This window comes from Pleurodeles waltl, chromosome 4_1, assembly GCF_031143425.1.
Source record: "Pleurodeles waltl isolate 20211129_DDA chromosome 4_1, aPleWal1.hap1.20221129, whole genome shotgun sequence".
In the NCBI taxonomy this organism is placed as follows: domain Eukaryota; kingdom Metazoa; phylum Chordata; class Amphibia; order Caudata; family Salamandridae; genus Pleurodeles; species Pleurodeles waltl.
In genome coordinates, this window is record NC_090442.1 from 619,416,543 (window position 1) to 619,560,721 (window position 144,179).

Sequence of the window (144,179 nt, forward strand, 5' to 3'; positions counted from 1 at the left end):
CAGGGACGCCCATGTACCTGCCTAACAGATATCCAGGACAGGAACTCTGCTAGCTAACGCAGTGGAAGCAGCAGTTGCTCTGGTGGAATGAGCACGCAAGCCCTCAGGGAGTTGCTTCTTGGCCAAAGTGTACCACATTTTGATGCAAAGAAGCATCCATCGAGAGATGGTACGCTTTTGCACCACCTTCCCTTTTTTCGCACCCACATATCCAACAAAGAGTTGATCGTCCACCCGGAAATCTTTAGTACAATTAAGATAGAATGCCAACGCTCTTTTTGGGTCCAGACGGTGAAGTCTCTCCTCCTCATGAGAAGGATGTGGGGGTATGTAGAAAATTGGCAGGGTGATGGACTAGCCTACATGAAAAGGTGTAACCACCTAAGGAAGCCTTAGTGTGCAACACCACTTTGTCAGGGTGCACAGATAAGTATGGCGGTTGAGATGAAAGGGCTTGAAGCTCACTCACCCTGCGAGCAGAGGTGATGGCAACAAGAAAGACAGTTTTGAAGGCGAGGAGCCGCAAGGGACAATTGTGCATCAGCTCAAAGGGAGTACACATTAAATAAGTAAGGACACAATTGAGGTCCCACTAAGGCATGATAAATGGAGTGGGAGGAAATAAATGGGTGAGGCCTTTTAGGAATCTACTCACAATAGGAGGTTTAAAAAGTGAGGGCTGATCAGGTAATGTAAGAAAGGCCAAAATGGGTAGATAAGAGTGCCCAAAGCAGAGCCCTGCTAGACCAAACAAAGAATGGACAGAAGAACCTTGGATAAGAGGGGCAGAGAGGGGATTAACAGATTTATTGGTGCACCATGCCACAAATTTATTCCAACAACAGGCGTATACAGTTTTGGTGGAGGGACGCGTGGCTGCCAAGATAACATTGCAGACATTGGGCGGAAGATCAAAAGTCGTCAACTGGTGCCACTCAATCTCTACGCATGAAGGCAGAGGTTGGTCAGGTTTGGGTGAAGAACTATCCCCTGTTGCTGTGACAGAAGATCCCCCAAAGAGGCAGTCTGAGTGGAGGATCAGTGGACATGCTCAATAGCTCTGAATACCAGACTCTCCATGCCCAGTCCAGAGCCACCAAGAAGAATTAGGCCTGGTCATTCCTGATCTTCTTGATAACTCTGGGCAGAAGTGGTATAGGCAGAAAGGCATAAAGGAGGTCGCAGCGCCACTCGGGATGAAAAGCGTCTCCGAGCGAGTGCCGCCTTGGAAACTCCACCGCGCAAAACAGGTGACATTGTGCGTTCTCCGCGGAGGTGAACAGATCTAACCAAGGCTCTCCGCACTGCAGAAAGAGACATTGACTTCTGAATGGAGATGCCATTTGTGATCGGCTATGCATCTACAGCTGAGTTTGTACGCTCTGGCATTGAGAGAACCTGCCTGATGTTGAACCACCAGGGTAATGCCCTGATGTCCTAGCCATGTCTAGAGGCGTAGTGCCTCCTGACAAAGGGTTCAGGACCCTACTCCGCCCTGTTTGTTGCAGTACCACATGGTGGTAGTATTGTTCGTGAAGACCTGCACTACTTTCCCTTTGAGAGAGGGAAGAAATGCTTTCAGCGCAAGCCTGATCGCCCGGAGCTCTATAAGATTGATACGGAGCCCAGACTCCATCAGAGACCAGAGGCCTCTGATCCCCACCTCTTCCATAAGGCCGTCCCAACAGAGAAATGACGCATCTGTCATTGTCGAGAAATCTGGTTGGGGAAGGGAGAGGTATCTGCAGTGGACCCAATGCGGATTCGAAAGCCACTATTGCAGGTCCTTCGCAGTCTGGACCATGTCAGAGAGACTCCCCTGATGCTGCGCCCACTGGAACTTCCAGTCCCAGTGCACAGGCCGCATATGCCATCTGGCACTTGTTACTAGCAGGATGAAGGAGGCCATGAAGCCCAGCAGCCTCAGAGTCAGTCTCACCAAAACCCAAGACCAAGGCCGAAAGATCGGAATTATAGCCTGAATGTCTTGGACTCACTTTCTGGGAGGATAAGCCTGAAACTACACTGTGTCCAGAACAGCTTCGATGAAGGGGAGCGTCTGAGAGGGAGTCAGGTGTGACTTAGGCACATTTATAGTAAATTCCAGTGTGTGCAGGAGGTTCACTGTAGTCTGAAGGTGGGAGACAACTTTCTGGGGTGAGTCCACCTTCAACAGCCAGTCGTCGAGGTAGGGGAAGACTGACACTCCTATCCTGTGCAGATGAGCTGCAACCACTGTCATCACTTTCATGAACACCTGAGGGGTGCTGTTAAGGCCGAAGGGGAGCAAGGTAAACCAAAAGTGCTTGTGACCTACCAAGAATCGTAGGTAACGTCTGTGGGCAGGCAGGATGGGAATGTGGAAATAAGCGTCCTGCAAGTCCAACACTATCATCCAGTCTCCTGGGTCCAAAGCAGACAGAACCTGAGCCAGGATGAGCATTTTGAATTTCTCCTTTTTGAGGAAGTAGTTCAGGTCCCAAAGGTCTAGGATAGGAAGTAAGCCCTTGTCCTTTTCCGGCACCAAAAGGTAGCAGGAATAACAACCACGACCTACTTCTGCACAGGGACCTTTTCTATAGCTCCCTTGGCCAAGAGAGCTACGACTCCCTGGCGGAGAAGGGCAAAATGATCTTCTGGAAGGTAACTGAAGGATGGAGGCATGGCTGGTTGAGCAGATTTGAAAAGGAGGGAGTAGCCCTTTCGAACAATCTGCAAAACCCACCTGTCCATAGTGATGGATTCCCAGTTGGGAAGGTGATGGTGAATACTGCCACCAACTGGATGGGGACGGACTAGGAGGGTTTGGAGGCTGCAGCGGGGGTAGAGGTGGGCTGAGCAGGTGTAGACGTGCTTCTAATTGGGTGTGGTTTAGACCAGTGCTTTTAATTGGGTGTGGTGACTAATCCACATGTGGAAACTTAACTGCTTTCCTGATTAGCTATAAATAGCAGAGTGAAGCATGCCTCCCTGCTTGGCCTTGTTTTGCTTCCTGATCTCAGCATCTGATTTGGCAGTCCAGCCCCTGCTGTCATCCTCGTGTTTAGGACTTTTGAGGCAATTCTTTTTTTTTGTTCCTGTACCAGCTAACACCAGGCATTCCTCCAGCACTCTGGAAAAGACTGCATCTAAGTGACTAGTATTCTCCAGGGAGTTTGTTCTTTGAGTACTGTGCTTTCCAAGAACAGCTGGTGTATTTCAGACCTCGTATTTTGTCAGAGTGCTTATCTTGAAGAGACAAATGCATTTCTGAACATTCAACATTATTATTGGAGTTAATTGCCTAAATGTGCTTCAGGAAATCTGCTTGAGCTCAAGTACTACAAAAAGTGACAGTAAAATTTTAAAAGAGCATTTACGTGATTTTTCTCTAATAGCGTAACTCTTGGATTTAAATTGGGTCATTCATGCTTGTGTTTCAGGTTTGAGTAATTTGCTTTTGAAGGGTTTTTCACACACACAGTGAAACCAAACCAAACTGTGCCACCCTAACTGTTTAAACCCAGAGTGGACATTTGTATTTCTTGGATTGTTTTTGTTCCTTTTAGTTTAACCCTATGCATGCAGGAAAGTTATATGTGATATAATTAATGCCCTTGTTTGCCTTTCTTGTAGATGATAAGTGCAACCACAGTTTTAATTGTAGTGTGCAACAGTGAATCTCTGTGAAGCCAGCCCTAGTGTCAAAGTACTTGTTTTTATGGTACTCAGTTTGGGTTTTTGGTAATGCAGTGTTAGTAATTGTGCCAACAGTTATTATTATTCAAGAAAAGTCCTGGAACATCCCGGTGTTCTTCTACCACTCCCGTGCCCATATCAGAAAGAGAGATTCAGTTTCAAGGAAGTTGAGTGCACTAACTCTACTATCACTCTGTCACCAACGACCTGCCCCCGAAGATACAGGGTGCCTAGCTGGACTGGCAAGACGTGGCAGTGTTTTGTTTCTTTCTCTTCCACTCCCCCCTTTCCTTTTGGGACACCTGCCGGGGTTTCTGTGTCCAACAGGAAGTGCTGAGAGGTGTTCCAGGAGATCGGAGGCATACCATCGCCCTGCAGACATCCTGCTTTTCAGGTGAGTGGCCCTGTCTCAACAGGCACAGTGGCTGGGTGGAGGATGCAACAGGGAGCCCCTTCTGTGGCACGAAAGGGGCGAAAAGTGGACTCTGGGGAGCAAGGGGCAAAGGAAAGACCAAGGGACCGAGCCATGGCCTGGGAATTCTTGAATCTTTCCAAGGCCGAGTCTGCTTTGTCTCCAAAGAGATGGGAGCCATCAAAGGGCATGTCCATGAGTGAGTGTTGGACATCCCCAGCAAAACCAGAAGTACGCAACCAGGTGTAGCGTCTCAAGGCCGTCATAGCAACCGATCTGCCCAGAGAGTCGGTCCTATCAAGCCTACAAAGGATTGTGAACTTTGCTGCATCTCTCCCATCGTTCAAAGCTTGGGAGACAATAGCACGGGCCTCCTCTGGTATCTGCGACAGGATTACAGCAACCGTATTCCACAAAGAGTGGGAATAGCAGCCCAAAAGGCATGCATTGTTCACAGACCGCAGCGCAAGACGGGAGGAAGAAAACAACTTCTTACCAAACTGTTCCAGCCTTTTTGATTCCCTGTCCAGGGGTGCGGAAGGGAATGCGCCTAAGGAAGAGTGTTGGGACAGGAATTTAGAGTCGTTCAGGGCGGACCGATGGCGGCGTGCGATAGTCCTATTTACAGGAGCCCCTGTGTTGGGTTTGGACCAAGTACCCAAAAGGACATCGGTGAGGGCTTCATTGAATGGCAAAAGGGATTCTGAAGTGGAAGCCCCAGGCTGAAGCACCTACGTCCGGAGATTAGACCTGACCTCTACAGTAGGAAGCTCAAGGCCAAGGACCTCAACTGCCCTACTGACCACCATACCATAAGTTGCTCCCTCCGCCATAGCCACGGTAGGAGGAGACGGCATGCTAGCATCAGGAGAAGTATCCAGACCACTGGCGTCACCCAATTCCTGAGCCCAGTCCAAAGATGGGTCATCCTGGTATTCATAAGGGTCCAGGGACCCCTCCAATCCCTCCCCGAATTCGTACCCACAGGAAAAGGGGTATGAATCTGACCTAGGGCGAATAGGCTCCATCGAAGACAAAGGCGGCGGCGGACGCTGCCACTCTGTCTCCGAGTCATCAGAGATATGGATCAGGTCGACGTCGATAGTGGGCGCTACTGATGTCGGGAGCATTGACAATCGACCTGGCTCCGGGGAAGGTCTCAAGGGTGCGACGGTGCTGGTGCAGATCCGCCCGCGAATCCGGAGGAGACCTTGGTGGCCAGAGCCGAAGCCACTGGTGCGGAACCCGAGGGCCCCTCAACCAAACCCCTTGGGCCCAAAGGCACCATATCGGGGGTCGGTCCACCCAGAGATGAGGCGCATGGCTTCATAGAAGTTCCTAAGTTGGGTGGGGGTCGCTCCGGCTCCGGGAAACTGAGGGAAGCACGGAGTGGACCCAGACGCAGACTCCAAGTATGGCGGCCTGGAGCATTGACGCTCTTCCTGTGTCGCGTCAGCCGAGCGACGAGGCGAAGTCGGAGAGTGATGGGACCTCTTTGACTTCTTCTTCTTCTTCTTCTTACCTGCACCCGAAGATTTAGAAGGCGACGAGTGGTGATGGCTCTGCGACCTTCCTCTCGATCAAGACCGGGACTTACGCGGAGTCGAGTGCCGAGCTGCCATTAGCTTTAGGGACCGCTCCCTCAAAGCCTCCGGATGCATGGCCCGGCACTCAGAGCACGACTTCAGGTCCTGGTCGCGCTCGAGACACCACAGACAAACCCAATGAGGATCCGTTACCAACATCGTGCGGTGACAGTCCTCGCACGGCTTGAAACCGGCCTTCGGGGAAATCCTATACGCACCAAAAATTCTCACAAAAACTTGACAAAACGGTCGAAGTCGGTCAAAAAAAGAGACCAGGGTAGCTCTTCTCCGGATCAGAGCATGGCGCGGAAAGAAAAGAACTGACGTCACTGCGTGAAAGCGGCATCTATATACTACTCCTGATGTCATCACGGCGACCACGATGCCAACAACGCCCACGGAGTCGACAGACGCCACCTACTTGACGCGCAAGGGTATTGCTTGAAGAAAAATCTCCAGATCCAGTCTGACGCCTGGGGAAATTCGAAGGTAAGGAATCTGCAACTAGAAGTCTCCATGAGATAAACCAACCTCAGATCTGGTGTTGAGTGTATATGACCTGGTTTGTCAAAAGAAAAAGATGGGATTCTGCGTACCAGAAGGGTGAAGAAGGGAGAACTGAGTGGGTACCATAATAAAGAAGTCCAGCTCTGGGGTTTGGTATCAGTCAAAAGACAGCTGAGCTATTGTGGAGATGAACATAACTAGGAGGACTGTTATGGGTGCTGTCAAGAGTTAGAGCACAGATCAGTTCTGGGATAAGAATTGGTGGCAAAAGGGCATAAATAAAGTTTGGTGTGGTTAAGCTCTTATGAAGGTAGAGTGGTTCCAGGCCATCGAGCCTGGTGCCACATGCCCCAGTGGCCAATTAGTGCTGTATGCAGCAGTAAAGGATTGTGTACGGTGTGGAGAAAGCAAGGGAATCCCACAGTGGGGGCGATGGGACCTGCTCTGAAGATCAGTATGCATGCACAGAAGAAGAAAAACGTCTCCAAAGGTCTTTCATGATTTTTAGATAGAGGGGGGTGATGAAGGAAAAGAACAAAAAGGAGTGGTGTCCATCTCCATTTATGAGTGCTGAAGTGCCTGACGGTCATGTGACCATTGTCACAAACCAGCCTTAAGAAGCAGAAAGGACGGTGGGTGTGGAAAGAGTAGGGTACAGAAAGAGTAAGGGGAACTCTTGTGGAGTGACAGTGGTCACAGGAACCAGCTATGGTGCTCCAAATGGGCAACAGAAGGCACCATTTTAAAGATGCTTTCCACGCTTTCCAGTAAAAGAGTCATGTCAACTACGTCAACACATGGCACACTGGATATATTCGTGCTCTTGTGTCTGCAAAACTGTAACTTATAAATACTGCCCACAGAAAGAACTAGATCCTAAAGATTTCTTTAGACCACAGACGACTTGCGATCAGCAGACCATATGATGAAACTGTCCTATAGATGTGGGTGAATTTTACATTATAGACCTGGAAACATACATACAAAAAAAACATTTGGGATTACACTCAAGTCCCACAATGTATTAGGGCTTTTTCACTTCTTGTGTTATTCATCATTTTAAGTGACCTACATCTTAAACATGCAAATAAAAATGTATTCTTTTTAAAAGTGATAGTTTTCACTGTACATTGAATTCATGTGCAATTACTGTGTCAGCTAAATTTGAGTCCCAAACCTACAATTACCTTTTGGATTAAGTCTGGACTGCTTTAACGTGTTACCCTTGGAAAGTCAAATGTACTTGCGTATCTAATTGAAATCAAATAGTGTCTTGACATCAAGGGCAAAATGTTATCTTCACTAGCACTGCCCCATAACCACTGGCTGCCCAACCCCAAGAGAAAACAAATCTCATACTAGATGACATCACTTGTAATACACAGAGTGATGCTTCTCGCTCACAGAGTGATATAGACTATAACAGATGGGATGTAAGATGGAAATTACACTGAGTTTAGTACCAAGGTCATAGTTTTATTGTATTCAGGTCCAACCTCTTTCTAATTAGAACAAAAGTGTCTTTCTGTTTGCTGGCACCTGCAAGGTCATTTTCAATAAGATACAGAGCTGAATAGACTGGAGTCCCACCTGTGCATGTGGCATGATTTTGTGTATATGGTATGCAGTAGAAGGCTTACAAAATTATTGATAAATGCTCTCAAGCATGACAAAGTAAGGTAGTGAAGGTCAATAAGTCTTGGTAGTCTAGGAGGAAATAGAAACAACATCTGATCACTGCTTTCCAACAACAGAAAAGGTTGTATTTGTGGGATTAAACCCAAGACTGTGAATATAGACAGACAACCGACGTTATTTAACCAATTCAATGTATAACTAATAGGAAAACCAATACATTACCTTGTATCCCATCTGCCACTGGAATTATAAGATTCTGTGGCTGCTGCGTTTTCCGCATGGATTTGCCGCACTTGCCACATAATACACCATTTTCTGCATAATTTGCAGATTTTAACAAAAAAAATGTTTCTAGCTCAAAGGGAATAAAGGTCACTAAAAATGGTAACACTTGTGTTACTGCTCAGTGGCAGACCTTACTTCGCTCAGAAGCAAGCCGTCTTTCACTTGCTGATTGCTCTTTTTATTATTTGTTAAAGTCATACTATCTGGGGCGAAACGTTTGCCCGTACAGTGTTAACACGTACGAATGACAAAATAGTGAAGGTATACTTCTTCAAAATGTGCTTAATTGTGCCGAATCATTTATCATTTCTAGCCCCATAATTTAATCAACCCTGCAGCATAATTCAGGATGTGGACAATGCGGCCACACAGCACTTTAACAAAGCAGCTCCGCACTGTGATTCAAAACAGCCAGGACTCTATATAGAACTTGACATGTTATAATAAATTTTTAATAAAAAAATCTGACATTATAAAAATACACAAAATAAAAAAAGTATTATTTACATCTTTAAATTACAAGAGATATCATCTGTATAAAACAGGGCGTAAAATATTTAGAAATTATATATTTCTATTTTGAAAAGAACCTACAGACACATCTGTCAAACTTTCCTTTTCTTGATCTCCCTGCACAAGTCTGTGTAAAATACATTCTTTCCAATTTTAAAGCTGCACTGGAGACATATGGTTTCTTCTTCGTTTTTCGTGAGGGTCACGTTTTGAGGTAGAATGTCAAAATATTTCTTTGGCTCCATAAATATCTTGCAAGTCCAGAAGGTGCTATGTGTCAAAAACATAGCTTTGAAACGCAGGAGTCCTATAACTTTCAAATGTTTGTGCAGGAGAGCAGGCACTGTTATCCTCCTTTGAAAGTGTCCTAGTAGGTTCCTGTTCTTCACACTGCAAATCCAACGAAGCATGAGGGAGTTCACAGGTGACTATGGATTTAGGTATCGATGGTTGATTTACGGCAGCAAAGGAATCCACTTGAGGTCTCCACAGTGCCTTGCCAAACGTCCCTGAAAAAATACAATATAGAAATATGGATTACACACGGATGAGTGTTTGATTCAGAGACTGTCCATACAGAGTTTTGTTGTTTCAATAAGAGCAATACGCATTGCAGCAGTTTACAGTGTGGAAATATTCTTACTTGACATCAACTAGTTTAAGTTACAATGGACGAAAATTAAACCAGGTAAGAGCAGTGGTTATGCAGGGTGCATTATCAAACAGAGGAAATAATCTTCTAAACGTACAGAATACCTAGGCCTGGCTCAGTAAATGGTTGCCAACATGATGAGCAAGAAAGAGACACAAGGTTTCAGTGATATAGGGAGTACGCCTGGTGTCCTGGCCCAGTATCCTATAATGTATATACTATACGACTTAGGTTATTAACAGTTCCTTCAAAAGGTGCTATTGTTCAAAACTGACATTAGAAGGCTTCAAGCACTTCTAGGTGGAGCTCACAAGTAAATATTTTTTTTAAAAAGAAAGTGCAGTGGTTTGTTATTTTTGATTACCCGTTTGTGACTGAGGAATTATCCAGGACGGCAACACATGTTCCAGAGCAATGAAAGGATACAATTGCAGTATCAATTGTTAGATTACACATACAAATCTAGGTATTATAAATTAGTTTATAGGATTTTTTTCGATCACGTTGCAAATTTAGGATTATATAATACAGTACTACATTTGTTATGTCACAATGTTACTACAATGCTTTATTCATATAGATATGATGTCCGATGAGCTGACCGTCTGTTATGGAGAAGACACCAAGCATGTTGCTCCTAAAATTCTACTCCCAGCCTTCCAAGAATCATTGGTGACATAATGCCATCCTAACAGGCTGTAAATATGTAAAATAATTAAATTCAAACTATCCCCCAGTCTCCTAAAGAATAACCAAGGAAAACATACATAAGGAAACAACTGCACTTTGAGAAAACAAGACAAACTGCATTATTTGTTCTAACCTTCAGGATCCTAGCAATGGCATCAAATCAGTTCCCACTGTTATGTCTGTATGACATGGACACATGTACCCAAGCAATCACTTTTCTAGGATAAGTCACTTGGTAGTTCTGGTCTTATATGAAGAGCGTTAGCACAGAATCCACCCAATGACATACAGATTTGGGTATACTGTTCCTGATATAAAACATTAAATCCTGCAACCCCTGTATAAAAACCTTTTTCTAATGTTTTTATTCCCGTAGAAATGTGCCATCCCTAGTCGCCTGTAATAAGAAAATGGTGCAGTCGTCTAAGTGTAATAACAACAGTTAAGTTGAGACATCATAATGCCTGCCGTCAAAGCTGGCAGCCAAGGTGAAAGATATATCACAGAGAATAATTATAACTGCAGTTTAAACAATGAAAACTGACTTGCATTATTTTGATCCTTTTTTTTTCTAAAATGAACAGTGATAAATATGTTAACCAATATATTTATTTTTTCATGCCTCATCACAGGAAATATCCCAATATATCCTATGGGGATTGTAACACGGCAGACAGGAATATTCCATCTGCCACGTTCTAAATCAGGCCCTTCATTTTGATCTGCAGATTCCGCTTTTACTCTTCGTGACTGCAGCTGTACCATTTCCTAAACACTAAAGAGCAAGACACCAAGGATCTAAGTGGTTTGTGGGAAGTGGGATCATTTTAAAATAAAGTGTTCTATGCCATATGCCCCATGGGCATATTTAACACGAAATTATGTGACCTGAGGTTTGGATATGGAAGGACAAGTGTAAAGTATCAGTCAACAGATCAAGGGACAATTCACATACAAAGCTGCCATACTGTGTGAACTGCGTAAATGGGCCATCCTGCAAATGAAGCCACAACAGATCTTAGCAACAATTGCATCAAGAACTGGTGGTGTTTGTTAGAGATAGAGAACTGGTAGAGAGAATTATGTGATTATCTTCATTGGAAGGCATCTTGATGTGTTAATGATGGAAAAGGAAGATATGTTTTATTTCTGGAAAGGAGTTCTCGAAATAACCATTTGTACTCTCATAGCTAAAGCTTTGAAGCAGTCAAATGTAATCTGTGAGTAATATCTGGGGCATGTCTGTGACTAAAGCAAACGATGCACTGTTGCGATATGTACCATGAAACTAAACAGTTGATGTAATGCAGATTACAACCTCCAGGCAGTGTAAGTAATGGGGCCTCTAGTTTATTTCAGGAGTGTGATATCACTTATTTTAATTTTTTGCTTCGACCTATTAACTATTAATAAAGCTGTGACTCCTCTATTTTCATATTTTTTTTAGACCGAGTTAGACTGCCATAAAAACAGTTAAACTAAAATAAAAAAATTATACATAACACGAACATATTTAAAGCAAAATGTAACTGTCTACACTTGACAGTTGAGGGTTTCACACTTTTCTGGCTGCGTTACTTCCTGCTAGACAAAGTAAGAAGTTTAGCAGATAAAACAGGATCCTTAAGAAAGCCCAAAGATAAAACAAGATCCTTCAGCAAGCCCATAATTTCCTGCTGTGCACAAATTCCACTAATCTCAAGCCTGTCTTTCCTTCTCTTTGTTGAACACAGGATACATTACTAAAAAGGACTTCTCACTGCGCAAAGGCCCATCAGCACCTGCTCATATAAACAAACAGCTAATGCAGGGCTTTGACACTTGGTAGGTTCAGATGCAATGTACCATGCCTTACTGAAAGAGAGTCACAAGAAACACGGTGCTGGTGGAGCGGTTGTAAAGACGTCTGGACTTCATCACTGCATATTCCTGCTTGCATTTTGTCACTGGAAATATGTAGGACACTATGGAATCCGGTCGCGTTGTCTGTCTGTTCCCATTTGTGTACAAGCGAGGTATGGAGTGTATCTTTCCCTTGCTGCGCTCTCTTTTATATTGGCTCAACTTATGCTCTCTGGAACACATACAACATCCAACCCCTGAAGAAGGCCAACATTTTACACAGACATACCTTCCTGTAAAATCAAGAGCCTGAAACTACACCCCAATAACAGAAACATCTACAAGTGCATTATCTAGCACGAGCCATGCTATAAAGCAATCAGAGCACTGTACTGGGGAAGAGTTTTAGAGACTTGGAGGCCAAACAAAGGAAGAATTGAGGGGAGTAGAAGGAGATTTGCCGTAACAAACTAGGCTGCACGTGGAATAGGGAAATAGGGTATTCTACAGTACCTAAGTACCTAAAGAGAATGGGTGGAAGGGTGCAGGTTTTCTTTATGAGTAGCCAAATACATGAGCAGTCATGATACGAATGCATGACACAAATGTTCCCATCTTTGAGCCCCTATCAAGTGAACATCGGTGAAGCCTCATAAGTCCAGACTCTCTTGATTTTCCGACTTCCTTTCCATAGTTCCAGAGTTCCTGCAGTACTGTTTACAGATGTGCTCTTCTTAAGATCACCACAAACGACGAGCCAATATTAACAAGGCTCGTCATGAAACTAGTGACAAAAACCTAGCACTATTAAATGGAAGACTCTATAAGATTTTGAGGTCTCCCATGCTCCCTTAATGTCTATTCATGGTGCTAAAACCTACAATCAATTGTATATGGTAGCAATATTGAAATGAAGACTATGTGGCTGAATAGTGTGTGAATTTAACAGCAGACTACATTCAGTAACACTTACGTCTCACAGGAAGAGAATTTACCAAAACCTCCTTCTAGGCCCATGTGCCCCATTGAAACAATGCTTGCATGTTCAACCTGACGGCAGTTTACTAGTTTATACTTGGAGATTGCTCACAAACAACTATTAACACCGTATGTTTTGTGGATGGTGTTTTAGGTATAACTTTTCAGTGACTACATTAAGCATTCCTTCATTTGTTAGTGTTACACCGACCATAACGTCATTTACTATCTTTAACTCTGTCTAAGCCCTTTGCAGTATTCCTTACTGCAGGAAGTGATTTATATGTCTACAGATAGTTAGCATGGAGTGCCATAAAATCTTCAGGCGGTGTACAGATTCTCTCTTCATTTGTTAAATGAAGAAATGTTAAATCCCTCCAGTTCAACTACGTGATGAACATCAGTGATGTGAACTGCATTAGTCTCGCTTTCGCTTTCAGAGGAGCACCGTGAATGGAGACTATCATAAATAACGAGTCGTTGACCCTGTCAAGTGTGTTGTTAAGTCACATTTTCAAAGGCTGCAATACTCTGGACCACATTCACCAAGTATTTCCTATGAGTATTTCTTTACTTACTCCGGACTTAGGTGTAATCTACTTCTGAATTTGCATACATAAAATGTACACGTATTCACACACAAAAACACAATAAAATGAGAACCTGAAAGTAAATCATTGGGATTTCTTAGACTGTGGTCATTTCATAGTCACACAATATTCCTATTTATAGATTAAAGTTTTTAAGACCTTCAATGTTTATGAGAAAACTAGGGTAAGAAATGCACACATACCTAAAAATGTGCTGCCTGGCACTGCAGCAGCAGGGTGTTCCTGGCTTTTGTTGGCATCTAGAAGGTCTGTGTTCAGGCTCAGGATTTTGACTCCAGTGCCTTCTTGGTGTATGTACACGGAGTTCAATAATTTGCTGCTTGAAGACTGCATTCCAGCATTGCCAACATTATGGCCAAAGGGATCTTCGACCGGCAGTGCATAAGGACAGCATTCGACGTTCTTTAAATATTCTGATTCATACGGATCAAAGCATAATGCTCTCTGGTCAGGGTTGTATCCTTAATGCAAATGAAAAGAAACTTAACTAAGTTATTCTGTAAAACATTTCACAAGGGGAGCAGCGGGAATCACGAATAAAAAAACAAGCATTTTCAATGCAACAGGTCTCGCATTTGTTCGAGTTAGAGCTATTAGCGTTGTAAAGCAAAAAAAAGATGCAGCCTGATCGCGCTATGTAAAATGAAGCGCGATCGCGCTGCGTGGAAAATAAACAGATAAAGTAGTCCGGACACCAGGCTGAAAACATCGAGCCTCGTATGTTTTTAGTACTTTACCGGTGCTGTGTAGGTGGGCTATACACTGGAAAAGGCATGACGTATGCATGCCTTTCACAAATGAAAGCAAGCGGATTTTAAAAGGCAAGCCCACGAACCAATGTAAGTGACTGACATGGCATGGGCGTGGTTTAAAGCCCAAAGAGAGATAACAGAATGGACGATTGCGCTCGCCCATAATGAAGGTACAAGCAGAAATGTGCTCTCCAGCTTAAATGCACTATAACCTTACATCCAAATTCACAAAACTGGAAAGCTATGCCAGTCACAGGTTTTCTGCCATATCCCTGATAAAGGTGAATGCCTTGGGCCAAAACAATTTTGTCAGCTCACCAGTATGACAGACTTCTGTGCTGTACAGGTTTCCTCTTGCATACATGTTCCCAGCTGGACCCAGGTAATGACATATGAGCGGGTCTGTCACGGCGTCTAAATCTGCATCACTGCCATTATCTAAATGACAAATACCTGGAAAACAACAAACACATAGTAGCATATTTACTTAGGTGTCACAAATTTCAAATATCATAGAATTGAACACAAGTGTGCTTTCTTGTTGAATAATTTTGAAATACTGCATCAGTGGCCATTTTCCACTCATGTATTTGGAAACAGTTTATATTTTAATACAAGCAAAATACGAAATTCGTAAAATACTTTCAGTGAGCACACTGGGCAAAAAATATTTTGGTGAATTTCCTCCAAGAAATAAAGACAGAAATTAAGGATCAGTCGTCCTCAATAATGTCAAATAAATAAAAATACGAAATTCAAACATTATTTGCACGAGCTAGAATTTCACACACGAGCTCGGGATATCTTCCAAAAAATGTTATCCAAACATTGTATGTGAGATGTGTTTTGAGGGTAAGCTGTGAGGGAGGGGACAGACAAGGGTTACATAATTTCCCTGGTACTGTTAACAATCGTAACTAACAACACAATCTTGCTGAATTGTTCATGTTCAGCAAAGTTTGCTTTATTTACACTTATTGCGACTTGCTCACTCGGCCTTAAAAGATACCATGGCAGACCTCCTCGTACCCAATGGTCTCCAAAAAGTGACCTTTTTAGGCTTTTTTTTTTACAAAATATTTCCCACATATTTCTTGTCTTCCTACTTCCAGCCTTGTTAAAATAAGAACAACTGGTGCTCTGTGTCACACTTTTGGCACTTGGATCTTAACTTGCATCTCTCGGGTTACAAAATGGATTTTGACTTATTTGTGAATATCCACTAGCTTTCAACTGAGTTTAGGCTTACTACATTTGCATAGAATTTCCCTGGGAACTACCAGCTTTAACATGGGTAAGAAATTACATGGGGCCGAATCGCAACAGTATTTATAAGTAAGGAAAGTAGTACTAAATGGGTAGACTTTGAACTTAGGCATATGAACATCTCCTAAATATTCCTTTACTGACAGTTTAGATGATTTGTGGAGAATTCACAACTTTATGTGCTCCAAAATGCCTTTGTGAATAACACCCCCTCCCCATTTTAGTATAAATAATTAACAGATGAATAACTTATGCATGCATATTTTTCACACTCAAGCCTCTCTCTACACGTTTATGAATAGGGCACAACCAATACTAACTTGCAGATGCAAGTTTATCAGGTGCATAGAAAATACTTTGTAGACTGATCCTACATACAAGCATGCCTCTCGAACAGCTCATTTTGCAATGGGATGGCTGAAAGGCCACTGCTTTTTACAGACCTTTGCAAAGTGGTTTAGGTAACCTCAATCCTTTCTTTTGCCATATCCTAAAAATTCCCTTGACATCCATCCACAATCGGTTTTCCTTCTTTAATAGAGTCTTCCATAAGCACACATCTTCAGATTATCAGGGTCTGGTAATGGGACGTGAACGCAAATTAGGATGGGAAAGTCCCAAGCCTTTTGTTCTTGTTAAAACGTTCACTGCTTTTACGACTGGTAACCAGACCATGAGTTACCTTCAGTGCAGCAAAATCTGGGCAGCTGTCCCTAACTGTGAACATCTTTATCCACAAATTACCTTCAAGAATGAGATCTCAGCTTGTACACTGAAATGCACTTAGGTGCAACCCTTGTATGTTTATTTTAATGCTTTTGATTTTCACCTCTTCCTCTTGACAACTAAAGCTATGGTTGAACACATCCGATTCTATCTCATATACCAAGCCGACTCGCTGATTAAAGGCCTTCTTATTGGTCCATCTGCATGGACATATCACATATACAAATACACTTAAATGTTTACAAACATATTTTAACTGTGACTAGAAGGCACCTACATCTACTTCACTGAATCACAAGTTGGCTATAGAGCTCTGCCCAGTTACAAAAGCTGCTGCTTTTTGTACTAATTTATAGAATAAAAGTACTCCAACCTACAGAACGCTTAGCAACTCACCATTACTATCTCTCGGTTGTAAAACATATCCACCAACAGCTGAAGTGATGAACTGATGATGGCTTTCATTTTCAGATGAACTGTACCCGTCCTGGCGGTCTGCCAAGGTCCCTTGAGAAGACAAGTAGCTGGGAATGTCTGCAGGAAGGTTTGTCTCATCTGCAATGACAAACAGACCCAAAGAAAAGATATAAGTTCGGTTTGGACATTTGCACAGTACTGACAAAGTTGGTTGTTTCGTAATTCTAATGAGAAATCCCATAAACGGGGAGGGGGGGGGGAAGGGCCATTACATATTGTTTTGTTTTCAAGTCAGCATTTGTAACGAATATTTATTATATTATCTAGTGCCACAATGCATGCAAACCAAATAATAAAGTGCTTTGTAAAATATGGCTATTTTTCTACAACAAAAAGCCATAATTAACATTCAAAGTGCAATATGGAAGATCAGTAGCAGCAGTGCTAACCATATGTATTAGCATGAGGTGGGTCCATTCATAAACATACAATGTAAATACTGGCCAGAGTTAAACTGTGTTTGCACTGGCAGCAATTCTTGGGCTCTGCTGTGTCTTTCCAATGTTAAAGTACCACTAAAACTTTCAGTCCAAGCAACAAAGTGGGAGGTCGTGTGGGCAAGACTGGTTTTGAACAGAGAACTTTTTTAGTGCAGTAACCAAAATTCTGGAGCAGGTGCAAAACTTTTTACGCATTCCCAAAATGAACACAAGTCATTATAATCTTTTTAACTGGTATGGTTAAGACCATGTTTCAGTTTACACACCTGTGTTTGTGACGCTGCAGTCTTCATTTCTCCTTCTTGTGTGGTATATGATGACCACCCACACAAGCGAAGTGCCAACCACACAGCAAACCACTGCTATAATCACAATGCCAACTGTGGCCCAGCCGTCGTCTTCCAGCGATGTGGAAGCATTGGGAGGAGAGTCGCAAGTTGGACTCGGGATTACATGCACACGAATGTTGCCTCTCTCCGTTCCCAGGGTATTCGACATTTCACAAGTATATTTTCCAGCATCCTCAATATCTGTGTCTACAATTATAAGTAGCTGGTTGGCAGCTGCAAAGAAGTGCCTTTCAGTCACAATCAGTGGGCTGTCATCCTTCGTCCAGTTCAGCTTTGGTGTAGGGCTCCCACCCGCAATGCACTGCAAAACTGCAGTTTCTCCTTTTGTCACAGTACGGTCCACAAGAGGTCGCAGAAAGGATGGTGTTTCTGGGGAAGAAACAAATAAAAAGGTTTGCATTGCTTACTATAAAGCAGCTACACATTACTTTCAACCACTTCTCGTAAAGTTAAGCGTTTGATTAATCAGTGTACACATTTTCCAAACAAGCATAAGGCCCTAATCAGCCTCCTCTGAACATAAGGCTTGTATCACTTAATTAGAGTGTTACATTCCAGGTGTTTAGAGGTGGCAAGAACAGGAAAAAACATTGGACATATGCTCCTGCTAAGTGCACAAGATCAAGAAATAGCATTATACAGCCTACTTGTTTCTTATTTGTTAAGAGAGCTTTCAAAATTGGCAAGAAGTGTTAAGTTTAGCATTAATGCTATCACTTTCATAAGCAGTTCTACGCAAACCAAAGTATTTCTCAAAACTATACGCCAGTATCTCCCTATCCGTGCTTCTCCTACCTAGGACAGTAAGTGTTGCATTAGCTGAAATGGTTCCGGCACTATTTTGGGCTGTGCAGCTATAGATGCCAATGTCCTCAATTTTGACATCCACAATGAAGAATACATCATCTTCTGGCATCACATGCATGCGTCTCTCACGGGCAGCAGGGAAATCTGTGCCTCCATTTTTCTGCCAGGCTATCTGAGGTGGCGGATGTCCAACTGCAGCACATTCCAGTCGTGCCATTGCTCCTGCTCTAATGGTCAGATCCATTGGCATCTTTGTGAATGATGGAAGCACTAAAAAAAAATAACAGAGCAATAAGCAAACTCCCAAGTGGGTTATTAGCACTACAGCAGGCCAACTAAATTTGTGACTCTAAGTCGTTTAACACCACATCATATTTTCGATTTAAGAATGTGACACAAAGAAAACATTTCTCAATGATAATTTAAGTACCAGTCTTCATCTGTTTGCAGTCCATTGTCAAGAGACATCATCCCAGTATCAGCCCAAGCACACACTAGTATGCAAAAAGCCATTTTAAATGAAATGATAACCAAAATCTGTGTCTTTTTCTGCCACATATATACCAACCATTTAATCTCAAACTGGTTATCAGTGCCTATATATCTCATCTTTGAATCTGATTATTCAGTCGGCCATATATTTCATATTCTCCTACAGTCAGATTATTGTTCTCGAGTGAGATGGTGGTAAAATGTTGTTAAGTGCTGGTGAAGAGGACACTAGACAACCACAAAATGATCTTCCAATAGAAATGCACCACAGATCTTGACAAGTAGGTCATGTAGACTTCACAATGTGTCTTAGACTTGGTGTAAGCCATTCAGGCGTATTATTATTTTATCGTTTGGGTTGTACTGCTGCTTTCATTAGAAACTACTTTCCGCCAGGGTCTATTGAGGCAGATGTAAACAATGGTAATATGCTTAATTGTGAGTAAATACTTTGTGTACTGAGATCTTGAAAGATGCCAGTTTTACTCTGTATAACGTGAGAGCAAACAACAGGAAAAAAATTAGATAAGTCTGCAATCTTCACTCTCCACTAAAGAAATAAAATGAGCATTCCTTTGTTACTTAAGCAACGCATAACATTAAAATCAAAAGGATTCACTTTCTTTTTTAATACATACTATTTACTGTGAGCTTGGATTTGACCGAATATGACGAGCCAAAATGATTTGAAATGACACACTGATATTTTCCTTCGCTGCTGAATTCAACATGTCGCAGACGCAGGATGGTGGTGTATTCCATCACTTCTCCACCTTGTGCACGAAGGTGGGCATAGTTCTCCATTTCTGCATCTTGAAGTAGCTCATTGTCCTTCTTCCATGCAAATGTCATCGGGGAGTCACTGCTACTGGCTGCTGAGCAGATAAAACTTACGTTGGACCCTCTGATTGCTGATTGGGTTTCCGGTTGGACAGTGATCTGAGGTTTAGGGAAATCATCTGAAAAAGATTAAAATAGCCCATCCTTAAAAAAGAAAATCATAAGAGGAATGTGGAGTTGAGAAGATGCACAATCACACACACGTTTTCAAGTAATGGTGCACAAATGGTACAATGCAAATAATAAATATGATTTTGTTTTTCAGGTGAAAAGTAATTCAGTCCAGCACAAACAAACAGATGCAGAACAAACTCTGCCAGGTCTGTAATGTTAGAGGATACAGTGCTAAATAATGGCAAACTGTGGCTATCTTAGATGGGAAAAACTGTATGTGATGCTTTCTCTGCTTTTCACACAATACAATAAAAATAGAATGGAATCATGAAAAAGTTGTGCTTGTGCATCGGTGTCTGTCTATTAGCAATAAGCATTAATGGATTGTCGATGATAGGCTATCAATTCATCTGGATTTCCCCAGCATCGTTTATACCAGTGGTTCCCAACCTGTGGTCCGCGGACCCCCCGGGGTCCGTGACACACAGCCAGGGGGTCCGCAGGCCTGGGCTAGGAGGAAGGCACTTCTCCTGCTGGGGCCCCTGACAAACACGAGCGTGCATGTTTTCATATTTATTACTTCCTTTGTTGAGCAGTTTTAAACGCACTGCAAAGCTCCTTGTACTGCAAAAATAAAACCGTCAAGCTAACTCAAGTGATGAATGTACCTGCTGAGATGGGAGTTTTGTGCAGTGGCACTTTTGACTCAAAGGTAGCGCAGATGGTTAATGTGCCTGCTGCAAAGGACGTGTATCATGCAAGAAACAGTATTTTATGTGCGTGGCACAGTGGGTTAATGCTTTTGTCACGGAGATTCTTTTGTTACTGTGCAGTTCATAATCGCAATCTAGCACAGTGAGCTATGAACTGCCATTAAAGAGCTGCATGCAAACCGCATGGCACAAATTAGAAAGTTGTTTTTTTCCTAGTCTTTCATTTTCCTTGTGCTGCTAAAAAAGGTTTGCTTTGTAGAAATACATTCTTATTGCTAACGCAGTGCTTCATTTATGCTTCTTGTTCCCGGTGCTGAGCACCGGCACTTATTTTTGAGGGCCGGGGCTTGCTCTTCTGTCTCAAGCATTTGCTGCGAGCAGAAGACACATATGGGAAAGACGGAGGAAGAGAAAACCGAAAAAACATCACAAAGGGAGAAAGAAGAAAGCTGCAAAAGTGAGCTGAAGGGGCAGGGAGTGGCTTTATATGGATTGAAGAGGTCCGAGATGGCTTCAGGATTACGCTGCCTCAGTATTCCGTGTTCCCACATTTAATTACAGCAGCCACGTATTTAAGAGGAGGGCTTTGGGCACCCGCATGTTTTTATTTACAAGTTAAGCACTGTGCTAACGTCATCACTAATCACTGTGCTGTGTTCTGAATCCTAAGTTTGTGCTTCTCCGGACCAAGCACTCTTAGAAAATGCCTACCAGTGTGGATGACATGTGAATCCTACACCTTGTGGTCCCCTATAAAATGCCCTGACACCCTACAGTGGTATGAGAGGTGCTATAAAACAAATGAAGTACATGTGACAGAGAGGCTAGGAAGAGATGAGAGGCCCTTATGGTTTTACTTCCTTTCCCCTTAACTTATTTATGTGAAAAAGCTTTCTCAGATCTTGCATACCTAGAAAATAAAAACAGAAATCGCTCCGGAAATGTAGAATCTGACCTGAGGATTCACCTTTCCTAAATAAAACAAAACATTGAAAAGGTAGTTGCCGAAATGCAGCGCCAACCTTCCCAATAAAATTCGATTTTTGCATATTTTTTCAATATAAAAGAATGTTATCTTTAGTAATGTGAGTATTTGTTTGGTGTGTACTTGTTATATTTTTTGTGAATTACTGATTTAATGTTTGAATATTAAATTGTACAAATTGCTGGGGGTCCCCGGCTTCCAGTAATGATTCATTGGGGGCCCTCAGGAGTCAAAAGGTTGGGAACCTCTGGTTTATACAATAGTCCCAAACTTCTCAATACAGAAATATGTTTCTGTTGTTCTCATGCATCAGTTACTAAGTTAAGTGTGACTGTCCTTTAATTTATTCAAGTCTCTTTACTTCACAAATCACTAAATGTTTTGATAGATCTATTCAAAATTTATTGAAATGTGAGAATGTTGATACAGTTAGAAATATATTGGTGATGTTCTTTGTGGTCTGGCAAGGCAGTAGGATGATTCTCTTAGTACAGCTAGTCTGCAGCAGTTCACAATCACCACTCAAACGTTTATAAATGTGACTGGGCTGGGGAGCCAGTAGCTTATATGGTAAAGTATTTTTCACAGCTGCATATGTACCTCTGTTCTGCAAATATTCAGCTCATGCATAACAGCAGTGTAACAGTATTGGGAATGTATACAATATGTCTCTAAAATAACTTAACTCTTGTGGTTTTAAAACCTGGTCTCATAGAAGTATTTAGAATTTTCCCAACTCTGGCACTTGGACAATTACAACATTTATTGAGTCTGCCCTATTAAGTCAAATGTTAATACTGTTTCTATCAAGTTCAATTGAATAACAACTTCTAGCAGTACTCGTAAAGTAGGCCACAGTATACATCCTTTAGTTTATTTTGTATGTTCTTTAACAGCTCTCTTCCCTACCTGCTCTCTCATTCACTCTCTCTCTCTTACACACATACCCAAACAACTTTTAAAGGTGCAACATATTTAGTTACAATTATTTGTAGTATCCATTTCTGGCATGCCATCTGTTTCTCTTCAAGTCCAAGTCTGTGAGTATAACAGGGGTATTTCACATCTGCACACTTTTACCCGACTCCAATCTCAATGGCATCAAATCTCTGTATCCTATCTATGCCATCTTTAGCACTATCTTGTAGGCACAGACCTTCCAGAATAAAAAAATGCTTTTCTAGTTAATGTAGTGCAAAGAGTAGCTTAGTATGGGATAACAACTAGATATGTGGATTCCTATATATCTTAATTAGATAAATGTGTAGCATTATGTAAAAATGATGACAATCGGACTGCATTCACAAATCTATTGATTACAGTATTATCACATACTTTCCAATGATGTACCTAAAATCCAGTTGCTTATTAGTCAAGCTTGTGTAAGCAAATGAGAAAGTGGCATAACAACTGTGTTGACTTAACTACCCATAGAGATTAAAAGCAGACATCAAAGGGCTGAATGAAACACAACTTCTAGTTAGTATAAACCCACAAACTAAAGCATCTGAAGATGAAAGCCATCAAAAAGGTCATCTATAGGGTGGTATTAATGTTAATACTGCTGAGCTTTTATGGTTACCACAGAACATATTAAAACATTCTGCTTAATCAAAGTGTGCAGTTGAAATGTGATGTTAAAATTATGTACTACAGTCCAACGTCAATGACAAGCTAAACAAATATAATTTTAAAGTAAGATGTGTTACCAAAGGTTCATAGCTTGCCTACTTCAATCCATTCAAGAATTAGACTATTCTTCTTAAACTCGGAGATGTTGGTATTGATTCTGAGTGAATGATTCAAACGTTCACAGAATTAGGTTTCAAATATACCTAATCTGATTGAAACAACAGTGAACAAAATATGAAGAGCATGCAATTATACCAAGTCTGTCAAGAAGGGTGCAGTACTTACCACATACAAAATCATCTGGGCTAACAGCAAAGAGACTTCTCCCTTTTAAAAGCTGGGGGTGGGCACAGCTGGTGTTCACAAATGTCTGAAAGTTGTTCTCCGTCACCCATTGCGGTAGCCATTTCAGCTGGCAATCACATAACAGGCTAGATGTATTCAAGTGCCTGGCGAATAGAAGGCATTCAAAATGTGTACTGTGCAAAACATTTAACACACACAGCACACTGAAAGAAGCACCCGGAACTTGAACAAACTCTTCTGCAGCCCTCCTCCTCCCTTTCCCATAAAATGAGCTGTCGTCAAAGAATAGTAATTCTAGGAAAACCTTCTTAAACTTTTAAATAAGTTACACTGTAGTTAATACAGAGCTATTTTTTAAGGAAATTAGTTATTTACATTTCAGCATTCAGAGTACTGGAAACTGATAGCATCACCAAGGAACGGGGATCATGTCTTAGAAGTGGCTATTAAACATCCAGGTAAATTGAGACCAAACAACTGTGAATGGCAACAGGCATTGTTATTATGAAACTTGTATTTCTGGATATCCTCTATTGTACTTTTCCAAATATTCTATAAATGGCAAACGGTGCACTTCACAGCCTATAAAAATATGTAATTTAAGCTAACTGATGCGTGCACATCCCAACTCACTAGGATCAATTAAAAAGAAAAGAGAAACATAACACTTGCATTAATTTAAGACTAACAAGTTCAGACAATGCCTTATTTATCTCCTTTTAAATTAAACATAGTTTAGAAGAAGAAAAAGAATCCAAAAAACTTACAGTTCTTGAAGTTTCTTTAACTGTGAAAATGCATTTCCTTGCACGGACATGATTGCATTGTTATTCAGATCCCTGAGAAAGCAACAACAATCTTTGTTAGAAAGAACCCTCATCTGATGATGAATCACCCATTAGATGGCTATGGCATAGCAGGCTTGGTTGGCTCAGCACTCCAAGCTTTCACGCTAAAGGAGTGAAAGATTTGTAATGTTTGTGCAGACACCAAGATTAGCTCAATTTTAATGAGCCTCACTGATTACTTCCTCCTTTTGCAGTTGTCATAATCAGTCCACTCTACGTTTACCCTGAAAGGGATTTGCTAAGTTGCTTTTTTACCCATATTTGTTGGTTTAATTGTTTGTGTCATGAAACCTTGAATAGGGGTTAAGCAGCTTACAAAGTCATTTTCTCTTCAGTAATTAGTACCCGTAGGGAAGAAATGAGCTAAAGAGGATCACAAAAGGTTTCCCTCTTGCCCTTGATTAGCCTGCCTTTCGTATTTGTTTCCAATTGGCATTTTGGTGAGCTATATTGCCCACTGTTTATTACTGCCATTTTCTGCTACATAACATTATGGTCTAGGACTGAAAATCAAGAATCATTTTAGCTCGCTACTAGCTATCACTTCAGATGTCCTTGTTAACAGTACAGTCTCATCTTGCAACTACATTCGGTAAGAATGACTTGCTCACATTATTATTAACGAATAATTGAGGATGGTGAGGATTATTCATATTAACGAATTTGAAAGGTTATTATACACTTTCTCAATGATTGGGATTTCAGCAAGTACTCTAAATGGTGGAACAATTCTGGAGCCAGAGGCTAAGCCGTAGAACTGCTATTTAGTTTTTGCATCAGGCTGTGGAACAACGTTTATTTTCATATTGTGAATGAGCAGGATACTTCGCGCAGCTAGTTTTTGTGTTGTTAGTAATAGTCAGAAAGAGGCAAATTGGTGTTATAACGGTTCAGCATTTTATCGAGAACATTTATTGATAACACATCAAACAAAAAAACATCAAGGTGCATCTGCCTTTCTGAATAGCTCGATCACAGTCATTTACTTACAGGTGTTCCAAAGCATCCAACCCTGAAAATGCCTTCTTTGTGATAGAGCGGATTCTATTTCCTTGAAGCAATCTAAGAATAAAATAACAAATAATGTTAGCACTTGAACTCACAGCAAAAGGAAAACCATCAAACTTTTTAATGTTTCTTTTTTCACGTCACTAGTAAAATACATTAAAAACAGTAAAATACAATATGTACAATATGTACAATATGTATTTTTATCTTTAAACCGTATTTCTAATGTAAAAAAGGGTTAATCATTGCAAAATGCAACCCACACTGAGGTAAAGCAATATCAACCTAAATACACACTTTCAAAATTCCATTTCACACATATCAATTAGTTCAAAGGCTGCATTTCTGACACAAACAAACTAATCCCGGTGTTTACAATGGCTTTCCTTGTATGTTCGGTTACTTTATTAAAGATATTTTGTAGCACTATATATTTCCCTTGGTCCCTCCATTTCTATAATTATACAAAGAATTGAAGGGTTAAATTAAAAGTTAAATTAGTTTTCAAAATAATATTACCTCTGCGAGTACCCTTTCTACTTCATGTCCCAAAATACACAAATATGTCACATAATTAGTGATGATACTTTATACAGAGAGTAATGCCTATCAATTTAAAAACTGAAAAACTACATTTGGTCCCTTACATTAAGTTATGACGTCTGAACATAAATTTCCATATGACCAGATCGAAGGTTCAAGGCACCAAATGATGAACAGTCAATTCAGGCTCCATAATTTCAAAACTGCCCATAAATTTAGCATACATAAAACAAGGACCAAAGACATCTTGCTAATTTAAAACATACCTCTCTAGATATTTATTATTTTAAAAAGTGTGAATCTTTAAAACCTGTGTGGCCCTCATATACTGCCAATCACTGTACTGCTGCATTTAGGGTCACAGTGACACTATGAAGGATTTGGGTGGGATGGGGGCTAAAAATCCAATCAGAAAGAATTTTTATAAACTGTATATACATTTAAGTGTTCGTATAATTTTGACCTTTGAAATGTAACATGCATGTAAAAAAAACAGGTCAAACAGACCTACAAACACTATTAAACGCTACTTTAAGTCTACATTAGCTGAGGTAAAAAAATGAAATTAAGGAAAAAATTGCTCATCTGATTGTGACAATTAGCATTTACCCTATACACAAGCAATTACAAAGGAAAGTACTAAAACATGATACAAGCATGTACTTACAGCCGCTTCAGTCGTTCAAGGCCACAAAAAGCTCCATTCATATCTTCGATAGTCCATGAGATTTCATTGCTCTTGAGGTCCCTATTTGTAAAAATAATGATTAGCACTGCAAATGGAGTCAAATGAAAAGACAAGGAAATACAACACTAAATAAAACGATTTAATGTTTTTTTTTTACTGGTAGGCTATATGAAAACCACATTTCAAACATTCATGCTCCTGCTAATATAAAGAATCATCGTGAAAGTCTAGCAGATTATTACCTACAGAGTTTCATGTAGCCATTTTGTCATTTAGCAAAGGCCCCTACTCCTATACTGAGTCCGAGGAGCTCATAAAAGTTGATGACATAGACAACTATGCGGGCCGTCATTGGCATACCGCTCATGCCTCAATTAAGAGTCACAGTGCGGATAGTAATTATGCACGGGAAGTAAAGACATACAAATGAAGGGCTTGTATTTCAATCTGTCAGTGGGTTAAAGAAGCGGTAACCATATTTGATGACCACTACCCCGAGGCACTGATAATCAACAGGCAACTTCAATAACCTGCCTTTGGATGAAGCTTGCTGTGCATCAATAGCTTTGCTTTGATTTTACAGCCATGAAAGATCCCACTGATGCGAAGAACACTGTGGCTTGAAGCTTTTTGTTCTCGGGGGACAAAGTAGACTTTGATGCTATGTGCTTTCTTTTTGAGAATGTTCCCCAGAAATGTAATTTTTGTTTCTATTTACTTGTTTGGGCTTTTCTAACGAGTAGATTCACCAAGGTTCTAAACAAAAACAATAAACAGCAAAATACTCTATGGAAAACATTTAATAACATGTGATAACCATTTCACAACACAAGATGCATATATGGCAAAGATTAAAAGTAAAAACTCTCTATGAGACAAAAAATAAAAAAATTCACCAAAAAAACCTTTCAATTTATACAAAATACATTTTTTAAGCCACCAAAGTGTGAACTCTTAAAGTATAGAAACAATTTACTAAGTAGGAAAAGTACTGAACATTCGTCTAAACAAAGAACAAATAAACATTTATTTCTAGAAATTAACTCTTTCTTGTGTTGCAATTTGTGCCATGATGTGTATTTTTAACAGCACTGAAGGCAGTGCTTAATTTGATACGGTTGTTCAGGTGGAAGCCACCTGCACTTATTTTGGGGGAGCGGCACTTATTTTTCTGCCTCATACATTTTGAGAACAAGAGAGGGAAAAACAAGGAAGACGGAGGAAGAGAAAGACGGAAAAATCATCATCAAGGGAGATAGGAAAGACCTGACAAGAGTGATATAAAGGGGCATGATGATGTGCATTTAAGTCTACGCAGCCTTTGGTATTTGGCACACCAACATTTAATTGCCCTAGCTGCAGGCATCTGAGCAGAGTTTGGGGCACCGGCACTCATTCCTTTACAAGTTAATCACTGATCGAAGGGGTCTGTTGGAGTCATGGATCATGCAGACATTTGGCTTAACTCCCTGTCGGACAATGGGTTTTCTCAATTGTCTGTGGTCCCAAAAACCTAGGAGGCAATAGATGTTGCATGTACCTGACAAACATGGGTGTCGTGGTGGGATGGAGAGAGTGGAGGGAGGGGGAAGAAAGAGAGAGAGAGAAAGAAAGAGAGAGAGTGAGAGAGAGTTACTGCACTATCCACTTTACAATTTACAATCAAATTAAAATATAAAACTTACAGCGTGTTCAAGCTGGAGAGTCCTCGAAAGGCACAATCGGCAATGTAGCTCACTTTGTTATTCCCTATAGAGAGTTCGCTCAGTAAACTGAGACCCACAAAGCTTGACTCGTCTAGTCTTGTTAACTGGTTGAAGGTTAAATCCCTACAAATTGTAAAAGAAAGGAAAAATATGTTTCACTTAAAAGTAGCTATGTAATTTCCATTCCCTACGCTGACAGCAAACACTACTAGACGAAATAAAGATTACTGTTGCGTAAAACGTGATAGGTTGTACATGATCTGAAAGTCACAATGCAGCTAAGTTTTTAATTGGAGTCACTGCTCTAAATAAAAACAGCCACGGTGGATTTGCACAGCACAAAATGCCCTATCTTGAAACTTACACTGGTGTCGCCAAGTTGTCACCCTGGAGCCTTTGAGGTAAAGCAATCACAGATCCACCAATATGAAAATCATGTTTTGGCAAGTCCCTTGCTAACAGGAGGAGGGATGTAATAAAAGCAACTCACAGCTCACTGAGTTTCTGGCAAAACTCCCAGGCATCCGGACTGATCTTGCTGATGGCGTTCTGGCTGAGATGGAGCTGCTGCAGCATAAGCAGGCCGTAAAGCCAGCCCTTGGTAACCTCTGTTAGGTTGTTGTAGTCCAGCTGCCTGCACGCGAGGATGGAAAGAAAACACAGGATCACCACACTCCTCGAATACACCAACTGTGCATAGTACACAATGCTTGACAGCAAACAGACCAGGGCATCAGTGCTGCTAGTCGTTGTACTGTATATATACTATTAATGGCTGTATTCGACTGTCATGAGTAGGACGGGAAAAAAATATTCCTTCTTTCTGCCAATCTATACACTGAATGATCAATTAATTTGATTTCCCTGTCTACATGCTGTCTAGTCATCAAGAATGTGAGTAGCAGAGGGAGAAGAGATAGTAGGCAGGAAAGAAACAATGCAACTTCCAAATTGTTGCATCTAGCAAATAAAGCCACATTTAGCTAACATAAAATGTGACACTCACACCCTCGCACTTCATTAGCGCACCTTTCCCAAGGATTATATCACACAGTATGGTAATGATAAAACTTCTTTTTTCTACTCTTCACCTTGTACTCTTCAGAGAAATGACAATTTAATAACTATGGCTAGATCTTATGGGAAATGTTGCTCTACTAAGCCACTTGGTTTGAGGCTCAAAGTGAGCCTGCTACGCATCAAGATGTGTGTTAGCTACAAGAGATCACATCTTGTGCCTTCTGCCACCCTTTGTGCATTGCTAACATCGGTAGAGATAAGGAGAAACAGCACATTAATTAACTTAGAAGAACTGTCCGTTCCATATGCATTCAAAATCATATTTACATTATGCAGTCATACCTGCAAATATAAATCCTGGGGTTTCCAAAGTAGGTCCTGGAAGGGAGGCTCTATACCAAACTTTCAGGATAACCACTGACTATTGTAAGGGAATTCCATCTTTATTCAGTGCGTGTAGATGTGCTTCAGAGGGCTTTCCTGAAAATATGGTAAGGATCTGGCCCTTCTGGACCTATGATTGGCACCCTAGATGCAAACAAACTACGTGCATATAAAATTCGGCCAGACAAATGCAGAAACAGATCTGCAAAATGTACAAAGGGAGCATGGGTAGATATTCTGCATTAACTTGTAGGCATTCTGCCTGAACTTTACTGAAATGCCCCCTATTCAGCATCAACTGAAATCTCATATGGATTAAAACTATCTTTTTTAGCAAATCTATTTAAAGAAACTCTGTAAATGTTATCTGATCTATAATAATAAGGAGCAGCAGTGTCACACATCTCTTTGGAGGAAATAAAGTCAATTTGTGTAGTATGGGAGCCCACTATGGTGATTGTTGGACATGAAGCGAGGTACACGCAGGATAGAAAGACTGTGCAGGACATTATCACATTAGAAACAGATCAGCAAGGATGAGTTCGAACAATTTTGTGAAACTAGAAGGGAATTAACGAACTGGAAGAGCAGAAAGAATTAAAAGGGGAAACAACTAATTAAAACACGTGATGTTTAACTTACAGAATTTCCATGTTGCTCAACCCCCAAAAGGCGCCGTCCATGAGTTTTGCTATCCCGTTCCGCTGCATCTTCAGCGACTTTAGGGCACAGAGTCCTTGAAAGGTGAGTCCATCAATTTTTTTCAGTTTGTTACGATTCAGCTCCCTGGGTGAACATGTTTAAAATTTAGAAGTTGGGAGTATTCTTAAAGAAACATTTTATACTAGAAATAGCAAGAAAGCGAAAACACCCTGTCATCCACGCTGACAAGCGTAGACCATGAATAAACGTGTAGCTTGGCAAACGGTTTAAACAATCTGAAGTCTGCTGACATAGCTTGAAAGGCAGCCCTGGGAGGCTCAAACACAGTGGAGAAGCATCGGGTGGCCCGCCTCCCACAAACACAACAAAAACATCCATTAATTATTGACCTGAATACCAGCCTGCATGCTGCTGTGCAGATATGTGGCCATCAATCAAGTCTGCAGTAATGCACGCCACCAATAAAGCTGTGTCCCTGCTGAAACAATGTTTAATTTACTGAATCTGGGATTTTAAGACAGGGGAATTGTTTGGAAGAGAAGTTGTGATCAACAGGCTAGAACTAATTTCAAAATCATCGTTTCTTTATAGTTAAGACAACTTCAACAAAAATGGGACTACAAGGTTGGGAGCAAACTCCTCCTAAACTACGGACCTACGGTGCATCAATGTGTTGACATGCACTGCATAGCAAATTAGGCCTGGGATTAATGTGCTACAGCATGAGGAATTAGCATGCTACAGAGAGACACCCAGTGGGGAGACTGTAATGCAGGAGGTGCCAGGTACTCGAGTGGAGGTGGAAGGATAAACCCAACCAGTGGTGAATCAAGACATGATTGACAAAGTCTCAAGTCAATGACTGGTTCAACAATGATAATGACTCAAAGCAGCAGACTTAAAGACTACCCTATGTATGTTCTTAGCAAAAGATCTATGTGGTAAGTATACTACCAAAATGCAGACTGAAAAAATGCTCAACGTTACCATGAAACGGCAGCCAATCAAGTGAATACATAGACAGAGACAGATTAACGAGATACGGATTACATAAAAGAGATCATATAAAATAGATGTATAGAGAGGGAGAGGTAGGCAGAGTAACCCGATTCATACTGCTCCTCATGCAAACAGAATGCAAAGCTTGGAAATATATTCTTCTTTTTAAGATTAAAAGATCCACAAGAAGAAGAAATCTAATTCTAAATGCACTTACAGGTGCTGCAGGTGTGCGAGTTTAAACATCTTTGGCGGAATGGCTGATATCCTGTTCCTGTTCAGCTTCAGGACCTGCAGAGTACCGGACAAGTTGTCAAAAGTACCCGCCTCCATGGATGTTATCCGATTGCTATTTATGTACCTTTTAGAAACAAAAATAAGTTTACCACAAAACAGTGTAAAGTCCTCAACCGCAAGCAAATCTGTACTATATTTTCAAAGTGAACAGGAAACATAGCTAGGTCTTCAACATCCTCAACAATAAAGTTGAACTTTCTTTTTTCCCAGTAAATATGGAAATGGTCTACACTGTACACATGTTAAAGACATTGTACTAAGGTGAAAAGGGTTTTCATGTTCAATCATTCAATAGGCAGAAGAACTATTGGGTATTTACATTACCGGACTCATTACAGATGTCAAATCTTGTCTCATTTGAGTTGTATTTGAGGACACAAATGGGATAACTTCACATGTACTGTGAGTGACGTTTGAGATATGTCAAACAACAAGAGGTTTTACAGTGACAGGTTGCATATGTTATTGCATATATTATGTTATAGGCAAGATTAAAACACACAAATATTAGTCTATTTGACAGACATTTTAGCAGAATTTCTTTTGAAGAAAATAAGTTAAAGACGTATTTTACTTTTCAGACTGCTGACATTCTAAAACCTTTCCAAGCTAGGCAGATTAATTTACAAATGTGCAATTACTATGTGTATCATACGAATAGTTCAGGAAAGGCAGTGAACCTTGTGGTTGATGATGGGATGAACATCTGATTTGTTAGGTAGTCTTATAACTTCTATGATAATGGGCAGGGTGAATGCAATGTAAAACATATGTACCATTGTATTCAAACACCATTCCAATCAAGGCTCCCCACTGCCACAATCCAAGTCCAGGTTCCACCAACTTATTTTGTACCTAACGACCCAGGACTTGTGATAATTATGGCATTCCAAAAAAACACTTAACATTATATTGTTTTCATTTCGCCTTTCATTCTTTTGAAACAGACATTAAATTAATTTGATAAGGAACATGTATGAGTTGTCTATGATAATAGCAGTGGGTCTGACTTCAAATGATAGATTGTTTGAATAGATTTGTATTCTGTGGAATTTTCCATAGTACCATAATTTGAGAACTCCGAGGAACAGAAAGAGTGGGCCAACAAGAAAAACTAAGCTTTCCTGGCACATGTAGAATATGCAGGCCTATGTTTAAATTAATACTAACAAAATATTAAACTTACAGGTATTTGAGTTGCAGAGAAGGAAACGAGACCGTTTTTAGCTCTGTGATATTATTTCCACTAAGGTCCAAAGTTTCCAAGGCAGAAAATGGCTTCAGCTGTTCAGACAAAATCTCCTTAATCTCGTTACTGCTCCTGTGGGAAGAAAGTTTCAATCAAAAAGACTGCTGTTTCACCGTGCAGCGCTAATTACTTAAATAACATGTTATTCAACCGCCTTCCCTCCGTGTTCACAGAGCTCAGCTGAACCGCTCTTTAAATTATGTCCAACGTGTTAATCATGCACAAATAACTACACTCAACATCCCAACAGGTTGTGATGTGGACAACCTCGGATCATCTCATAGGGTTTTCATAAAGCATTACTGTACCTAAGGGTCAATAACGCTAGTAGCATTATCAGCTGACAGGACAGTAAAAGAAAAATAGTGCGGTTGTAATGACACACTGTCAAAGTGCGGTGCTTGTGTCACTCGTTCTAATATTAATATTCCCCAGTGTAAGAAGCAACAAGGGATTGAGACCTATCCAGAAGTTGGTGGGATGCAAAATCTTGATGTCTATGATTGAGTCACAATATACAGCCAGGGGAACTGAAACTTTTATGTATTAGAACTCCCTGATTTTAGTGTTGCTGATTAACAGTAAAAAGTCTCACCAACTCCGTAATTTATGGGCAGGAGCAAATTAAATAGGAATTTGAAACCCAATGTCACAGGTGGGGGGACCATACTGAGACCTCCACCTAATAACAAACTAATTCACACTGGTTCCCATTCTGTAGTCCTCTCCCCTGAAGGGCAGCACTTATTTTCTGTTCCCCCACCCCCACCCTTCCAGGAGACAAAGCAGACTGAGAACTTTCCTACGATAGAGAATAACAATTCTCAGGCCGTATTTATTTACAACCACATAAACACGACCTATAAAGAACATTATCACATTTTCACCGTATTTTTCTTTTCATCCTTAATTTACGATACTTATTTAGAACATGCACCTCAGGTGCAAAATCTCGTACACAATTTCAATTCTTTAAAAGGAGTCATGGTTGACTGCCCCCCAGGCACCTGCAGCATCGCCTGTAGACGGGGGCCGCGTTCCCCCCAAACAAGTTACACTTCACAAGGCAAAACTCACCTGCCCCCTCAAGATAGATGGTCCTGGGCAATCGGACCACACCTTGGTCCCCTGGCGCAGGCTCCATTCCCCCAAATCCCCAGGGCCAAGTAATAGAGTGACATGGTGGAGGGCTATGGACATTTGAGGTTGTGGTTATCCTCAGCCCCTTTTCTACACCCACAGTACCACCACCCTGGCTTGAGCCAAAAGGCTTCTGATTCCGTCCTGAGTTCGCCTGCACTAGTATTCTTGTGCCAAGGTTGTCCACCTGCTTAGTTCCCAAATATGACTCCTTCACTCCTAAGGTCCTCAGGTTCTAGCTATCCATTGGGGATGGGTGGGTGGGAAAAAAATTCCTCCAGTCCTCCAGAGGTGAGGCATGTCGACGGTCGTCAGGAGCAGCCAGGGTCATGAAAACAAGATGACTAGATCAGGGACTTGCAGTCCCTTTTAACCCTGCCTGGTTGCCCCTGCCAACCGCCCCAGGAACCCACACCATTACCCCATCCACCAATCAGCTCATCCCGTGGGGTGAGCGTGAATTTTTAAAAATTGCACAGCACCCACTGTTGGGCCACTGCCCGGGACCAGTCCGATACTGGAAGACAAGACTATGAAATGCATTCACTAGAGAGCCATAACGCACCCTCAATCACTTCCACACAATTAAGAAGGCAGTCTGCTCCTGCAGTACTACTTTGAATTTCTTTCCTTCAGGAAACTATTTTGAGACTCAAATATTTACCCTCATGTGCACACACCTGCAGTTAGCTACCTGGGAAAAGAAGCACAAAAATGCACTTATGCTGAAAGTAGTAGAGCATTTTATTTTTTAGCATATGAATTAAACTCATGGTAAATCAATCAGGGGGTCTTAGGTTTTCATGGGAGAGCTATATAAAGTAATGGGCTCAGCTATAACTACAGAGTTAACTGTTAACATAAAAGGCAAGAGAGAATAGCCTAAGATGGCACCGGTCAGAGCATTCAGAGACCCATATGCGAAAATGCCAAAGCACACCCCCAGCGCATGACTTCTTGGGCTGAGAAGATGGCAGATGGAGAACTGCTGGTCTGGATGGGGTTACAGTGCCTGAAATTATGTGGGGAGAAAGGAGCGCCATCTGGAGGTTGCACACGTGATATATGTACTATGTACAGGGACTTGAAGGCACTGACTTGGTGATAGTAAAAAGATGGAGGTGGGTTAGGGCAGGGCAGATGTAGGTGTATGTATGGATCTTTGCAGAAGGTGTCTAGCATGAAAGAGAGGGGTAAGCCGAAATGGTGGGCCTCGGGCACAAGTGGGGGACGATGCTTGGCCTCGCCCCTGAGGTGTAGGGGGCTGCGCGCCAACGGCATTTTTGCTATTGGTGTTTTGCTTTAATTTAAATTTTGCATGCCTACCCGCAAGGCACACTCAGTGCCCATTGGCTACCAGAAGTCAGCGGGGTCCCTCAGAAGGCTGGCAGGGGCACAGGTAAAGGCTTTTAAGCCATGGGTAGTGAACACCCACTTAGCTTTGCAGTGTGCTGTGCCCCTGCCGACCATTGACCTGACCTGCGGCACCTGGGAGCATCTTTCCTCATCTTGCCCTCTTCTTCTCTCCAGTATAGCTGCCACCTGTGATTGCTGCCCACTTGTCCCTTGAAGCCTGGCCACTCACTTGTGACCTGGTGGTAGTGGCGAGCGCACAGGAAACTTCAGGCCAGGAGCACCTTTTTCTCTCCCTTGAGGCCTTCCTCGATGTGGGAGAGGCCCGTGCACTGGGCCAGTGTGTTGCCACCTAGGGAACCGTGTCAGTGCGTCAGTCCTTCAAGGTAAGCCAGGTGGGAGCTGCCTGGTTTGCGGTGGGAGGGCGTGAGGTGTGGTCCTGCTCGAGGTGATTCTACTCTATGGACAACGTATGGGGGAGACCCGGTCAGTCAGTTAACCAACCAAGTCTTTGTCAGGGATGGAGTCAGGTTTGGCCACAAAGCTGGTAGGCACCTTGGCAGTGGGAACAAGAAGGCAGACGTATTCCAGATACGTTTGTTTTTTTAACCTTTGATCAACTAGGGGCAGAAGTACTACAGTTTGTAATGCAGGACCAGGGACGTCCGCTACAGCGATTGTCCTTGGCTCTACCGGTACTTTATGGCACTGCCCTGGGACTGTGGGGAGTTGGGACTTGTGCCAGGGGACCAGGATCTGGCCTGTTAGCCCAGGCCCATCTCACAAAGGGTGCTGGGGTGGAGGTCCCATCTTTGGGTTGCTCTGGCATGGGTGATTTTGGGCCCTGTTGACTTGCTGCCCTTTTGCTCCTCTGTATGTGAGGGAGCTGGGGAGTTCGTCTTGTACAGTGTATATATATGTGGGGCCTTGTAGGTAGCACTCGGGCTCACCTGCCAATTAATCAGGGCTCTAAGGACCAGTGGGATGGCCAAACATGACCTAAGATATGTGGTTAGGTGATTTATGAATACATTTTCAAACACTTTCTGATTATGTAATATTCACGTTGTTTGACTAAACCAAATTTATTGAGTATTGACATTCCTTGTTCTAATAAATACGGCCTGAGAACTGTTCTTAAAATGCAAACACACTTGTCTCAGGTCAATTCTTTCAGTTCTTTGCCTTCCATTGGCTGTAGGTGGTCCCAGAAGTGGGGCTGGGGGTGTTTCACAGCCTTCCCTCATTTTGCCCCAGGCATGGGCGCGGTCCTCTACCGTTTATTCCAGTCTCATAAAATGTTCTATCAAAGTGTGTAACTGAACTATCAAGAATGTTTCAAAGTAAATAAATCATTATTAAAGCTTTGAGTAGATGCCCCTAAAGCTTAGTTATTGAGGTACATATGTTGAATAACTACAGATGAAAATAATTCTGACAAATGGGAGAAAATCACTACTTGTAGATGTAAAACATGGCTGGAAACTCATGCACTGGCAATAGATAAGTCAGCCAGTGTGTATCACTGCCTGCATTAGTTTGTCTATGAAGTCATTACAAACAAGGAATTAAACTGCCAATTACTGGAGTGAGGAATAAAATTTCCCTTGCAGTAAAAGTGTGCTGCGGTAGAAAGCAGCAATTTCCTGCCTTGCACACCTCCTAAATTACAGTGTGTAAGTGCTCTGTTAAAACCAGCACATGCACAGGGCAGCTTTGTATGGGTGCTCCTCAGTAAAGGGAAAAAAAGCCTTACTACTCGCAATCTGCCGTCCAAAATCACACTTTCTCCTAATGCAAATGAATGGTGCCCGTATATTACTTTCGAAATGTAGAACTCTGTTCAATGTGACAACATTTTAGGCAGACACTACATTATATGAAGAAAAACATCAAGAAATATCATATTTTACAGTACTGCTAAGACCTTGAAATCTTGCCAGTACCAAATAATTCTGAATACATGCATACACATTTGTGCATGTTCAGAAAAGGGTGAAAACTCATGTGCCACTGAGTATCTCATTTGTAGCAAAATTATGCATTCTGAAAGAGTTCACACCATGACCTAATGCTACCAGTCATACATATATATCGGGAACTATTAGTGCTGCATGGAAAGTGATAGCTTGGAGCAGTCTACGGGCCACTTTTGTCCTTCTTCCAGTAAAGAAAGAACCCACAAGTCTTGGCTAAATTCAGACGGCCACCCAAGATCTAAAGCATACACAGGCCACAATTCACTCTGGAGCAGTACCAGACAAACACAAGTACTCAAGACTGTATCTATCTGCCCTTGATTTGTGAAGCGACCAGTAACATACTAACATACTAAAGTACAATGCTTTAATACTTAAATTTGAATACAACTTTACAGCAATGTATTTAATATACCACACTAACCTGCAAAGCCATAGAATTGTCCCTAAATGCCAGAATCCTATAATTCAACGTATCAAGTTCACCAATTCCTACAAACATGTAAGCACGCTTGACTGTCATTAATTCTGACACATCAGTGCACTACAAAAGCACAACACTCTAGTCTGTACACAACAAATATGGTAATATGGAGTCAGTGTGTTTGCCCTAAAACACAACTTGACACTAACACTAAAGAACACAAAAACATGACTGCACCATAGTCCAGCAAGTCTGAAAATTATTGCCACAAAGAATGTCCTAAAATTATCAACAATCTCAGGCACTCAACAAATGACCAGACGCTAGCAATGGATTGCTTTCCAGCGGCCCTTAACATAACCAATTCTCTCACCAGAAACAACGTGACATGCAACACCCATCGTACAACTCAACACTCATCTTAAACACTTGTTGCATCAACTTCATTCTCTCAATCAACACAGCACCTAATACTGCTTAAAAGGTAAAGGGTGGCATTCAAACAGCTTTCCATGAGTGAGGAAATCCTCAATCCAGAACATTAAAATCATACACAAAAGCTGCAGCTCAATATCCACTTCAAGTAGTTCACCAAAACATTATAAGCAGCAACTCCATCCCTTCATACATCAAATTGCTCCAGAGCATTATAGAGGCAAGCCCATTAATCACAATAATAAAGCTAATTTCAACATTCTTTAAAACAGCTCACCCGTACCTACAACGGAGAACAATCTTTCAACTCACAACAGCTGTTCAACCCAAACTCGGTACTAAAGCCACATAGATGGCAACACTATGCCCCACCAACTGCACAACCCCACTACTCACACAAAGAATACTTGCAAATTCGTAAAGACGCATTTGACACACCAATGTCCATCCTCATGCCCACAGGACTAAATCCATAAAAGCAGCAAGATCTGGAGTAACAGACACAAAGATATAATGTATGTGTGGCTTCAGTCAGATCTATAAAACACACTGTCCCAACAGTTCACCACTGGTAAAAACAAGTTTACAGATTCTGAAAGTATGATATAATCAAACTAGTAATACTGATGTGAGTCCCTTACTCGCTGTGCCACTGGATTCGAGCTAGCCTGGCTGATGGCTGATGAAAGGTGATAACCTGAAACCGGTCCAAGGATGCTTGCTTCCTGTCCAGGGAAGACCTGGCCATGCAGTTCATACTGGACTGTTCCCATGGGGAACAGGGTCAAGACTGATTTGCATATGGCTGAGTCAAAACTGTGGTGACATGGCAAGCAAAATAACGATGAGTTAAACCCAGATCGCAGAGTGTTTGAAAAGTTGCAACACTGCACATCATTTTTTTTTGTTATGTTGCCTATATTTAATAATATTCTTTTTATAATTGTTTTTGTCCCCTTGTGCCCACTTCAGATCACTTGTGACCAAAATTGCGATTAGCCTGGCAATAAAACTTTATGTATGGACTTTCCAAGCATATTGCATGGCATTTAATATTTGTTCGAAAACATATCTGCACTATATACCCCTACTAGCCTAAAAAGCAGACGATTTTTAAGGCTGCTGTTTTATTTCTCAATAAACAATAATGAAGAAAGGGCTAATTGTTCACAACCCACATTTGGAGGTTACCAAAGACATAATTATCCAGTTATCAGAGGAAACTCTTCAAATACACACTGCCTAGCTTTATAATACAGTGGTTTTATCGAACTACTGTAGTTTGATAAAACACTGATTTTACAAGTCCTGTAAAGTTTAAGTAGGATAGATTGTTTCAGAAACACTAAAACAAGACAATCCTGTTCTCTTACAACATTCGACTACCTACTTGCCTCTGGCCTCTCAAAGAGTAGGAAAAATGCTACAATAAACTACAAAACTCATAACTCCTCCACATGACTCAGCCCCAGGCTATGCAGCTGCACAGAACCACCACAGGATATGGAATCTGAGCACTTTTAAATTGTTGCCATTTAAAGGCGGATGAATCAAACACCAACTATGTTTTAATCATTGGCTCTTCAACACCAGAAGCAGATTTTGTCAACAAAGTGAAACATGAATTTATGTACACTGTCACTCAATGTTCTTAAATCCATTTTCTCACCAACCAAGGAAAGTAAAAGGGACATCCTTCTCAATCTCTGCCCTTTTCTACTATAGTAAAATTGGAAGGGGGTTCTTAATGCTTTGAATTAACACTGTTAGTCTGTGCATTAACCATCAACAGACAATATCCTTGACGATCTAAAATTGACCTGTGCTCAGACTCTTTTTGTTCCGAAAATCTACCTTTGGAGGTGCATCCTGCACACATCTCAGTTAAGGCACCAGTTTAAAGCTCAGCAAGCTGACCAAATCAACATAATTCTACAACAGTTTTAAAGAGATTGTGATGAGGACATAAAAAGTGAATAAAAAATAACCTTCCCGCAAGGATGGCAACTTACAGATGTCCTTCGGGGCTTGCTGTGTTATAAACCCAATTTGAAAATTCTGCTGCCACTTAAGCGCAAAAGGGCAACAGAGCCGTTACAATTAACAACAAAGTTGCAACAATAATTTATAAAATAAAATGTGGCTTCAAGATGAAGTGTAAAATGAACACAAAATATACACAAGCACCATTTTCGCCATAGTACTAAATGCAAACTCTTCATGGATGATGCCAGAAACTTGCTAGAAGCCAGAACACATCAGATGCTTTCCCAATTTAACATGTAACACAGCGCACTGACACAGCGATGTGAATTATCACAGGAGAAAGTGGGTGGTAGCCCCCAATTTGCTTCAATGGAACTCCTTCCCACATGGCCTGAACACACCCATCCACACTTCAAACAAATGCTCTTTTCGCTCGAGCTCTCCATGTCTATGTTTACTTAACTGTAATTGGGTAAAAGTGTGCGTTCTCCATAGGGCACATAATATGCTGGGAGATCATGAGCAAACAGTGCATTGTGGGTACCTGCACACAATACGCTTATGTTTCTACTCGGGAGGTTGACTGGAGGGAGATGTTTATCTATCATACAAACAAGGATGGTTCTTGGAACAGAACTCCTATATGATGACTGCTTCAGGACATACTGTGGACAAAAACTAACTTTCCCTTCATTCCTAACCCGGAGTATTCAGTTTAGCACACGCCTTCAAGAATTCGCGCATTTAATATTCAAGAGGCCAGCAAAAATGTAAAATAAATTCCTTTAGCCTGTAAGAAAATATTACCACTACATTTTAAAACTGGAGCACAGCTCTCCTCTTTAACCATCCAGTAGTTATTCCCTTAAAATGTACCCATCTGTTTTTTCTTTCATTTTCTTTTTTTTTTCCTCGTTTCCCTCCGCAGAAAGCCCGCGCCAGGATCAGATGTCACCGAGCTGTTATTCAAAGGGAGCAGCGCAGACAGAGCGGCTGCTCCAGCTGACTCGGCTGACCCGGGGCCCAGAGAAAAAACAAACCCCCAATAAATCACCAGCTGCAAGCAATTGAGCGGTGATCATTGTAATTAATTGAGCAGTTTCCCAAGAATGCGCCATATTGTTTCAGCCCTGGAGGCTGGCACCTTTCCTGAGAGGTAGAATGCAATTTGTATTTAAATTGTTCAGTATGGAGGCCCGTGGAAAATAACTTTTACTGGGAGGGGCAGTGCGAGTAATGGGATATGTAGGGGTAGAGTGGGGGTCAAGGGCACAAAACTAAGTCACAATTGCAAAGTTATAACGTAAAGTACGAGGCAAAACTTGACTATTGCACTACTGCAAGCGTTTATTTTGCCCACTGAACATATATTTCTTTTGAACATCCTGGGAAGCTTTCTATTTTGCACACTACCCCAAATGCTCCAGGTCGTGATAAATTTGTTAGACTAGATGCGAACATGCGAAGCAGATACAATGCACCAGACTTCATGGGTATTAGTGCTAATGTAAAGTGCAAAACACCAACAATATATAAAATTGCGTTTATGCTACAATACTCCATTTGGGGACTGAATGTAGGCGCGTGTGTGAATAGTTTGTGCCTGTTCGTCGCCGCTGGCAGCGGCCATTTCTTAAAATTGCAGGTTCTAAGAGAGAGCTGCTAAGGCGGGCTGCTTCTGGCGGGACAGAGTCACACAGGCCTGGCTTTGTTGCCAATAACGCTTGCATTCTGGGACATTTTGTGCCACTTATTTCTTTCAGCAGTTCCACTTATTTGGATGAAAAAAGTGTTGCATGTTAAAAATGGAAGGTTGAGGGTACTCCGTGCCACTGTGAACTACAAATGAAAATGTCTTCCAACATACCATAAGAATGAAATGAGGTTAAAAATGAAAAAAGCACAATCTAATACAGATCATAACTATATGGAGTATTATTATGTTATTTTTTTGTTTGTTTGTTTTGAGCTTGCTTTCACTGCTGATGACAGTTCGGTGTTGCATAAATCACCCGTTCTTTTTGTCCCAGTTAATTAAATTCTAATTGTACTCTTTATTGAAGGATTGCTTGAATCAGGGTTGTTTTTAGGTCACACAAAGATGGGAGTAGGGGAGCAGAAACATAACGGAAAAAAGAGGGTGCGTGCTTAGATAAAACTCCAGATGTACGACTCCTTCACAAGAACTAACACTTGAGAGGAAACTGCTCTTGGTGGGCTACACCCTTTCTTGGAACCACAAAAGAAAGGCCTAAACTACACCGCAAGTGCAGATGTGCTTAAGGTTTCTCCCCAGATGAGGAAAAATCCAGAACAGTTAGATGTTACATCGACAACATACTCAAAACTATGCAGTGCAGTACACATCCATTTGTAGTGGTCTGGCCTCATGTTAAAAAATCATGCTAAAAATCCATATATACATGCCTACATATTGGGTCTTTAGTTTAGTCCTTTTCATTTATTAGTCTAAGTGTCATTCACATTTTGCTTCTATCAAACTCAGAATACAGCATTGAGCAAAGGATCTGCCAGTTCCAGCCACTGGCTCTCTTCACTGCTAGTGGCAGCAGTTTGCTTGTACACAAGAACAAATTCACAAAGAAAACAGTCAACTTCACTGCAAAGCTGGTGAGCCAGTCTCTGCTTTCATATGCTTATATTTCTTTCTGTGATGGGGCATTTTATTTGCTTATATTTGACAATCATATGCACATAACCTTTACAAGCAGAAGTGCCAACTCACCTAGTGCCACAGATTATTATATCACACCAGCTCGCTTCACAAGGTCATATGGTGAAGAGCTGATATCCTATGGTATGTACAAGGTGACATGGAAACCTCTGCATAGAGTACGTTTTCAACTTGTGCATTGGAGGCTTTGCAGGGTTAAAACCCATTCCACAGTTTGCAGTCCTCCGGAAGAGTCTTTGGAAGCCTTTGCTGTCTTTATTTTGAAAGGGTGATAACAGGCTTCTTAGGCCACTGCAACTTTAAGCAAGATCCCTCTCAACTATCTCACACCTGTCATGGCCCTCCCAGGACTGTTTAGGCACTGAGCTGAATGCACCGCTCTCTTATAAGACCCACCCCTTACTCATACGGAGAAAACATTTAGTAAATTGGCACGCCTGTGGATGATGGCATTTTTACTTTTGATTACTTTTAGATTTTTAATGCTTTTTGTATGTGCCTATTGAAAATCTATGCAAAAACTTTAAAAAAATACAGGTTTTCCAAGGTCAGACCTCTTACTTTGCTAATGTTCATTTCACTCTGTGCTTTGGGCAGTGCACAGCTGCTAAAAGTACTGCACTCTTCCAACCAAGACACTGTTATCGGTTTTGCAGCCTCTGAATTACCTGACCAAACCCTCATGTGGTTTCAAGAGTATGTATGAAATGCGCTACCCTAACAATACCTCCCCTTCCTGGTGAGCTGAAGACTTGAGGTCAACAAGATCAATGGTGGTCACATTTGCCCCCAGAAAGGTGTGTTTTTTCTTTCTTTTACTACAGTTAATATTTACTGGACAATTTTCTGGGGATACTTAAAAAGCCTCAGATGAGGCTTCGATTACCGGAACGGTAGACAAATGAACTACTTTATTTCTCGACTACAAAAAGTGGCATTTGTTAAGAGAACAACCTTGCCCCAGTTACAAAATGCATGTATTTCTTGGTTGTTTCGACACGCAAAATACCCATCGAGATTAGTCACAGACAACCTGAAGCAAAAAAGTGTTTGGTGAATCACATTAACTAATAAAAACAGCTTCCAAAGTGCAAGTGGTAAAACAGATAATGGTTATAAAACTGTTTGTAGTCTTGAAAAAGTGTCCTCAATGAATTCCCAGGTGGTAATATTATTACTTATATTAAGCTTTGTTGGTTGGACCATCTTTATCCTGGGATGGGGGGCAAATGTAATTAATTGTGGCATGGGCAATCACATGGGATGAGGTGCTTACTGAAGAGGGGTTTCTGAGTCTTTCATTTTGGGACCTCTTTTTGGCGAGGTGATTAGGTCTTTTCCTACTGTTCGGTATACAGACAATCAAGAATTATGATTACCCAGTCATTCTCAGACTCTTAATTCAGTGATGCACTGTTTCTTAAGACTTTAATGGTCACAAAAATAAATTACATCTGCCAACTGCCCTTTTTTTCTCAAGTAAGGCAGGGTTCGAATGGGAGCCTTCAATCTTTCAATCAGTTTGCACACCATGAATTCCTTCGGAAGAATAGAAAACTTCCATCATAAGAAAGCAAATGTGTGTTTTAAGAAAAGAGATGTCCTGCCCAAAATGACTCCTTTGAAAAATGCAGAGACTTTTACAATTTATTTGTGCCAACATTTCTAAACAAAATCATAACATAACAGGACATGGTGTCCACTTCCCTCCTAAATCCCCTTGCCCCTTCTTCCAGAGAGAAAATCCACTTTGTCAGGCTGCCAGCCACTGTTCTCCAAACTTAAGTTGTAAAGGAAGCTTACGATATTGCCAGTATATTTAACCAGGGAGTCGTCATCTCTGTCAGTAAAAGAATGCATTTCTTTCTTTTATGGGAGTTAGAGTCTAAAAACTATTAAGAATCAGCTTTCAAATAGCTCTTTAGAAATAACATTTATAAGCCTGCTGTTCCAAACTATGATATACAGAGGCAAGTAAATACATATCTTCAGGGGAAAAAAATTGTCACCAATGTGTAACAAATACAGAAATATGTTTTTTCGGATAATAAGATTTTGAAGTAATGGTATACCTTTTTGTGAACACTATGCAAAAACTGGTTTGGGGCACAAGAACAAATACAAGCAAACATATTTCAGTAGAAAATGTCACGCAGAATGAATAAGCTCCTAACTGCTCAACAACAGAGGGCTTGTGTACTAGGGTGGCACGGAATCTCCCAGTGCAGTATGCAGTCTGGGAAATCTGTGCCAAACCAGAATGTATTAAAACCGGTCTGGCATATTTCTCTGCAGTGCTGAGTGCCAACACACATGAATATCATAATGATACAGTTGTCTGACCGGCCGAGCAGCAATGGCTGAAAACTTAGTTCTGCCCATGTTTTCAAAATAACTTGTGTGGCGTTTGCTGGAAGTTTCCTACAGTTAACGTCTGTAACCTTAGGGTCGGTGACCATCTTTAATCACATATTCAGTCTTTATGATGCCCAAAAAGTGATATATGCTGTCTGCTCTGCATCCTTCTCAGGGTAACTTTGCCGTTTACAAAGCACCGGTCCTCAGTAACAGGCAACCATGATTGACACCCCCCTGCTGCCAGTATTCAAACACCCAAGTAATAAACCTCCTTGCACAAGTCATGTCCGAAAATGAACCTGCAGTGCTTTCTTTTCATACATGGTATTCCAGACGTTCCAGACATGGAATTGCTTCCCAGCACTGCAAACCTTGAGCTGTGATGAGGTAAGACACCTTTTCTGTCACATTCATACTTCCGCTACCCCTTTTTTCTGCAATAAAGTGTGATGCAGCTTACAAATTATCGAGTTCTGTCAATGTCACTACTAATATCTCAAGCGTTACATTTGCAAGGCATATTTCGGCATAACAACTTTATTATATTGAAGAACTATGGATGCCGCATGTAAAATTGTAAGAGAAAAACCGATAAACTGTTAACCACAGTATAGCAATCTTCTTCAAACAAATATTGCTTGTAGTACTGCAATAGCTTTAAATGGACCAAGTACAAACACATCCCAAAGGCTGTGCTTATTTGCGTTGGCCAAGGTTTACAACATAGGTTAGCACAGAAGTGATATATCAGGCCTCAATGTGAGTGGGCACAAGCATAACGCTTTAACATGTGCTGGTCGAGGCTGGTACTCTGCTTTCTTTAAGGCACAGGTGCAAAAACAGCCATATAAAAGGATTATGCCAAGTTATCAAAATGGTAATGACTATCAAGTTAATTCAGAGATATGCCACCTACAGGGATAGCCGCTACTGCACATCTAATGGCAATGGAAGTTTGAGTGCCCGGCATAATATTCCTAGCCACAAGTGCTCACATGTAATGCATTTTCAATGCTTTCAGTACCTCACCTCATTCTAAAAAACGATTTCATCATTTGTTTTCTGGTCACACCATTGTGTTTTAAGTCACAACAAAAGAGCCATTATTACAAACGTCAGCTCACAGATAAAAATCATGTTGAAAATAATTCCGTGATTATAAGGACTCCTATCAAACTTTAGTTTGTAGATAAATTTATATCACTTTGAAAATTATGATCCCGAGGTTATGGACCAACCCAATGAACACACTGAGCAGGAAATATCATACAACTAGTTATGTAAAATAAATAACTTTCTGTCCTTAGCAAGGTTAAGCTAATAGAGAACAAATATGAGTAAGGCATTAACATAGTTAAGAATGCACCCAAAAGCAAATATCTCTATTGTAACCTACAATTATGTTTATAGGAGGACGTTTAAATTAACATCTAAATTAAATACGCCCAACTCGTTCAATTGGAAGCAGCCAGCTACTTACAGTGACAGAAGGGTGATGTTTGCAGACAGAGATCCCAGATCCGGAATGGCTTCAAGTTCATTGTTGTTCAATTTCCTGTTATTGACAAGGCATAAAAATATCACCACCTGTCTACAAGCGCACTGCCTAAAACATTATGATCCACATAATGAAAAAAAATAATGTCAGATTCAGAAAACATGAGGGTGGGGGGGGGGGGGGAGGAGCTGTCTCACACACACCAGGTTAGGGTAAACATGAAGAGAATCTGTTTTTTTCTTTCTGACTCAATGTTATAAAAGATTTAACCCTTAATGCATATAAAGCTAGTTCTACAGCAACAGTTTTATTTGTCTAAACTGCTTCTGGACAGACCAAGTGTGTTATTACATGGAAAAGTAATTTTGCAGGGTATGAACGAATTCATCACATGCTGCTTCTGTCGTCTTTATCATTACAGGGACCCCCACACCTACTTTTTAATGCAAGCTAAAAAGAGAAACAATACTTACACTTCTCGTAGATTGTGAAGGTGACTCAGTGAACTGGCTTTGATGGAAGATAATCTGTTGTGGCTCAGGTCCCTAGAAAACGATAACAAATAGTAATATTTGCAAAAGGTGCTTCTATTTATTTAACAATAGTAATATAAAATACAGCCAACACTCATTTCTGTACCATCTGCCTCCTGCCGAGCATAATGGAAAAGCGCCCCCCCAACATGGGGGAAGCGCGGCCCCTTAGTGGTCGGGAACACCGGGGGCCTGGCCCTCGCACTAGTTGTGCGCGGGCTGGCCTGCGGCTTCCGCTCGCACGCCTCACGAGGCGTGCGAGTGGAAGTAGTGCCGCACATAGGACGTTTAGGTCGGCAGCGGTGCCGGACCGGTTTGGGTCACCGCGAGCCAGTGGGGGGCATAAAAGTGCCCCCCCTCCCAGAAGGCTCGGCCTTCTTCTTCCTGGCGCGGCGGCCTGAACGGACAGGCCTGTTGTTGACCCACCCACCCTCTCCTTAGTATCAGGCGGAAGAAGAGAGAATAAAGTAACCAGAAGCAACAGAGGAGACCCCAAGGGTGGAGCCCCGGTATAACAACAGAGATAGGGTCCTGGACCAACCTGCGGATGGACACACCTGATTGGGGGTAGGGAGCCCAGATCACTGGGGTGGTCACAGGGCTCATGCCCTGGGCCGCCCCGGTACACCCCTTGGCTGATTGGTGTTTGGAGAGGGGGCGGAACCCTGAGCATGGGGGCAAGGAACAGAGGAAGCAGGGGTACCGCCCCCCCTAGGGATACAGGTGACGACCAGTCCCTGTGTGGTCCAAAGGAGGTTCAGGACAGGAAGGGATCCTGTCAAAATAATTTATGGTTACAAATGAAAAAGTATCTTCTATAACAGTATATATTAAATTTGCAGTGAAATGTTTTTAATAGAGTAATGTGCATATGATGATTTGCATAAATTGTTTCTATGATTTTAATGAAAGTATATATAAAAATAAATACTTCTTCCATCGAACTAAATTGTCTTGTTGGTTGGTGTATGACCGGTGTTGGGGGTAAGGGCCTACCGGCGGCTTCCGAGTCCTATCACTAGACGTTGTCAACTGCCCCTTATAAACTAACAGCCTTTCTGCTCCATATTACCAATAACCCATGCCATCGCGATATTAAGCCATATTTATGTGTTAGAGATGATACTGTTCAAAGCATGAGCTCTAATCGTTTCACTATTACAACAGTGTACCTTTTAGTGAATGTGAGCAACACAAGCATTATCATGTACCTTTATTTACAGTTTATCACTCTTTAAACATTAATGGATTTGCAAAATTAAAATCACGCTTAGATAAGGATTCTGGGATGCGTCCAGGCAGAGCAATCTACAATTCTGCATCTCAAGGAACCTCCTTCAACAAATAGAGTCCCAGTGGTTAGAGGCCTCTGTGGCAATCCAAATTGAAATATACTCAGCTCATCCTAGTTTAATTTGTTTGTTTGAATAGGGCAATTCAAATGTCCTCTGGAATTGGATATTTTGTTAAGGTCTTCCTTATTCTTGCAAGATAAACATACAGTTTTTGTAAATGGAATGTATCAAGAGAATGCAAAACTACTGCCTAAAGAAGTAGGGTTTGGTAAACTACACGTCTTTCAGTGTTTCCAGTTTTAGTTATGCCAAGGTTACTGCCTAAGAAAGATGCCACTCACGTTGTGTCACAAAGTCCCTCAATCAGTTACAAATGATTTGTTAAGCTAGGGGAAGGTGGCAGAATGCAAGATGCTCCTTATCCTTGTGTCGCTGAAATCTTGGCACATGCCCTGCAGATTACCTAAATACCTTGTTAAGTGTGGGTGCACACACCAATCAGCCATTATTAATCTATGCAGCTAATAAGTCACACAATGTCCTGGTGTAAGCATTTGTCTGACTCACGCTATAGTGCTTTGCACAATACTGTACAATGGCCAATACTGTTCATTTACTCATTAGTACTGATGACATGGAGCAGGGCACAGTTATTTACTTTAAAGTGCCTAAATGCGATTTCTGTCTAATACAAAAGCTCGAACAGGTGTGACCCATCAACAATAATAATATGAAATAAAATAAATGCATGCACAACATAAACTTGAATTGTAACTAGTGTCTCGGAATGCAATGGTTGTAGCGTGAACAGGATAGTGAAACTCCAGCTCACACAAAGACGTGCAGCCAAGGAACCTAAGAATGCCTTGTGCACAGTACAACATAGCCAAAGAAAATGGTTTTACTATCTGCCAATTTGGGATTATACACAGGGAAAAAGTTCAAAGCAATGAACCGTTTGCCAAACAATTGTCACATGAACTCACATTACAAGGCAGAACGTGGCTTATCAGATTGGACTGCGTTCCAAAAAGCCTTATTGTTTTTGCACTATTCCTTCTAGCATGCAATGTGGCCTCAACATATTGATGTCACAAGCACAAACTCATCTTTTAAAATAGTGAGTCTAACTTCACACATATAACCACTGTAATTCAAGAAGCGCTTAACAGACTGAAGCTGACCTGATTTTCTCCACAGGTCCAAAATGTAGCACACCAGCACTGTAAAGGCGGTTGCGCTAGTCAAAACGTCTCTCAACACATGTCAATCCCCCGGGGCATTTAGGAGTATACAAAGCAGTGCTACAGGAGTATTCTTCCATATGACCGTACACACCTTTGCATAGCGGGCAAAACAGCCAACTCCATATTAATGAAAGTGCCAAGAGGGCACATACATTTCTATTTGTACTAACTGTATATGAAGATGCCCAGATTATTCCCATTTTATTTCTATTTTAGATGTTTAAAGCCAATTTAAAAAGACATGCAAGAGTACGCAAAAAGAACCGCAGGAGTACTAATTTGTTACTCCAAAACACCACTGTAGGCCACATTCTTATTAGTTTTCAGTCATCTACAGCTATTATTCAGAAGTTCCCTCTTGAAGAAAGTAAGTCAGATCCATCAATTCACACATATTATTTTAAAAACCCTGGTCTTTCAAAAAGCTGACTCAAGAGCATATCCATTATGAGGGTAAGTGCATTGTCACCTACAAAATATATTATTTTATTCCCTGTTTTTTATGGATGCCCAGGGATCTGAGCCTCGTTGAGTGAAACTCAGAAACTTAAGGCTATCTGTATGTATTGATTTTAGCACACTTCACATAAACCTTCGTACTCACTTATAGTAGCTATAGCTTGGGACATGAAATGTAAAAATGTTATTAAGGACACAAACTTATAAAAATCCTCTAAAAATACAGAAACCTGTTGAGTCACCAATGAAAAAGAAGCAAGGTAGTGCATGTGATCTTCCCTCATTGACCGCTTTTGGGTTCCTGGTAGGACCAGCACAAAGTTTAAAGAGGACTGCATCGTATATATACGAGGAACTGATTAAACTCCATCCAATCTAATAAAAACACTTAAGCGCTCATGTATTGCTTCCTGGCCAAAGGAACGCTCTATATCTGTATCCATTAAATGGCTCCCAAAATCTTTCACAAGTCAGTGGGAGAAGCCAAGAACGTCGAGTTGAATGAAAGATGAGGCCTTCCCAAATAAACTAGGACTCCTACTCTTACCTAGTTACTCATGGCAACAACCACTCATTGATGTATTCCAGAGTGAATTTGGAGATTACTTTGTTAATAGCAAGGCTGTCTCTAAGAAGGATGGCATCATAACAATAACTAAACCCATTTCTATGAATGACTCATAGGGATTCACAGGTACACATTTCATCCAACACCCTATGCATATATGGTAATACATCAGATCATTAATCTTCAGCCTTCTGTAACAGAACTTTCAGGAATTGCATAACCATCTGATATTGCACATAACATGTGGGTAGCTGGGCTGTTCTCATTAACTTTATTTTGTGGTGTTAAGTTTGCAGGATTTAAAACCTAGAATATAAAGAGAAGCAAAATGTGCCTCCAAAAACAAACAATAATAAAAGTAATCAAAGAGGCACTAATAAATGTAATGGAAATGTATGTTAAACCAAACGTGCCCTTCCTCCAAAATTTAACTGCATTTACCAATTGTGTTATTGATTTTGCCATTTGTTCTGGAAAACCACCGTATCCTTGTCACTTATGATATGATCTAAGAAGGTAGAGCAAAAAAAAAAAAAATGATTTTAAATTAAAAGGGGAACTATAAGCAAAATCGCCAGGTAACCAAGAGACTCGGGGGGATCCCTCATCTGCCATCCTACTCGACATCATGATAGCAGTCTGATGAGGATGCTGGAATACACAGCCTTCCCAGTGTCAGAATAATGCAGAACTGAGCAGTGGAAGAGAAGAGGTTGCGTGTTGACAGAGAAGGTGGAAGATTTTAGAGCACTCCTACTTGATAGAGCTGTCACAGTGTCTCCACAATGGCAGCCAATACTTTGCATGCTTTCACTTCCTGGTCACCGTACCAGATATTCCTTAGTTCAGGCTTACTTTCACAAATTGTATACACCAAGCCACAATGATAAATTAAAAAGGATGGATATATACCATGTTAAACAGTAAAAATTACAGCATTCTTTAATATATAAATAACCACAGTCCATTTAGTAACACGTTTCCATTTAAGTGAAGGAAAGATGATTTTCCAAACTTGTCTAACTCCAACTAAATGCATCATGGTTTACTGCAACTTCCCAAAACTGCCTACTGATGTCAAATTTATTGTAGGTTTACTTTGACTGATTAAGTTACATGGTTTGGAGGATAGGCAGATAGTTGTATGGTATTAGGTATTGCTGAAGCAAAAGTTAAAAAAGAAAATACATATAAATTAGTATTTTATCAGCTGAAAATATGATATACTTAAAGCTGAGTCTTTGTTCAGTGCTTTGATGATGCTCTAAACGTTTGAGCTGCTAAAACTTGAATAATTCAATATGAAAGTAAGCCAGACCATTCCAAGCAAAACACATCTGCCTTCCTACAATACCACAGCACTTGCTTGATTTTTACAGTCTACTTCTTGCAATGTACAATGGACCAGGATACCCATAAACGCCACTAGAACACACTTTTAACCGGTTCTCCTACAATCATTTAACTACCATCTGGGCAGAAAACCACCAGGTGTAATTAACTTTAGGTTTCATTAAAACACACTTTGCACACAAACGACTTTGGTGCAACAGTGAAAAAAGTCAGGTTTTCAAAAATATATAATTGAAATTGGTAGTAAAGGACTAATAAAAGGACAGGGAAAGGACAATATTACAATAAAAGGGAAAAATCCATAGAAATAAAGGGATCGTGGAGGAAGGGAGAAAGGGGTAATGAAATGAGCTATTGGTAGTCCTATAGGTTTCTTTTCGGTTCCGTTTGGTTTGCAATTTCTCCACCTTTTGGCTTAGATAATGGTCATTAAACCACTTCTATGACTCTTGGATTTTAAAATGTTAGTGGTGTGTCTGGGAATGAATGGGGACAAAACACTTTGGGGGTTATTCTAACTTTGGAGGAGGTGTTAATCCGTCCCAAAAGTGACGGAAAAGTGACGGATTTACCACCAGCCGTATTACGAGTCCATTATATCCTATGGAACTCGTAATACGGCTGGTGGTATATCTGTCACTTTACGGTCACTTTTGGGACGGATTAACACTCCTCCAAAGTTAGAATAACCCCCTTTGTGACTTATATGAGAGGAAAGGGAATACTTCATGTTCATGGACTCACTCTTGTAGGATATGGCCAAAGTACACACAGACGTTTCTGGAAAACCCAAGTCCACATAATACACATTTTGAACAGATCTCATCATTTCGGTGAGCCACCATTTTGACTTCCGTACGCACATCTATCCTCTATGCTTTCTAAGTTCCCCATACAGTAGAATGCAAAGTATAGCGAGATTATGTAAATGTTTCTGTTATAAGATTGCTTGAGTTAATAATGGAAATGATTATATTTTCTAAAACTCTTCTATCGTTTTGTTGAGCTTCCCTAAAAAAAAAAAAACGTTGACTTTTATAAAAGGTGTCCTTTGTTTTACTATTCACAAACGTGTAACTGTGTTGTGAATCTTCAAGAAGATCCCCATAGAAAAAACAGAAAGCTGCTAAGTATGGGGCTTCCAGATCACAAGGGCATCTTCCTCACGTGGTTCATTATATCTGAAAAATGTGCCTAAGAAACTTGGAAAACTCGTGGAGTTCATCATCACCATCATACTTCTTTTGTTGGTGCTAAAAATATATTGCAACACTCATATAGAATTCCTTCTTGGAACAGAGTGCAAATAAAGCTTAATGGCAACATTATGAAAACCATACATTGAAGATTCTCTCTCAAAAAGAGGAGTTACAGTTATTTCTGCAGTGTGATTAGGGTGTTAAGAAAACAAACACTTGCCTAAGTTATGTGATTAAAATGCAGAAATACATTTTGTGAAATACTCAATTACACCTCGTTCTGTCACAAAATTAATATATGTAACAGATTATGCTTACAAAGAAAAAGCCTGACCAATCTAATATCGCCCATGTTGCCTCCTAAACTGCAAGAGTTGGCCTTTGAACATCCCCTGCCCTAGGGTTGAGGCAATCAATGGACAAGGGTAAGTACAGTTGCAGAAAGGCTGCCTGCATCATGACCAAAACATGTTAAGGAATGAACAAATCTATTGACTGGCATCATTCATTGTGTGCTCAATAACACTCCTCCATCACACTTTCGAAAGCGAAGTCTCTTTGGGTTATTGTGGATGTGCAGTTGGATGTTTCAGTGAGCCCTGTGGATGTCCTAATAAAGCAAACAAACAGCAGTAAGGGCTTGGGAGATGCATGAAAATAGAAGGGTTCCATTAAATTCCCCAAATCCTGAATAGGAGGTAGTGGCTCACAAGGGCTAAAGCAGTGTGTTTTCTGCTTTGAGGCCCAGATGGTGGTTGCAACCGCATAATAAAGCAGTGTTGGTGAATGGTAAGGACGGCTAGAAACAGAGAATTCATAAAGGGTTTCTTACTCTGAGACATGCATGTGCTCCTGATTAGATTAATGTTGTTTATTTATACTCCTTGCATTCACTGCAGTTGTGCAGTGTTTCACTAGGAGTCACTGTAGACTATAGTACCAGTAGAAAGACTGTCCTATTTTTGCAGGTAAGTGTAGACGTATAATTTCCATTCCGCAGATGGGACAATATGTCTTGTCTGATGGCCAAGATGCAGACATTAGCCTTGCACAAGCTTGCCCTGCCCACTGTTTAATGGCTAAGTCTAAGCTCTAGTGGGGTGAAGGAGAGAATTGTGCTCACAGGGGAGGAAAGTAAGTGTTGCAAACTTTGTCTTTGAGTGACAGAGCTCAGCTGATAATACAAAGAGAAGTACTGACGACCGCAAAACCAGGCTATGATCAGAATTTATTAGTTCTTTTCTTAAAGAAAAAACATTTAAAATGGAACTACTTTTCTTTTCTCACATTCTTGTTTGTTCTTTTGAATTCCCAATTTACAATGTAGACAATGCCTATGTGGATTGTGGCAGCAATTTGGGCACATCAGATAGTACCTATTCAGCCCAAGGTGCACCATTTCCCACGCTATCCATGCCTATTATCAGTATCTAATTACTACAAAAAGACCTAAACAAATGACAGTCAGTCTTGAAATGGCTGCATAATGCGCCACCAAAGAAAGTGTGTTGCCTAACCTAAATGATTATAGTGTCAATTTAGTCTGAAGTAAAGAATATGTTCACATACAAATTACACAAGCGCGCCCACACTAAAAGATAGCACTACAAACAAGCATTTGCAATGCAATGGGACTTGCGTTTGCTCGGGTTGGAGCTGTTAACGTTGTCAATTCCTAACTGGACTTTTATTGCCACTTAAATTGAAAATGAAAAGTAAAACAGTTGACATAAGCAGGCCAAATTAATGTGCCACGGCTGCCATGAGCATGAGCGCAAAGGAGAGACACAAAAGGAAAAAGAAGTTCACACGCAGTCAAACATATTGGCAAATGTGCAATTATCCATGTAACAGCGTCTATGTCCAAGGCAGTAACCAAACCCCCGTAAGGAGGGACAAGCGTAAAGTATTTATTAATAACAAAGGATTTTTGAAAGGCATGCCCACGAGCGATAGGGACGGGAGTGCAGTGGGCGTGGTTAAAAGTCCATAGATAGATTACAACAGGTCAGAATGCTTGCGTCTCGACCTAAAAATGTACAGAAGCAAGGTGGTAAATCCAAAATTTAAAAAAATCAAAAAAATCAAGGGGACCCTGAATCTGCACTTTAATTAAAAGGTCAGGAAGAGTACAATTAAGTGCTTAACATCATAAACACTGATCTTTTAATATGAGATTGCTCACTAAACTTTAAACAAGAATCCAGAGGCCCTGGACAATCTATGAATAAAGAGGCTCAATTATTAACTTTACAGCTTTAAAATAAACGAGACTGCTTTTACTGGAAACACGTTGGCCTGAACGCCCACCAGACAGCAAGAGACATGAGTGGATGTGTACTGCTGGAGTTGTAATGTGTACAAAAATCTGGCAGGGCTTTTAAACTATAAAAAAATCTGCAATTACAACCACTGCTGTGCTTGATCGCAGCAGTGGAGCCAGACACTTTCACTCACAGCCCAAGTATTACATCCATCTGGACTCCATCAAGACAACTGTGAGCATAGCAACCTACATTAGGTTTCAAACAAATTATTTGCTTTTAAACACTGGAGCTATCTACGGCTTTTCTATGTATCATCTCCTTTTATATACAGACTAGCGCCACAACAGTCAGCTGCCAAGGAGCTTTTTTAAATATAAATAAGGCATTGTAGCATCTGTGTTTGGCACAAGAAAGACTCTGGCTAAACAATGTTTCTACACTGAGAAAATTTACAGATGTTTTTTTCGAGCCAAAAATTCTTCAGTCTCCATCAAAAAAATAGACAATAATAAAACATCAGCCCCAGAATTGAACTAAAACCAATACTGACCTGAGACGACAGAGAGCATAACTAACAAATCCTGTTATGTCTTAATATAAATGCTCGAGCTGTTTAAATGGTAAACAATGAATCTGTTTTTAATATTACTTCACTGGTGACCGATTAAGATTACAAAACAATATTTTCCTTGTCAATTCGTTTGGCAGTAAGTCGTGAGAGTATCTGGGTCCCCACCCAAAGAATCTTGAGCCAATGCTGTGATTTATTATGCATGATTTATTAAGCACTATGTGTGATTGTAGATTATCAGTGATCGAAGCAGAACATATTATTTCAATCTTATATATATTTTAATCTTCATTACACTTAGCATCCATGCATTGTGGCCCCGTCACAAACTTTTTTTCTTTCAATTTGATTTGTACTTCTGTTTCATATTGAATTGTAATGTGTGTGCATTTGTGTGTAGAGTATTTTTCTGTAATCCATACTGAATGTGAGAGTTTACATGTTTATGCCAATGAAGGTTTCTTTTTACATCAACTAATTTATACTAATGTCATTATTATACAGAAAGAAAGAATTTTCCTCTATGTGGTGACACAATAATTGAAACAACAGACAAAAATAGGGGGTTTCCTCAAGTGACCCCACTAAACCTGTGTATACAGGACCATATGTAAAATATGTGGTTTATCAGAAGGGACGAATAAAAGCATTAGTCAGACTTACAGTGCTGCACCATTTTGATGAAGTATAATTAAATTGGCCTTAGAAATAGATTTGTTCTTCTAGTGACTAACTTAGGTACTCACTCATGTACTAATGCTTTTATTCGTCCTTACTAATAAACCACATATTTTACATATAGTACAATAATTGGAACAAGCATTTGCAATGCACTGGGTCTCTCGTTTGCTCGAGTTAGAGCTATTAGCGTTGTAAATTCCTAACTGCACTTTTCTTGCCACATAAATTGAAAATGTAAAGTAAAACAGTTGACATAAGCGAGCCGATTTAAACAGTCACAGCCGCCAAGAGCATGAGAGCAAAGGAGAGAAACAAAAGGAAAAAGAAGTTCGCTCGCAGTCAAGCATATCGGCAAAAGTCCAATTATTCATGTAACAGGGCCGGTGTCCAAGGCGGTAACAAAACCGCCCCACAGAGGGACAAACATAAAGCATTTACTGATGATAACAAAGGATTTTTGAGAGGCAAGCCCATGAACAAGTGATAGTGATGGGTGTGGTTAGAAGCCCACAGACAGATTACAACACTCAAAGTGCTTGGAAGCTCGACCTAAAAATGACCACTCTGCAAGAAACATATTACAAACAACTCAAAGCACCTAGGTACCATATTTTGCCAGCTCCTTTGGCAATAGAGCTGGATTAAAAGAAGCATTTGTGGAGGCGGAAATATCCATATACCAAAACGTATTGTACACAAGCACACAAGACTGAGTCGTCCAATCCACAATGTTTTTTTTTCCTAACTGTGTGTCGTATTCCTGGAAAATCAGGAGTAACTTACACTTGAGACGGAAGTAAGAAACAACTCATCTGTTAAAAAACGGTCTTCTAGGTTATTTTTTCTTTCTTCAAAATTTGTTAGGTGGATGTGTCACTTATTAGGTTGCTCTTATGAAGGAAAGGGTGCAGAAGTGAATACAGAAATGATGGCTTGAATTCTAACCAACAATGAGACTCTTTGGGAATATTTGAAGATATGGGGCTACTGGCTGAATTGCCCGATACATCCAAGATGCACATTTCAGGTCACCATGTTACAAACTAGGAGTCCAGTGCAACTATGCTCTGAAAACAAGTGTTATAATCACTGGTACTAAAAGATATCCAGAATTGCGTAGGTCAAGTTCCTGCCTCTAATGACACGGACTGTGACTGACCAAGTCCAAAAATATTCCCCAAAATATAAAATGCTTATTTGACCTACATTACGGCCAGCAAACATTTTAAATGCTACAGTGTGCTCACTGTGAAAAAATGGTATACAACTGACAAGAATGAACAGGTATCCTCCTAAATGGGAATAACACAAGATGTTGGTATCAGTATCAGGAAGAGGTCATTTCTAGTTGGGATGCTCATTGCACCTCTCTGTTCCTGGTCCTGTTTAGTGCCTACACTCGACATCTTGCTAAAGTGAATTCCAGGTATGGGTTTGTGTCCAATCATTATATCATTCAAAGGTAAGACCCCCAACCAAAACCTGACCTGCCCATGTGGTTCACCTGTTTACAGGCCACAGACATAAGGACGAATGACAATTGAAAAAAAACGAAGACACTATCCTGTGTGCCATCCCTATCTTTCAAGAAACAGTATAAAAGGATTGGAACTGTGTTACTCAGGTTAACAGCAATCTTTCCAAGGATCAAAGGTTAGCACACTGTTAAGAGCTGTTTTAACCTTGCACTGCTGTGCCACATTATACCTTTTTCGGTTTTCTATATTCCCCTAGAGGACTGTGTTCTAGATAAGACAAGAGAAACAGAAAATGCACAGGACTAGCACTGATAACTCTAGCCTCTTGCAAGTGCATGCTCTACAATTATTTCTGCACATAGGAAGAAGGGTCATGACACCCTTGTCATGAATGCACGTGACATGCCTGCAAGACAGAAACAATGCCATTTCAAGGCAACAAGAATGCCTGTTGAGAATATCTACGAAGAGCGCAAGAATACACCAAGGATCCTTATTTGGGATCTGGTAATCACAAAATGCCCTATTTTCACACATTTAAAAAATGACAATGAATTTCCCTGGTTCTTTGTATTAAGCCCCAAACATAGGATATTTTCTAAACTCCCTGGTCTTAAAAATAAAACTCTGCGAATGATTGGTAAATGCCTTATTAGGCCCCTGCATTTTCTTGTTTTTTTAATAGTTTAATTACTTTAACAACACAATTCTTTTTCTGACCTCCTTACTTAACTTGGATGCCACTCTGCTGCATGCAGATGACACAAACCCACAAAACACATTCTTCCACCTATACACTCAGCATAAATCATTTCTCGGATTAAGAGGTGCCACAATTCTATGCTGCATAGATTGTTACTCCCACAAAACTCAATCTACACTGAAAGACTACAAAACTCTAGGTGCGCTATCAACAATAGCACAAATATGCTACTGAAAATTATATATTATATATGGAACAATTACATAACGTTCATAGGAAGAGCACATTTCATACTGGCATGGTCCAGGACATTAATTGCAATACATGCTTTGCTGCAACTCAAAAAACTACTGAAGGAGTTAACATGTTTCCATTGGTCATGCTTTCCGCAACCATGCTCTGCAAGATTTGTGAGTTATGTGTTCTTCAGCCTGTCCTCATCACCACCAAGCCTGATCACGGTTGACATATTTTGTGGTCAACCTGAAAAAATGCTGTAAAGTTTTGTGAAGCGAATGTGCAAAAATTTAACCATTCGCTGTGCGGTTCCTGCTTGGAAACCAAATTACTCAATTTGCTTGTCTTTGATTAGACTATTCATTAATGTTTAGACTGAACAGAAGTTTTAAAAAATTCAAGACAAATTTCTAAAGACCAAAAACTTTGTAAGGAGAGTTAAGGGAATACACAAGTCCTTCATAATGCGAGCTTTACTTAAGAGACACAAAGCCCTTTCTTCTGCACTGCAGCCATTTCTGGAAAATCATGCTCACACTCCAAGGAAAATGGTCTCCTTGTGGTGAAAAAAGGCACGGAGTATTAATACAGCCAGCCGATATTTTGGAAAAAAGTTGTGTCTGGGAGGGAAACTAGAAGGCACAGACTAAACACAAATCTAAGGCAAAAACTATTTCGTTTCAGAGTGCAACTGCTAGAAGTTGCGAATGCTGTCCTTAGAACGTACAGATTTTATTTGTGTAATGGAAAACTAGCAACGAATTCCCACTCAATCCCGAGGGTTCCTTTGCAGCTGCACATTCAGCATTAAACAGGAAGGTTTTTTTTTTAAATAAGCTCTAGTCCTTTTAAGATTTGGTTCCAATATGACTCATAAATCAGACAGTCTTGCTCAAACTTAGGTCTGGAAAATATAGAAAAACAGCTGTGAAAACCCAAAGCAACTCTTTTCCTGGCATCTCCAGCAGCTAAAAGATTTATCAGATGGTGAATGGCAAAAGATGTAATATAAACTTCTCGATCCACGTTAGAATACCTTAGTGGATGGAACAATGCAGATTGAAAAAAAGATAGAAAGTGTCACACTTCTAAGAGTACATCCACAGCGCCTGGATACCTTTAGGGGTGATTAGCACACTTTACAAATCCTGTTTGATTGACTGATCCACAGCAATAACGACTACTAATTGCGGTTTTATTTATAAGTATTTTTTTCCTAACTATCCCTGCAAGGAGCCAAGACATGTCCTACAACTGCCAAATAAAATGCCATTTCGTCACTGAAGATCTATTTTTCACATGCAAGGGCAGGAATATATTCAACAGCCAACACACCCATCATTTTAATGCGTTGAGTGGCTATATTGCAGGTTACACCAAATGATATGCCAGTCTCTTTTATAGTTCTTTTACTAATTTTAAGTTGGGTTGTGTTTTAAAAAATGATTTTATTTCTTAAATACATGCATTTTTGGCATTGGGAGTGAGATCAAACATATGATCAATATCCATATGGGTATCACAAGAAAAAAAAAAGAAAAAAATTCACCCTTTGTAGCTAGACAAATAGATAGGCAGTATATCAAAGGACAGGACCTAGGAAGGGGACTCTGTATCTAAATTAATAATATTGTGAAGTATCACAATGTGATATGATCACAGGAATCCAATGGATTTGTCGAAGAAAAGCTGGATGCCATTGTTTCATTTAATCGAGCTCTCAGTGACATTCAAGACATTTAGGAATAGTGCTAAAGTTTCAATGCTGTAGTCTATAGTATAAAGTTTGGGCCCCACACCAACACGTACAAAAGTTAGAACTCAACTTGAAATACAAATAGCAGTGCCTTATTACTACACAACTTGGCACTTTTTAGAACGAGTAAGCAGCAGTCTGTGACAACACGTGCCTGTTTATTCAATCACGTCCTCGTTATGAAACATTTTGACATGGATCAGCTCTTTACACTCTTACTATAAAGAGGGTGAGTAATAGAACACAGGCAGGGATCGTTGTCTTTATTTTCGCCTGGCTTTACAATCCACTGCTCCAAACTGGCGCATTGTTGCTTCTACCTTCACTGCCCAGGGCCCAGTGCGCCCAGAGCTACTTCAACCTGGCCTAGAAATGACAGCTCTTTACACCACTAAACCTTGCCTAATAAGACCAAAAATAACCATTTACACTTTACAACCAGAGGCGTTGATTAAATGAAATGCTGGGGTAGCTGAGCTGATATCACCCAACCTAGTGCTTAAAAAGGCTTTTATTAGCTCCTGTGGGGCAAGCGGACAGAGATGAAGTTCAAACTACAGAAGGTATCCATGGCTGGTCGAGCTGCTTTACTGACCCATTCAATCTTTTGGGTCAGGGGTAGCAAAGGTAGTGCCAGGAGTAGCAGAGGGCAAGCCAGGAGTAGCATTTGCCAATCTTTGGAAGTCTCAATTGACTTTCATGCTTACCATAACTTCACAGAATTTCTTCCTTCCATGAGAACAATGCACTTTAATGAGTCACTATGGAGAATACTGTGATAAAATATAGCCTACACAGCAGGACTCCTCATACATGTGAGCTGGGTCCTATTGAATTGAGCAGAGGGTTGTGATGGGGATACCAGATCAACCAAGTATGAGGCATGACTAGCACATTCGAGTAACAAGAGGAAGTGGCGGGGTTGCAACACTGTTTATCTTACTTTTCTGAAGGAAAATATAGTCACTTCAGTGAACAACTGGTTTAGGTTATTAGCTTGGAGAAAAGGCCATCAGTGGATTGCATACATCTGAGTCAATGATTTACAGAAGTCACAGTTTTCCCTCAGTGGAATAGCTACAAATGGCTACGCTAGTGCTTGTTGGTGCTACATGACCAACAGTGACAACTAGAGAGTCAATGTTAGTTGCACTAAGCTATCGAATGACACCGTCAAATCACGCCATGCCCCCTTTCTTTAATTTGATTCTGTTCAAGTGAAAAGTGTGAAATCCTGCCAGGAAAACTTGAGAATGAACTCTAATGAATGATGACACAAAAAATGGAAAAGCTCAAAATTTAAGACCGAACTAAGTTATACAAATGTGCAGACAAACCCAAATTTCTTAAGGAAGCAAAAGCAAGTGGATTTCTGTCTTCTCATCCCAAGGGACTGTATTTCATGAAATATATTCAGCATATCTCAAAGACTCAAAAAAAACTGAACAGTTCATTTTGCACTGTATAATTTAGTTAATCTTTGATTACAGGGAATGAGTCCACTCCCAACCTGTAGATACATTTGTGTGGTTGTTTGCAAATGTGTTTGCAAGAGAAATCTCTTGCTCATGTGCTTTCTGCGTTGACCCTTGGTTTACTCCACTTAAAGGGAAACAATTAAAAATGTAAAACACGGAAGAAGCTTTGAGTAAGGGCTATGTTAATCCTGTACAAAGGGTTGGTCAACCCACAAACTTTCAGATAGGACAATCAGTGAACATGAAGTATGCACCTACATGGGTTTCTGTACAAAATGCAATACCAGTAGGGACAAAGAAGTATAAACGTGATGAGAAGGCTATGTGGGTTGGGAAGACCGTGCTTACGAGTCACCCTACAGGAAGGGGTTCTTGGAGTCATTGTTTTGAAAGTCTAGACTAAGGTTTATCAAGTCAACAAGATCACAGTTGGAGCAAGAAAACTATTCTCACACCAAGAAGAAGTCGGCCCCAGCAGAAAAGAGAGGAAGTCTATGCCTACAGTATGTTTCCTTGGTGTGGACACATCTAACATAAGATGCCCAGGACTCGCTTTAAATTGGAGGTTTTACGAATGGCCAGCAGTGCTGTTGCCCAAAATCTTTGTGATCAGTGTTCCCATGTGTAATTTTAAGTAACATATCCTAACTTTGGTGGAGCATCTTAAGAGGGCAAAAGTAGGTAGTAAAACAAAATGGTTTATATTAACAGCTGTGGTACAAGTTTAAACCACTCTGGCAAATAGGATGAAGGAGAATTTGACTCCTATTAACATAAAGGGTACAAGAGTTGAGAACTTACTAGCAGAAGAACAATTGTTGCGGAAATTCAGAAGGTACATTAAAGTGTAAGAATGATCCTACCTCTGATAGCCTACATTTGAGAAAATGTGGTAGTTGTATGAAAAGTCTGCCACACTATGTCAACCTTTAAAAGGGAAAAGAATGGAAGAAAAGGTTACTTTGCACTATCAGAGATAGGCCACTAGGTGTCCTTGACAGCTTTGTGGCGCATTAGTCTATGCTTCATGTTGGATAACTAACATTTGCTCTTTCCAAGGAATTCCAATTAGCTATGAGACTAAGGGTAAGGTGGTAGAAGTAAGTTGGGATAACAGTGTTCACTGTGGTTATAAATGGCATGGTGAAGAGAATTTATGATTGCTCTCTTTTTCGGATTGTTGCATATCATGAATTTAGCAATTAATTCTACATTACTGTCCCACCAGGTATGGAGTGTGGCCACATTTTTCTTTCGGTTTTTTTTACGGTGGGGCAAGAGGTATTTACCTCTGCTCGACTGTGGTTGACCACTGTAGTTTAAGAGGTGTTGGCTGGTGCATTCTTTTGAGTGGTTGCCCTTAATCAGCCCATAATAGGTTGCCTGTGGGCAGTTACACTCAGTGCAAATAAATAGTTTCAGGAAAGGATCATTTCAATGTTAATTTCTGAGCCATAATTATCATTTGTTCCTGCCTGAGCCAAATGGAAAGTTGCCAATGGGAAGTTGCCAGTAAGTGTACTGCTCTCCTTTTTCATAGCTGCATGTGGGCCCATGTCAAATGGGTCACATTCAGTCTACCCTGGCTTAAAATGACCAACACATTTCATTCTGGTACTTGTAGCTTCCTTTTAATATTTTATGGACCGATTATATCCAGCATCTAATATGAATTTGGCTAAAAAGCTGGGTCTGGTTGAGGGTGTGACATGTGACAGAAGGCCACTTGGCAGCTGGTGTTGTGAAACGTTGATGACTGCATCACACAAAAGTGCTTTATAACTCAAAACATTGGACACCTTCGGAGTGTGGTTCGTCGAAGGTTGGGGTTCAAGACAAGACACACTCCTAGACTATGCACTTTTGTATCTATCTGTAAGGGATTTGTGGGGGTGGGAGCATTAAAAGACCTTTGAACCAGTAAGATTAAAAGAGCATTCTTCAAAGGAGCTTTGCTCGGTTGGACCACTTACACTTTCTAATAACTCATTGAGTTATGGGAATTGGAAATATTTAGTTGTTCGATCGTTCCTCGGATGGGGTGTCAGTGAAAAGTCAGGATTCGTTGGATGTTTAACAAACAAACTGCCCATGTTTACTCAGCCAGGATCACCACATGCGCTTCTCACACCTACACAGATGAATGTTTGAATGGCCAGCGCCCCACCCAGCGTGGATCAAGGGAGACGCAGCTGTACAATCAGCCATCACACCGGGCTTGTTGACAAGGGGCCACGAGCATATTGACACAGGTGGACACGTGTTCAGACGTTTAGTGGAGGAATGCAACAGGCGGCGAACCCCAACTGGAAACAATTCATGCCCCAGCACACGCACGGCGACCCACACACATCAGGTAACACAAACGGGCACAGACCCCCAGCTCAGGCTATTTTACGTACCACTTTAAAATTCAGTTTTACACGCTTCAGTTATACTTCCCTGAACAATCAACATGGGCCCTAGCAAAATGGGGCGCATGACCTCAAAACAACAGTGATAACTGAGTTCCTCAGAACTCGTTGGATAAAGCCAGTGCTTTAATGGCCGGTACTGTCCGGTACGGAGTCACTGCACTTTTTTATTTTGCGAGGCAGAGTACCTGCACTTCTCAAGAAAAACGTAATACTTTTAATTGGAGTGTACCGGCACTTCTCAGAAAGAAGCAGCTACTCTGGTAGAGTACCTGCACTTCTATTTTTCCACTACAAGCACTGAATAAAACTACATTTCATACAAGAGTACTTATGTACACAGAAACATTCAGAATGTATTAAGGGGACACGTAAAGGTGTTCATTAAGCAAAAAAGCAGCAATTAAAAACTACGTATTCCTTACAACAATAAATACACCCAATCGCCGAACACTTACAAGTGCCCGAGGCGCGCTATTCACAAAGCCCATCAGGACCGCAACGTCACGTGGTGCATCAAAGTCTATCACTGATTAATCGAATCATCTGAATGACCCAAATGCCTTGTTTACACCATTCACTGAGGGCCTTTAAGGAAGAGTCCTTTGCTGCCAGAAGGAGGTCGAGGGGACAATAGACGTGTGAAGTGAATAACAAAGCAGCTGCTGGACACGGGGGCGGGGGATTCAGCAGGGTTAGGCTGAGGGAGAAGGGTAAACTCAGCTCATGGCTGCCTGGGTGGGAGCAAGCCCCCTCCCACTACCCCCACTCCTCGAAATCCCTCACTCCACATGTGGCGTCTCAGCAAGACACATTCCATGAATAAGACTGCGTGGAGGCCCAACTCGGGACTGGAGCAATTAGCCACCTCTAATTGAAAATTGAAAACCACCCTGACTAGGTCGACTTTCAAACCATCACCCAGCTCTAATACAAAGAAAAATGCAAAGACACTTGCATTCTAGTAGTAATAAGCAACAGGTGAAGGAAAAAGCCAATAAAATCGTATCGAACACCGACCCCGGATCCATTACAAGTTTTTCACACTTTCGATGCGAGGCGAAAGCCGTAGATGTAACCCCAAGTACACTTTAAGATGTTCTATGATTGCTGAGCGCTATTAAAGTGTGTGCCGGACACAGGGCAAGAAAAGTTGTGCCAGGCCGAAGAAACTGTTGAAAGCTCACGCTCTTGTCCGTGCCTCACTGCGATGAAAATCAAACGCGCACGCCTCACTTTACTGGAAAATAAACGTGTAATCCATGCGCCTTAAGAATGAGAAGGTGAGTGGCAATAGTAAACGCAAATAAGTTTATAGAGAGACTGAAATCACAAAAAAAGGTTTCACGGCTTTACCTTGCCCAGATCACTGTAACTGTGCCCTGTGTGTGTAAGGCGCTGCAGTATTTAACAGGTTCGTTCGCTTGAAACGACCGCCTGTTGTTTTTTGTCCCCCATGCCCATCGCTAACCAAAGAACAACGGGAAAGTACTTAGATACTGGGCCGTAGGTTTAAGGATAAAACAGAAAACTGGGGAAAGACAGTTAAATATTTTCAATAACATTTTAATTTCTAAGTTAGGCATTTACATCTGCTATGTTCATATTTCCTGTCTTTCAAACAGCTGCTGTGAAATAAAAATGGCAGAAAATATCCCCAAGAGTAGTGTTTATCTGAGAAAATCTGCTATGATTTCTAATGTATTTTTATTGGGAAAAAACGAAGGTGCCATCCTCTGTTTTCACTTTCACGATGCCTCGCCACTTTCTTCAGAAAAGCAGCCGCAGGCCTTATTTGCCTCTCGGTGAACACAGAGCTTGAAGAAAAAAAAACTCATAAAACATAAATAAAACTTGAGTAGAAACGTGCAATTAAGTTGCAAGTGGAGTTGTGCTCGCCTCACCAACAGCTGCGCTCCCTCCCAAGATCAAAACAACTTGTAAAAACAAAATCCAAACATTCCAAGAGTTTCCGGTCACTCTGGGTGGTTTTTGGAGACCTGCTCTTTTAAATTACATTTATTTCACACAAAAAGTCGTGGCAAACGTGCTAGACACATCCCATCACAAGGAACAATGCAGGTTTAAATGCAATTTGTCTTGAGAATGGCGGCGCTGGTTCACTGCAAACCACAAATGTGCAGTTGCGGAGCCCGCGAGAGGAGGGCCTTGAAAGATGTAATTTTAAAGCTCCTTCGAGATTTGAACTGTGGATTGGCCACAGGGGGCCACGCGAAGCAGTTATCGCCTTCATGAACGTCCCGGAGAGGGAAGACACACGGGGTACTCCTGGCAGGCCTGGGAAGTGTTAATATCTGCACCAAGCATGAAAGGTGCAGTCACCTTTGCAGATTGGATCTCTAGTGGAACAATAGGAACCCTTAGCCTGTGAAAAGAGGAGATTATCTCCCTGACACCCAACACAACCCGACACCGGCCCGTCGAAGAGCCCTCCCCCCACAGTTCCGGGAACAAGCACCTCAACACAGAGCAACATTACTAACGAAGGGGAAGCAAAAGCAGCCGGAGCGGGACTGCAACAGGCCACGGCCGGAAGCACTTCGCTGCCGAGTGTGGACAGCAACACCATAAACTAGACAAGAATTGGTGTATTGCTGTGCACGTGTTTGTTGACTGAATTCTTTTACGACCGCAAGGCCGAAAGTGGACGGTTTTGGGAAGGATTGCAAGGTAAAACGAGCAGTGACATACCCGCTGTTACTTCTGAGGACCTGCAAAGCGGAGGGGACACAGTCGTTGGCTACTCGGCGTTTTCATGTTTACACCGTGAGGGTTTCTGTAGTGCACTAGCTGGGAGTGCAAAGCTTGTCCCACGCATGCAAGGATAGTGCGTGGTGTCCTGCATGCTCAGCAGGCCCAACTCAGTGTTCCATACATGAGCCTGCTTAGGAAGCAAGTCAATGGCCACCTTGGTGGCTTTAAAAAAGGAGTGAGGGGATCCGCGTATGCCCGCCCTGTGGATATACTTAAGGGCCACGCCATAGCCTGCCTCTGCAATGGACTGTGAGTGGAACAGGTGGGCCTGGCTCTCTGCCTTGGAACGTGTTCATTCCTTGGTATGGTTCGGCACACCTGCACCCTGGCCCCTGACAGGCGGGTGCTAGACCTTCTAAGGTTTAACTGCTCCTGGCCTGGGCTCAAGTTTGAGTTCTACGGTCTGCACGCACTTCTTTATTACTACAGGGAGTGCAGAATTATTAGGCAAATGAGTATTTTGACCACATCATCCTCTTTATGCATGTTGTCTTACTCCAAGCTGTATAGGCTCGAAAGCCTACTACCAATTAAGCATATTAGGTGATGTGCATCTCTGTAATGAGAAGGGGTGTGGTCTAATGACATCAACACCCTATATCAGGTGTGCATAATTATTAGGCAACTTCCTTTCCTTTGGCAAAATGGGTCAAAAGAAGGACTTGACAGGCTCAGAAAAGTAAAAAATAGTGAGATATCTTGCAGAGGGATGCAGCACTCTTAAAATTGCAAAGCTTCTGAAGCGTGATCATCGAACAACCAAGCGTTTCATTCAAAATAGTCAACAGGGTCGCAAGAAGCGTGTGGAAAAACCAAGGCGCAAAATAACTGCCCATGAACTGAGAAAAGTCAAGCGTGCAGCTGCCACGATGCCACTTGCCACCAGTTTGGCCATATTTCAGAGCTGCAACATCACTGGAGTGCCCAAAAGCACAAGGTGTGCAATACTCAGAGACATGGCCAAGGTAAGAAAGGCTGAAAGACGACCACCACTGAACAAGACACACAAGCTGAAACGTCAAGACTGGGCCAAGAAATATCTCAAGACTGATTTTTCTAAGGTTTTATGGACTGATGAAATGAGAGTGAGTCTTGATGGGCCAGATGGATGGGCCCGTGGCTGGATTGGTAAAGGGCAGAGAGCTCCAGTCCGACTCAGACGCCAGCAAGGTGGAGGTGGAGTACAGGTTTGGGCTGGTATCATCAAAGATGAGCTTGTGGGGCCTTTTCGGGTTGAGGATGGAGTCAAGCTCAACTCCCAGTCCTACTGCCAGTTCCTGGAAGACACCTTCTTCAAGTAGTGGTACAGGAAGAAGTCTGCATCCTTCAAGAAAAATATGATTTTCATGCAGGACAATGCTCCATCACACGCGTCCAAGTACTCCACAGCGTGGCTGGCAAGAAAGGGTATAAAAGAAGGAAATCTAATGACATGGCCTCCTTGTTCACCTGATCTGAACCCCATTGAGAACCTGTGGTCCATCATCAAATGTGAGATTTACAAGGAGGGAAAACAGTACACCTCTCTGAACAGTGTTTGGGAGGCTGTGGTTGCTGCTGCACGCAATGTTGATGGTGAACAGATCAAAACACTGACAGAATCCATGGATGGCAGGCTTTTGAGTGTCCTTGCAAAGAAAGGTGGCTATATTGGTCACTGATTTGTTTTTGTTTTGTTTTTGAATGTCAGAAATGTATATTTGTGAATGTTGAGATGTTATATTGGTTTCACTGGTAATAATAAATAATTGAAATGGGTATATATTTGTTTTTTGTTAAGTTGCCTAATAATTATGCACACCTGATATAGGGTGTTGATGTCATTAGACCACACCCCTTCTCATTACAGAGTTGCACATCACCTAATATGCTTAATTGGTAGTAGGCTTTCGAGCCTATACAGCTTGGAGTAAGACAACATGCATAAAGAGGATGATGTGGTCAAAATAGTTATTTGCCTAATAATTCTGCACTCCCTGTATATGACCCATGTTAAGTTATTGAAGTCCGGAACGTCATCGCCCTGTTACTGCCAGCCAATTTAATCACTGCAGTTTTCATTTTTTCTTTTTGGGAGGTGGGGCACTTTGCCCGATATTAAACACCGCCTCTCTGAATAAAATATAATGTCACCGACTTTTTGGTTACCATATTCTTCATACTGCCAAGATGCAGAGCCCCTCCCAAGCAAACAACTGAATAAGACGTAGTTGCAAGCAATAAAAAGGTAAAAACAATCACCATAGTGTCAAATAAAGTCACAAAGAAGCTATCCTTTGAGAATCCAATATACCTATCAACAAAATGGAAAGCTGTGTACTCGGCTACTTCAAACTCCCAACTCGAATGCCCCCCTTAGCTCCTTGAAGAACGGTATGAGCCACTGTACTTTCTCACATCCACATACAATTGACAGGGGAAGGGTATGGCGCTTGTGCACGAGAGTAGGTGGATGTATGTCAACAGATCCGAGAGGGCCGTCGAAGCATGCAACACAAGGCTCCCGCCCGTACGTAAGATACAACTGGGTGGTAACACCTCACTTTTCAGCCCTTGTACCACACATAAACCCAAAGTGATAGTCAAGACTTCCCACGAGGCCTTTCCGAGGGATCTTCCGAACCTCTGCCTTTCACAAACCAATGCCGCCTCCCTCGCTGCTCCCAGGTGTGCCCTCTCAAGAAGACACTACATCCGTCTCCTCCGTTACTTCTAACAGCCTCAATTCCACCTCGGATACTCACGATGTCCTTACGTTCGCCCCTTCCGTACAGCTGCCACCAATAGGACGTACCAGTCCACACACCTTGGATACACAAAACTAGCATCCTCGGCTTTAAAGACAACAACCCTCGTCCCATCAGATACAACATCTCACTCTTATGGCCCCCACTATACTCGCAGCTGCCCCCCAGCCCATTAGGTAGTCACAAGAGTCCCTTTTATACTGTCAGGTGCCATCCACCATAGGATGCAGCTGCCCCAAGTATTTTTCTGGAGATACGGACTACAACGCACCATGCCAATGACAGCTGCCCCCGCGGCCCGCAAGATACTCACAGCTGCACGGTCCATCCAGGGAGCCCGTCGGGTACTTGGGCTAACCTCCTCCGACTGCAGTCCACCAGGTCCCCGAAACAGCGGCAAGGAGCCGGGCAGGCGCGGCTGAGAGCCCCGCACAAGCTGCAGAGCAGCACCGCACACACCCAGAGGTGCAGGCCGGGCCACGGGATTCCCAGCAGCGGCCGCTGTCCCCCAGGACAGAACCACATTGCCGCCGGCGGGTGAGATCCCGGGGATCCTGCGCTCCCGAGCCTCTACGTACGGGCTCCTCCTTACAACACACCGCAGAGTGAGCTTCGATCCAAGGGGAGCCGACCCTTGCAGCCCCTTTGAAGGGTCCGGAAGGAGCCAACTCTCCGACCTCCTCCTGGGGGTCACGGCCACAGCTGTAACACCAAGTCCCTGCTCCGGTCCACGGGGTGGAAGCCCTAGGATCCACTACAAGCCGCCGCAGGGACGGACGCCCGGAGTCCCCTCTCAGCCCGAGTTAGCGAGGCGCCCTCCAGTCTCCTTCAAGGCAGTCCTAGGAGCATCCCTGATTCCGATTAGGGGGTGGAGGCACACGCACCCCCTTTAAACCCAAACGAAATTGAAATGCCAAAAAAAACCCACAAGACTTGGAGAATACGGCCCAAAGCCTGCAAGTCAGAAAACTTCGGACTAAGAACAATGTGCAGGGCCCTCCGCGCTCCTCCAACTTTCCCTCTCTCCGCCCCTTTCCTTGTGGCCCGCCCCTAGCCTTCTACCCGCCCCTGCTCGCTCGGCCGTGATTTCCTCAGGTCCCCACCCTGTGCCCGTCTATCCAGTGGCCCATCCTCCTTCCACCTTCGTCGCCCAGCCTGGGGAGCACCGCCCGCCCCTTTCTCGCACGCAGAGCTGGCCACCCCACTGTTTTCTTAACAGGATTTTACTCACTTCCACGCACCCCCTTGATATGCACCCAGTCTAGTCTATGAATTCCCCACCCCTGTCCAGATTCTCAGTTCAATAACAGAAGTGTCTCAAAAGCCTCTTGTGCAGTCTTTTATTGAAAACTATTCGCCTGCCACGGGTAAACTCAAATTAAAGTTTTAACAATTCTAACTATCAACTGTTTGTTACTTTGTATCTCTTGAAATGAAACGCGATCAATTATAAAGAGCTCTAACACCTACGGGTAATGCATAAATAAAAAACGTGCTGTAAACTCAGCTGGACGTCATTGCAGACTATTCTCTCAAGAGGTAAGACTCGAGGTGTTGAGTGTTGGAGATACTCGGAGTTCGGGGTCACATACAGTAAATGAGCACACAACCCCTGCTTTTACTTCATGATAAAAGTCTGGGATTTCTTTTGCACCAGTCATGCAATGAAGGAGGAGTGGAGCAAACGAAGACTGAGGATAATAGTTGACTGTTGGCTTGATATATTATTTAGAAAGTTCAGAAAGTATAGGCTCATGGAAATAAGGATTTGAGGCGATTACTATAGAAACAAACCTAAACAAAATGAAGAGAAAGGTCTTTTCATTGTGCAGAATACAACTGCCTCCAGTACAAAGAGTGCTGGTCAGAAGGCCCAAAAGTTTGATCCCTTTGTCACAGACAGTTCTTCCATCTTGAGCCTCTAGTATTGGGGGGACAACAAAACCAAGATTATCCTTGGGTCAGGGAATAATCTGGGCGAGACGATATGGCCCAGAGTGATGTCACAAAATGAGTAAATAGGCCCACATGCTGGAAGACAGGTAGGCACAAAGCCAGCAAGGTGTCCAGTTCCGTTCCTTTTGCACCCACTGTCAACCACCAAGTGAACGCAGCAAACGGTGATGAGGCAGGCATGCTAGCTAAACCCAGCACCTGCCCTAATCCTCACAGTGCTTCTTTCCCATGTTGTTACGCTACCGTGAGGCAGCTCCCGCAGGAGCAGACGAGCCTGCTAGGGGTCTGCTGAGCCCGGTGCTCTTCCCCTGCGCTCAGGGTACCCTGCCCTGATGCCTGAACATACATGTCTAGAAGCCTACAAAAAGGGCACCTTACTCTCACTGCACAAATCACACACCAGGGGGCAGGTGAGCCTTCTCCATCAAAAAGATCCATGCGAGTGGCCCTCTTTGATGCAACTTCCACCAGCGCTAAGCCCTGGCCACATGCTGCCACTTTCTGAATGACATGCAGGCCTCGAGCAGCGCCAATGACCCAACACCCTCCTGTGACGTTGCCGCCACCTGTTAGCCCGATCTGCCCACCAGGGTTACAGTTCTTCAATTCGTCCTTGCTTTAAACAGCCACAGTCCACGACTGTATGCCAGTGCTGACCCCGGACAAGCCGCCAGTCTTAATATTCTCACTGTGGCATGTCACTGTTACTGCACAAGGGTGCTGTGTTGGATCATGACTCCTGTATTGGTCAGCGCTAATCCTTATATCCTAGCACCCATAGTATCTCATTTTGATGCATAGCCAAAAGCCACTTGTGTGTCATGGCCTCCAGATCCCCAACTGAACCCTTATTTCCCTTGGGGACAACACCCACACAAGCAGCCAGATGGAAAACGTGGGTGGAGAGATTGGAGACTAAGTTTGCCGCTTTGGCCATTGCAGATAGCTGAAAGAGGCCCCTGCTGCTCTACCTGGGAGGGGAGGAGATGTACAATCTATCCAAGAACATCACAGAAGCATGCCTGTCGTTCACCCATAACACCTTGAAAACAGCCCTCACAGGCCTTTTCAGCCCCTCCCCAATCTTGACTTGAAGAGATTCCACCTACGGCAGGATCTCCAAAACCCAGACAAATCGGTGGACATGTGTGACTCCCGTCACCATGAGCTGGTCGTAACAGACATCAGCCACCAAGAACACTCTACATGTGCCAAAATATACGTAAAAAAAGGAGGAAATGGAATGCTGTTCAGATGCAAAATGGCAGAAGAACTCCACCTGGTGTGTTTTACCTTTAGCATTCACACAACAGAAGAGAAGCACTAGTAGAAGAGTTTGTGCTGTTCCATGATGGCACAGAATTCCTCAAAGAGAAAATGACACATTTCCACATCAACCAGTCAATACAACCAGTTGTTCAGCACTACATGGACCAAAATATACATCATGAAAGAAGTACGCTGCATGCTGTTAAGCTGATACATTGAAGACAAACTCCACCAGTTGCATTTTGTCCTCAGCATTCACACAACAGAGGTAGAAGCACTAGTAGAATAGTTTGTGCTGCTGTTTCAAAGCATAGAATGCCTCAAAGGGAAAATGATGCATCTCCACTTCAACCAATCAATACAATCAGTTGTTCTATGCCACCTCAGCATTGCTTTCCACCTCCACCCTAAAGTAAAACAAGAACGAAAACAATTAGAAGACACCAACGTAATTGAAAAGGTTGACGGACCAAACCTGTGGGTGTCCCCAGTTATAGTAGCCCGGAAGCCAAAAAATACAGGAAGATTTGAATTTGTATGAAAAAGCTCATCCCAAGTCTTGCAATCAAGAGAGAGAAAGGTATTTGACCCGTACATTGGGCAACATCATGAAATAAGTCACTGAGTTGGGCTGGTTCTCAAAGATGGACCTGCAGTCTGCCTACCACCACATACTACTAGCAACGAGTCCACAATGTCATCATCTTTTTGACACATGTAGGGCTTGGGCGGTACAAACTCCTCAACTTCCACATCTCCAGCACTGCCAAAGTCTTCCAGGACATCATCCACAAAGTGCTGACTGGCCTACTTGGGGTCCTAAATCTCAGCGGTGATATCTTAGCACAGACTACCTCTCTGGAACACCTCAGATGCTTAAGGGCTGTCTTCCACAGACTTCTAGGAAGTGTCATAATGCTTCACAGAGAGATGTGTGAGCTCATGAAACAATATATCAGCCTCTTCGGATAAAGGTGCTCTGCACTAGAGTTGTGCCAGACCCTGTAAAGGTCAGGGACATACGATAAGTCTCAGCACCAATATCAGTGCCTAGGTCCAGAGCTTCCTAGGAATGGCCTTGAGAAGATTCATTAAGAACCTGACCTCCATGAGTGCACCAATCTGAGAACTCACAAAAACATCTACACCGTGGCATTGGGGACTCAAGCTGGAGCAAGTATTTTAAGACACCAAACAAACTCTATCCAAGGACACTATGCTGGCATGCGTTGACCCAAAGAAGGTCTCAGAACTGTCAGAGGATGCCAACTGCACAGGACTCAGTGTGGTACTAGTGCAAAGAACAGCTTGCAAGAAATGGGCCTCATGGCTTATGCTCACCACACACTCACTCCCACAGAAAAGAGGTATTCGCACATTGAAAAAGAGGCGATTTCTATGCACTGGGGGTACAGATATTTCTACCTCTATTTGTACAGACAGCTTTTCACAGTACATACCAACCACAAGCCCCTCATCCTATGTTTTTGAGGGTCAGCCTCCAAACCACCCCATGAATACAGTATAAAAATGGATATTGCAGCTCTAAGACTACTACGTCACAATAGAATATAAACCAGGAATGCAAAATCCTGTGAACTAGCTGTCGAGACTTTCTAGATAGGCACGTGTGAAGAGGACGGGCCCCACAGGAGACTGAAGAATATATGCCAATTGTCCTGGGCTGATATTGATCACTAGCTATGTCCCTGAAAGACATTATCGAGGCATAAAAAAATCAATGACTGTTTTCGGTTCTCCACAGCAGTGGTCACGTCCAGTGACTGATAAGTCTTCACAAGTCATGGGACCCAGAGAATGAAAGAAGTCCTACAAGTGCTACAGTCATTATGTCATGTATGGCATAAAGGCCAGATAGTACAGGAACTATGGTGGCCCGTGGAAGGTGAGGTCATGATTGATGGAACAGTTCGGGTCCACATAGGGCATACCTTTTCCTTACATAAACATACCAGCAGTGTCACAGGGCCCTCCAAGGGGTGCTGGCAGGGAATCGAATAGAGGATGCAGGGGCACAGAGGGTTGAGAGTGGTCGCTGGCATCTGTGCCTTCTGGCCAAAAACCCAGCTGGTGCAATGGCCACGAAGCTAGCAATGGGTCTTGGGGGGATAATGATGGGTGTTGGGGTGCCTGAGGTAGGTATCCTGGCGGGCAGGCTGCCCCTCTACACAGGTGTACCCCAGGAGGGAATGCAGGTGGGTGGGATCCTCACATAAAGAGGGACCCACCCCAGGTCCACTTGACGGAGAGGGAGGTTCTGGAGCATGAGACAGTGCAGGGATCAGTCAAGACCTCACTTGAAGGTCTAAATTGTGGATGTGCAGGAACAGGATATGATTAGGAAATCTGTGTTAAGGCTAGTCATCAACACATGTAAATAAAGCTGTAAATATGAAGAGTTACTGTGTGTAATCATAGGAATTGTTGTGTGTTTTTAACCTCAATTTTATTTTTGATTTTTAATTAAATACGGCCAGGTGTTCACAATCCTTAACCCAAAAGATGAGTGAAATTTCTTGTACCTATCCAAGGTGGGATAGTGTGGGTAAGCTGTGGGAGGTTGGACAAGTGTCAACTGGGGAGGCCTCAGCGAAACAGGGCCGTGCAGAAGAAGCCCTGTAAGTGTTACAATCATTGTATCATGTACAACACAAACTCCCCTCCACAGAGGATGGATGCCTGATGTGAGGTGCATGGCTATTAATCTCTAAAATTTGACTCAGCGAGCAGCGCAACTGTCCCACAATTTACATCTAGGGATGATAAAAAAAAAAGAGCTGGCTGTGAAGCAAAGTATGGTTTCCCAGATAAGATGAACATGTAGAAGTGGCATTTAGGAGCTGTGAGTTTTGCCAAGTGACCAGTAGCCCTGAACCACCAGCTCTTAACATCAATAAAGATATCACTGGTGCCCATTGTACATACTGCCCTAAAAAATAAACTACCCAGTCCCCCACCCACCCTAAACCCAAAAAACTAAACTTCCCCAAACCCTCCTAACCCCACTCGTAAAATAAAAATAGTCTGACACCCCACCCACCCTAAACCCGCAATCCACCCCACTCCAAAAAACTACCCCCAACCCTGCCCCTGCCCCACTTACCTCACCGCGTCCTCTCCCGAGCTCTCTGCCTTAACCACGCATATGCATAGTTTGGCACATGCATGGTTAAGGTAGAGAAAAAGGCATGCGTTTTTCTGGCAAGCATTGTTCTGCTTGCATAGGAAACATCCATGTTGTCTGCCACATGTTGTTTAGGAAGTTTCCCCTCCATGACAACCAATCAAAACTCCTAAGTCTGAGCAGCCAGAGGACAGTCTAAGGCCCATTGCTGACAGCCAGAAAGTTCAGACCAGAACGAGAAACAGGTGATGACAACCATCCTCCAACGCTCACCCAACAGGGAAGTGCATCAAGGTATGTTCTGAGATCCAACCCCGCACCCATCCAACAGTATCAAGACCTTGTACTGGAGTAGATGTACCTGCACTCACAACTGCTGACCTGCAGTTGAGGAGGAATGTAGTATTGGGGGAGGACGAAATCAAGACTACCCTGTAGTCAGGGAAAAGGGGAGAATCTACCTGAATATTCTGGGCCAGATGGTATGGCCCAGGATGATGTTGCAAAATGAATAAATAGGCTTGCAGGCCAGAAGCAAGCAAGGCACAAAGCCTGCGAGGTGCCTGATTCCACTCTTTATGCACTCACTGTCCACCCCATGTGGATGCAACAGAGTCCCACAGCACCAATTTGCCAATGTATATGTCCAATGTCATTGCCCATTCCTACATTTTGGATTTCCAGCTTGGGTGCAGGAAACCCATGAGTGGAAGTCAAGAAACAAAAGAAAGTTATGAGATTGTACATTTGATGTTCACATTCTACCTAGCTCTGTTTGACACCCTTATCTTACCTTTGTCCATTTTTATCCACATATAGTGGGAAAAAATCTGTCACAAAATCTACCTGAGGGGAAATACATGTAGCAAACGGTATTGGCTTGTGGTTTTTGTGCAATGTTCTGAGTTTTCCCCGTAATTGAGGTAAATGGTCTTCAAGACTGCTATTACTACAGCTTTATCCAAACTGTGCACTCTTGTGCATGCAAACTCCTCCAGGTAAGACCTAGAAGAATTTGCACATACACAATCCTAGGCCAAATTGCAATGCAAGGAGAACCTGTGATGTGAATTAAAGCGCAAACAACTTTTGTTTAAAGATATTGCAGTACCTAGCATTAAGTTGGTAAAACAGCAGCATTATGTGACCCAGCAAATATTTGAATTGACCCTTTTTAATACCATACACTATTATTTGGATGTCTGAATCAACCATAGTTCTTCCAATCCAGGTATTCTTCCTTAATGTAGAGATTTTTGTGTTGCCCATCGGGGATACCTGGCCTTTATTCTTTGCACATAGAACTCGGAGACCGCCAGCAAGCCCTTGCCCCAACACTGGTCATACACAGACCAACACCTCATTTCGTTGGAATACATTTTTATTTGATTTACTTTGTTAATATCCAAAACATACATATACGTATCATAGAAATCACTTCAAGAAACATTTCACTGCAAATCTAAAAATAATATCAAATGAATTCGTACATTTTTATCTGTAACCATAAATCAATTGTGACAGGATCCCTTCCTGTCCTGAACCTCCTTTGGACCACACACGAACTGGACGTCACCTGTATCCCTAGGTGGGGCGGTACCCCTGCTTCCTCTGTTCCTTTCCAACATGCTCAGGGTTCCGCCCTCTCTCCAAACACCAATCAGCCAAGGGGTGTAACAGGGCAGCCAAGGGCAGGAGCCCCGTGACCACCCGAGTGATCTGGGTTCCCTACCCCCAATCTGGTGTGTACATCCGCAGGTTGGTCCAGGACTTCAGGATCCTATCTCTGGTGTTATACCGGGGCCCCAGCCTTGGGGACCCCTCTGTTGCTTTAGGTTACTTTAGTACTTCTTGTCCTGCCACGAGGGCGACCAGGGCCCCAAAGGTCCTTCGCCCTCCCCACCTGAAAACAAACTCCTAGAGAAGAACAAAATATCTGCCATAAATTGGTCTGTACTGGCATCCGACAAGTGAACCATATCCCTATGGAACATCTCAGGACCCTTCAGAAGTTTGGAATATTCTATAATCGGCCTGGACCGGGGCAAAGTTTGGCCATCTCAGCGTTGAGTCTCCTAACAGACGCATTGATTGTTCGTGCTTTAATGCCTGGGCCCCAATTTCGGCGGGGCACCATATGAGACCAAGCGATGGCTGCGTTTGGGAATTGCTTAGCTAGTTTAGTAATTTCCAGGAAGATAGTTTCCCTGAGTGCCTTCCGACCATGCGCACCAGGTCATTGCCACCTAGATGAATAATGATGAGGTCCGGGGACTGGAGTTCCACACATCCACGGGCCAATGCGACAAGTTTCTGCAGCTGTTCGATTCCTTTGCCGCCAACCCTACACCAACGGAAGGGCATGTCTTGGCTTGCTGCCGGATTCGGTTTATGGAGCTGTTGCAACCTGTAGGCCGCCCGACGAACGAACGAATGCCCTAGGACCCAAACCACATGAGGTGCCATTGACTGTAATAAAAGAAAATTGCGTGAGAAACAGTATTGGACTTGTAGACGTAACGTAAAGGACCCCTGATTACGCCAACTCAGGTCTAATGTACTGCTTCTAACAGTTAGAAGCCCATCTCCCAATGGCTTTCACCTCTGACATTGGCAATACCGCACCTGCTGCCAAAGTAGCTGCACCAATCCTAAATGAATGGGGAGAGTAACCAAGAGGTTCCACTCCGGCTGCCCGTAGTGTAACTTTTTGTACCCCTGCAAATTGGTAGCGAGATAGGCAGTCCCCATTTGCATGAATGAAGAGCGCGGTAGACCTATCAGGGGGACGAACCGCTAAGTAAGATGCTAGATTACCCACAGGGCATAAAAGTGAACCACAAGCAGCCCGGAGCCCAATATGTGCTCCCTTACCTAACTGATCCGTTTTGGACTTACGCAGCTGTATTGTTATAGAATCTGCACTGATTTGCATATCAGCCCACTGGAGTCCTCCTGAATGGTCGCTCTTGGAGGCTCCTATTAGCTCACCAATGTGGAATGCCCCATAAAAAGCCACTGAGAAAGCAGCTGTAAATAAGGTAGCCTCAAAAGGCGAAGATGTGACTGCGGTGACTGCGTACAATAATATTTATAGTAAAGGGGGTGTTATGGGACGCCTAGTGTCTGACCTGGGACCATCTGTTCTAGACCAACCCTCCAGAGCCTGCTTAGTGACAAAAGAGTGTAACTGAGAATCTTGATTCCAGAGTTTGGCGAAAAAACGAATGGCGGACAGGTTAGCTTTGGCGCAAGACACTGGTTTACCTTTATCCCTTAAATGTTGTAAAAATGCACAGATTGCTTCAGCAGAAAACCAATCTGAAGTACTTAAAGATTTCAAGAAAAGTCTGTAATGTAAGAAAGCTTTTTCGTATGTCCCCCTCGTGCGGGAAGCTAAAGATGTCGCTACAAGAGCTGAGAGTGCGGGACACCAATCTTCCACAGTGATGTTGGGAACTCTGTCATCTTCTCCGTCGCCTTTGGGTGGAACCTCAGAAAATCCTCCATCAATGATCGAGATAAGGCGTCAGCCGCATTGTTATTCACCCCCGGGACATGTTTTGCCCGAAAGGTAATGTTCAGTTTCAAGCACCGTAGCACCAAGTGTTTAAGTAGCCTGAGTACCAATCTACAACTAGCTTTCTGTCTATTGATCACCTCTACTACTGCCATGTTATCTGACCAAAAGACCACAGACCTGTCCTTTAATTTGTGATCCCAGACAGAGACGGCAACAATGATAGGGAATAGTTCTAAAAAAGCTATATTTTTGGTTACTCCCATGCTGACCCAATCAGCTGGCCAATCCGCCCTGCACCAGGAAGATCTAAGAATGGCACTAAAACCTACGCTGCCTGCCGCGTCTGTGAATAATCCTAGGGTGGGGCTAGCCACCAGAGGATGAGGCCAGATCACAGCCCCATTGAAGTCCTGTAAGAACACATCCCAAACCTTTAAATCTTCCCTCACTTCTGAAGACAGCCTGGTGTGATGGTGTTTCTCGGTCAAACCCGCCATGGCCCTAGCGATGGATCTGGAGAAAGGGCGAACCATAGGGATAAATCTCAGTGTGAAATTCAGTTGACCCACCAGAACCTGTAGCTGGTGGAGTGTGACTTTACTCTGGGACAGCACAGTTCTGATGGACCCTTTAAAGGCCTGAAGTTTGTCTACCGGAAGGGCACTCCCCAGCCAAAGAGTCAATCTCAATACCCAGAAAGGTAATGCAAGTGGAGGGGCCTTCAGTCTTGTCAAGGGCTAGCGAGACCCCGAATTCCCTGAACATAGCTGTCTGGGCTTGAAGAGCCCACAGGCATTTCGCGACCGCGGGGGGCCTAGAACTAGAAAATCATCTAAGTAATGAATCACATCTGTATGGCCGGTGCGTCTGGTAAAGATCCACTGTAATGCAGAGCTAAACTGTTCAAAATAACTGCAGGACACACTGCAGCCCATGGGCATACACTTATCATAGAAGTAATCTCCTTTAAATTGGAATCCAAGAAGGCGATAATCATCAGGGTGGACTGGGAGAAGCCTGAAAGCTGCTTCAATATCAGTTTTAGCTAACAGAGCACCGCACCCTAAAGCCCTTAGTTTCTCCAGTGCATGGTCAAGAGTAGCATAGCGAACTGAACATAGAACCGGGTCAGTAGCCTCATTCACCGAAGAACTCAGAGGTGCAGACAGGTTATGAATTAACCTGAAATGACCCGGTTCTTTCTTGGGTACCACCCCTAAGGGAGAACAGACAAAATCTTTTGTTGGGGGGAAAGGGAAAGCGCCCGCCAATCTCCCCAGTGCACGTTCCTTGCCAATCTTTTTTGCTACTACACCAGGGTTTCTTAAAGCAGACACAAGGTTCTTGCAATGTTCTAAAGGGGGGGACGCTGGTGGCAGGAATCCTAAAACCATGAGAGAAACCCTTTATCAATAATTCCGCGGAAACTTTTGCTTGGTAAACCTGTAACCAAAGAAATAGTGTGTGTAAATTTATGGGAGAAGGCAAGGTTAAACTAGTTGCTGGGCTTACTCCCATCCTTAGCTTTATCCCTTGACTTCTTAAGGCACTTGAATTCGGGGTGGGAGGGATGCCCGCAAAAGGAACAGGTGTGCCTGAATTTGCATGACCCCGGGGGCGTGAGCATACTTTTCTAAAAAAAAAACAGCATGAACCTTTTTTGTCGCTCGAATACTGTGATTGAAAGGGCTGTTTACCAGGTAACTTGTTATTCACATATTCTAACCAAACATTCACTTCAGTCTGGTCCCATTCAATCGCTGGGTCCTCAACCTTAGCCCACGTGAAATCCCTATCGTACTCCAGCCAAGCATTCCCTCCATACATATGGTGCGCTCTTAGTATTTTGTTTGCAAAGCAGATCATAGCAATACCTGATTCAGGTTTCTTCTCAAGCATGACCAACATAAATACATTAAAACCAAACAAGCAATTAATAATACTCTTCTCAACCTTTGGCTTTTTATCAATAGAAGACAAAGCTTTTGCATCTTTCTCTTTTGTTTCTACCTCCCTTCTCTTTGCCCTGATCAGGCTGAAAATATCTAAAAATTCCCCTTTCCATATTTTTTCTTTTATGTCAGGGGCCACATGTGCAGCAAGCTTCCCCGGCCTTGACAATAGCGTTCCAGCCCCGCCCCTTCAGCTGATGTGATATTTTTAGCAGGAATGTTGCCTAGTTTGGTAATCTTACTCTGTTCTTTTTCCAAAGGAATAGCCTGAGTCAGAGAACCCGGTGCCGGAGTGACAGTCGACACCTGTAAAGGGGGAACATTACGCGCCGCTGGTAGTGCCTCCACCTGGCGCTTAAGTTCTAACACTGAATTCTGCAGCGAATCGTTAGCCCAAGGAGTCGTAGGCGGAGAGGGGGCGGATGCTGTATTAATATTAGTTATTATCTGATAAACCGCCAACGAAGCTTGCGCAGTTGGATCTTGTGAGGTTACTGGGGAGGCTGGTGCCACCTGCACCTGCTCAGTGGATGAGCCAATTGTTGGCGCCAGCACCTGAGACTGTGGGGGTAATTGAACGGGTGGCCCCACAGGATGCACTGACAGATTTACTAATGAACGCCGTATGTCGGCCAACATAAGATTCTACCCCTAACGTTGCTGTCGGTGCCACCACTACATCCCCTGCGCGCGGCGCAGTATTGTTCGCCGTTGTTGATGCAGCAGCTAAGACAGGAGCCAGTTCTGAAACTGTAACGTCCGGTGAAGGTGATGGGGGTTGCTGAACTACTGCAACCTGTTTTTTACTTATCTGCTTCACAGGGGGAATGCTGCGCGCGGGGCAACATGTATTCGCCGTGGGCACGAAGGGCCCTCACCACTGTCCTCTACCTCAGAAGGAGCCTCCCCGCCATCTGAGTCCCCATTGCCTATTTTCGCCAAAACCAATTTCAAAAGCTGCGTCAATTCAGGTTCACCCCCCTTCCTCTTACCCACCCTTACGCGATTGGATGCCATTACTCAAGGGTCTAATGGAATTCAGTAGACTAAACGGAACAAAATGTATTATATGTTGCTATGAATTCCCCTTGCGCAAAAGGAACCTTCTCTGCTACAAAAAGGGGGGGGTACAGGTCTCTAGTCAGAGTAACATAAAACAGACTATTACATTGACAATGGCTCCACACCGTACTCGAGAATTATAATATATATTAAAACAACAGTGATTACTCCAGAAGAAACACTCAGATATATAACATTATGGAGCCAAACTGTGTTGACAAGTCAGCATTGCATTACATACAGAATAGAGACGGTGCAAAAGTATTTCCCATAAAGTGTTAAATAGCAGGACTTTTTTTTTTTTTTTTAAACACACAAATTTGCTTTATAGGATCTGCACACTACTGGCGCGCGGCCCCCAACTGCTTATTTCAAATTGAAAGCCCTCCAATTAATGAAGGCCTAGCACACTCACAACCAAACATAAAAACACTGAGCTATTTAAAGCGATAAGGAGAAAGCGCGCGCCCGGACTGCCGCAAATTGAAAGCCCTCCGCTACTTGGATGACCTAAACCACACCGGAAAACACTGTGCTGATAAAGGCGCTGGTTAGAGTCAATAAGAGGAGCGCGCCTTCATGACTGAGACTGAAAAAGCCCCGTTCCTTGAAAAACACAAACTAGGCACTTAAACAAACAAAACAAAGGTTGAAACGCACCCGCGCCAATTAAAATTGGCAGAGCGCGAAGTATGAGCGAGCACAGGTAACTTACAATTATTTCTCTGAAAAACGGACCGCCAGCCTCAGTGTGCACACTCACCTCGGGCCCCTTTAATTTGCCAGAAGACCGCCGCGCTTTCCAGCGAGGAAATAATTGCCGGAAGGAAATCTCCGTTCTATTATGCATAGCAAACAAAACCTGCTCGACGTTTCAGGCGGATTGGACTCCATTCCCCCGACTGCTCTCGGGCCGATGGACCGAACGGGCAAAAAACCTGCTCCTTGTTGCAGGCAACTGGTCCCCGCTCCTGAAGTAGGACCTGGAATCCCACGAGGTCCTGAAGTACAAAAACGCTGCCGTACGTCCGCACCGCCACTGCGCCCAAAGAAGAAGGCCGAGCCTTCTAGGGGGGCGTTTATAAAGTCCCCCACTGGCGCGTGGCGGTGTGGACTGCAAAAGCAACGCAGGTCAGACGCACCTTCATAGGTGTTACTTCCACCTACACATCTGGCAAGGCGTGAGGGTGGAAATAATCAGGCCAACCCGTGCACAAATAGTGCGGATTGTCAGGTCCCCGGCGGCCCTGACTTCTAAGGGGCCGCGCTCCCCCCATATTGGGGGGGGGGGGGGCGCTTTTCCAAACTCCTGGAGTGACCAAACATTTTCTTTGACATATGTCTAAACTCTTTATCCCTGTGAAATGGTTTCTCCCTGTGATTATACTCACTCTTCTACCTAATTTTGATTGGTTTGGAAAACTCTGTCAAATTGCAAGGCTTATCCCTTGAGGGATGAGGGAGATGTGTGCTGTTTTGATACTATTGAAACATATATTTCAAACATATCCACAAAAACAGCCTGGACACTTATTATTATTTAAATAATTTATTCATTTGTTCTATTTTCCAATATTCAAGTATATAATGGTTAAGTTAAGATGTATATATGCTACCACACGAAGAAAGGTGCAAACCAAACTCAGAGCTTCTCTTAATATGGAATAAAGGGTGGCCATTGCAGCAAACCTGCTGTGAATGGAAATCCTGAGATTTGACTTATTTGCTCTTTTGTGCTCTAGAGGCCATTCATTTGTTCAATGATGCATTACTTGCTTATTAGTCACTTTCACTCATCATTCATTAATGCATGTGTTATCTTTACATCTTTTTTGTGCAATAATTTATTCGTTACACACGCATCTCTGAACGTACACACAGGACTGTCCTGAATCACTACCTAAATTGGTATAGCTCAATTATCACAATTTATATTTCTATACTGAACTTCTTAAATAAATATGAGCAAAATCTGATGCCCTTTTCATAAATTTCCAGAAAAATCCCAGCAAATTTAAATTATTAAGCCTTCTTTCCTAATCACTCACCACAACTATCAATTCCATGGCTTTGTTCCCAAGAATACTTAGATGGCCACATAGAAATAAATAACAAATTGTAGTTTTTAATACTCAACCTAGAGCATTGCCATTTAAGAAAAGAAATGGCAATGCCAATAGCAGGAAGGACTATAAAACATCCTCATGGAGAATGAAAATCTGTATCCAGGACTTCCAGAGAAAGGATGCCCAGGGCTGGCAGATGCAGCAGGTAAGAAGGCACCAACTGAAATCCCAACAAGCAGGATGGCAGTAGAGTACACAGCAGGGAAGGAGATCTGGGTTCCACAGACCCATATGTAACAACAGTGTCCCTATTTACTGGAGTCAGTTAAGACACAGTGGCTCAAATCTAATTACAAACCATCTTGGATTATGGTACTTCTTTGGCCACTAACTATTGGGAGCATTTTCCAAATTAGACCAATTTGAAAGCAGCTTAGCATGTTAAGTAATGGGATAGTAAAGGCCTGTATCCTCGCACAGCATACTTGTTGAGCGTGAGCTTTCCGTTGATTTTCTGCTTTGTTGTAGGGATGAGATTGGCAAAGTGCCAGTTCAGTAGCCTTGCAACATCCTCCACCGCAGATGTAATAGAGGTTTACAGCAGTAAGACTTTCAATAATGGCCAACTGAATGTCAAGGAAGGACATCAGTCTTCCAGTGACAGTTTGACCGTAAGTAATATGTGCACTGCATTTTTCCAACTGGATCAGGTGTGTAGCAAACATTTTTTTGTACAAGGTATATGACTAACATTATATGGTAAGTACATGGTCATTTTTAACCACTCTTCTCATGTAATTGTAATCAAGTATACAGGTGGTCTTCTGGTCTTCAGCAAACTGGACCCAAACTGTGAGCATAGAAATGCTGAGTATCTAAGTATTTCACAACAAGCTGTTCTGTGAAATGCAACACACTACCCTGGCCTTTTGGAGAGTCTTACAAACAAGCCCCTGAAGCTACACTTTCTAGTGTGACTAAGAATTGTACACCTACCCATCCAGAAGAAGATGTAAGTAGTTAATAGACAAAAAAATGCATTATTGACCTTACATCCAGCAATTGCATTAAAAGAGGGAATATGTTTCTGAACTCTATGAGGGGGCAGCTAAGTGAGCACTCTCCCTGTGCAGTACCTACCTACACTCTGGTCTGAGCTAAACTGTCACTGTCTGTGAGCTGTACGGGTTGTGCTTCCATTGGGATATCATGACTGCCATTGCCATGTTGTTCAGAATCACTTGAATAGAATTCATCAGATAGAACTCCACCAACTGAAAAATCTCCTCTAGATTCTGATCTATGAAACTCTCCCTAAGAAGCTGTCCCAGTATCAGACCCTACCTCAGAGCTCTCAGGTAATATTTGGATTAGAGCCCGGGCAGCAGTAATCCAAAGAGACGCTATACTTGTTAGCTACCTAAAAAAAGTTTTCTCAAATATTGTGTGCTAGGTAGAATGCAGAGATCCTTATAGAACTTTTAATGCTGTGTTTGGTGATATAAGCGGAAAGTGAGTGTACTACAAAAGTCAGAGAGATATGGAAAACACTTGGCTCGAATAAAAAGAAAAACATTTATTAACTTTTATGACTCTGCAATGGGAAGAATTTCTCTGAAGAAGTTTAAAGTGAGTGCTCTGAAAGTATATGAAAGCGGAGTATTCCAGGACCTAAGCAGGCTGCTACAGTGAGGCATTAGTAAAGGTTCACTTGGCACCTATGCAGAATTAGTCAGGAGTTCAATTCAGACTTAGATTTGAAGAGGTAGTCAAAGCTTAGCATTGGCTTCTTTTCATAGAGATCCCATGTAGGTAGATAGCAGAGGCTCAAGGAAGGAGTGGCCCACATGGCACTTCACCCAATACTGCTAACAAAGGTTGTATTTGTGTCCTGTGTGATACTTTCATCTTTTGCCAAACATGACAGATGTTCCATCCACCATATTATTATTGCATTAGAGTCAGTGTACTACACATTATAGTGAATGGGACATCTTCCACATTTTGCCCGAGTATCCTGTTTGCGAAACCCTTAGGAACTTAGGGCCATATGTATGAACACTTTTTCCCATAGACACAGAATGGGTAAAAACCTTTGCTACATCTGGCCCGAAGTATTTCTGGACATGTTTTTTAGTATGAGCCCCATCATGTTTACCACAGTTTTAAAATGTAGTTATACTCATACTGTCTGAGGAATTGATCTCAAAACATCATCTGGCTCCTCCCAACTTACTGGCATTCAGTGAAAGCAGCTAGATTTAGCACAGTGAGTGCACTAAACGTGCATGAAGGACAAGTCTTCTTGATCCAAGGCAGGCTGCCTCAGGGAGACATTAGTAAAAGTCCACTTCACATCCACACAGTATTCAGAGTCTGAGTCAGACATAGACATGAAGCGTTAATCAACTGTTAGTATCGGCTGGTTTTCATAAGGATTAGATGTTGGCAAAGAAAGATAATCAAGTTAATATTGATACACAGATGAATGTACCCATCACCACTCACATAGATCGTACTTGTGACCTGATTGCTACTTTCTTTCTCTGTCAAAATGTGGCAGGTTTTCCTCCCACCATATTACAAGCTCATTACATACAATGCACTGTGCATATTAGTGAACAGGACATCAGCCACATTTTGGGCAAGTATCCTGTCTACTAATAACGTAGTCTTTCTGGAAGTGCTTGTTATGGAACATATGAGACTCTGTCCCAGCACTTTTATGCCACTTTTCAAATGCAGATATGCTCACACTGTATGAGAACAGAACATACACCCCAAACTTTCTACCACTCACAAGAAGGAGTTGGATTTAGCCTGATGAGTGTGCTGAAGGTGCAAGAAAGATAAGTCCTCCTGACCATAAGCAGGCTTCGATGAGGAGTGATTAGTGATGGTTTACCTGGCACCCACACAAAGTTGGTCAGAACACGAAGGAGACAGAGACATTAAGAGAGAGTCAAAGCTTAGCCTACACTCACATTGATAGAGACTTTGTATAGGTAGTAGGCAGATGGTAAAGGTAGTAGTAGCACACAGGTCACTGCACTCATCATTGATCACATATTCATATTACAAATACACACCTCTATAAAAAAACTTCTGCAGGTCCACTAGTATCTTAAAGTGAGCTTTGAGCCCGTCCACTGCTTCCCATTGGTTGGCTTTATAGTCACTTCCATTTGATTTCTTCTTATTCAATGGCTTTCCTGCCTCTTTTTGTGTTTGTCCCTCCACTGGAAAATATCCCCGACTGTTACTATCTTTCATCAGTACATTTTCCATATAGCTCCTTGAAATCTTCAAATGTTTATTGGAAATATAACTGTTTCAATGACAATTGCTCCTCTGATGGATTTCTGTTAGCCTGTAGAAATGGCAAAATAAATTATTTAAGAATATAATCCACATGTAGTGCTATGCACATAAATATACTGGAGTTCTGTCTTCTACTCGGCCCACAGTTGTACATGGCTATAGTATATTTTTATTTACCTACTGCATATTGTGTGTACATATGTCGTGTCTACCTATTATCACTCCAACGCCCACACATTATGGTACTATGGGGGTCATTACGACCCTGGCGGCCGGCGGTAAGTTGGCGGTAACACCGCCAACAGGCTGGCGGTGTTCTGCCAGCTATTATGACCATGGTGCTATAGCCACGGCCATAACGCCGGCCCCTCCACTATACCGCCAGGCTTCTGCCTGGCGGTCATGATCCCCAGGGCAGCGGTGCAAGCAAGCAAGCACCGCTGCCCTGGGGATTATGAGTCCCTGACCGCCAGCCTGTCCGTGGCGGTAAATACTGCCATGGAAAGGCTGGCGGTAAGGGGACTTGGGGTGCCCCTGGGGGCCCCTGCACTGCCCATGCACTTGGCATAGGCAGTGCAGGGGCCCCCAGGCATAGCCCCGTCGCGCATTTCACTGCCCGAATTTCGGTCAGTGAAATGCGCGGCGGGTGCTACTGCACCCGCTGCACATCAGCATTGCCGCCGGCTCTATTACGAGCCGGCAGCAATGTTGATGTGACTTTTCCGCTGGGCCACTGTTACCGTCCGCTGGCCCAGCGGAAAAGTCATAATAGTGAGCCAGGAATACCGCCGTCAATGGCGGTATTCTGACTCCCGCAGCCTCGGCGGTCTTTTTAAAAGACCGCCGAGGTTGTAATGACCCCCTATGTGTTTTTTAAGAAACCTATATTTAATCCTTTCTCTCTAATTATTTGTACATTTGATCATGCAGGTTAACCCTATGTAAATACTCTGTCACTTATTGAGAATCTAAATATCCTGATAAATAAATACCTGACTTAAGGTTGTGCTGCAGTTTAACTATAATAGTGTGATATCACAGTACTTTCAGTATTTTTAAACTATGAAAAAGTTCACTGGCTTTATAAGTAAAGCATCCAGTAAAATATACTTAATAAAAATGGAACTGAAAGAAAAAACATGACAGGGGAGAAATGAATTGAAGCCAATAATTGAATACAGACTTGTAGCCCAAAATGAGTGGATATCTGTGATGATACCTGCAATAAGTGAAAAAGAGCAATGTATGAATGAGGAAGATGCTATGCAACACCATAAGAAGAGAGCTTGCCAAAGCTTCCCCGTCAGGGATGTGAAGTGCGATGTAATTGCTATATTACAATACAATGGACAAAAACAATTCACAGTATTAAACTGAATTGTCTTGATTTACACATGGGAGTTGATAAGTTATGAGCAAAGGATTTGAAACAGATGTGTAGGTTCTCCCATGTATGAATTGTAGAAGCCAGTGATTTTCCACACATTCCATTTCAATCAAGCTGAAAAGAATAGCTGTTGTTAAAGTAGAAATGGACAACGTGAAATATCATTGAAATTAACCCATTCCACGTTTGGAAATACATTTGTAGAAACCTCTAACCACAAGCCAAGAAACACCTAGTGCTGAGGCTGACTACAAGTAGGTGGGCTACACCCGCAGACAGATTAAAAGAAAAACACAAGACAGAGATGGCTGGAGAGTCCTGGTTGGCGGCCTATACCCCAGGAGAGGTAGTAGCATAAGTAAGTCTAACCATAATGGTACAGGGTGCAGAATTTGGAAAGACCAGGAAAAAGTCACACTGTTAAATACAAATGGGAGCACATTTCTTGGTGAGGTTACAGTAGCATAACCAACATTCCCCCACAGCCACTTCAGGGTTCCTCATCTTTGAGTAGGTCCTTAAGTCACCTCTGCAGAGTCTGTGATTTGTCTTTGCATGCAAAACAATTAGCAAGGCTGTGTGAAAATGTGCATTTTGTCACGAGGTTTCATGAAATTCTATGAAACTTTCAGTAAAGAAAGCACATTCAAGAGTGAAATGTGGTTTGCTGGTATCTCACCTGACATTTTTTGAGCGCGCTTACACCATGTGTAAACAAGCATTTGCAATGCAATTGGTCTCACATTTGTTAGAGCTACTAGCGTTGTGAAGTCCTAACTGGACTTTTATTGCCACATAAAATGAAAATGAAAAGTAATACAATTTTATATAAGCGAGCCGATTTGAAGCGCCACGCCATGAGCGTGAAGGAGCACATGCTAGCCTGTCAGACCTTAATAAGTAAACTTACAAGGGGACGTGAATAGGTCGATGAACCTTTTGACTCGCATTTAAGATGTTCCCACCATAGATCCAGTACGTGCAGATCAAAAATCAGTAACCAATAAATAACATCAATAATCAATGATAATCATATCACATATCATATAATATATATGATCAATTGGAGTCAGTAATTATCACACGCCATGACCTTTAAGTCATGAATAACCACACCCTTGAGTAAAAGTTAGAATATTTATTTCCCTATATTAACAATGCTAATGTCACGTAAGATAATCTCAAAATCAAATGATAAACATACAGAAACATCACTGGCTGCCCAAAGTGGCGAAAGAAATGTAATCTAATCAAACTTGAACAATTAAACATTCTAAGGTTACAGTGCAAATTAATAACAAGAACAATTGCACAAACAATATCACATACATTTAGATTCAGCAAAGGAAAGGCATTGATTATTACCCCCATAGCAGACGTACATTAGTGAGGATCCTTATCTATCACCAAATTAGCATTAGCATGTTGGGCTTCATGCAAAACAATTTATACAATACAAATTTAGAAAACATCTAACTATTGCTCTATCAAAATAGTGCGGTTGGTACCAAGAAAGAAAAAGCAAATAGGTATAACAAACACATGGGTAAAAGTATACCTCTCCTCAATTGGATAGTCTTCATCATCGGAACATCAGTTTGGTCAGCAAGGCATCAGGATTCATCATCAAAGTTCAGGAAAATGCAAAGTCTTTAAGTATTAAAGTAAAGCACGTCTCTTGTCAAGACGCTTAGTAAAATAATGGGTGAATGCGCTATCTTCCATCAGTGCAGTCCAGCTAAGTTATATTTCCTAAAATTACTACCCAAGTCCCTATTGGTCAAGGAATCGCATGTTCACACTTTGTCCAATAAAACTAAAATATCAAATCTATAATTTATACCAGTACTCGGTTCACATGTCGCTGATTGACTTTTCTTGTAATGTCCTCATCATCCGGCTCATCCGGTAACAATATTGTTGCAGCTTATACTCCAGTCAGTGTCTCCATTGTTCTCCTCCTGCGCAAGGCAGTCTTACACTCATTATTACACTTATATTGTTACAATTAGCAAGAACAGTGTCTTCTAGCAGGCGGTTCTCATGAAGAAGACTTTAAGCTACAAGCACATTTAGTCAGCACAGTGGAAAATTACAATTTAAATCTCTAAGCAGACATTATATTAATTTGTTCAGAAATACAGCTTGACATGAGACCCTGCAACTAGGCCACGACCTCCACTAATTTAAGGCCTACAATTAATAAAGCTAATATATAATGCATAACCCCTAATATGACAAATAAGTACATTAATCAAACAAAGCACCATATTTCATAATAACAAGCCGTTCAGAAGTACACTTCGTGAACATTGGCGCCCACTCACGTGGACACATTCTCAAATGCATGCATTATTTTTCTCTATATTACATTTTCTACGCAAATCCATTTCTCCGAATATTAATATTCATTAATATTTTTATTAAAACACCTGCTCTAGCACACACAAAATGAAACAGAAATTCGCTCACAGCAAAACGTATTGGCAAATGTGCAGCAAGATCGTGCTGCGCAGAAAATAAAAAGTAGTCCAGAAAGCATGCTGAAAACATGGAGTTTCGTAATTTTTCAGTAGCTGACCGGTGCGCTCGAGGAGGGCTAAACACCAGGAAAGACATGACGTATGAATTCCTTTCACAAATAAAATAAAGTTCTTTTTGAAAGTGTGGTTAAAAGCCCACAGAGAGATTACAGCAGGCTAGAGCACTTGTGCTCCTGGCCCTAAAAAGGTACCGCGAGATAGAGGCAGGGGGTTGATTCAAACAGGAAATGTCCCTCAGTGAGATATCTTCTGTGCAAACCAGTTACATTTTCTCAAAAGATATTTAGGTGGGATGGTCACTTGCTTAAAAAGTTATGCAACTCTGCATAATAAAAACGGTCAGAAAAGTTAATAAATTTCATTTTACACGTAATTTCTGAAATTTCTCGAAGCCTACTTGGCAGCCTGCTATTTTGCAAGCTAAAAAATTGTAGAGAGGTGTATACTTGTGTCTCCACTGTCACTGAGTATGTAAGCATAGAGAGAATGAGAGAAATACAGCAGATGTAAGAAAGGAAAACTTGGCACAGGGAAGAGGGAAAAAATAGAGTGCGGTGGAGACAGAGGGGAAGATGACAAAGGGGGAAAAAGAGATCAGTAGAGTGCAATATAGAAAGAAAGGTTTGAGAGGGAGATAGAACTGAAAAAGTTAAAGGTAGGAGGATAGTGTTTGGGGTATGGATACGACCAGATGCCCAAGGGAAGGAGAAAGAACTAGGGAGAATCAGGTGAGAAAACAAGAGAGGGAGAGAGTGATGGAAGAGGAAGACACAGAGGGGGAAGTGAAAGTGTGGTGTGGATAGGAAGACAACTAAGGGAAGGGGAACCACTGAGAGAGGTTGACAACACTATAAAGACTGGTGAGAGAGAGAGATAGGGTGGAGAATCGGGAGAGATTGAGAGTCAGAGAGGGTGAAACAGGTGGGATCTGACTGTACACAGAGAAAGGACAGACGAGAAGAAGCAGACACAACACCGAGACAAGTATGAGAAACACATATGGAAAATGATAGAGCTAAAGAAAGAGAGAGACATGAGTAGACAGATTAGTTAGAATGAGAGAGAAAGAAAGAAACATGTGTTATAGAGAAGTGCAGAGAAATGGTTGATAATATGACTAGCAGGGATAGGAGGAAGATTTCTCAGAAAAAGACAAAGACAAGTGACAAGTGACAAAGAATGAGACAAAGACAAGTGAGAAAGAGTTAACAAAGGGAGAAAGGGGGCTGATGACAGAAATGGGTGATGTAGAAAGGGGGGGAAAAGAGACACGTAAGAGGGAGAAAACAGGCATGCAAGAGAAGAGAAAATAAGGATACGAGAAAGAGAGACAGGGTAGCAGAAGGAAGTGAAATAAGATAGTCAATGGAGGGACAGGAATGGAGATACAGAGGAACCCTGGGGCCAGATGGAAAAGAAGAAGGAGAGAAAAAAGGTAAAGATAACAAATGCAATGAGAAAGAAAGAGGAAACAGAAAACAGGAAAGCAGTCATTTTTTGTGAGACTATTTGCATTATCAGTCTGGCACAGATGATCTGCAGAATACAATAGCCATTTAATCTGTGACAAGAGCAGGGAGTGTCACCTATAGAAGCATTTAGGCCGGACCTTCTTCTTTTCTCCTCTCACTCTCAGGGTTTGAATATATGGAGAGCAGACAGTGCCCACAGGGTGAAATGTAATTTTTTTCTTCATATAGTCAGTCATAAAATACTGTACCAAAAACAATTGGGAATTTGTGTGACCACCATCAAATGTGGTTGTGCTGCCAGTTATAAGTAAACAATTAAAACTGATGGATGGAATGCAGAACCAGTCAAACATTCACCCCCAGTCACAGATCTGGGTTTAATTAATCAATTCCCAGTTTGAACCCAGCCATAGGCAAATCAGTCTTGAACCTGTTCCACATGGCAACAGTCCAGCCTGAACGGCTAGACCAGGCCCTTCCTGGACCAAAACCAAGCATCCTGGGACCAGTTTCAGGGTATGACCATTCATCATTCAGGCTAGCTTGAATCCAGTGGCATAGTGAGAACGGGACCCACGTCTAGTCATACCCGGTGCACTAAGAGAGAGAGAAGACATTGGACTTGGAAAAATGGAAGTACGTATGTCTGTGGTGAAACCTTTGTGACTACAAGAGTCTTCAAACTGCAAGGTTTTTATGGTAATCCAGATCTTAAGGATATGGAAATTAATGGACTACTGACTTTTCAGCATGAGACATTTGAAGCAATGCTATAACTAGAGGACTGGATGCACAATGCATGGATGGCTGAAAATGGATGGATGCTGGGTTTTCAACTTACTTCACAGCCATACCTTCAAATATATGGTTCATAGCTTTTTTGAGTCTCCTTTATCTACACCCAGTTAGTTCAATTATTATATGGTGAAGAGAGCCTTTGGCTTCCATTGTAGCATAATGAATATGTCTTCCTCTGGGATTAAGCACAATTACATCCTCAGATAGGCTGCTGCCCTGAAAAAAAGTGTCTACACTTGGGTGATAGATGCATTTTTGTTTTTCCTGGACTTTATCTTTGGGGCTCAAATCAAGTAGAGGTGATTACTCGAGCTGCATAAGGCATTCAATAATTTGGGATTGACAGCCTACCTGTGGGGATCCAATTTGGTTGAAGGGTTCTTAAGCTATGATGGGTATATATGGCATGCCACTGATTCAAAATAAAAGGATAGCGCTGGAAGAGTAAGGGCTTGTTGTAGTGGTTATAGAACTTGACACTAACTTGTGGTCTTAAGAATGTATTCCCCTGCTAGATTAAAATTTGAAAATATCTGTTGTCTGCTGGACAGAACCAGATGAGAATAACTAAATGACCTCCCATTAAAATGTCCCCCGAAACTACTGGTATTCCAGCCCTCTGTTATCATTCTAGCCCTTTCCACAGAAGTTATCTGCTCTTCTGCAGGCATTGTTTTTAGTGATCCCATATTAAATTCTAACCCCAAAATCCTCCTATACTCTCTCCAAATCCAGCTAACATGACAGTATGACATTACAAACAATCTGTAAAGTATATCCAAACTCCATAAGATTTCACTTCTGGTAATATGTCTCTAGATTGTTTTTCCAGCACTTCCTCATGAGTTGGATGTTTCAAAGTTTTGACAAAATGTAAATCATTAGTGACAAGTTACATCTTAAAGGAGTCAAAAAAATTAAGCTGGAAGATTTATGAATGTTTAAAATGCAGGTTATTTTGGTAAAATGTTATAACAAATATATAGGAGTGTATTTAAATGTATTGTGTAATTAAACAATTATAACAGAGAGGCTGACAATCAAAGTAGGATGACTTGGGAGCACACCTCCTGTCTCCCCTGTGGTGCTCCCCATGCCCTCCGTCCCACTGGTTCCCTCAGCGCCGGTGGACTCTGCCTCCTGGGTCCTGTGGGATGCAGCTCACTCTGTCGCCGGTGCCCCTGCTTCCTCCACCAGATGATGCTAATGCACACATGGACAGGATGACAGAGGATAAAGAGGGAGAGAGAGAAAGAAGACACAGGGTCAATTACTGCACCAACACCACCGTTGGCATACACTGCAACGTCACACACAGGGATCAGGATTGAGCACTATGCATTGCACTGCCATTGATTTGGCTAGATGCCGCAGCAAGATGAGGGCCAAACACCGCCAACTGTACGCCCCCTGGGACCCACTAAGTCCTGTCTGACATGGAATGCAACCTAGCTAGGTTACCTTTTTTTCCCTTTCAACCATTACCCTTTAGCTGGATCCCGCTGCAATGTCTGGCCTGGCATTAAGGGAGACCCACTAACTGACACCCACCACCCGGATCCCATGCCAGCTACCAATTATTGTAGTAATGCCCACTGTTCTCACCCCCTTGTGGCTGCTGTGATGCCCTCAAGTGCCCATCCAGCTCAGGGTAAGCCACTGCCATTATGCGGGCCATCAGGGTGTCAGGTTCCAATGAGCACCCCTTCGTTGTTGGGAGGCCATCCCCAGCTGGGCCTCCGCAGTCTTCCATGACCAGCGTCTCAGGTCCTCCTACCGTTTCTGACAGTGGCTGCTCTGCCTGCCATAGACCCCCAGGGTCCGCACATTCTTGTAATGGCACGCCATAATCCCTTCTTTTGATGGGCACTGACCTGCAGAGGCGATTCACACTGGAGAACACCATTACACATACGATCCAGCCTGTCACACATATGGCTCACCAATCCCGTTTCCGTCACCATTGGCACACACATCGGCCAGCGTACACCATGTACACCACCACATTACATTCCCCCCATGACACAATGCTTGCACACGCATCTCCATGCATCCTTACCACATGTATCGTGCCCAAGGTGTACTCACCTGTTGGTCTGGAGGCCCAAATAGCAGTCCGTACTGGGGTAGGACCCCATCCACCAATTGCTCCAACTCCTCCGAAGTGAAGGCAGGGGCCCTTTCCCCAGTCACACAGGCCATGGTAGGTTCCAGAAACAGGTCACAGCAGCACACGCAGTGTAGATGTTCTCCTGTTGAAGGTCAGGAAACAAGTGAGGAATCAGATAGAAAATGGCGGTTACGTCCGCAGCATTGTACACCGTCACTGCCGGTGCTGAACCCCAATGGCCACTGTACCCCATAGAGCCCCATATTATCCAATAAGGAATTGCACAGTGGTGCAAGGCCGCATTCCACCACGACACCCAACGTTGGCGGAGTTACCTCACTTCCACCTGTCTCTACATTCAGGACAGGCAGACGCCATGTCATGGAGATGGACAACCATCAGATTAATCTTTACAGCGTCACTGCCTAGATTTGCACATACCTGTCATTACCACTGTCCCATCACATACATGCAACATGTACACTGAGGTTGTGGTTCGATTGTTCAAACTGTGACAGCCTACTCACTATTGTGATCTTTAGATACCTACCGCTGTGGATGAATGGGAGGAGAAGATGAACCCCCATGTACAGACCCCTTGTGGACGTGGCTACACTGGAGGACAGGCACATTATACTCACCTATAGACTGGACAGGGCCACAATCACAGAGCTGTGTGCCCAATTGGAGCCTGACCTGTTATCAGCTATCCGTCAATCCACTGGGATCCCCCCTCTTGTGCATGTGCTATCAGTGCTCCATTTCCTGGCAACTGGTTCTTTCCAAGTGACAGTGAGCTTGGCAGCTGGAATGTAACAGCCAATGTTTTCCATTGTGCTGGCAAGGGTCTAGTCAGCCCTGGTGAATCGTGCAGCCACATTTCTTTACCCCAGGTGGAAGTTTTGGCCACTGTAAAGGCAGGATTCTATGCAATGGGCCATATCCCCAATATAATTGGTGCGATTGACGTTACTCATATTGCGTAAGTCCCCCCCGCTACAATGAACAGGTGTTTAGGAATCAGAAGAGTTTCCACTCACAGAATGTGCAAATGGTTTGCCTAGCAGATCAGTATATCTCCCATGTCACTTCCAAGTATCCTGGGTCAGTGCATGACGCCTTCGTCCTGAAGAATAGCAGCATCCCAAATGTGATGGCCCAACTACAGAGGCACAGGGTGTGGCTAATAGGTGAGCCAGATCCCCCACCCACTGTATGCCAGTGTATGCCTTCAGGTGTTCTCCCATTAGCATTGTGTAAGGCTAAGTGCTGTCCCTCAATACTTGCAAGTGACTCTGGCTGCCCAAACCTATCGTGGCTGCTGACCCCTGTGAGGAATGCCAGAACAGGGGCTGAGCAACGTTATAATGAGGCACATGGACGAACCAGGAGAATTATTGAAAGAACCTTCAGCCCCCAAAAGGCCAGGTTCAGGTTCCTCCATCTGATAGGTGGATCCCTGTGATGCTCACCCGGAAAGGTCTTCCAGATAGTAGTGGCATGCTGCGTGTTGCACAACTTGGCCCCCAGACGAAATATGCCTTTTCTGAAGGAGGAGGGGACTGGAGATGACCCTGGGGCAGCAGTGGACCCTGATGACAGTGAGAATGAGGAGGCAGAGGATGAGGACAACAGAACATTAGTTATATGACAATACTTTCAATGACAAACAGGGGAGACAGTGGAACTGACCATTACTCTGACTATTGATTTATCTGTGTGCCTGTGACATGATGGCATTCACTTCCTTTGCATCTCAACTTATTGTCACCAATGGCTTTTTATTTTGCAGATGGTGGTGATATGACCACATTGTCCTGATGTGATCACTACAGACTGTTCCAGGTCATTAGTTTTAAGCTATCACAGTGTTCAGATCATTTGCACATGATGTGACTGTTCCCACAAATACACATTAAAGACACATAAAACAGTATTTTGTTCAAGGGTGTTTATTGTAGTGCTATATAATTGAGGGTAAAGTGCAATGGAATGGGGTAATTGTGGAAGAAAGTCCAGGATATTGTTCCAGTCTGTTTGTAGCACAGGTCCATTGTCCAAGGGGCCATAGAAAGGGGAGCAATGGCCAATCAAAGTGGACAAGGTGGCAGTGTGGGACACAAGGGGGACAATCAGGAGAGTCTCATTTCCTAATGGTGGTCTTGGTCTTGGCAAGTGTCTCTGGCTTCTGTCAGGTTCGCAGGGAACGTTTGTGGGGTGGTTCACCTTCTGCAGGGGGAGGGGTGCTGGTGGCCTCTGGGTCCTGTGGCAGGGCCTCCTGTCCACTAGCTGCAGTGGAGGTGGATGGCTGGTCAATAGACTGGCTAGTCGTAGGGGCCCACTGGTGTGCTGTCATTTCCCTCATGATGTTGGCCATGTCTGCCTGCACCCTTGCTATGGAGATCATGGTGGTGTTGAGTGCCTTCCAGTCCTCCCTGATCTGCTGATGGTGTTCCTCCTGCAGCCGCTTGCTCGCCTGCATGTTGTTCTGGATCTGGCCCATTGTGTCCTGGGATTGTTGGTAGGCACCCAGGACATTGGTGAGTGCCTCGTGGAGAGTGGGTTACCTGGGCCTGTCCTCCCCCTGGCACACAACGGTCCTCCCAGTGTCCCTGTTGCCCTGTGCCCCTGGCCCCTGAATGGTGCACCCACTGCCACTGACCCCAGGTCTCTGATTGTCTTGGGTATGAGGTGTGGACTGTGGTCCCTGTACAGGTGGGCACACTGCTGATTGATGTGTCCTGGGGACTGAGGTTTGGTGACGCTGGATGGGTGATGTGGTGTTGGTAGCTGATGGGGGAGCCCTGTGGGGGACAGTGAGTGGGCTGGGGTGACCAACTGTTCAGTGGTCCCTGATGGGCCAGGTTGTTGAATCAGATCCTGGAGTCCAGAGTTACTGTCATCACTGGGGGCATCTTCTGTTGGGGGACTGGATAGTCGTGGCACCACCTCTCCACTGAGATTGGCTGGGACACCTGTGGGTATGTAAGTGATGTATTATGCTCCATGCCTGTGACATGTTGTACATCTCTATCCTCCCCTCTATGGTTGCGTTTGCGCTGCCATCTTTGATTGTGTATGGTGATGTATTGTGGGATTGTTAGTTCCCCTATGCTGAGCATGCTTTGATGGTGGGTATCCATGCAGGGCTGGGAGGGCTGTCCATGATTTGGTATGGCATGCAGGGCTTGGCATTGGGATTAGTCATCTGCATTGGTGCAGTGTGTGGGATGGAGTGGAGTGATGAGTGTGAGGGTGTGAGATGGCATGCAGGTATGGGGGTGATAAGTGGTAAATGTTGACTTACCAGTGTCCAGTCCTCCGGCTAACCAGGGAGTCCCTCAGGATGCAGTAATGCCATGACCTGCTCCTCCCATGCTGTGAGCTGTGGGGGAAGTGGTGGGGGCCCACCGCCAGTCCTCTGTATGGCGAGCTGGTGCCTTCCTGCCACGGAACGTACCTTCCCCGACAGTCATTCCACCTCTTTTTGATGTCGTCCCTTGTTCTTGGATGCTGCCCCACGACGTTCACCCTTTCCACGAATCTCCACCATAGCTCCATCTTCCTTGCAATGGATATCTGCTGGACCTCTGCTCCAAACAGCTGGGGCTCTACCCTGATTATTTCCTCCACCATGACCCTCATCTCCTCATCTGTGAAACGGGGGTGCCTTTGTGGGCACATGGGTGTTGTGTGATGTCTGTGAGTGTGTGGGTGTTGGGTGGTGTGATTGGATGTGCGTACTGGAGTGCGTGAGGGATGTATGGGTGTGTGTGTATTTGTCGCAGTGGTCTTGATGTCTGTCTGGTGGCAAGGATTTGTATTCGTAAAGGGTTGTGGGTAATGTGGGTGTGTGTTTTATAGTGTGTGGGTGGGTGTGGTATGTGTTTGTGGGTCAAGTGTGTGTTGTTTGAATTGGCCAATGTTGTGTCGTTTAGTTTTTGGGTGTCCATTCTGAGCGCGGTGGTGTCTACCGCCGTTGAATGTCCGCTGTGGTGATTCATGGGCCATGATGTGGTAGTGTCAGGGAGACCAGATCCTCGGGGCCTGCGCACGTTCCCAACATGTCCACCAGTAGACAGCTCCAAAACTCTGATAGAAATATCACAGAGACTGAGAGAGTCCAAGTGGGGGAAAAGGGGATTAGGTAGGGAACAGCTGGGAAGAAGACCTGTAGGAAGCGAAAGGTTAAACAACACAATATCAAGATATAATCACATTGACTTTCACTAGACTATGGTTCTAAGCGTTCTCATACTGTAACCATGGATAACCTAAGAAGTGACTATAACTAGACCTCAAGAACTCTGGGTACCTGGAAAAAAATCAAGAATGCTTAATACAATGTTTCATATGACCTTTTCATGAAATGTCACATACTGTCTAGGAATACAAGTACCTTCTAGAGTAATGTTTCAGAACAAACATTGCATCTTTACATGAGGACAAAAGGCAATCTGAAACATTTCCTGGAAAACAATAGGAATTGTACTAGGGACTTAATATGCACAAAGAATGTCACATTTTGAATTTAGCATCTTCACAGAAAATCCAAAAGCCCAGGATAAATGTGTGTACTTCAACAAACACTATCCATCAAAGTTTTAATTGCCATGAAATGATCGAGCACACTATTGCCGATCTGAACATCAAGTTTTACATGCTGGAAATGAATCACGCACACTGGCAATTCGAACAAGAATATGCAAATGCTATGAAATGATCACACACGCTGTTGCCGATCTGAACATCAAGTTTTACATGCGGGAAATGAATCGCGCACACTGTCGATTCGAACAAGAATATTCAAATGCCATGAAATGATCGCGCAAGCTGTTGCCGATCTGAACACCAAGTTTTACATGCAGGAAATGAATTGCGCACACTGCCGATTCGAACAAGAATATGAAAATGCCATGAAATGATTGCGCAAGCTGTTGCCGATCTGAACACCAAGTTTTACATGCGGAAAATGAATTGCGCACACTGTCGATTCGAACAAGAATATGCAAATGCCATGAATTGATTGCGCAAGCTGTTGCCGATCTGAACACCAAGTTTTACATGTGGGATATGAATCGCGCACACTGTCGATTCGAACAAGAATATGCAAATGCCATGAAATGGTCGCACAAGCTGTTGCCGATTTGAACACCAAGGGGGTGATTCTAACTCTGGCGTGCGGCGGAGGCCGCCCACCAGAGTTCCCCCCTCCAGAATACCGCACCGCGGTCGTAAGACCGCTGCGGTGATTCTGGGTTTTCCACTGGGCTGGCGGGCGACCGCCAAAAGGCCGCCCGCCAGCCCAGTGGAAAACAACCTTCCCACGAGGACGCCGGCTCTGAATGGAGCCGGCGGAGTGGGAAGGTGCGACGGGTGCAGTTGCACCCGTCGCGAATTTCACTGTCTGCAATGCAGACAGTGAAATTCAAAGTGGGGCCCTCTTACGGGGGCCCCTGCAGTGCCCATGCCAATGGCATGGGCACTGCAGGGGCCCCAGGGGCCCCACGACACCCCATACCGCCATCCTGTTCCTGGCGGCAGAGCTGCCAGGAACAGGATGGCGGTATGGGGTGTCAGAATCCCCATGGCGGCGTAGCGAGCTGCGCCGCCATGGAGGATTCTTTTGGGCAGCGGAAAACCGGCGGGAGACTGCCGGTTTTCCTCTTCTGACCGCGGCCAAACCGCCGCGGTCAGAATGCCCTGCGGGGCACCGCCAGCCTGTTGGCGGTGCTCCCGCCAACCCTGGCCCCGGCGGTCCATGACCACCGGGGTCAGAATGACCCCCCAAGTTTTACATGCGGGAAATGAATCGCGCACACTGCCGATTCGAACAAAAATATGCGAATGCCATGAAATGGTCGCGCAAGCTGTTGCCGATCTGAACACCAAGTTTTACATGCGGGAAATGAATCGCGCACACTGCCGATTCGAACAAGAATATGCAAATACCATGAAATGATCGTGCAAGCTGTTGCCGATCTGAACACCAAGTTTTACATGCGGAAAATGAATCCCACACAGTGCCGATTCGAACAAGAATATTCAAATGCCATGAAATGATCGTGCAAGCTGTTGCCGTTCTGAACATCAAGTTTTACATGCAGGAAATAAATTGCACACACTGCTGAATCGAACAAGAATATGCAAATGCCATGAAATGATCGCGCAAGCTGTTGCCGATCTGAACACCAAGTTTTACATTAGAGCAATGAATCGCGTACTCTGAAAGTTTCATGAGTAGGCCCAAAACTCAAGAGTCTTTGAGAACGGGGTCGGGAGCGCAGCCCGAACCCCGCCTTACCACCCTGCTCAAGGATCATCAATATAATGTGGGGCAGGCCTGGAACATCAAGGTAGGCCTCCGGAACAGGAGCTCAGGAAGTTGCTGCTGCTCTGCACTGGGACCTCTGAATAGTGAGCACGTGGAGCTGGGCTGGCTCCCTTCTATAGAGTCTGGCCCAGCCCACAAACCACACCTAGTCATGCTGCAGGGAAAGCTTCTAGAAGGTCCTAGAAAGGGACCACACCCTAACACACTCAGTAAGCGTGCAGCAATACCTTGCAAATGAACAGTTATTGCAAACACCATTAATAATGCTTTTCAAGATTAAACTCTGCAATGCAAAAGGTTAACATACTGCATATAAACACAATACATGAATTATGCTCTTGCATAAAGACTGGGTTTTTGCATTTTTTGTCGCCCGTAGAGCGCGCACTGTTCTGACGTTGACAGGTGGGCATTGTTCTGTTGGCATAACTGTATGGGTAGTGGGACTGCCACGTTATCACTGACCTTTGGGCTGGCGGATTTGTGTATGTGGCTGTATTCTATTGGTTTGGTGTGTGTCGTAATATGCAGAATGATTATTCACCACCGCGGCGGTACGTTGGCGGCCGTCAGCGTGGTGGTAAGCGGGATTTACCACAATGTCATGATGAGGGTCATAATCTCAAATCTCTTTAAAAAAATAATTACCCATCATGCAACAGCAGCACAATACATAGATTCTCTAACAGCCTAATTAACTCTTTAGCCTTAACTTTTGGATACACTTCTATACTAAGAAAATGATATTGCTGAGCCCATAATTGTAAGGTATTTTATTATTATTTGTAAAACACAAACAAGTAACCATCTCTATGACATAAACAATAACATGTACATAAATCATAATTTATAGACTGCAGTAATGACATAACAAGACCAATACTGCAATGTGCCACAAAAAGAATGCAATTCAAGGTAAAAAGGAGAGCAAGTAAAGTAATGTGTGTTAGTTTGTAGGGGATTAACATGATCAGAGACAGTTGAAGACTTCTTGTTCCTCATTTGTCCTACTTCATTTTCACTTCATTTTGACACAATTTCCAATTATACGATTGTCAAGGACTGGACACTGGGATGGTCTGTTGAGTTCCTTTCTTGTTTGCCCAAAGAAGTAACATGGTGCCACCTTACATGGAATAGTATGTATTAAAGGAATAAAGTGTCTCCATAAGAGTGTCCCAGGTAAGAGGAAAAACCCACAAAAGGGCAAATTTTCTAGCTCTTGTTTGATGATGGAGATTAACAATCAACAAATCGACAAGGCACCAACTTCCCCCTGACATCTGGAAGGAGAAATCATCCAGACAAGAATCTCAAGTGTATAATTCCATCAAAAGTTCCAACTGCTAAAAGCAAAAATCAAGGACAAAAATAGCAGCAATGGGCTGAAGAACATGAAAACAACATTATATTGATAATATGTTAGCAATGAACCATTCATAGGCACAGGTAGAATAGTCATTCTTGGAATACCTACAACTATGAGAGCTTTAATAGCTCCCCACAAAGGTGACTTTTTAATATTAGTTTGCAGAATCTATCTGGCCCACACGCTCCCCAGAAGGGTTATTCTTTAATACTAGGTTGCAGTAACATCTGGCCCACATGCCTTTGATTACATAGGTTCGCCTAAAAGATACTATTTGACCATGGGAGCAGTGTAGTTTATTCTAGGCACGTGCTGTTAATTTGGGTGTTACAATCCCTCTAATTCCACAGTGTCAAGTCAAGACAAAAACATCTTTATTCAGATGCTCAAGCATCCATAAAAGAATAAAAGAAAAATATACACATTTAGGAAAATATAAAAACATATAAAATACAAAATAAGTACAATATTTAGTAGCAAAGGATATAAAGCCAGCATGTTTCAGCCATAATCATCACTATAATTACTTCATCCAAACCTTCTATTTAAAGTGCATTGTACGAAAGTCCTGAACGTCCGCTCTCTGAAATATCCTAGTACAAACCTGTCTCAATGTCTTGCATTTGTAATAAAAAACTAAAAGCAGCCCTAAATTCCCTAATATTATGTTTTTTCAATGAGCAGGAGTAAAAAGTGCTTCATGTATAACAAATAAAATTTACAAAAAAAGTGCAAAGTGCTGCGTGGCTTGACCAAAACTCTAATCACAAGGGCAGGAACTCGCATCAAGATTCGACTGGTAACCCAAAGGGAAACATAGTAGCTATTTTGGTGTGCCAGCCCTGAAGCAAAACCGCAGTCTTCGTTGCCAATGCTCTTTCACTGTAAAGAAACATGTGGTGGATAGGCTATCTTCAACCATGTTCCGGTAAACTGCCACAGTCGACTTCTCCCATCCTCACTCAATCTTGTGGAGCGTTCAAGATTGTATAGGGTTTGCTGTACGTTTCTTATTTTCATTCACGATATTTTCAGGATCTGTGAAAACGTGCTGTAAACTAATCTTTTGAAAGTTAGACTCCACATCAGCTAGCCATGGGATTAACAATCCTCTTTCACATGCAAGACAGTCCTTGATAATACCCCTTGTCAGGTTGGCCTCTGCATTCCTCCAAACTGCTAACCAAAGCAATGGGGTTGGGGGGAGCCCAACGTAATATAGGCCCTCATTACAACCCTGGCGGTCGGTGATAAAGCGTGGATAATACCGGCCAACAGGCCAGCGGTAAAAAAAATTACATTTTGACCACGGCGGAAACCGCCAACACAGACAGCGACTTTAACACTCTGACCGCCACAGTGGTAGCAACAAGCACCACGGGGGTAACCACCAACAGCCAGGCAGAAGACAATGTACCGCCCACAGTATTATGAGAGGCCAATCCGCCACCTTTTCCGGGGTCGTACCAATGCCATCAAAAGCACTGTGAAAACAGTACACAGAAGGGAAACGACTCACCTCTCGACACTAAAGGAGGAAACACGACACCATGGAGCCCGAGTTGCACATATTTCCCATGCTGGTCTACCTCCTCCTACACCAGGAACATGACTGGCGGCGAAGATGACCACAGTGAGAACCGCAGCAAGCACACAAGGGAGGGGGGGAGGAAAAAGAGAGTGGCACACACACGCAACACCCCCACCACCACCCCCAACACCATACACACAAACAGATGCAACAACATTACATATCCACCCCGTAACCCTAAGGAATAACGCAAGGACAAAAGGAATTGATTAAAGTGAGTGCAATATAAAAAACTGAGATAAATACATCCTTAAAGCACAAAACAGTATGTACAATATATACAAATGGAGGGACAATGCCCACTCCAAAATGTCTGTGGCCCACAGGGCCATAACACATAGGACAAGGCCACACTTGACTCCTGCCTCAATATGGAGAGAACACTGCTGGGGCATCAGGTCGAAGATACACAGGCACTAGGGGAATGTGGGGCACCTCAGCCGGAAGATGGTACACCGCCACTGCTCCTGGAGGGGGCTACATGCCCTCTGCAATGTCCTGGGGAGTGCAAAGCCACAGTCTCTCAAGTGGGTGGTTTGCCCACTGCTTGGTCGTGGGAATGCAAAGCCACAGTCTCTCAACTGGGTGGTTTGCCCACTGCTTGGTCCTGGGGAGTGCAAAGCCACAGTCTCTCTAGTGGGTGGTTTGCCCACTGCTTGGTCCTGGGGAGTGCAAAGCCACAGTCTCTCAAGTGGATGCCTTCTTCCACTGGTTCTGGAGGGGGCCTTGTGCCCAGTGTGCTTCATCCTGGCAAGGAAGGGGTGAGTGGATGCCTTCTTCCACTGGTTCTGGAGGGGGCCTTGTGCCCAGTGTGCTTCATCCTGGCAAGGAGGGGGTGAGTGGATGGTTTCTTCCACTGGTTCTGGAGGGGGCATTGTGCCCTGTGATGCAGATCCTGGATAGTGCAAGGCCACAGTCTCTCACCTGTGTGTGACACCTACAGTTGTTGCAGGGGCCAGGATGCACTACAGCACATGTAGTCACAACTACACACTGCTCACCGGGGGTGATGGCTGCTCAGTGTTGGCAGGTGGCGGGGCTGGCGGTGCTGCTGTCAGTGGTGGGGTAGGCTCCAGCCCTTCCCCGCAGCCCCTGATGGCTGCCCAGTGGGGCTGCTGCTGCTGCCAGTGGTGCATGTGGCAGTGTAGGTGGCGGTGCAGGTGGTGGTGCTGTCAGTGGTGGGGGGGAAGGCTCCAGCCCTTCCCCTGCAGCCTCGGATGGCTGCCCACGGGGCTGCTGCTGGCAGTGGTGCCAGTAGCAGTGCTGTCAGTGGTGGAGGGAGGCTCCAGCCCTTCCCCTGCAGCCTAGGACAGCTTCCCACTGGGCTGATGCTGCTGGCAGTGGTGCTGCTGGCAGTGGTGCCGGTGGCTGTGCACGTGGCGGTGCTGTCAGTGGTGGGGGGAGGCTCCAGCCCTTCCCCTGCAGCCTCAGACGGCTGAAGTGCCCTGGCTGGTGTTGTTTGCCCAGATGCTGCTCCAGCCCCAGACACCAGATCCATTCTGCCTGTGGCGTCTGTTCCTTTTACATTAGCCTTGGCATGGGTTGTTCCCTTCCTGCCCTTGGCAGCTGGTGGTGCCTCCTTGCTTCTGCCAGCTGGTGTTCCCTTCCTGCCCTTGCTAGCTGGTGGTGCCTCCTTGCCCTTGACAACTGCTGGTGCCTCCTTGTCGTTGCTAGCTGGTGGTGCCTCCTTGCCCTTGCTAGCTGGTGGTATCTCCTTGCCCTTGCTAGCTGGTGGTGCATCCTTCCCCTTGCTGTCTGGTGTTTCCTTCCTGCCCTTGCTAGCTGGCGGCCCCTTCTTGCCCTGGCAGGTGGTGCAGGCACACTGGTTGTGCTGACAGGTGCCTCCTTGGAGCCTCTCACACATGCAGTAGCTGCAAAAACTACAGTGGCCGTGGACTGGGTGGCTGAGGTGCTGGCCTGGGTTCTGCCAACACTGGCCCGAAGTGAAGGATGGAGGGGGAGGGGCAGGGAATAGGTCAAGGGTGGAGAGGAAAAGCCTTTTAAGGACACTAGGGCTGGAAGAGGGTGAAGGTTTGGGAGTGGAGGAAGAGGGAGTGGTTGTAGGAGGTGTCTGTCTGCTGTGTTTGGGTGCAGGTGCATGGGCTGGATGCTGTCATGAGGTGGATGGCTGTTGGGTGTCTGAGTGCTTGCATTTTTGTACTTTGGCAAGAGGGGGCATAGACACAGTGGGAGAGAACACAGGGAACGTGTCCATGGATGTGGGGATGGTGACTGCCAGTGAGGGGTGTGTAGTGATAGGCGTGCTGGTGATGGAGGTAGTGGATGAGGATGTAGTGCATGCAGGCGTGAGTGGAGACGCAACTGTGAGGGAGGTGGACGAGGAGGAGGAGTGGGACACAGTGGAGTCAGTGGATGTTGGAGTGTCTGCATCTGGATGGAGCTTGTGTGAGTGCCTGTGGGATGAAGTGTGATGCTTGTGTTTGCCTGAGCCACTTCTGTGTGTTGATTTCAGTGCATGCAGGTCTGAATGTGTGCTTGGGATCGGCTGGGGTTGAGGGGAATGGGACTGGGCAGAGGGAGTTGGAGGTGGGAGGCTAGAGACAGGGACAATGGCAGAGTGAATGCCCTCCAGGAATGCATTTGTTTGTTGCTAATGCCCTGCTAGACCCTGGATGGCATTCAGTATGCTTGACTGCCCAACAGAGAGGGATCTCAGGAGTTCAATAGCCTCCTCACTGAGGGCAGCAGAGCTGACTGGGGCAGGGACTGAGGTGCCTGGGGCAAAGGAGATGCCCACCCTCATGGGTGAGCGGGCACGGGCAACTCGCTGAGGGGCTGCTGGGAGGGTGGTGCTGGTGCGGGGGTGGCAGCTGTACCTGTAGTTGGGGTGGCCACAGAGGTGTCCGCCACCGCCAGGGAGCTTCCATCGGAGGAGGTGTCGCTGCCAGAACTGTCCCATCCTGTCTCTGTGGTGGTGCTCCCCTCGCCCTCCATCCCACTGGTGCCCTCGCCTTCGGTGGATTCGACCTCCAGGCCCGTGTGGGATGCAGCTCCCTCCATCACCGGTGCCTCTGCTCCTCAGCCAGATGATGCTAATGCACACAAGGACAGGGTGACAGAACAACAAAGGGGGGGAAGAGACAGAGGATACACTTGGTCAATGGCAGAAACAACACTACTGTTGGCGTACACAACTCACAGGGTGCAACCATATACACTAGGCCATGCAATACTAGTTACAATGCTAGTCACCAGGCCATAGGGTACAATGCCTAACGCCATTTGCTGCACACCTGAAACCCACAGGACCCTGCCCAGCAGAAGATGCCCACTAGCATTATTGGGGATGGAGTGCATCTGAGCTTGCCCATCATGGAACCTACCCTGCCATGTTCGCCCTGGCCTAGGGGCACCCACAGACCCACATCCCCCACCCAGGTAACACCTTAACGCATGCAACTTCATGATTCTGAATCTGTATTCACCCACTTGTGGCTTCTGTGATGCCTTCAAGCACCCATCCAACTCCACATAGGCCACCGCCAGGATGCGGAACATCAGGGGGGACAGGGTACGACGGGCACCCCTTCCTCGTTGGGAGGCCATTCCCAGCTGGGCGTCCGCTGTCTTCCTTGCCCGGTGGCGCAGGTCCTCCCACCATTTTTGACAGTGGGTGCTCCACCCGTCAAAGACCCCCAGGGACCGCATCTCCTTGGTGATGGCATGCCAAATACTCTTTTTCTGATGGGCGCTGACCTGCAGAAAAAGATACATAAGAAAAGGTATTAGTCATACCGTCCGGAATGTTATACTCATGGCTAACCATATCCCTCCCATCCTCTTACGCACAGACATTGCCCACCAAACATGCAGCACTCTGCCCTGGACCCCTCAGCCCCCCTACACGAGGCTTACACACAGGGCACTCCATACATTCATGCCCCATGCATCGTGCTCACAGTGTACTCACTTGTTTGTCTGGAGGACCATAAAGTAAAGGGTACTGGGGTAGGATCCCATCCACTCGGGAAGTGAAGGCAGGGGCCCTTTCCCCAGACACTCGAGCCATGGTCGCTTCCAGACACAGGTCACAGCAGCACTTGCAGTGTAGGTCCTCTCCTGTTGAAGGTCAGGTAGCAAGTGAGTGAACAGATAGAAAATGGCAGTCACGTCCACGGCGGTGCGTACCGTCACCGCAGGCGTACATCACCATTGGCTCCTGAAACCCTTAAGCCCTAATGATATCCAATGATGTGTTGCACGGCGGTCATCGACCGCCTCCCGCAACGGCGCACAACATCAGCGGAATTACCTAATTTCCACATGTCCCTCCTCACAGGTCAGGCAGCCGCCATTTCAGGGGGGAACAGACCATGGCACCTAACTGTGTCACAGCAGATATAGGCACATCAAGGGACCTACACGTTCACATACTGTTTGTGTAAAAAAATTAAAGGCATATTAATCTGAGTATATGTTTGAATATGACCTTCTGCTCTCCGTTTTTCACCCTAGAGTTCAATCGGTGAGGATGAGTAGGAGATGGAGACATACTTCCATGTACAGAACCCTGCTGGACCGGGCAACAATGGAGGACAGGCACATTATCCTAACATACAGACTTGATAGTGCCACAATCCATGAGGTGTGTGGACAATTGGAGCCAGACCTGATCTCAGCTATCCGCCTCCCCACTGGTTTCCCCCTCTTGTGTGGGTCCTGTCAGTGCTCCATTTCTTGGCAAGTGGGTCCTTCCAAGCGACAGTTGCCATGGCAGCAGGGATGTCACAGCCTATGTTCTCAAACATGCTGACCAGAGTGTTGTCTGCCCTGATGAAACACATGCGCAGCTACATCGTATTCCTCCAGATGGAGGATTTGTCCACATTGAAGGCTGACTTCTATGCACTGGGACATAACCCCAACAGCATTGGCGCTATTGATGGTACACATATTGCCTTTGTCCCCCTCCCGGAGAAATGAACAGGTGTTCAGAAATCAAAAGAGCTTTCACTCTCTGAATGTGCAGATAGTGTGACTGGCGGACCAGTACATCTCCCATGTCAATGCAAAGTATCCTGGCTCTGTGCATGATGCCTTTATATTGAGGAATAGCAGCATCCCACATGTGATGTCTCAACTCCAGAGGCACAGGGTGTGGCTAATAGGTGAGCCCATGGTCCCCAGCCAGTGTCTGCTGGTATATGGGTGTGGGGTTGGCCTTAAGGGTGAGTGTCTGGCTAATAGGTGTCCCTCAATATTCACAGGTGACTCTGGTTACCTCAACCTCTCATGGCTACTGACCTCAGTGAGGAATGCCAGGACAAGGGCAGAGGAACGTTACAATGAGGCAGATGGGTGAACAAGGAGGATCATTGAGCGCACCTTTGGCCTCCTGAAGGCCAGATTCGGTGCCTCCATCTGACAGGTGGATTGTGCTACTCACCCAAGAAGGTGTGCCAGATCATCGTTGCATGTTGCACAACTTGGCCTTGAGACGCCAGGTGCCTTTTCTGCAGGAGGATGAGGCTGGAGATGGTCGTGTGGCAGCGGTGGAGCCTGTGGACAGTGACGAAGAGGAGGCAAGGGAAGAGAATGTGGACTACAGAACAACTATAATTCAACAGTACTTCCAGTGACACATAGGTAAGACACAGTAACTTCACCTTCCATTGCATTTTTGTGTTGGACATTCTACATGGCAGCCTGAGTTTCCAAATTCTATGGCCACTTACTGTACCCTTTGGCATCTCTATTTTCAGATATCTCTGCCCCACTCTGGCTCCTGGTGTGTTTACTGCTGCCCACTACAGGTCATACCTACGTATATATAACTGTACATTTGAATTGCAATGCTTTACAGCTTGTTAAACTAATACATATTTCAATCAATTGACAGACTCCATACTTGTATTAGTTCCAAGGGTGTTTATTTATGTGATAATAAGTGTAGGGGGTATTGCAATGGGCTGGGTTGATGATGGAGGAATATCCAGGATAGAGTCCTGCCTATTGGTATCACAGATGCATTGTCCAAGGGGGCATAGGGAGTGGGGCAATGGCAGTTCAAGGTGGACAGGGTGACATAGTGGGAGACAAGGGTGACACTCAGGGGAGTCTTATTTCCTTGCGGGGGTCTTGGCAATGTTCTCTGGCTTCTGCCTGGATCACAGGGACCTTTTGCGTGGTGTTCCCCTTCTGCAGAGGGAGGGGTGCTGGTGGCCTGTTGTTCCCGTGGCGGGGCCTCCTGGCCACTAACGTCAATGGAGGTGGAGGGCTGTTCATCGGTGTGGCTAGTGTCAGGGGCCCGGTGGTATGCCACTGCCTCCCTCATGGTGTTGGCCATGTCTGCCGGCACTCCTGCAATGGTGACCAGGGTGGTGTGGATGTCCCTCAGGTCCTCCCTGATTCCCAAGTACTGTCCCTCCTGCAGCTGCTGGGTCTCCTACGACTTGACCAATATCTGGCCCATGGTCTCCTGGGAATGGTGGTATGCTCCCAGGATGTTGATGAGTGTCTCATGGAGAGTCGGCTCCCTTTGCCTGTCCTCCCCCTGTCGAACAGCAGTCCTCCCAGCTTCCCTGTTGTACTGTGCCTCTGTCCCCTGAACTGTGTGCCCACTGCCACTGACCCCAGGTCCCTGATTGTCCTGTGTGTGTGGGGTTGCCTGGGGTCCCTGTAGTGATGGACACACTGCTGATTGACGTGTCCTGGGGACAGAGGGATGGGCCCGCTGGGTGGGTGCTGTGGTGGTGTTTTCGTAGGATGGAGGCTCTGTGGTGGTATGGGACTGTGCCTGTGTCACCGACTGTAAACCGAACAATCTGCAACTAAATTAGATCATACTATTAATAATAAAAAGATTAAAATGTGCAACCAAGTCCTTAAAATAAAAAATGAAAATTAACAATTAAACAAATAGCTTAATTGATAATAAATCGTTAAATTACAATAATTTGTAATTTAATTAACTTTCCACTGTACACCACTACAAACCCAAAACTCTACTAAATTAAAAAATATGAATAATATTAATATAATTAAAATATGCATTAAAAAACTAAATACATTAAAAATAGTAAACACACAATTAATTTAATTGAAGATCAATTAAAGTATTAATCTAAAAATGATTTACCATTAAATAGAAATTAATTATAATTTAATTAACTTCCTACCATATTCGTCTACATACTGAACAATTTGCTGCTAAATCTAAAATTACTAATTTAAAATTAATAACTAAAACAGTAAAAATTACAATCTTTACTTTGACAAATAAATACCAATTATTCTCTCTATATTACTAACTATAAGTTACATAATAACTAAAACATATTGAATTGATTAAAAAAAGATATTTTTTAAAATGGGGGGCGCGGCCCCTTAGATTTCGGGGCTGCCGTGGCCTGAACCTCACGCACTATTCGTGCGTCGGGCTGTCCTTGCCACTTTCGCCCTTTCACCTTACGAGGTGTGAGGATGGAAGTGATTCCTTAGGGGTCGCACAGAGCTGCATCACTTCCGGGTCTGGCCTCCGGTGCACATCAGCCCTTGTTTTAATATCACTCTTGTTCTATCTCACAGCGCGCTCGCGGCCCATGGCCCGTTTTTTACGATAAATTCAGCCCCCTCGAATAGGCTTTTCTTTGGGGTCAACCCCCCCATGTAAAAAATATTGTCTGTGCCTTCTTGACCTGGCTAGGTGACCACCAGCATTTTCATCTGTGCAACGTCGGCTTGGTCTGGGCCAGGAACGCTCATCAGGACCTAGGGTAAGTGAGAAATTACCGGGGGGGGGGAAGTAAAAGTAGTAACGTGTTTCTTACATATGGTTTGCGCATATGGGTGTAAAAATTGTGAAGAGGGGACAATAGTAGCACTGTGTTGTTTACATTTGTTGCGCATTTAAAGCTATAAGGGGATTTGTGCATAATTAATTCAATCTTGTAACAGTTTGAGTGTGCATTAAGGATCATGGCTTGCAATCGCAGTAAGGTTGGAAAGAGAAAAGGCAAAGACCCTGAATTGTCGCAATTGTTGAAATTGGTCTTGGATAAATTAGGGGATGGGAAATCAGACAGTGGAAACTCCGCATCAGATGGGGAAATCAATGGAGCAGAAGGCGACCGCCCTAGGCGCTCTCATGTACCCCCCCATGCAGCATTCCCACCTGTGAAGTGCAGAGTTAGGAAACAGGCTTCAAACATTCCTGTGGGCAGACAAGAGATGGCAGCGCAGCAGGTTGCTGCCACTCCTGCATTACCTACCCCCGTGCAGTCACCTAGAGTAAATACTTTAGCTCAATCTTTATGCACTACTCCAGAGGTCCCCCCGGTAGAACTGAGGACAGTTCCTATGCCGGATCTAGGGGTCATGTCCATTTTAACTGATATTCGGCAAGCTTTGTCAACTTTAACAGCACCCCCTGCAACACAAGGAGTGCCGACCACAGCACAAGGGGTCCTTACCCCGCCTCACAAGTGCAGGGCAGCACCACTACCCAGGTAACTATGCAGGATGCGACCACGCAAGCACTGCTGTCAGCTGTACAGCTTTTGTTTAGCCTTGATACTCCCTCTGCTCCTGTTCCCCCAACTGCCCCATGGGCCCCCACAGATACCCTAAAGAGTACAGTAGTGGAACTCAAGTGCCAGATCGAGCCAATTACTGCAGCGCGCATTATTAGAACAGCGGCTACTGGAACTACAGGCTCGGGTGACAAACCGTGACCGGGCGTGCAGTATCCTATCCCCAACAACGTGGACAAAGGTAAGATTGCGGAGAGCAACACAAATAAGTCTGGGGTGGTACTTTGGTAATGAGTGCCGGGCAACTCTATTATCCCAGCCAGGTAAGCTTGCAGCCCACGTTGCGGCAGATGTGAACAAAAGATTTGGAAAGGGGATTTTGTAGACATTTTTTCGCTCATCACAGCTAAGAGAAGGGAGGTAGGATTGAAAGATAAGAAGGGGAAGGCCTCATCTTCTAATGACAAAAGTTTGAGGAGAGTATAAAAAATTGGTTGTTTGGGTTTAATGTTTATATATCTGTCATGCTTGAGAAGAAACGGGACTTGGCATCCTCTATGATTTTTTATGCTATAAGATATTGAAAGCACACCATGTGTACGGAGGTAATGCTTGGATGGAATATGATAGGGACTTCAGGTGGGCTAAGGTTGAGGACCCAGAAATAGGTTGGGGCCAGACCGAAGTGAATGTATTGCTGGAATGCATGAACAGTAAGCTGCCTGGGAAGCAGCCTTTTCACACACAATATTCCAATGAGAAAAAAGGCTCTTGCTGGGCATTTAATAGAAAGGTGTGATCACGCCCAGCGGGGTCCTGCAGATTTAAACATAACTGTTCCTTCTGTGGACACCCTTCTCACCCGGAGTTCAAATGCATCAAGAAATCCAAGGAGAATTTTAAGGGGGGGAGTAAGCCCTCAAGCTGACTTAACATTACCCTAACCCATACAGATTAACGCTTTCCTCCTATGGCTACAGTCCTATCCTAACAAAGACACTGCAGACCTATTGTTTAGAGGCTTCTCTTGTGGTTTCAGGGTGCCCGCCTTAAAAGTGCCCCCTAATCCGTATTGCAATAATCTATTGTCAGCCCGGAGAAATCCGGGGGTTGTTACAAAGAAGGTTAAGAAGGAAAGGTTGTTAGGAAGGTTGGTGGGCCCTTTCTCCTCTTCTCCGTCCAAGAATTTTGTCTGTTCCCCCTTGGGAGTGGTCCCTAAAAAAGAGCCCGGTCAATTCAGATTAATACATAACCTCTCAAACCCACGTGGGTCTTCAGTGAATGAAGCAATTGACCCCATCTCTGCTTGGTTTGCTATGCCACTGTAGACCAGGCTCTTGAGAAGTTGAGCGACCTAGACCTGGGGTCCTTTCTGGCCAAGACTGACATTGAGTCAGCATTTCGGCTTCTCCCAGTACACCCAGATGATTACCATTTATTAAGTTTCCAATTTGTAGGGTCTTATTATTACGATAAATGCATGCCAATGGGTTGCAGTGTGTCTTGCAGTTACTTTGAGCAGTTCAGCTCCTTGTTGCAATTGATTTTCACCAAGCACACTGGGCACAGGGATGTGATTCACTACTTAGATGATTTTCTGGTACTGGGTCCTCCTGGATCTGCAAGGTGTCTGTGTGCTTTACGGGCTTTGACTACCATGTTTGAGGAATTTGGGGTTCCACTAGTCCCCGAGCACAAGACAGAGGGCCCCACAACCTGCATTACATTCCTCGGGATTGAGATAGACTCAGTAGCGGGGCAGTGTTGCCTCCTCTTGGATAAGTTGTTGGCTTTTAGGAACTCGATTGACTCAGTTCTGGTACAAAAGAAGGTCACGCTACACCAGCTGCAAGTATTGGTAGGACAACTGAATTTTGCTTTACAAATTATTCCCATGGTGCACCCCTTTTCCCGGTCTATCGCAAGGGCTATGGCAGGGTTGACTGAGAAGCATCATCATACCAGACTGTCGCTAGAAGTCAGAGAAGATTTAAAAATCTGGGCTTCCTTTTTACAAGATTTCAATGGGGTGGTCATTTGGCCTTCTCGTCCAATCCCTAGTTATACCCTGGGCCTCTTCACCGATGCAGGGGGCGGTGTAGGTTTTGGGGGCATCCTGGGCAACAACTGGTGTAGAGGAGATTGGCCGGTTGAGTGGCGTGGTACAGGGATTATAAAGAATGTGGCATTCCTGGAGCTATTCCCCTTTGTGGTTGCTGTCACCATTTGGGCCCTTATGTTCAAAGACAGATCTGTGATATTTTGGTCTGACAACCTGGCTGTGGTGGAGGCCATTAATAGGCAGGGTGCCTCATGCAGGCTTGTACTGTGATTACTGAAACATCTAGTCTTAATGTGTTTGAAACTGAATATTGCCTTCTGTGCAAGACATGTCCCTGGTGTTCATAACAATGCAGCTGATGTTTTATCTCTTTCATTGATGCAGGATTTTCTGAGGTTCCACCCACAGGCAGCTGAGAAGATGACGGAGTTCCCAGCATATCTGTGGAAGATTGGAGTCCCGCCCTCTCCAATTTTGTAGCAGCGTCCCTAGCAACCCGCACATGAGGGCATATGAAAAATCATTCCAGCAATACAGAATATTTTTGAATTCTTTCAAAATTACTGAGTGGTTTTCAATGCAGGTCATTCGCTGTTTTTTAAGTCATCTTAGGGAACTTGACAAACCTTTTTCCTGCGCAAAGGCTCACCTTTCTGCCATTCTTTTTTTCACAAAACTACATAATCAGGAGACTCAACTTAACGCATTTATCCTTAAGAGGGCTGTGGCCGGGTGGGCTTGTCTAGATTGCACAAAGAAGGATACTAGGCGCCCCTAACGGCTCACATATTGGAGGGGCTCCGGGACAGTCTCGTGAATGCTTGTTTGTCCCCCTTTGAAGTGACTTTATTTGCGGCTGCATTTTCTACAGCCTTTTATGGAGCTTTTTGCGTGAGCAAATTAGTGGGGTCATTCAAGGGTGGCTACACAGGAAGCCTCCAGTTGGCCGACGTTTGAATCATCCCGGGGTTGGTAACAATTCAATTACAAAGGTCCAAAACAGATCAACTAGGAAAAGGGTCAACCATTGAACTTAGGGCTGCTCAGGGATCCCCTTTATGCCCAGTGGATCGCTTGGGCACATATTTAGCAGTTCGCCCAGCCTCTGAGGCCACAGCTCTTTTTCTTCATGAGAACGGGGAGTGCTTAGCCCGTTACCAATTTTTGACAGTAATGAAGGCGGCACTGGGGGCTGCTGGGGTAGACCCTCAAGGGTACTCATCTCACTCATTTAGGATTGGGGCAGCTACTCTAGCGGCCAGGGCCGGGATGTCCCCGGCAGAAGTGAAGTCACCGGGAGATGGTCATCCAATTGTTATAAACGTTACATACGGCCTGAGTTGCAATGATCATTGTTTCACACTCCTATTTTTGATTCCTCATGATGGTTACTCATGCATCTTTCTTTAATTTCAGTTCTATGCCGTCTCATGTGGTTTGGTGCTAGGACACTCTTTTGTACGGTGGGCGGCCTACAGGTTGCAACTGCTCCGTAAGCCCAAGCTGGTGGATATTCATGATGTGGCTTTTCGTTGGTGTGGGATTGGTGGGCTGGGAGTCACTCAGCTGCAGCAACTGGTGGAAATGGCAAAAGGGTGCAAGGGACTCTAGTTCCCAGACCTCATTGTCATCCATATAGGTGGAAATGACCTGGTGCGACTGGGTCGCATGACTCCCAGGGAAACTATTTTAACGAAAATCACCCAATTATCCAAGGAGTTCCTGAACGCTGCTATCACATGGTCACACATGGTACCTCGTCACAACTGGGGTCCGAACGTTAAATCAAGGATCATTAATGTGTCCGTTCGTCAACTTAATGCAGAAATATCAAGACTGTGTCCTGGTCCAGGCCGCTTATGGAACATCCCACACAAACTGCTAAAAAGTCCAGGAATGTTTCACAGAGATAGGGAGCATTTATCTGACTCAGGAACGGATCAATTTATTGCGGACATTTGGTCCTTCTCTCTCAGCTTGTTTGGTGGTTGGGAGGGCGAAGGACCTTTGGGCTTCTGGTCGCTCTCGTGGCAGGAGAGGAAATACTAAATCTCACCATAACCAACAGAGGGGTCCCCAAGGCAGGGTCCCCTGGATAACACCAGAGGTAGGATCATGAAGTCCTGGATCAACCTGCAGATGTACACACCAGCTTGGGGGGTAGGGAAAATTCTTCAATATAAAAATAAATTCCTTCCAACAAATAAGTCTTGTCGGTCTGCATGTAGCAGGTGTTGGGGTAAGGGCTTTCTGGTGACCTCCGGGTTCTATAATGTAAACGACATTAAAAGCAACAGTATTTTTAGAAGTATTTTTTCTCACAAAAAATCGATATTATTGACAACAGCATTCTGTCAAACTATTTCTGTAGCCACGATATTTTTGACAATATTTCTGTATATCGACATTTAAACTTGATGTTTTGTCTATATATCTACATACCTCCAGTGGCACTGCCACTAGGCAATGTAATCCAACTATGTGCAACAGACACCTTGATACCTATGGAAAAACGGACCATTGATAATATCTTCTACAAGGGCCTGCTGTGTGCCTCTCGCTTTACTTCTGTTGTGTATTAGCTGAGTAAAAGATGTGCGGTTGAACTGAGAATCATTGGTTTTCTAGGGAGCTCAAGGTAGTACATCCAGGAGCACTTCTTTGCTCACATTTTCAGTTGTTTTATTGTAAAGTAAAGGAATGTTCAGAATGTGGAGAATAAGGGCATCATAACTACCTTATCAACACTAAAGTCAAATCAGTAATAACAAATGCCAAAACATGTCAGTCTTCATTTATGTTCTCCCCGTTGTTTCTACCTACAACTGCCGTTATTCGCTTGAACTTCCAAATCTTAGTTTGACACCAGTGTTAACAGTGTCTCTCAATAAGCATCACACAAAATAGTGCAAGACATATTCCTAGCATTGGCAGTACGGGAACTGAGAAAAGAAGAAAAAATTGCGTTTTGCTCAAGATCACAACATTTGGTTAAAGGGGAAGGCTGGGGTTAAGCCCCATGTTTGTGGGGGTCAATGTGCAACAACTGTATTAACCCCAGGCTTTCCCGAGCAGGACACGTCTGCTGTTCTCTGATTTTCTCCATCAAACAGTTCATTTACCAGGTCTGAACTTTTCTCTTCTTTCCTTAATGTCCCTCTTCCCCCTTCCCACATAATAACTCTATTTCTTCCTCCTAGTCTCTACACTAAAATCCTCTTTCCTTTATCCTGTCAACTGTTTCTTCTGTGCGCCGAGTAGTGCCTACCTCAGGTCCACTGGTTTACTAAATCGGTTAGGCCACCCATGCTTGGTTAACAGGTCAAATATAAAAGCTGCTCGGACACTTTAAGATGAAATCTACATCTGCAAATACTTAAGTCAGGGTACATCTGCAGTTGGTGAGGGGTCATGCTGACTTTCCCCTTCATGTCCCCTCCTTATTGAACCACCCTGCATTACAAAGAAAGGATGTGTGCACAGAGGCTCAGGGATTCCCTGTTTGTGTGCTCTTGACACCCCTGGGGATTTACATGAGAGCAGAATAGTATTTGCAGAGCCCGGCTTTCCTTCTAGTTTTATCATTTTATTTGGGGGCAGGGTGGGTGAGAGGCGGGTGACTGAGGGTAAGGGTTAGTAAACCTGGAGAGCCGATGAATTAGTACTCGGAAAAAAAGGTGGCTGAATCTGCGTGAGCTCTGCCCTCATCCAATTCAACATCCATCAGCAAGCCCCAGTGCACCCATTGTCCGGGCGTTAGTTGGGGGAGGGTTGGTGTCGCGCAGAGAAGAACGAAAGACCTGAAACGGTCAATCAGGAAAATGGCGCCCTTTGTGTGAGCTGTGCCTTTCATTTACATTCGAAGCCACCGTTGGGGATGTTTGCCCACCTGCAAACCCCAGCTGTGGCGGACTTCTCTCTTTTATTTGGCCACATCATCACAGAGGCGGGATTTATTTAATATTGCTATCTGCATATATAAAATGTGTTGTCCGCATATTTCTCAACCTGTGTAAACCGGGAAGGATAGTCATTTGAAGAAATATTATTTTGTTATGAACTAAAGACTGACAGTGTGGCAACATGTATTTATTCTGAACATAACATTTTTTGCTATTCTTGTTATTAAATGAATTATATTATTTTTCAATATATCTGTAATGATCAATATTAATCACAAAAGTATCGTTTTTATTAAGGCGAACAATAATAACAAGGGACATAATCACAGCAATAAAAAGCAGTAGCTAGAAAAACGATTGTAATGGAAATAGTTTTTGGTATTATTGTTATTATAATGTTTCTGTTGACTAGTTACGAAAGTAAGGAAAGCATTTTAGAGTCGAGTTTGGATCATGTCTACAAGGCCCGGGACGACAAAATTAGAGTACCTAGAAAGTACTTATCACAATCACCCTTTATGTAAAGTGCTTCCATCATCCACTAATGGCAAAATTATTCCAGTTAGTTCACCAGGCTTTGGTCCAACTGAGAACAAAAACAGTAGAATTCTGTATCTCAGTGTGCAAGCACCTCATAAATGCATGCTATTTCAGCAGGATAGAATCGATTACATTTTGCTGATTTCACCACGAATCTGGCCAATAAACTTAGCATCTGGCACTAAGGACTTCATTACGACCCATTGCCTAATTACCAGAGATAGATATATGGCTTTGTAGTATCTGTGTACACTTTTGACCAGTCTTATTGATGTGAGAGACTTTGCCAGACTGATTTCTGTTATGGCCCATATGTTGCTTATTGGTTCCATCTGCCTCTGTTTGCCATCCTGTCCTCTTAAAACTGGATCTCTACTGGTAGACTTTTTATAGATCTTCTAGGATATTTAAATCCTATTCTACACCTCTCTTTGTTAGGAAACATATGTGTGGAGGGAACCTGGGGTCCACAGATTCACACTTTCTCAACAATATTGATTGTATATTACTTTTTGGAACACTTGGGCTTTCAGACTTAAGGCCAGATTTAGAGCTTGGTAAACAAGTACTCCATTGAAAATGTGACAGATGTCATGTCTGCCTTTTTACAAGTGCAGTGTATCCTAATATATTGTAACACAGCGGACAAGATATCTGTCATGTTCGTGCTGGACTACTTCTCTGCCAAATTCTAAATCAGGCCCTTCGTTTGTTACACTCGGCAGCCCGAATCCCATGCTAACCTTTCTGTACACCTTTTATAAGAGAGGTGAGTATGGAGTCGGATTGTGCTGGTTTAGTCTCTTCTGTTCATGGCAAGTTGTTCATCTGACAATGGATATGACTCGTCCTGAAAGAAAACTATGACAAAATTGTTGTTGGACAAAGGATGCCTGTTGCTTGAAGTATCCCTGTCAAACTTGGCTCTGAACTTTACTAAGCATGTGGACAGTTGGATATTGAATTGAGCTGGCACTGAACGAGTATGCGTGCTTCATTCCAAGTCATAACAAATTTGACAGGTGTGGTATATTTATGCACATGGATGGAGAGTGATTCTGTACACTAGTGTATGTTTTGTCCAACAAAACACAATACATGATAGCGAGGAGAGAACAGGGGACAGTTTTCTCATGCCAGCATGCCTCCTACGTTCATGGGAGTTGTGTGGGTTTGCTACCTTGTAGCTTTTAACTAGTGTCCAAGAGGCTTGTGAATTTGCCCCATCAGTTCTGGTAGGACCCTGAAGAGAAGGGTTATTAAATCCATTGAGAGATGTATGTGGGTGGCTGAATGTTGCTAAAAATGAACTACTTGTGATGAAGTCTTAAAATACTATAACTATAATTGATAAGTATATTCATAAATGCCAAAGAAAACAGAAGTTGGTGGATTAGACCATAAGCCACAAATCGGCCTGCAGATGAGAGATCTGTAGTCATTAATGAAAACAGTCCCAGAGGTTTACAGTTTGGAGATGTTACTAATCTAGATATATTTCTGGTATGGGGGACCCCATTTCTGATGTCAGTCATCTGATAACAATGTGCTTCATGCTGTTTCTGGAGGTGTCCTTTCATTACATTTTGCCAAAGCAGGAAAAGTGTCTATAGGATGAAGAACCTATGATGTAAATAAATCAATACAATGGTTCGTGATGCCAAAAATGTGGATTTGGGGTTTTCACTGGTCAGAAAACTCCTTTATATCCTTTAAACATCTATGCACCAAAACAACATTTCAGGGTCAAGCCAAACACGCAAAACGATGGTTGAGGAATATTACAGACACTCACTTGAAAACAAGATCTCTACAAAATTGATGTTGATCCCGCTTGACTCCAACCCTAGCTCCTAGCTGTTCACCTTGAACTTATACTTGCTAGAAGTGGCAAATGAAATGCCCCCTAAAATAAAAAAAAGACAGGGACAAATAAAGGCACAAGCTGCCTTTCCAAAGACCACTGAAAGAAAGGAGAGTAAAAGAACATGCAAGGTGCAAAAATCCTTCAAAACGGAATCTGTCAACTATATGCTGTAATTGCAAATTATGCAAAACAACATATGATGGAAGAAAAGTCCAACTTTATCAGATGTGAAACTGACACCTCTTAATATCATCTGAATAAATTATTCAACCTCATCAAAAACCTCTCCTCTTCACAGACAACCACAATCATCCCCAATACCAAAGAATCCTGCAAACATTTCTCAAAATTCTTCAAAATAAAAACAAAAAATGATTGAGCTCTTGCTGGATTCAACAACTGACGCAGCGTCTTTGGAACAACCAATTGACAAATCTCAAAGGAGATGGTCAACATTCAAGAAAGTAATACACTCCAATGTCCTAGAAACAATCATCAATCAAAAGTTTTTCAACCACTTTTCAAATACAATTTTCAATTAAATTATTAAAGCCTACATCCCCGTGTTAGACCTGGCAACCTTGGCACGGTTCTCTCTTAAAGTTTTGCCTTCAACCCTGCTGTATTGCAGACATTGTTTTTGCTGTCTTTAGGGCACTTCACACTTTATCACTGGTAACCAGTGCTAACGTGCTTGTGCTCTCTTACAACATGGAGGAAGTGGCTAACACCAAAATGGCACATTTAATTTACAGATTGGGCCCTAAGTAAACTGGTACTACATATACACAGGGCCTACAATTTAATTGCTACTAGTGGGCCTTTGTAAGTACATTTAACAATTGGTCCTGACAGAAAACCAAAATTATTCTTTGCTTTAAAAAATAACAGAAGGTAAAGAAATACACCATCAGGACTAGATTAGCATTAAATCACATCTACAGATATTACAGACAGGCATTGTGCAGGCGATTGTTGAACTGCAATCTCATTTTACGTTCTCTCACAACATTGTCACTTGTCACACTGCCCGAGCACTTCTGCACCTTTGTCACTAAATACAAAAACTGTTAATATGATTGTAAATATACTTCCTACTATATTTGTGCCTCAATGCATGTGATTTAATACTAATCTAGTTTTGGCACTGTATTTCTTTACCTTCTCTTATAATTTTTCAACTCCCTTGGGTCAGCGGAGGGTTTCTTTAGGAGCTCTGCATGCTTCCAGTCGGATGAGAAGGTGTCAGTCTTTATAAACCATATGAGAGTCTGGCTGAGCTCTGGTGCGATGTTGGTGCTGGCCAGGTTGAAAATGTGATGTGGGCATGTGTCTGAGGGTGCCTCTGAGTGGATGGAGTTCATTAATTTTTGGGTGTCCTCTGTATGTGTCCTGGATTTTCCTGTGAAAAAAGGTGGTGAGGTTGTTGCAGGGGTGTTGGGGGGGCGGGGGTTCTGCGGTGTTTGTTCAGGGGTTCGTGAATTACTTGGCTATAGTAACAAGCTCTTTGCTGTTGTGTGCATTAGTGCTGATGCGTTCTTGAATGGCAGCTTTCTTGGAGTCTCTGATGAGCTGGTGGTGCGTGGGGACTGCATTTTTGTAGGCTGTGTGATCTTGAGTTGTTTTGTTGTTGCTCCATTCTTGTTCCAGTCATTGTAGGAGGCTGGCCTGGTTTGTAGTGGGTACCTTGGGTACTTACCCCATATACCAGGTCCAGTTATCCCTTATTAGTGAAAAGTAGTAGTGTTCTAGCAGCTTAGGCTGATAGAGGCAGCTATAGAAGAGCAGCTTAGGCTGAACTAGGAGACATGCAAAGTACCTGCAATACCACTTATAGTTACACAGTACTTTTACACAAGTAAAGACAATACTCAGTGTTAGCAAAACTAAGGCATTTAATTGGGTGACACAGTTCCAGAAATATCTTAGACACAATACTCCTTCTGGAGGTAAGTATTATACACAATATATACACTAGACACCAAAAGTAGACAAGTAAATAGTCATAGAACAATGCAAACAGTAGGAAATCCTATAGCATGCAATGGAAGAAAATAGGTCTACGGGCAACACAAACCATATACTAAGAAAGTGGAATGCAAATCACAAATTCCTCCTAGACAATTGTAGTGTGTGCAGAATCACTGGGAAAGTAAGATTACAGTAAAGGTAAGTAAATTACCCCACCCCAGAGCCCAGAAAAGCAGGAGTAAAGTAATGCAAGTTTCCTTAGGACACACTACAACTCGTTTTTGAGATTTTGCAGCAGCCAACCAAGTCTGCAAAGAACAACTGCTGGATTATTGGACCTAAAGACCTGCAAAGGAAGGGGACCAAGTCCAGAAGTCGAAAGAAGTTCCAGGAAGGACAGGAGCCCCTGCCAACCCCGAGGAGGGTGCAGAAGAAGAATCGCTGATTAGTCGAAAACTGCAGAAATGCACCCGAGGAAGATGGCAGCAGATTTTATGCATAATTCAAAAGATGTCCCACAGCGTGAAGATCGTTGCAGATGAGATTTCTTGTTGAAGGCCGCCAACAAGTCTGGCTAAGACAAAAGTGCAGTTTGCATCAAAATGGCACAGTATGGACCCAGGAGGGACCTGTGGGCATCAACTCTGCGTGAATAAGAAAAGGGGGCTCTCAGCACTTCAGAGAGCCCCCAGGATGCCAGCCAGAACCCCCAGAAGCCGCAGGATCCGGGTTCAAAGGAGGTGCAAAATGCAGTGGATGCAGCAAAACAAAAGAAGGACCCATACTGCCGGAGAACAACTCAGCAAGTGAGCATCACAGGATGAAGTGCTGGGGACCTGGGCCAGGCTGTACACGAAGGAATTTTGCAAAGAGTGCACAGAGGCCTCAGGAGGTGAAGAAGACGCAGTACACAGGGGTATCATTGCTCTCGGGGAAGGCAAGGTCTTACCTCCTCCAAATGGCATCAGCAGGACTTCAGGACAGTCTATGTTGATGATGCCCACCCTCTGTGTCCTTAGGAGCACGCTCATTGCAGTGAGAGGAGTTCCTGGGTACAGGTCGTCATCTTGGAATGTGCCTGCTTGGAGCAGGGGAGTGACTCCATCACTCCACAGGAGATTTCTTCGATCCTTCTGGTGCACACCATGGAAACTGTTGCAGTTGCTGACTTGGAGCTGAGGTTGCTGAAGGAAAGTGTCTCTTGTAGACACTTTGTTGTAGTTACAGCGTTTCTTGGAGCAGGCTGCAGTTGATCCGAGGTCAGAAGAGTCGGAAGTTGTTGCAGAGGATTCCTCAAGGAAACGTGCAAGCAGAATCTGAAGAGAACCCACAGGAGAGACCATAAATAGCCCTGAGAGGGGGATTGGCTACCTTATCAGGTATGGACCTATCAGGAGGGGTCTAGATGTCACCTGCTGGTACTGGCCACTTAGAGCCCTCCAGAGTGTCCCCACACCTTGCAAAGCAAGATGGCTGAAGCCTGGGACACACTGGAGGAGGTCTGGGCACCACCCCTGGGGTGGTGATGGACAGGGGAGTGGTCACTCCCCTTTCCTTTGTTCAGTTTCCAACCAGAGCATGGTAGAAGGGGTCCCTGAACCAGTGTAGACTGGTTTATGCAAGGAGGGCACCATCTGTGCCCTTCAAAGCATTTCCAGAGGCTGGGGTAGGCTACCCCTTCCCAGCCTGTAACACCTATTTCCAAAGGGAGAGGGTGTAACACCCTGCTCTCAGAGGAAATGCTTTGTTCTGCCTTCCTGGGACTGGGCTGCCCAGACCCCAGGAGGGCAGAACCCTGTCTGTGAGGTGGCAGCAGCTGTAGCTGCAGTGTAAGCTTCAGAGAGCTGGTTTGGCAGTTCTGGGGGTCCATGGTGGAGCCCCCAGGATGCATGGAATTGGCTCCCCAATACCAGATTTGGAATGGGGGGGGGGCAATTCCATGATCTTAGACATGTTACATGGCCATATTCAGAGTTACCATTTGTGAAGCTATATATAGGTATTGACCTATATGTAGTGCATGCGTGTAATGGTGTCCCCACGTTCACAAAGTCCGGGGAAATGGCCCTGAACTAGAGCTAGTACAAGGGTGCCCTCACACTTAGTAACCTTGCACCTAACCTTCAGCAAGTGAAGGTTAGACATATTGGTGACTCATAAGTTACTTAAGTGCAGTGAAAATGGCTGTGAAATAATGTGTGCATTATTTCACGCAGGCTGAAAAGGCAGGCCTGTGCAAGGGTTTGTCTGAGCTCCCTATGGGTGGCAAAAGAAATGCTGCAGCCCATGTGAATCTCCTGGAACCCCCATGCCCTGGATACCTAGTTACCATATACTAGGGACTTATAAGGGTGGTCCAGTGTGCCAATTGAAATTGGTAAATGAAGTCACTGGCCTACAGTGACAAATTTAAAAGCAGAGAGACCATAAGCACTGAGGTTCTGGTTAGCAGAGCCTCAGTGACACAGTTAGGCACCACACAGGCATACACATTAGGCCTCAAACTATGAGCACTGGGGTCCTGGCTAGCAGAATCCCAGTGAGACAGGCAAAACACACTGACATATAGGTTTTTATCTATGAGCACTGGGGTCCTGGCTAGCAGGATCCCAGTGTCACAGTAAAAACACACTGACACACACTCACAAACAGGTCAAAAGTGGGGGTAACCATGCTAGAAAGAGGCTACTTTCCTACACAACCCCTGCCCCAAACGAAGAACAATAAGGCTAACCTTGGCCACTTGAGACTTTATTGTCTAAGTGGTGATATGTGGAGAGTAGATCTGCAATAGAGTGGTTGCTCCCTTTATCATCCACTATATGGTTACTTCCCTGTGGGGATGTAAACCACCCTGTTTGGAGATTTTTACCTAACCAACAGTGTGAGTGTAAATTCTCAGAGTTCCTATTAGTATGTTTTAAAGTTGGGCAGTGGGATTGGTCCACTGGGCCTATGTCAAGTGCAGTAAATGCTAGAGAGGGATACTGTCTCAAAAACGCCATAGCTGGGCAAACACTTTGTCCATATGGCTGTAAGAGAGAACAGGGTTGCTGTTTCTTTTGAGTTGGAGCAGGGCAGGGCTGCTGTCCTATAAGCTCCACAGCAGGACGGGGCTACTGTCCTAAGTGTTCAGAGGCAGTGCAGGGCTGCTGCACTAAAGTTTCTCTGGGAGGGCTGGAGGGATGCTCCATATTTACTAAAATGGTGCAGTTTTCCACATCTGGATTAGTAGTTCTACAGAGAGGTACTTTTACCTTTGGGAGTCCAACTGTGGCAGCTGATGGCTCCCTTGGTACAGGCTCCACCCTAGGAATGGTATGCCTAGTGGCAGGGTGGGGAAGGATACCTTGATTCCCTTTTTACCTGTTGGTGGGGAGGGATCCTGAGATTTCAGGCCCTTTTCTCTCCTTTGCTTTTTCATTTCACCAGAAATGATAGGAAGCAATTCCTCAGGGATACCCAGCATGGATGCATGGGTATTAAACTCTACCTTCTTTCCTAAGTCTTGGGAAGAGGTCAGATCTGAGTCCACAAGATACTGATGTAGCAAGTCAGACACACAATTATTTAAGGTATGCTCTCTCAGAATCAAGTTATAAAGGCTTTCATGATCAGTCACCTTTCTGCCATGTAAACAACCTTCTAGGGCCTTCACAGAACAGTCCACAAAGTCTGTCCAGTCCTGTGATGACTCCTTTCTGGTCTATCTGAACTTAAGTCTGTACTGTCCAGTGGTTAAGCCTAGACCATCCAAGAGTGCATTTTTAAGAACCTGGTAATTATCTACATCATCCTGTCTGACAATCAGAAGTCTGTCTCTGCTTTTGCCAGAGAAGGCTAATCAAAGAATAGCAGCCCACTGTACATGAGGGACCCTCTGAACTTTATAGGCCCTCTCAAGTGCAGCAAACCACTTGCTGATGTCATCACCATCCTTGTAAGGAGGGACAACTTTGTGCATATTTCTAGAATCAAATGAGGGTTCCCTAACATTTGTATTCCTAAAACTGCTGCTGCCACCATGGGGAACTAACCCCAAACCCTACCTCTGTTTCTCCACAGCCAGGGATTCCCTGTCTAAGGCCAACTGGTTCTGCACTAGCTTCAGTCTGGCCTCCTCTAACCTCAGCTTTCTGAGTTCCCTATCTAGGGACAGGTCCTCAGGGCTAGAATTATGTGAAGCCTCTGAAACAGAGAAAAGATGAGAGTGTGCAGAGGCAGAACTATCTCTAACAGGGGCCACTCTAGTGACCTTGGCTCTAGGGGTGAAGGGAGCCCTACTTGAGTGTGAACCCTTACCACTACCAGTTATACTAGGGGGCTTGTTGACAGATAGGTCTGTGGAAGGACCCCCCCCCCCCCCAGGATTGTCATCTTGCTCCTTTGAGCTTTCCTGGCTGGAGTTATCCTCTACCTCTTCCTCAGTGCTGATTCCCTGGTCATCATTGGAGGAGGATATTTAAGAGGAACTCCTTATTGGGGTTCTTCCCAATCCCTAAATTTCTTTCTTTCAATGCAGAGCCCCTTCAAGCTTGTACAGTTTAAATTGTCATAGGTAGTCTTGACAGCTCTAGGGGTGGCTTCTACAGAAGACATATTGAAAGAAAAAAGTTTAGGAAAGTGAGTAAAAAGTCAGTAGAAGAACAGAGCTAATATTTTAGAGAAAAGAAGAAAACTTTTCAGAACTTTATAAAAACATTTTCAAAGTTTAAAGAACTTTTATGAAAGTTAGAAAATTGTTTCTAGGTATATATTATATATGCTCTAAGTATTAGAGAACGCTTTTCTGGTGAAAAGCACAGGTAACAAAGCAATTACAAGTACTCATCCCATCGCTGCTGCCAATGTAGGAGGATGGCCTGATTTGTAGTGGGTACCAAAGGTACCCACTACAAACCCACTACAGTCATCTACAGGTGTGTTTTGATTCTTAGAGTACTGTCACGAACCAGTTTGCTTTCTTACGGTGCTGGTTTGTGGCGGGTTTTCTGAAGGTGGCTATGCTGTTAGCACATTCTGTGATCCAGCGGTTCAGGTTGTGTGCTGAGTTGTTTGTGCTGCGGCGTACAGTGAGGGGGAGGGGCTGAGTGCATTAGTGAGCTGAGCTTCGGTGACTTTGCCCTAGCTTATACTAGGGGGGCTCGGGAGACGTGGTAGCATGCAGTGGTCTTCGTGAAAGAGAAATGAATGCATCAGTGGTCAGTCAAAGGGTGTTTGGAGGTGTGAGAGATGGTGATGTTGCTCCCTGTCAAGAACACGGGGTCAAGGGTGTGACCTGCTGAGTGAGTGGGGAGGTTGACTAGTTGCTTGAGACCAAGGGTTGTGAGGTTGTCCAAGAGGGTTGTTGTGTTTGGGTCATCATGGTTATCGAGGTGAAAGTGTAGTGAATCCTAGTTCGTTTTAATGGGATAACAGGAGTTAGCTTAGCCTCTGACTTGCAGACTCGTGCCCCCGTCACCTAGTGACTTTTAACCTACTTATCATGCTCTGTCTTAGCCCATTTAATTATTTAATTCTTCTAAGATGGCTGCCTTGTTTATAGTTAGGCCACTTGTTATACTTTGCATTATCAGTGCCACCGCGCTAAGGCGTCAAGATCAAGCAACAAAGACAAACAAACAGTAGGTGTTCACACTTCGGGATTTTCCCTCTCTATACTTTCAAGAGATTGCTTATATTAATTTGCCGTCCCAAGCATGTCTGTTAACTATTGTTTCGGAACACACCTACGTCAGGGGTCCTGGTAGATATGTATAAATACATCGCACTTTAGACAGATAATCAGAGGGATTCCGACCATAGGGCATCGCTACCATCGCTGATACCGATGCTGCAGTCGTCTTGACGCTGATCTAGTCTTCGTGTCCCTGTGGAGTCTGAGATAGAGACCTCATTCCAAGGTAACAAGGGTTGGGGGCTCCTCTCATGGACATGGCATTGGCAGATTAGGTTTAGCAAACCCAGCTCTCCTTTAGGTAGGAGGTTAGGCCTCTCACATTAGGGTATTAGGGCATATTACATCACATATGTCTTTTCTATGCATTGTAATAATGACTCTCGTCTTCACAATTCTGTTTCTTGTATTTTTCATTATCCTAATCATTGCAGCCCATGCAACTTATCGCAAATTGCAGTTGTGTTAAATAAAAACTATTGAAACTCTACTGCCTCTTTGTCATTGCCTGTGTTTGTATGAGACATGATATATCTGTGAGAAAGGGGTAATCTCCGTTTAACCACAACACTCCCTGAGATGTTTTATCCTGAAGTCCATGCATACAGGCTGACACAAATCACCTTTTACTATTGTATTTCTGGTGAGGTGCTGCTAGTGAGCCGGTAAAGTTGGAACAACAGTTTCGACTTGTTGTAGGATAGGCATAGTCGCCTACAAGCAAACGTACTGTCATCCTTTAACCAGAAGTCTTGCCTAAGGCAAGAGTCCAAACTACGACAAAAGTTGAGATCGCAGAGTAGGATGTAGTTGGTGGAGGCAAGTGATTGGGGGGCTACGAGATTGGCAATGGCTTCACTGTACTGGGGCCAGGGCCAGGGCAGCCTGTAGACAAGTGAGCTCCAGAGGGAGGTTTTCAGGTCAGTCTGAATCTAGAAGTGTAGGTGTTAAAGGGTGGTTGGTTGGTTCTGTGTCTTAGTGGTGGTCGACAGATGAAAGGTGTTCCTGTATGCTATGGTGATGCCTCCTCCTGGTCGATTGACTCGGTCTTTATGAATGATTTTGCAGCCATCGGGAATGGCGGTGGCGATGTCCAGGGCAGAGGTGGGGGTGATCCAGGTCTCTGTGATAAAGGCGAGGTCAGTGGTGATCGAGTCAAGGAGGTCCTAAACCTTTAACTGCATGCTTGACGAGGAAGAGGATGTTCAGGAGTATGCACTTGAGGTGTCCATCGGGGCTTGGTGCCTGATCCTGTGGCGTGTGGAGGCAGGTGAGGCAGCAGAAGTGTCAGGGGAATGGTCCATGAATATTCTTTGGGTCAGGCAGGTGGCAGGCTTAGGATCTTCCAGGGTTGAGGGCGTGCAGAGCGTTAGTGTTGTACTAACAGGTGGAGTGGGAACCAGGGCCTGTAGAGCTGGGTGTGGTCCAGGCACAGAAGGACACAAATGGGCTTTCATTTGGTGTGCCTTTGGTGCACCAGCGGCACGGCAGCACAGCAGCTACCATGAAAAAGGAGAAGGAGGTAGGAGGTGCTGGTCAGCTGGGTGGTGGGAGGGTGGGAAGGAGCTTCACAGGAAGGGGTGCCGGGTTGGGGGTACAGCCACAGGGAAGCAACAGTAGGAAGGGAACACGGAGAACAGCACACATTGAAAGCACTTAAGCAGAAGCACAAGAGTGCAAGAGAGAGGAGGAAAACAGACAAACAGACAAAAAGAGTGAAAAAAGAGGAAACGTCAGGAAAGGCAGAAACAGACAGAAGCAGATGACCACAATGCCACCAGGGATGAGACAGAGGCAGGTACCGGCTGGTGGAGGCGGGCCTTGATCTCAGAGCTGTCCGGTTCTTGAAGAGATCAGAAGAAGCAGCAGCAGGTGGAGATGAGCAGGAGGGAGTGAACTAATGCTGATCAGAATCGCCTTTCACGGCACAGTGGCCGCCCTTAAGAAGGAGAGGAAGGTGGGAGGGGCTAATCAGCTAGGAGTGGGAGGGTGGGAAGGCGATTCACAGGGAGGGGGTGGGGTCACAGGGGCAGCAACAACAGGGAGGGAGCACGAGGAACAGCACACAGTGAAAGCGCTGAAGCAGCAGCACAAGAGTGCAAGAGAGAGGAAAAAAACAGACAGACAAAAAGAGTGAAAATAGAGGAAAAAAACACAAAGGCAGATGGCCACAAGGCCACCACGGATGAGGTGCAGGTGGGAGCCTGTGGGTGGAGGTGGGCCTTGATCTCAGAGCCGGCAGGCTCTTGAAAAGATCAGAAGCAGTGGCAGCAGCAAATGGAGATGAGCAGAAGAGAGCAAACAGACGCTGACCAGATGGCCAATGGAGTCACCTCTCCCTGCGCAGCGGGCACCATGAAGAAGGAAGCGAGGTGGAATGGGCTGGTAAGCTGGGTGCCAGGAGAGCGGGAAGGCCCTTCGCAGGGAGGGGGCAGGGCCAGAGGGGAAGCAGCAGCAGGGAGGGAACGTGCTGAATGGCACACAGTGAAAGCACTGAAGCAGCAGCACAAGAGTACAAGAGAGAGGAGAAAAAAAGACAACGAAACAAAAGAGTGAATAAAAGAGTGAACAAAAGAGAAAAAAGCAAGAAAGGCAGAGAGAAACTGAAGCAGACGGCCACCAGGGTTGAGGCGCATGCGGGTTCCTGTGGGTGGAGGTGGGCCTCGATCTCAGAACTGGCAGGCTCTTGAAGAGATCAGAAGCAATGAAAGCAGCAGGTGGAGCTGAGCAGGAGGAGTGAACAGACACTGACCAGAAGGTCACTGGGGGCTTAAAAACATTACAGACAAAATGTGCCCTGAGAGTCTCGAGGACACCAGGACGTATCTGCTCACTGATCCACCAAAGGTGAATTGCTGGTTGTCCTGGCTTTGTGGTAGCTCTCGCTACATTCTTCTCCACAGCAGCAAATCCTGTTCAGTGGCTCCTCACAGAAGGGGTATTGGGCCATGTGGAGCCCTTGTTGGCTGCAGTCTGCATCTTCAACCAACTGGAGATTTCTGACTTGGGACAGCATCCAAGAAACAAGGAAAGACATCAGGAAGAGGTGGAACAACTTATGGGGGAAGGTCCATTCCGTGGTAGCAGGGCACCAGCTTGCCATACAGTGGACTGGCGGGGGACCCCCACCTCCTCCCCCACAGCTCACAGCATGGGAAGAGCAAGTCTTGGCAATACTGCTCCTGAGGGAATCTATGGAGTAGCCGGAGGACTGGATACTGGTAAGTCAACAATTACCACTTATCACCTCCCATACCTGCATGCCATCTCACACCCTCATTCCCATCACTCCACTCCATCCCACATACTGCACCAACACAGATGACTAACCCCAATGCCAAGCTCTGCATGCTACTCCAATGCATAGACAGCCCTCCTAGCCCTGCATGGACACCCATCACAAAAGCACGCACAGCATAGGGAAACTAAAAATCCCACAATACATCACCATACACAAGCAAAAGGTGGCAGGGCAACACAAACGATAGAGGGGAAGCCAGGGATGTACAATATGTCACACATGAAGCATAATAGATCACTCACATCCCCACAGGTGCCCCAGTCAATGTCAGTAGAGAGGATGTGCCACGACTATCCAGTGCACCAATAGAAAAACTGTAAACTTTGCACTTGTATAGCGCACTACTCACCCGTTAGGGTCGCAAGGCGCTGTACTCATACCGCTATGGAACCCCTCCTGGCTTTTCCCTGTGAGGTGCCCACTCCTGGGCACCCCCAGGCATCCAAGCGCTGTTGGGGCCGTTGTGGAGATTAAGCAAGCTATTGCCCAGAGTTGCACCCATTAATTAGATTAGGCACCGAGACGAGAATTATCTAGTCCAAGGGAATTGAGCCCAAGACCTGCCGAAGCGGGACTTGAACCCTGGTCTTGAGCCAGATCTCTGCTTCAGGGTCTGCCGCTCTAACCATTGTGCCACACTTCTCCAGATTCCCCCAGTTATGACAGTAACTCTGGACTTCAGGATCTGGATGACCTATCTGTCCCATCAGGGACCACTGGAGAGCTGGTCACCCAAGCCCACTCACAATCCACTACAGAGCCTCCCCCTTCAGCACCACAGCACCCACCCAGCGTACCCACACCTCTGTCCCCAGGACACGTCAATCAGCAGTGTGCCCACCTGTAAAGGGACCACAGGCCACACCTCGCCTCCAAGACAATCCGGGACCAGGGGACAGTGGCACAGGCCAACAGGGACACTGGGAGCATGGCTGTGCGCCGGGGGGACAGGACCAGGGAATCGACTCTCCAAGAGGCACTCTACAGGATCCTGGGAGCCTACCAACATTCTCAGGACACAGTGGGCCAGATCCTTGACAACATGCAGGAGAACAGGTGGCTGCAGGAGGGACAGTATCATGGTATCAGGGAGTACTTGCAGGCCATTAACACCAGCCTGATCTCCATAGCAGGGGTGCTGGCAGACATGGCCAACATCATAAGGGAGGCAACACCACACCAGCGGGGCCCTACCACTAGCCAGTCCATTGACCAGCCCTCCACTTCCGCTGCAGCTCGTGGGCAGGAGGCCCCACCATAGGACCCACAAGCCACTAGCAACCCTCCCCCTGCAGGAGGTGAACCACCCCGCAAACGTTCCCTGCGACCTAGACAGAAGCCAGAGAGATATGCCAAGACCACTGCCAGGAAATGAGACTCTCCTGATTGTTTCCCTTGTGTCCCACACTGTCACCTTTTCCATTTTGAACTGCCTTTGTTCCCCTTCCTCTGGCCCCTTGGACACTGGACCTGTGCTACATACAGACTGGAACAATACCCTGGACTTTCCTCTACCATCACCACATTTCATTGCATTTCCCCTCAATTTATGAGCACTATAATAAACACCCTTGAACACAACTTGACTACTAGTATTTTATGGATTGAAAATGTGTATTTATGGAAACAGTCACATCTAGCGCAAATGAACTGTACACTGTGAGAGCATAGAAATAATGACCTGTAGCTGGCTGTAGTCAGCACATCAGTTCACAGTTGTTATATCACCAACATCTGTAAAATGACAAAGTATAGGTGACAGTAAGTTGAGATAAAAAGGACGTTAATGCCATCATGCTACAGCCACACAGAATACACCAAGTCATAGAACTGTGCAGTTGCACTGTCTCACCTGTGTGTCAATGGAAGTACTGATGGATAACTGTGGTTCTGCTGTCCTCATCCTCAGCCTCTTCATCCTCACTGTCATCAGGGTCTACTGCTGCCACAGGGGCATCTCCGGTCTCCTCCTCCTGTAGAAAAGGTACATGGTGGCTGAGGGCCAGGTTGTGCAACATGCAGTATGCCACTACTATCTGGCAGACCTTCTCGGGTGAGTAGCACAGGGATCCACTTGTCAGATAAAGGCATCTGAACCTGGCCTTCAGGAGCCCGAAGGTCCTCCTGAAGTCCCATCTGGTTCGTCCATGTGCTTCATTATAATGTTCCTCTGCCCCTGTCCTGGCATTTCTCACAGGGGTTAGCAGCTACGATAGGTTTGGGTAGCCAGAGTCACCTGCAAGTATAGAGGGAGCACATTTAGGCCCATATTTATACTTTTTTTGCGCTGCATTTGCTTCATTTTTTGACACAAAAGCAGCCCAAACTTACAAAATACAATTGTATTTTGTAAGTTTGTGTAAAAAAAAGACGCAAATGCGGCGCTAAAAAAGTTTAACTATGGGCCTTATTATCACTCAATCCTATGGGGTTAACACCAGAAGGCATTCACTAACATACAGTGGGTGAAGACCAAGGCTCACCTATTAGCCACACCCTCTTCCTCTGTAGTTGGGCCATCACATTTTGGATGCTGCTATTCCTCAGAACAAAGACACCTTGCACCGACCCAGGATACTTAGCATTTACGTGGGAGATGTACTGGTCCGCCAGGCACACCATCTGCACATTCAGTGAGTGGAAAATCTTACGATTCCTGAACACCTGTTCATTCTGGCGGGGGGGACAAACACAATCTGTGTCCTGTCAATTGCCCCAATAATATTGGGGATATGTCCCATAGCAGAGAATCCAGCTTTCACAGTGGCCAAATCTTCCACCTGGGTGAAAGAAATGTAGCTGCACCTGTGTTTTACCAGGGCAGACAACACTCTTGCCCGCACGATTGAGAACATTGGCTGTCACATTCCTGCTGCCAAGCCCACTGTCACTTGGAAGGAACCAGTTGCCAAGAAATTACGCACTGATAGCAATTGCACAAGAGGGGGGATTCCAGTTGGATGACGGACAGAAGAGATCACGTGTGGCTCCAATTGGGCACACAGCTCTGTGATTGTGGCCCTGTCCAGTCTAAAGGTGAGGATAATGGCCCTCATTATGTACATGGCGGTTCAGACCGCCATGCCGGTGACGGTGGAAAAGACAGCCACCGGCATGGCGGTCGAAACCGCCATATAAACAAGGCCCTCGCCACCGCCAGGCTACCACCGACAGGCAGCCTGACGATGACGGATAACATTATCCAACAGGGCAGTGCTGCAAGCAGCGCTGCCCTCCGGATAAGGTACCCTGATTCCCCAGCCTTTGGAAAGGCTGGTGGAAGGGGTGCTCTGGGGCCCCCCTGGGGGCCCCTGCACTGCCCATGCATTTGGCATGGGCAGTGCAGGGACCCCATGCAGTGCCCCATCGTGCAATGCCCCATCGTGCAAGTCACTGCCCGATTTACAGGCAGTGCTGCTGCACCCGCCGCACAGTGGCTGAGCCACCGGCAATGTCCCCGCCATGCATTCTTCTGGGACGGCGGTCGGAAGCAATGTTTCCACCCGCAGGCCCAGCAGAATGTTCATTATGTGGCCGGCAGGGTCACAGTGGGGCTGGTGGTCAGTGAAATGACCACCAGCATGAACATGGCGATAAACACTGCTGTGTTCATAATGACCCCCACTGTGCCTGTCCTCCAGTATAGCTAAGTCCACCGAGGGTCTGTACACGGGAGTATGTTTCCAATCCTATTCAACCACAGCGGTAGGTATCTAAGGGACACAAGAGTGAGCAGCCTGTCACAATTTGAACAATGGAACCACAACTGCAGTCTACTTGGTGCAGTAATGTAATAGAACAGTGTTAATGGCAAGGTATGTGCCAATCTAATCAGTTAATGTCAATATGCTTGTTCCCCCCCCTGAAATGGCGACCGCCTGTCCTGTACGTAGGGACAGGTGGGAGTGAGGTAATGCCGCCGATGATGGGCGTCGTGGCGGAAGGCGGTCTTGCACCGCCATGCAATTCCTCATTGGATTATATGGGGCTGTATGGAGTACAGTGGCCAATGGTGATCTGCGCCGGTGGTGACGGTGTTCACCGTCGTGGACGTGACCACCATCTTCTATCTGATTCCTCAATTGTTTCCTGACCTTCAACAGGGGAACACCTACACTGCGAGTGCTGCTGTGACCTGTGTCTGGAACCCACCATGGCCCGTGTGACTGGGGAAAGGGCCCCTGCCTTCACTTCAGAGGAGTTGGAGTGACTGGTGAATGGGGTCCTACCCCAGTATGGACTGCTGTATGGGCCTCCAGACCAACAGGTGAGCACATTGTGAGCACGATGCATGTGGGAAGGATGCATGGAGTTGTGTGTGCAAGCATCGTGTAAGGGGGCGGGGTGAATGTCCTGCGGTGGTGTACATGGTGTGCACTGGGCGATGTGTGTGCCAATAGTGATGGAAACAAGTATGGTGGGCCATTTGTGTGACAGGCTGGACTGTTTGTTTAATGGTGTTCTCCTGTCTGTATTGCCTCTGCAGGTTAGCCCCCATCAAAAGAAGGGAATATGGCATGCCATCGCCAAGGACGTGCGGACCCTGGGGGTCCATGGCAGGCGGAGCACCCACTGTCGGAAACGGTGGGAGGACCTGAGACGCTGGGCACGAAGACTGGGGAGACCCAGCTGGGGATGGCCTCCCAACGAGGAAGGGGTGCCAATCGGAACCTGACCCACCTGATGGCCCACATACTGGCGGTGGACTACCCTGAGCTGGATGGGCACTTGAGGGAACCACAGAAGCCACAATGGGGTGAGTACAGTGGGTATAATTACAAACTTTGTCAGGTGCGTGGGATCCGGGTAGTGGAAGTGAGTTAGTGGGTGCCCCTAAGGCCAGGCCAGACATTGCAGCGTGGGTCATCTCTAAGGTAATGGGTGTATAGCAAATACAGGTAACCTAGCTTGTTAGCAGTCCATTTCAGGCAGGGCATCGTGTGTCCCAGAAGGGGTGCAGTTGGCAGTGTGTGTCCCTCATCTTGCCGTAGCATCTAGCCATATCATTGGCAGTGCAATGCATAGTGCTTAAGCCTGTTCCCTGTGTGTGACGGTGCTGTGTATGCCAACTGTGGTGTTGGTGCAGTCATTGACCCAGTGTTTCCTTTTTCTCTCTTCCTCCTTTTTTGTCCTGTTATCCTGTCCTTGTGTTCACTAGCATCATCTGGCGGAGGAGCAGGGGCACCAATGACAGAGGGAGCTGCATCCCACAGGACCCAGAAGGCAGAGTCCACCGACGCCGAGGGAACCAGTGGGACGGAGGGCAAGGGGAGCACCACGGCAGAGACAGGAGGTGACAACACAGACTCAGATACCTCTTCCGATGGAAGCTCCCTGGTGGTGGCGGATATCTCTGTGACTACCCCAACTGCAGGTACAGCTGCCAACCCTTTACCAGCACTGCCCTCCCAGTAGCCCCTCAGTGAGTTGCTCATGCCAGCTCACCCAGGAGGGTGTGCATCTCCCTTGCCCCAGGCACCACAGGCCCTGCCCCAGGAAGCCCTGTTGCCCTGAGTGAGGAGGCTATTGACCTCCTGAGATTCATCTCTGTAGGGCAGTCAACCATTGTAAATGCCAGGGGCTGGCATCCCAGATGCAGCAATGCAATGCATTCCTGGAGGGCATTCACGGTGGATTGGCGGCCCAACAGAGATCAATTCAGGCTCTGGCCTCCTCTCTGATGACAGCTATTGTCCCTGTTTATACCATCCCCCCTCCAACTACCAGTTCCCAGTCCCATTCTCCCCAACGCCAACCATCCCAGGCACACATAAAGATGAGCATGCACACAAGCCAACACCCAAGAGTGGCACAGGCGAACACAAGCACCACACTTCATCCCACAAGCACTCACGGAAAGACCACACAGTTGCAGACACGACAACATCCACTGCTTTCACTGTCTCCCCCTCCTCCTCCTCCTCCTCCTCCACCTCCCTCCTAGTCATGTCCACACTCACACCTGCATGCACTACATCAACATCCACCACCAGCACACACACCTCACAAGCAGACACCTCCATAATATCCATTGCATGCGTCCACTCTGTCCTCTATCACCCTGTCTGACCCCCAAAGGAGGCAAATGCAAGCACTCACACACCCAATAGCCATCCACTGCACAACAGCACTCTGCCCATGCACCTGCACCCAAATCCAGCAGACATACACCTCCTACAACCACTCTCTCAATCTCCACTCCCATCACTCCTCCCTCCTCCTACCCCACCGTCCCTAAGCAGCTTTTCCTTGCCCAACTTGACCTCTTCCCTCCCTATTCCCCCGTCCTGCCCATCAGAGCAGGGTCCCAAAGACCCAGCCCAGCACCTCAGCCAAACAGTCCACAGGGACAGTGGTGGCACCACCTAGTCATGGTGGAAGGATACCACACCTCCAGGCAAGAAAGGGAAGTGGCCTGCACATCCATCCAAGAAGGGGAAGGAGCCTGCATCTCCAGGCAAGAAGGGGAAGGAGCCCGCAGCTCCATCCAAGAAGGGGAAGAAGCCATCAACCCCTGCCAGGAAGGGTAAGGAATCCACACTCCATGTCATGGAGGGGACGAAGCCCTCTACTCTAGCGGAGGCATTCAGGGTGACACCTCAAACACCACCAGTGGTCACGGGGACCCCACTGCCAGTTCAGGAAGTACAGCCATCACCAACTCCAGAGGCTGCCAAGGAGGCACCTCCGTCTGCCACCACACTGCAGCCATCACCACCTACAGAGGATGCCCAGGAGGCACCTCCATCTGCCACCACACTGCAGCCATTACAACCTCCAGAGGCTGCCCAGGATCTACCTCCATCTGCCACCACACTGCAGCCATCACCACCTGCAGAGGCTGCCTAGGAGGCACCTCCATCTGCCACCAATGTGCAGCCATCACCACCAGCAGACGTCATGTAAGCCACCCTCCATGAGTTGCTGTACGTAGGGCCCCCTCCAGAACCAGTATGAAAGTCACCCACTCCACACACTGTGGCCTTGCACTCCCCAGGACAGAGAAATGGGAAAGTTGCCCCCTCTAGAACCAGTGGGAAAGTCACCCACCTGAGAGAATGTGGCCTTGCACTCCCCCGGACAGAACATGGGCAGGTTGCCCCCTCCAGAACCAGTGGGCAAGTCACCCGCTTCAGAGACTGTGGCCTTGCACTCCCCTGGACGGAGCAATGAGCATGTTGCCCCCTCTAGAACCAGTGGGAAAGTCACCCACTCCAGAGACTGTGGCCTTGCACTCCCCAGGACAGAGCAATGGGCATGGAGCCCCCTCCAGGACCCGTGGGCTTGTTGCAAAATCTGTCTGAGGTGCCCCCCCCGAGGTGCCTGCCCACTTGCAGATTTTTATCTGGATGGAGTCAGGATTCAAGTTGGGCCTTAGACTGTGCCCTGTGGCCATGTGGGCCCTTTGAACATTGGACTGGGCCCTTTGTGTACATGTGTACACATATGTTTCATGGACAATCTGATAATTTATTTGCTGTTGATATTAATACATTCACTTTTGTGCATTCCTGTTGTCCTTGCATTATTCTGCCATGTATCGGGTACAAACTGTTTTTCGTGTGCAGCTGGACGTGTGTACGATGTGTGTGTGTCAGGTATGTGTTGTGCGTGTGTGTGTGTCACTCTCATTTTCCTCCCTCCCTCCCTTGTGTGCTAGGCAGCTGTACTCACCGTCATCCTCTTCATCAGCGTTGGTGTTCCAGGTGGAGCATAACGTAGCAGATCATCGGAACACTTGCAGTTCAGCTTCCATGGGGGTGTTCTTCTTCCCTGTGTCTCCGATGATGAGTCAGTTCTCTTCAGTGATGTGTTTCCGGCAGGCTTTTGATGGCATTGGTATCGCCCCAGAAAAGGTGGTGATTTCTTGTGTCATTATATGGTGAGCGGTACTTTGTCTTCTGCCTGGGTGTTGGCGGCTACTGCCGTGGTGTGCATTGTTTTGGCCCTGGCGGTTGATGTGGTACGTTGGCTGTCTATGGGAGTTATCCCCGCCATGGTCATAATTTGGTGGTAGTTACCACCAGCCTGTTGGCGGAATCACCGCCACTTTATCATTCACCGCCAGGGTCATAATGAGGGCCTAAGTCCAAATGTAGAAATCATCACTGCAACTTTGTCCAGCAGCTCCCCGACAATGATGTCTCCTTCTCCGTCATCGCCGGATGTCTTGCCCCACTGGACATTACCTTTTCAGATGTTTTTCTTCAAAAATTCTCCTAAGTCCAAAAGTAAGGGGAGACCAGGCCCAGTCCACCACATGTATCTGAAACATGCTCCATCGCTGTCAGCCATAACTTTTGACTTTGCCTTAGTCTAGTAGATGTCAGTGATGGGTGTTCTGATCTTTTAGACACTAGTTTTTACTAAAAAAAACAATTTAACATTATAACTTAGATTCTACTGATTTGATTTTTGCCAATTTGGTGTCAAATAATTATTACATTTTACTCTATTGTTCAAACTTTGTGTGGGATTATTCTTGTGCTGCATTTTCACCTTGTCACTGCTAAAGTGCTGCATAAATACTTCACACATTATCTCTAAGTTAAGCCTGACTACGTTTGTGCCAAACTACCAAAGTGGGTATTCACACTCATTCACCCTGTACTTTGGTGCATTCCAGATTTACCAAGACAATTAAACCTGGCACTACATCAAATGTGTACGCCTTAATGATAGATGAACAACAAGGAGAAATGTCTTTATCTTTCATTCCTTTTTCCTCTTTCTAAGTGTGCTGCATTCTGCAGCAGCACACTTAGAAGGGGAAGAAGGGGAAGACTATAAGGAGTGTTTTTGAGCAGGAAGACATTCCTTCCTGTGCAAAACCAATCCTGCCTTCAGTGCAAGCATACTTGCACCATGGTGCAAGGGTGTCTGGAAGGGCGTTGCACTGCGTCAAATATTGATACTCTGGTTCCCAATTTCTAACAATCCCTATATAACTGCACCACCGTAAAAACCTTCATATAATCTTGATAAGATGCATAATTCTCAACTGTAAACCTACAATTGTTGAGACAATGAAATCTCTGGACTCCACTCAGCTTCATGCCCACATTCATGCCATACTAAGGACAACACCAAAGTAGATTCCTTCATAAAGGCAAGCCCTTCATCCCAACCAATGACTTCAAGACTATTGTACAATCTCTAATCCTCACAAAACTACACAACACTTCCTTACCAGTATTTTTGAAACACAAGTAGCCCTCTCAGTGACAGGTGATTTCATTTTATCCACATTGATCTCTCTCAGCTGCCTTGCAATTGAAGTCATAAGTCATTTCTAGCTAGCCTGTAAGACCCGCAAAGCTCTCCACAGAGGGACTTCAAATGATCAGGCTCACAAATGTATTATTTAGGCACGATCTAGAAATCTCAGAAGTGTATTCTCTTTTTGTCTTGAAACTCCTCTCATCAATAAATCTCCCAAACTCCTAAGATTTGGAATTCTCTTCCACCATCTATTAGAACCAATTCCTTTCAAGCCACTTTCAAAAAATACCTTAGGGTCTCATTATGAGGCTGGTGATGACGGTCGGACTGCTACAACTGTGGCGGTCCGACCACCACATTACAACCCTGGTGGGCAGACCCACCAGGAGACTGCCGTCCCCAACATCATCAGTTGTACTCAGCCATGGCAGTGCTGAACTCAGCACCTCCTCACTGATTACAACTCAGCTTTCTGGCAGCCTTTCCATGGCTGCCATGGAACCCTACCATGGAAAGGCTGGCAGAAAGCCAGTACTGAGGGCCACGGGGGGCCCTGCACTGCCCATCACAATGTGTACTGTCTGCTTTGCAGACAGTGCATATTCCGTGGGTGCTGTGTGCAACGATATTGGTCTCGGCTCCTTATAGGAGCCGCTACCAATATCGTAGCACTCTTCCTGCTGGTCAGCCCAGTTGTAATGCAGTAATACAATATTCCCGCCGGGCAGCCCAGCAGAAACATTGTATCACAACGGTGGGGATCCACTGGTATGATGGTTACGTCCTCCCCACAAGTTTGGCGGTCAGCTCATCCGGCAGCCAAATTCGGAATGAGGGCCTTACACACCTTCTCATTGCTCAATACCTACAGTCATGATTCACTTCCATCCAGACACACCAAGTTTGCTCAATACCTACAGT

The 144,179-nt window shown here is 44.3% G+C and overlaps 1 protein-coding gene across 2 annotated transcripts; it reads right to left on the reverse strand.

Moving 5' to 3' along the window:
- Nucleotides 1-8,532: 8,532 nt before the first annotated feature.
- Nucleotides 8,533-71,313, reverse strand: LRIG3 (leucine rich repeats and immunoglobulin like domains 3). 2 transcript variants are annotated; one of them, XM_069229052.1, is made up of 19 exons: nucleotides 70,640-71,313; nucleotides 47,039-47,110; nucleotides 46,548-46,622; nucleotides 32,635-32,769; nucleotides 31,369-31,512; nucleotides 30,132-30,275; nucleotides 28,576-28,719; nucleotides 28,065-28,208; nucleotides 26,359-26,439; nucleotides 25,131-25,202; nucleotides 24,060-24,131; nucleotides 23,272-23,435; nucleotides 19,341-19,661; nucleotides 18,199-18,480; nucleotides 17,320-17,772; nucleotides 16,533-16,691; nucleotides 14,463-14,597; nucleotides 13,575-13,853; nucleotides 8,533-9,128 (listed from the first exon to the last, which is right to left on the reverse strand). In XM_069229052.1, the coding sequence occupies exons 1-19, from the start codon at nucleotides 70,849-70,851 to the stop codon at nucleotides 8,890-8,892; spliced, it is 3,327 nt and encodes a 1,108-aa protein (XP_069085153.1). In that variant the 5' UTR covers nucleotides 70,852-71,313; the 3' UTR covers nucleotides 8,533-8,889. The 2 variants fall into 2 exon arrangements, with proteins under 2 accessions (XP_069085153.1, XP_069085154.1); XM_069229053.1 differs by lacking the exons at nucleotides 46,548-46,622; nucleotides 47,039-47,110 and having other exon boundaries at nucleotides 70,640-70,996.
- Nucleotides 71,314-144,179: the final 72,866 nt, after the last annotated feature.

Excerpts from the sequence above, each read along its gene's own strand:
- LRIG3 (XM_069229052.1), bottom strand. The coding sequence starts at position 70,851 with ATGTGGTTCTGTCCTGGGGGACAGCGGCCGCTGCTGGGAATCCCGTGG. Across the intron at positions 28,209-28,575 it reads TGCCAGAAACTCAGTGAGCT|GGATTTAACCTTCAACCAGT; the intron begins GTGAGTTGCTTT and ends TACAATTTGTAG. Across the intron at positions 19,662-23,271 it reads CCCAGATGATTTTGTATGTG|ATGATTTCCCTAAACCTCAG; the intron begins GTAAGTACTGCA and ends AATCTTTTTCAG.